Source organism: Anabrus simplex, chromosome 5 (assembly GCF_040414725.1).
Source record: "Anabrus simplex isolate iqAnaSimp1 chromosome 5, ASM4041472v1, whole genome shotgun sequence".
In the NCBI taxonomy this organism is placed as follows: Eukaryota; Metazoa; Arthropoda; class Insecta; order Orthoptera; family Tettigoniidae; genus Anabrus; species Anabrus simplex.
In genome coordinates, this window is record NC_090269.1 from 371339183 (window position 1) to 371483361 (window position 144179).

A 144179-nucleotide genomic window follows, 5' to 3' on the forward strand; every position below is an offset into this window, starting at 1 on the left:
AGTGGACCCCGATCCAGCCCTCATACCACTTTTTAAACGTCGTGGCAGAGCGGGGAATCGAACCCGGGCCTCCGGGGGTGGCAGCTAATCACACTAACCACTACACCACAGAGGCGGACAATTATTGTATTTCATTTGTTTAATTGTAATTTTATATTATAGTGTGTTTTTCTTTCATTATCCGGGTGAGTTGGCCTTACTTGCAACCGGGAGATAGTGTGTTCGAACCCCACTGTCAGCAGCGCTGAAGGTGGTTTGCCGTGGTTTCTGGTTTTCACACCAGGCTGTACCTTAATCAAGGCCATGGCTGCTTCCTTTCCACTCCTGCATCTTTCCTATCTCATCGTCGCCACGAGATCAATCTGTGTCGGTGCGACATTATCGTTCGTTGTTCGGCTCCACACAGTGTAGTTACTCTCAGCACCCTCCGGAACCGCCAGCCAGTTTGCCAACCTGCCAAGGCGTTGGTTCTCTTCCCAACGACTCAGCAACTTCACTCCATGGAATCGCGCATGCGTGCATATGCTCTCAGTCCACTGACCAAGGGTTTGTTTCAGTTTCCAACGTTTTGTGTTGATTTGTGTTTCCGAGATCCGCCCGAGTGTAGTATGCGTACGCAGTCAAGTCGGAGAAATAAATGTTTTAATACGGGTAGTGGGAACATAGTAAGACAATATTATTAAACACTAGTTTTCCATCACTTTCTTATAGTAAAAGGAAACAAGTGATTGACAATGGCCAGCCATTTTCCGAACTGTCGACTGTAGTTTGGTAATTTTCTGTACTTTAGTTTTGCAATATTATATTATTACAGTATACATATAAAATTTTGCAAAAAAAAAAAAAAAAAAAAAAATGGTCATGTAACTGAAATGGTCAAAGTATGTGTTTACCCTTTGAAAGAAAATCGTAATTCTCTGCAAGACTTTCTCTTTTCTCACCATGTCTTTGAAATACATTACCGTAATTCATTTCGTGTACTGAATAATCTGGTAAAAGAAATAGGGGGCGGTGAGGAGAAGTGAAATGTGCGGGCTTATGTTTAATCCATTAATTTCATGTATAACAACGCCTGAACTTGAAGCACAGGAAACGCCACTGATACTAAACTGTGTGCTAAAGTATAAATACTCATAACTGGAATGAAAAATGCATAGGCAATACATTCATAAGATAATTTTTGTTCATTCGTGTTTCAACAGTTGGCAGGACAGCATCCACCGCTGATAAATAAGACCATTGTTGTTTTTTATGCCATATGCAATCGCACGCTTTTACGTGATCATTGTTGTAGGGTGGCATTTCTGTGTATGGCAGGTATTTAGAGCTACTGTGATCTTTAAAATGTTTGAGTGTTCCAAGGGAATAGTTGAAATGGCAAAAGGAAATGTTAGCAGATATGGATAGGACCGCCGTGGTCCCGTCAAGAAAATGTACCGCTGAAACCACGGTCCCGCGTAGTTGTCGGGGCAATGTTCTTATTCCCAACCCAGAAGTACCATACATTCCGCAGGGACTACAGCGGTACGTAGCTTAAGCCATTTCTATTTAGTTCGAGGTTTGCTCACAGGTCGCTTCGGACTCCTGTGGACTGACGGGAAATTCGGTCGTAATCTATGAATTGTTATGGGTTTATTGCTTTTTTTGTGACAGAGGAATTCGCTTTGTGTGACTGATGATGTCATCTGTCATAACTGTGCCAGTTTTTTAAGATATCTTCGTTGAATTGGATAGCTGATGGATCAGATCGATATCATGCCCGGGATGAGCAAACAGCAAGCAATTCAGCATGCTCAGAAATAGAACCTCATGGAGGCAGATAGTCACCAGGATGCCACTAAACGCTTACGTAGGTCTGGTCAGAGAGAGAGAGAGACGATAGATTGCCGTACCAGTGCAAGACTATGATATCTGCAAGAATAATTTTATTGAGAAATAGAGGTTTGAATTTTTCTATATCATTGTATTAGCCCTTTGACGGTGTGAAATAATATAGAAAATTTTAAATTTTGGATATGGTTTGGCTGATTGCATAGCGTAAAATACCCTTTTATTTAACATTATATGTTTGCTAATAAAGGCTCACATAAAGGACTAAAACGCAGATATCATGGTCTTCCACCGGCTGGTCTGTGAAAATAGTTTAGAAAATTATTAAATTCCATTATTTCGGTTTCATTTTTTCTCATTTACTGTTGTCTTTGAATGCATTTATAATTTTACAAAATTAATAGTTTCAGAAAAAAAAGCAGACTGAGCCCAAAGATGGCATGAATGTTGGAAAATAGTTCACAAGATCTTCACGAGCACGTCATTTGCTCCAATAGTCACAACCTCATTCGTTTTCCACTTCCACAGCACACAGAGTAAAATGTCTTTCTGTACTATATTTAGCCTATGTTTTCTTATGTTTTTAGCCCATGGATGTTGTCGTCAAAGATGTTTCTTGGGGCGTCTGTGTTCCTCAGGTGATTTTGTTGTTGTTATTGAGTCTGATCCTTCACAGTTGCTCCCTGAATTGGCATTCCCCGAAGTAAAAGAAATGTCTGATGTTTCGTTTACGCAACTTTCATTCAAAATGAATGCTGAAATTTTAGAGTTTTTGGGTTCCATGTTAGATGAAGGTAGTTTTTCGTCTTCCATATTCCCCTTGACTGCTTTGTTATCACAATAATTATCTTCATCCTCTTCTTAACTACTCGTCTCAGTAATATAGTGTTTTTATGGTCATGTACAGTACTTCTGGTTCATCTTCCTTTTCTTCTCCTCCTTCTCAACTTCTTTCGCAAAGGTAGTCCATGTGATTTCGAGCATCATTAATGCCGTAACTTGAATTAAGTGAATAATCATTTGAATAGTCTTCCGGTTCCACAAAATTTATCCGATAAATGCAGGAACTATTTGTGAATTATTATGACCATGAATGTCACACATGGTCCTACAATGGTTTAATTTCTATTTTATAAAATATGGAAACCAATCCAATTAGTTGACCTACTCACGGTATCATTAAACCCATGCGTATCTTGTCTCTGCAAAATAACTTGAAGGCTTTGGTACATCAGAGTGGTGAGAATACGTTGCTTGTTAAATCGAATGTCCATGTCCAATTTATTCCATAACAGGAGAAAGTTCAACTATATTTGAGTCCGTATCATTTGGTGGAGAAGTTCTATCTCATTAAACCTTCTCATAATGGATGGTGATTTTTTTTTTTGAAAGTCTCTCCTAATGGAAACAAATACAGTGCCTCATTATGCTCAATTATCTTCTTTTATATTTAATAAAACACGACTTAGGCCAAATATAATCCTAGCACTAAACAACGAAAATAAAATAATCTTTGTAACCATTAGTAATGATATTTGCCTTTGCAAATAATAACTTGCTTTATCAGAAACTACCCTTTCTTGCCAAATCTAATAACATTTCACCACACAGTGATATACCTTCTTTATATTTATATAATCCAGTTTCAATCACATCACCATAATACCTCACTTCTTCTTTATCTGTTTACCCTCCAGGGTCGGTTTTTTCCTCGAACTCAGCGAGGGATCCCACCTCTACCGCCTCAAGGGCAGTGCCCTGGAGCTTCAGACTCTGTGTTGGGGGATACAACTGGGGAGGATAACCAGGACCTCGCCCAGGTAGTCTCACCTGCTATGCTGATCAAGGGCGTTGTGGGGGATGGGAAGACTGGAAAGGATAGACAAGGAAGAGAGAAGGAAGCGACCGTGGCCTTAAGTTAGGTACCACCCTGGCATTTGCCTGGAGAAGAAGTGAGAAACCACGGAAAGCCACTTCCAGGATGGCTGAATACAGTCACTACCACACTGCATAAGGCTTAGAACAACAGTGATGTGAATGAGTGGGAAGAAAGAAAATCTTTACTCCTGTCAATACAGATAACATAAGAATGTATGCCAGATTTTAAACAATACCCGCGCAAAATCGCAACAATTGCACTGCAGGTAAATGTTCGGCTGCATGGCTAAAAGGTTAGCGTGCTGGACTTTTTTCACAGGGGTCTTGGGTTCGATTCCCAACAGGGTCGGGAATTTTAACCATCATTTGGTTAATTTCCCTGGCACGGGGATTGGGTATATGTGTCGTCTTCATCACCATTTTATCCTCATCATGACGCGCAGATCGCCTGCGGGAGTCAAATCAAAAGACCTTCACCTCAGGATCTCAGGCACTCCCGGCACTAAAAGCCATACGCCATTTCATTTCATTTTACTCCTGTTAAATGAATTCTCCTTCCGTTTCCGGTGTAAAACCAATGCATCTGCATATGACGCTGATTTTCACTGACCATCTTTAAATTAAACTTACTTCATACTTTATCTTACTTCAAGGGTCCAAAATAAAATTTAGCATTTTTTGCACTTTTGAAGATCACTAAAATACAACAAAAACTGTTTGTCTGCTGGTAGATAAGGGGTTAATTCTCCAGGACAAGGAAATTAGACAGAAGCGGACGGATAATATTAAGGAAAAATTGAACAAATTGGACAGTAGCATGTTATGAAAAGAGAAAGGAAACGGGGGACATATAGGAATTCTATAGTAGGAAATGCAAGGAAGCCTTGGAACAATAATTCTGTACAAAGAACTGGAAAAGCGAACGTCATCATAGAATGATGAAATGAGGCCAGCATGCATAACGGAAAATTATAATTATCAAGAAAGACTCCAAACAAGAACTGATGTATGTAGGAAATTGGACGTAGATGAAAGAAACAGAATAAAGGGAAAAATCATAGAGTTCAGAGGAAATCGAAGGGAGATTATGGAGAAAAAACCTTGAAAGGCTAGGTCTGTTGAAAAGTATCCTAGAAAGGGAGGAAATTGAAAATTAACAACGCCGTAGGTAAATCGTCTAAACTTATTATAAAACCTAGGTAATTACGGGACATATTTTCGCGACGAAGAAAACCTTTGGTCACAGAGGTCCTGGGTTAGATTCCCGGCATGGTCGGTAGGGTGTCGCACCACCTCTGGCCCCAATGCATGCCCTTATGGCGTTAGGAATGGTAACAAACAGCCTTTGGATCCTCCCCTGAGGTTCTTCTACAGTTATTGCAGATGTCTCTCCAGATCGCGCAAGTTTGTCCTGGGACGGAGTTCACTTCCAATGTCTGAGGGCTGATTCGAGGTCCACTCAGCCTACGTGATTACAATTGAAGAGCTATCTATCGGTGAGATGGCGGACCTTGTACAGAAAGCCAACAGTAACGGCCGAGAGGATTAGTCGTGCTGACCACAGGATACCTCGTAATCTGCAGGTCTACGGGCTAAGGTGCAATCGCTTGGTTTGGCATGGTCCTTCAGGGTTTTTGTACCATGGGGCTTGGTTTGGGTATTTTCTCATACTGTATTACCTTATTCCCATTTCACAGTGCCCGTCTCATTGACGCAGTGGCGTTCGTTTCATGGGGCTCCGGGTTCAACTGTCGGCCGGGTGGGAGATTATAACCATGTCTGGTGTCCGGCTCCATGGGTAAACGGCTATAGTGCTGGCCTTTTCACAGAGGTCCCGGGTTCGTTTCCCTGCAGCGTCGGGAATTTTAACACTAATTATTTAATTCCACTGGCACGGGGGCTGGGTGTATGTGTGTTGTCTTCACCAACATTTCGATAGCCTAGATTGAATACCTCGTATCTCTCAAAGTTCTTCCTATCCATTATTTCCCTTAAGACTAGTTACGCCTCAGACCATCAGAACAATGTTCGTTGGGTTTATTTTCATACGCTTACGTGTAAAGGAAAAATGAACCGTATAAAAATATACTGTAGGAGTTAGTAAATACGTCACGCAGACATACTTTCCGTTACGGTAAGGTTCATTTTCCTTCACACATCAGCAGAGGAAATAAGAACACAACAAACATTGTTCTGATGGTCTGAGGCGTAAATAGTCTTAAGGGAAATAATGGACAGGAAGAACTTTGTGAGAAACGAGGTATTCAATCTAGGCTATCGATTTCTTCCTCATCGCGACGCGTGCGTCACCTTCGGGTGTCAAATCAAAAGACCTGCATCTAGCGAGCCGAACTTGTCCTCGGACTCTCCTGGCACTAAAAGCCATACATCATTTCATTTTTTACAACGTCCGGTTCAATTCTCTAACCCAGGGACCGTGTATTTGTGCTCGTATTAATACATATCTTCATTTACACAAATAAGACATCACGGAACCAACAACCAGAGTAACACTCAATTACGAGCACATCACTCCACATAGGTGGAGCATCTGACCGTAAAACTGCGCTTAATCCACGCAAAGTGCTGATCATAGGTAATTGTGATAAGGCCACGAAGAAGATGAATCATATTAGTTCACAATGTCGGTGATCATGAATCCTAGATTAATTACTCCTCAGGGTCGGAGATATTATTCCATTACTGGAACAGAGATAGAGTGTCGAAAGGCTCGGGAGAAAACCACACCAAGTACAGCAGCAGGAAGTCTTCTTAGATAAAGGTTCACATCACACCTCACTGGACCTTCGGCAACAAATAAATTAAATCTTGTTGGGCAAACATCCGACACTCTAGGATATTTGAGGCTAGTTATCAGTTACTAACAAGCCACACGACTGTCAGAAAACGTTAATATCAATTAGCTGGTTTGCGAGCATAGCTGGTTAGGTTGCAGTCTACGAACTATTAGTTTGTGGGATGAAAGATTGTACGGTTGTTTGGTATTAGGAGTTTTAAATGTGAAGGAACTGTTTCACTAGATTTACTGGCACGTTAATTGAACCGTCATATTGAAAATAATTCCGACTTAACCTTCATCCGCTCGCGCGGAGGGTAGCTTGGGCGCCCATTTTTTTTTTTTTGCTAGTTGTTTTACGTCGCACCGACACAGATAGGTCTTACGGCGACGATGGGACAGGAAAGGGCTAGGAGTGGGAAGGAAGCAGTCGTGGCCGTAATTAAGGTACAGCCCCAGCATTTGCCTGGTGTGAAAACGGGAAACCACGGAAAACCATTTTCAGGGCTGCCGACAGTGGGGTTCGAACCTACTCGAATACTGGATATTGGCCGCACTTAAGCGACTGCAGCTATCGAGCTCGGTGAGCGCCCATTATGTTTGATGATTTTCACTAAATTTTCTCCACTTCACCCTCACGGCTTCAAAATAATCAGGACTGGAATGCTGAAAAAATTTCATAAACATAGTTTCGACCAAAAATATTTATTAAATAATTCACAGAAATATTTATTACGTACACCACAGACATCTTCAAAATGAATTCACTTCTTCTTATCTTTATTTCCTTCTTAATCTGTTTACCCTCTAGGGTCGGCTCTTCCCTCGGACTCATCGAGGGATCCCACCTCTATCGCCTCAAGGACAGTGTACTAGAGCACGAGACACTGGGTCCGGGATAAAACTGGGGAGGAGGACCAGTGCCTCGCCCAGGTTGCCTCACCTGCAATGCTGAACAGGGGTCTTGAGGAGGGATGGGGAGATTCGAAGGGACAGGCATGGAAGAGGGAAGGAGGCGGCCGTGGCCTTAAGTTAGGTACCATCCCGGCATTTGCCTAGATGTGAAGTGGGAAACAACGGAAAATCACTTCGAGGATGGGTGGGATGGAAATCGAACCCACCTCTACTCAGTTGACCTCGCGAGGCTGAGTGGACCCCGTTCCAGCTTTCATACCACTTTTTCAAATTTAGGGGCATAGCCGGGAATCGAACCCGCGGCTTCTGGGGTGGCAGCTAATCACGCTAACCACTACACCTCTTCTTACCTTTTGGTTAGTAAAATGATAACACATTTTTCTGTCCTTTGTGTTTAGTTTTTCTCTTCTCACCCCAGAAATAACTACTCATAGAAAAACATATATAAAATTAAAAATAGGTTAAAGTCTATGTATTCTCGTATTTCACATTTTCCTTTAAGGAAAATTAGTAGTAATTGGTATGTTATACAATAAAAACACAAGTCGAAAACTGTTATTTCCTCTTCTTTCTTCCCCAGTTCCTCCATAACTCGAAGAATATCTTCAGAATCGCTGGATCGTTGAGCCCTAATCAAGCTGGATCGGTAACATTTAGTATATTTTTGGCAAGAATAAAGGTCATAATTCGGTGAAAAAATGAACACGAAAAAGTTTTATGCCACACCTAAAAAATGAATATAATTCCGAAATACTAGCAAAAATAAGTATTTACTTACATTTTCTATTCAGAAAAGGAAACATAATAGCCACTTCCGCTCGCAAGGCGGTAGCTTGACCTGTACTGAGAAGGTAGGGATGTGTGGATGGACTGAATCGCACTCCGGCTAGCAACGAGATGACTAAGGTATACCTCCTCCCCCCCTCCCACCCCACCCAACCCACCCAAGCTTTCCTCTACTCAGTGGCGAGGAATGTGCGATGTAATACCAAAAAATAATAGAAAAAACGGCCAATCTGCCGTCCGCGCGAGTGGATGAAGTTTAAGTCCGACAGCAGTCCACCAAATGTCAAGCACATGACGTTTTATTATTATTAAATTATTATTATTATTATTATTATTATTATTATTATTATTATTATTATTATTATTATTGTTGTACCGGTTGTTACACCTATACGCCGCACATTTGAATGTTCCACCTTAAAGTAGGTACTCCTCTACTGGAGAAACTCTGAACTTTAAAAACCGAATCAACTCAACTGTTTCTCAGAAGATGTCGCTGTGTGTATTTCGATTTGTTTTGTTTTTCATTGATCAAGAAGTCTGGACATTCTCTCACAGATGTCTCTACCACAAACTATGATCATGCACCCTGGTGCGAAGTGAAGGAACTTTTCTTGAAGATATTTTGTATTCATAAGTTTTGGTCTTTACTAAATTTTGTTCTTTCATCTATGGGTTGGCAATATTAATTTTTCTTTCCGCCAGTTTTGAATTTAGCCAATCCCGAATTTCTTTAATTAATTTTGGACCAATAGTGTCCTTCTTCTCCATTTTTAGTGTGTAAATTTTGGGCAACCAATAAACGCCTGTGGGTGCGTCTTAATTATTCATGAAAGGTCTCGAATCTTCCATGAGGATTTAAAAACTGCTGATTTTCATGGCTCGTCACCACTTCAACAACATCTAGCTTAGTGTATGGAAGTGTAGCAGGGGGCGGTTTGCGCCTCTTCCTTCGAGCAGCAGCTCTTCAGCAAAGGTAATGGCCTTTTAACATCTTTATTTCTTTCTTGCTCAGCAGTTTAACCCCCGGGGAAGGTTCTAAACCTTTTCAAAGTATCCAGCCTGTTTAAAAATGTAACTTAGTGCTGGCTTATGTAACATTTTCTTATGACTTTAACTGTAAATCGGGGATAGAGAGTGCTTTACCCTCTCGAGCTCCCCTTCAATTTGGATTTGAGGTGACTACGTTTTCATAACCGATTTTCTTATCTTCATTAATGAGTTAAATTATTTTTCTTATACGAGTCACCTCCCTAGTGTGAGAATAGCCCCTGTGTAATCGGCCTAGCGCCACTTATGTTTTAACAAGCTTTCATGTAGGAGTGCAAGTACTCGCCTCCATTCAGTTTTGTATTGTGGGCCAATAACTTAACCCTTTTTGTTTTCCTTCCTGCGAAGGCCCAGTAGATTGGGTACGAGGTACTCCTGTTCCATTATAAGTTGTGCCTTGATGGCAGTTAAGTGTAATAATCTGTTATTGCCTTTAATGGGCTTGGACGATTGAGAGCGGGTCAGCTCTTTCTGGTGTTTTGAAAGGTGCCTCTAGGAGGCTTGACATTACGAGGTGGGAGCAAGTGCTCCCTGTAATTAGGGGTTTTCTGCCCTTTGGTAATTTGTGGTTGTCAGCCGAGAGCTCAAGGATTGTTAAACTTTGGGGCTCATAGCCCAGAATTTGTAAAGAACCCTTACTTGTGCTTTCTTTGTAAAGTTACATTGTACCTGATTTTTCTTTGTTATTTCACCCAGTGAAAATTGTTAAACCTTTCTGTCTATTGAAAATATAACCTTTATTTAAATTTTAAATTCATCTTTCGGACTTGTAGTTAGACCCATTCCAGCCCGCACCTTCTTTCACCTCTGCTGATTCACAAAAACACGGTAACAATTATTATTATTATTATTATTATTATTATTATTATTATTATTATTATTATTATTGTTTCTTAATTGTAGGTATCCCACAAGAGCAAAGTATACTTTATTTTCCAATATACAACTTATCATCACTGCTCATGAGGTTATACACGTTATTATCTAATAAATCATATTGGTATTGAATATGGAAAAATATCTTTTATATAAAATATAAAAGGGAACTAAGAAGTAAGTTAACAAAAAGTACGCAACACACGATACTACTGACTGTATAAATGATTTCTCAAAATGAATTTCGAACCGCAGATGGCAGCTACCGCACCAGTGCTCTCCTTAGGACCTTCTTTTCTTCAATTTTGCTTCATGTCGCACCGACACAGATAGGTCTTATGGTGGCAATGGAATAGGAAAGGCCTAGGCGTGGGAAGGAAGCGGCCGTGGCCTTAATTAAGGTGCAGCCCCAGCATTTGTCTGGTGTGAAAATGGAAAAACACCAAAAACCATCTTCAGACTGCCGACAGAGGAGTTCAAACCTAGTATATCTCGGATGCAAGCTCACAGCTGCTCGTTCCTCAGCGCACGGTCAACTCGCCCGATCCTGTCGTTTTACAGACCGCCAGGGTTACATAACGTAGATATGTGCTAGTCATTTTGAGTTATTTGTGCTCCGAATTAAAACGTAAATACTGTAAAACTGTTTATTTAAATGATTAATCGTCATTATTGTCAGCATTATGGCGTCTGAATTAGCGTGGGATCACATGCGAGCATCGGATTCCACATGACGTCACAAACCGGGATGATACTCCACAGTAACCGAGTGGTAAGCACCGGTGTTAAATGGTTGTGAATGAGCTGTAGAAACTCTCTGCTTTTGGGTCCCTTGTTGTTTTCTCTACTCAAAATATGGCAGATGTTTATATTATGTTGTGGTCGAGCTTTCCAACGAGCGCAGAAGAGACCAGGGCATTTCTTTTTTGCTTTGCGTCGCACCGACACAGATAGGTCTTATGGTGACGAGGGGATAGGGAAGGCCTAGGAGTGGAAATCAAGCAGCCGTGGTCTAAATTAAGGTACAGCCCCAGTATTTGCCTAGTGTGAAAATGGGAAACAACGGAAAACCATCTTCAGGGCTGCCGACAGTGGGATTCGAACCCACTATGTCCCGGATGCAGGCATTTCTTCTTTCTTGCCGCGTACAACATATGATCTGGCAATTCGGCTGATAGTTGAAGGACTTATTTCAGTGTAATTATATTATCTGCATTGGATAGAAATCTTTAGACTGACAAAGCTTAAAATAACATTAACTAAAGATATGAAGTTATATTTTAAAGACACAAAAAGTAATACCGTAGATCATTTACAACTGAAAATAGCGAGCTTCGAGTATTAATCATTCAGTTTAATATTCATAATATTGACATGGTATTAAAACTAGAATACATTAATTTCACTTTTCAGTTTGTCTCAGATCGAACTGTTTTATAGGAATTGAAAACCCTAATGGGTAATTATTATTATTATTATTATTATTATTATTATTATTATTATTATTATTATTATTATTATTATTATTTATCCGCCACTACATCCTGTCACCATGCTGTCGACGGACAACTACCACGTGGCATATCCAAGCAACGCTGGTAGGACACGTTGAAGAGGACCTGAGAATCTGCGACATTTATACAGGTGATGCGCATGGAAAATCGGCGATCTAAAAGTGGACCATACTACTGAGAGACTACACACTGTTGATAATGATGACGACGACGATGATAATGATGATGACGATGATGATGATGAAAAATATAGAGTGCAAACTTGTTCAAGTAAGCATTTACTAGTCCATACAACGGTTCTGCAGTGATATTTATTTATATATATAAAAGTGAAACTATGTGGGGGTGTGTGATTGTTTGTCTCATATGAACTCCTAAACTACTGGACCGATTTTGTTGAAAATTTCACGTTTTATTCTTATTACTTTTGAGACGGTTTAGGGAGACGTTCGAACGAAATCCGATAGATAGTTTTTATGATGAGTAATATTATATAATGAATTTAACTCCAAAGCCACACCAAGATTGGATCGATTTGATGGACATGTCGCTAGGCGACAGCAACTTACGCTATATCATGATAGTCAAGCAAAAATAATGCTGTATATAGGAGGACAGGAACACGCCGTCACGATTTATGAAATACCTTTCTTGAAAGGGGGAAACTCACTGCCCTTTATTTGGAAATGCCAATCTAACATGCCGTAAACGAGATGTACTTTCATGTAACTAGGGAGCTCATTGCCTGTTATTGTAAATAACATTAAGAAATGTCTCTTGCTTAATAGGTTATGAGGTGCATGAAATTATAACCTTCCAATGACGGTGGATTAAAGTTAGGAGAACATTGGAAGCGTATGATAACGTAAAATTAATGAAATCATACGTCCAGTCGCCATACGTCCAAGTACGTCAGTAATAAGATAACTCGCTCAGATGGATAAATAGTAGATAACGAATTGAAGGTACCGGTGAATTCAAGCTCAGGACCCCCTGGTATTTTATTAGGTGACGGTCGGTAACAAAATATTATAGTAATATTGAATAATAATATTGTATTTTCTTCAGCGGAAGATAAACAGATTTCTATAGATAGCATGGAACCTTAATGACGAAAATGTGTAGCGGAGGCCATGGAATGTGTTGAATCAAACGGTCCAAGCTCAATTCATATACGGTGGTCATACATTGTCTATCTATTACGATATAATTCGAGAATCGAGACGCATATTGAGATAGTCGATTGGTACGTCGAGTTATGAAGGCGACGGATTGTAAAACATGTTCCTCTGCCATGACGAACGATTTCAAGAGCGTCATGTATCAAACAGATTATGTGGTAAATGTCAAAATCATCTGGAAGGGAGATTACAGACCACAGCATTCGGAAGATTTGTTAAATGTAAACCAAATTTTATTATTTTATCGTAGAATTGGATTTTGTTTTGAGAAAACAATAGGGACAAATAAATTATTCTAAAAGGTCATTAGAAGTATCGCACACGATGAGAAAGAAGCAAGATCAAAAGTCAATTACAATTGTAAAAATATTATATGAATAGCACGAATTGTTCATTGTAAAAGGGAAAAGATATATCTATTCTCTTAAAATAAGGCGAGTGTTAACTCAGTATATTGCAAATGCCATTTTTGCATATGGCATTGTACTAATCGTTCATTACAAGTTTCAGGTGTATTACGATGCCGTCATACATGAAGAAAATTTATCTCTTGACGTCAAGTTACCAAATAATGATGCACTAAAAAGTCCGTCCCAAAAGACGAGAAAATGTTGAGATGAGTGCCAAATGATAAAAACTAAGATCCGAGAAATGGGAAACGTTATCTTCCCGAAGCCATCAGTTCGATAAGTAACCAGAAATAAATGTCTTTCGTCTATTTTGCTATGTAGATGCTTAAAGTAGTGTAGAACTGATTTTGCAGTGTCAAAAATGTGACATGTACAGGTAAAACAACTTGAATGATACCGTATGATCGTCGATCATTATTACGAAACGAACGGGAAATGTTGTGTATTCATCATGAATAATCCAGAAAAGTTATAATCTTTCGTCTATTATATATTTGAGTTCAAGCGGTTAATAGTAAACATTACGCAGGAGATTTTTAGTCATGATTGCTGCATTTTACCAAGATAATGTCATCATAAGAGAACTTCGGTGTGTGATTTATTATATAGATATGTTTTATTTCAAGGTGGCCATAAGATAATTGGTATGTGCGTAAAATTAGAGTCATCCAGCATTAGATTTTCACGTCATATGCGGAACTTGCGCGAATAATATGACAGTATTATCACGTTGATATTGATTTTTGAATATGCATGGATAAGGTAATCTTCGAGAACAACGTGCTTGAGTATTTAGAAAGTGTATTGAGAATTTATTGAACATGATGCGCATATAAGTGAGAAGGGTTTTGAATAGGATCGACGAAATAAAATAAATAATTAATGTGTTGTTGATGGATAGTAGTTCATTGGGGTTGTGCATTAGATAATGTGATGCAATCTTCGAAAAGATCCCGGTGATATTTATTGATGTTAGAATTGATGTTCGTCATACGTATGAATTTAATGGTGATAGTGAATGATGTGTACTTAAGCATGAATGCGATTTTTCTGTGATAAGGTTTTCGAAGAATACTAGAGTTGCTTATATGATAGTCATCAAAGATGCAATAACCTAACAGTTGATGTGAATGAATTACGCACAGATGTGAAGGGATGAAATAGGACCTTCAGTAATAAATGACACAATGGTGGGGGAAAACCATGTCGCAGGTGAGATGTGTAGATATTGTTCTGAGCAATGCGTAGCTTGATTTCCTGCTAAATGGTATTCTTTTGGGATCACAGATTTGGTAGTGAGCATTGAATGCAGATTTTTCAGGATAGTTCGTGGAGAATACCAGAGGCTGCATTATTATTATTGATGTCCTTATTTTCAGAAATTTGTTGTTATCCAGATGCTGCTATTTCAGAATTTCGAAGGAAGCTGTATTTCGAACTTGTTGCATGACTTTAGTAATTAGGAGGGATCATAATGTAGTCCTAATTATTGATCATATATTGCTACAAGCGTAAACGTTGAGAACATATCATTGGAGCATCCAAGTTGTTTTTATTTAGATTTTCTGAATTAGGCGATGATCTTAGAGGAATACTGAAAGACACGCATTTTTGTGGTTAGTGAACGCGAGTGCTAATGAATAAAATTTCTTTAATTTCATATTAGTAACAAAAAAATAATTGTAATGAATTTATAATGTAATTAAGCTTTCAGCATCTCGAATGTTGGTTTCTTTTGTTTATTTATTGGAATTTTAAGATTGATAGCATGGCCAGCATGTTTCATTTATGTTGTGAACGGAATTTAATGTGGTGATATGTGATAACCAACAAAGGTTTAAGGACTTTGGACAGTATTTAATCATGATACTTAATTTCAAAATAGACGTCCATTTAAGATGCTTTTCGGTTAAGTTGTAACTATGTTTCCATGATATGATATTCATTAAACGGGATATCCTTCCAAGAAAAGAATTATTTTTCGATTCCTCATTTGTAGGTTTAGTTTAGTATCCTAGTATGATAGAGCTTTAAGTAATTATTGGATGTACATTCACATTCGTCAGTCGGATTTCGAAAATTTAAACGGTGAGATCCTGTGACAAGACTCTACGAACTTGCACGTCCCTTGAGTGGAGTTTATAAACGTATCCCCAATGTTTTATTTCTTTACGTCCAGCAGTATTGGCTCGGCGATGATGAATCAGTCAGTCAGGACATGTACTGTAATTTTGTATACCGGGTGGGTCACCAGCCCCTTACTTTGTTGGAGATAGGCAACCCAAATAACGCTTACAACCTAAATATCCTTAGGACTATAATTTGGTTTAATGAACGCCAAGTTTCTCCTTGTGGTCGATAAGGCTCTCCCCTACCTGTGTGTCATCACTGAAAATTCATCTATGGACCTAGCGAAGGAAATACTACTATGCACAATTCCGGGCCAAATACAAAGGACCATTCTACAAACATGTGATTTATTCCGCCTTGAAATAACACAGGTATCCGTAATTAATAGGTTATGCCACGTGCTCTGTAAGGTAGTTCAATGAACACTATAAACCTTCGATTCCAACCATATGCGTGTTTCTTTTCTTTTTCTCTTGACCGACAGATTGTGCCTCATTTTAACGGACACACAATGTTTCTACACACTTACCAGGTCAAATCATAGCACGTATTCATTCACTCATTGTGTATTCCAGTGACGAGTACGTTGATATGTTGCTCATTTATGAGAAAACGAGGTAGAAGGCAACATATCTATTTCGAACACTTTCCTGACGGAGTATTACCGTTTACCGATACGTTCCGAAAACTTCAACGAAGATTGCGGTCAACTCGTACTATTGTAAGTGTAACTTCCATTAGATATGCTCCGATAACGTCTGATCCAAATGAAGGGGCTGTTTTGGACGCTATCCATAATAACCCTAATAATAAGTCTAGTACTCGGATACTTGCACAACAGGCTAACATCAACCGGTCATCAGTCGTGCGTATGCCGCATAACAATAAATTTCACCCATACCATCTGCGGTTACACCATCAGCTCCATGAAAGTGATTTTGATGCTGGAGTAAGATTTTGTCAATGGGCATAACGCAGGGTGACCAATAATGCAGCCTTTTTGTCAAGAGTCCTGTTTTCAGATGGAACACGATTTTACAAATATGGCATCGTAAATCGGCACAATATGCATTATTGGAGGGCGGAGATCCCCATTGGGTAAGACAGGACCCATTACAAGTTCAGTGGGGAATAAATATATGGTGTGGGATCTTAAGTGACTGTCTCATCGGACCATAACGTATTTCTTTGATTGACATCTAACGTGAGCACGCTACATAAATTTTCTGAGAAATAAACTCCCACAGTTGCTGGAGAACGTGCCACTATGCAAGCGATTACAACTGTGGTTTCAACAGGACGAAGCTCCATCTCACGGATGTGTAGTGGTCCGGAACCATATTCAAGCCTTATATCCACATGAATGGATAGGAAAGGGGGGGGAGCCATTCACTAGTCCGCCAGATCACCCGATCTAACGCCACTGGACGTCTCCCTGCGAGGTCACTTACAGCAGGTAGTGTATGTACAAGAGCCTGAAGATAATGGTCACTTTCGGCAACTGATCACCGAGGCATGCCAAGCTGTTACATGTTACAACATGCAAGAGTGTCTTTAAAACGTTGTGCTGACATATGCATAAACCGAGGTGGTCAACATTTCGAACCCTTGTTACACTGAATATGCAGAGTACCATACTTCCTAGCTACAGACCATCATGTCGTAGTCCAACCTGGCTACGTAATATCGGATAAAAATGGTCCGTTTCAGGACCAAATAAAAATTCACTCTTTTGAACAGGATGGCATGTGGCCATATTATAGTCACTGTAAACGGCTTTAATCGAAAAAAATGTGTGCCGGCCTGTGAATAGAGCCTACTACCAGACAGCTGAGTTGATATAACAGAAGTGATTCGCGATGTAGCCACCTTAGCTACCGCGAGCCGTAGTGGATAGCTAGCACGTTGTAGTCCTCGTAGACACTTCTTGTCCAAACACAATAGAATGCTATTCGCAGCTGTAATCATTTCACAAATTCTTTATAGTTTAAATAATAGAAATAACAATGCCGTTAATGATGTTTACCATATTCGCGTGAATTATATAAACTGTGTAACTGTACTAAGGCCATAAAGGAGCAGGTACTAATGTTTTTCGAATGACTATGGTGTACGCGTTAGTTGGGTTACCTACCTCCAAAAAACATAAGGGGTTGGTGACCCACCCGGCATATAGACTATTCACAAAAATGTTTGTTGACATTATGTCTATCAAAAGACTGTACATGTCCGCCTCTGTGGTGTAGTGGTTAGCGTGATTAGCTGCCACCCCCGGAGGTCCGGGTTCGATTCCCGGCTCTGCCACGAAATTTGAAAAGTGGTACGAGGGCTGGAACGGGGTCCACTCAGCCTCGGGAGGTCAACTGAGTAGAGGTGGGTTCGATTCCCGCCTCAGCCATCCTGGAAGTGGTTTTCCGTGGTTTCCCACTTCTCCTCCAGGCAAATGCCGGGATGGTACCTCACTTAAGGCCACGGCCGCTTCCTTCCCTCTTCCTTGTCTATCCCTTCCAATCTTCCCATCCTTCCACAAGGCCCCTGTTCAGCATAGCAGGTGAGGCCGCCTGGGCGAGGTACTGGTCATTCTCCCCAGTTGTATCCCCGACCCAAAGTCTGAAACTCCAGGGCACTGCCCTTGAGGCGGTAGAGGTGTGATCCCTCGCCGAGTCCGAGGGAAAAGCCAACCCTGGAGGGTAAACAGATTAAGAAGAAGAAAAGACTGTACATAACAAAAGTTTAAGAATATGTTATTTGCGTTTCCTTTGTGTCATACACTTATCTATAGTACGACGGATAATAACGCATATGATTACGAAAAACTGGATGTTTAGTCCAAGTGCCGTTGGACAGGACATCCATGACACTTCAAGGTGGGTAATGGGAAAAACTAAAGAGCTACCTTACTTATTAAGGGAGGTATCATCAACGTCAGAGCACCACGCCAGTGGTCAGAGATACAATATGCATCCTGCACACCGTGGAGAATTTCGCACAACTTCGGACCAGGAACAGTATCGTGCAATAAATTCGGACATCGTCCTCATTCTCTTTCTCGACTTTGTGCAACTTCACCATATTTCGCGTCACTGCACCGCGCTTTCGTAGGAAAATATCATTTTAACATAACCAAGGTAGGAGAGATGCTAGTAGTACCATTCTTTATGCAGGCAGTACCTGTTATGAATGGTATGAAAATATCGGACATAGAGTTGGTTGGTTCATGCATTTCAATGGGCTTGGCAGACGTTTATGTAATACCAACTTCTGGCTCGTTGAGGAAAGCAACAAGAAACGAACTCACTTCTCATTTCCCTAGTATGCCTCTTCTTTGACGAGGATCAAGCCAGCCTTCGGGCTGAATACCCAACATATATACATATACATACATGTCTCATTCAACATGTGAATAAACGCATGTTACTTCTCATGAATTCCTGAACGAAACATGTAATCCACTGCAAATTCCCTTGCGAACAACGGCTACAAATGCTAGCTATAAATAAATGTAAATGCAAGGTAAACAACTGATAGGAAATCTGCCACCTTGGCGACCGCCATAAATGCAGATGATTGGTTGATTGATTGATTGATTGATTGATTGATTGATTGATTGATTGATTGATTGATTGATTGATTGATTGATTGATTGATTGATTGATTGATTGATTGATTGATTGATTGATTGATTGATTGATTGATTGATTGATTGATTGATTGATTGATTGATTAATTCGCCTCTGTGGTGTATTGGTTAGTGTGATTAGCTGCCACCCCGGGAGGCCCAGGTTCGATTCCCGGCTCTGCCACGAAATTTGAAAATTGGTACGAGGGCTAGAACGGGGTACACTCAGCCTAGGAAGGTCAACAGAGTAGAGGTGGGTTCGATTCCCAACTCATCCATCCTGGAAGTGGTTTTCCATGGTTTTCCGCTTTTCCTCCACGCAAATGCCGGGATGGTACCTAACTTAAGGCCACGGCCGCTTCCTTCGCTCTTCCTTGTCTATCCCTTCCAATCTTCCCTTCCCCCCGCAAGGCCCCTGTTCAGAATAGCAGGTGAGGCCTACCGGGCGAGTTACTGGTCATCCTCCTCAGTTGTATCCCCGACCCAGAGTCTGAAGCTCCAGGACACTCTCCTTGAGGCGATAGAGGTGGGATCCATCGCTGAGTCCGAGGGAAAAAGCCGACCCTGGAGGATGAACAGATAAAGTAGTAGAAGATTGATTGCGACGTAAAGCCCCTAGCAACAAAAAAAGAAATTGATTGATTGATTGATTGATTGATTGATTGATTGATTGATTGATTGATTGATTGATTGATTGATTGATTGATTGATTGATTGATTGATTGATTGATTGATTGATTGATTGATTGATTGATTGATTGATTGATTGATTGATTGATTGATTGATTGATTGATTGATTGATTGATTGATTGATTGATTGATTGATTGATTTTTTCGGCCAGGTTTATTTTGTCCACACGGAATTTCTAATTAAAATGATTGTACGCTTAATTAGTTTTGTTACTTTAGCCTATAATGTGTCGTAAGAAACAAACATGATTGTACGCTCAATTAGTCTTGTTACTTTAGCAAATGTGTCGTAAGATACAAACATTTCCCAGGGAAGTTACGATTTAATGTTAAATTACATATCTAATGTTCTAATAAACATTAAGCGAAGTTGATATGTGTCGTAAATTTAATAAAAGTAGAAACGTTTGGTAGAACTGCCGGCAGCCGAACAGAATATGACCTTGGCACGTGTATGTGTGGACAACGTGTCGGCTGCCGAAGTCTGTCGCACTCCCCTGGGGCAATGATTAATGACGAACAGATGGAATGAAATGATATTGTAGAGTGTTGCTGCAATGAACGATGACATGGAAAACCGGAGTAACCGGAGAAAAACCTGCCCTGCCTCCGCTTTGTCCAACACAAATCTCACTCGAAGTGACCGGAATTTGACCCACGGAATGCAGCGGTGAGAAGCCAGCGCGCTGCCGCCTGAGCCACGGAGGTTCTCTGCTCGATATGTAACTTACTACGAATATATTTAATGAACACATCCTAATACACTGAAAGTTAATTTCGAGTATGATGCAGTCGTGAAAATTTTTTGACTTCGCGCTCTCTACAGTTGTGCTGGCTGTACTGCCAAACCTGTGGCTTAGATCCTTTCCAACAGAACAAACATGAACTTGACTACCATAGCTCAATTAATAATAGCACTTGACGTGAAACCGGACGGATTTGCGGTCGGATCCTACTGCTGTCCAGTTGGCCATTCTTGTTCTTGATATCATGCGATGTTCTTGTTCTGTTCTTAACACGATCTAATAAATCTGAAGCTAAATTTCGAGTGCAATATGGTCGTTAAAATTAAGAATTCAAGCTTCGGCTACTTCTACAACCTTTTCTCCCATTTCTTGGTGGAGTCGTCGATGTGAATTGTGTAACACATGTTTATTTGGCCCTGTTTCACTATCAGATGCCCTTCTTGGTGTTTTAGTGAGGAACAAGGGGACAGATTTCACCAAGATATAAAGATGATGGAAGAACGATATCAAGGTAGATGGAGCGCGCATGTGATGGCTGACTAATGTTGGAGTCTTCAACGTGATTGCCCTGATGATCCACATGGAAGGAAATCAAATAGATAACGATTTCTTAAGTTTTAATTGGGATTATTTTTCATTGTACTGAGTTTACTGATATTTGGCATTTCATTTACGTACGGTAATCTAAAAAATTAATTTATTTTTAAAAGGATTTGTGAATAGCTTACACCTTAGGATATTTGGTTTTGCATTGTTCATGAATTTCTGTAACATACTGTATATCTCAAACACTAGAGCCAATCTGTTAAAACTGATGTCATATTCAGAATCAGGCAACAAATTGTTTTGCTAGTTGCTTTACGTCGCACCGACACAGATAGGTCTTATGGCGACGATGGGAGAGGAAAGGGCTAGGACTGGGAAGGGAGCGGCCGTGGCCTTAATTAAGGTACAGCCCCAGCATTTGCCTGGTGTGAAAATGGGAAATCACGGAAAACCATTTTCAGGGCTGCCGACAGTGGGGTTCGAACCTACTATCTCCCGAATACTGGATACTGGCCGCACTTAAGCGACTTCAGCTATCGAGCTCGGTAGGAAACAAATTAACGCTGAGATGACTTTCAGATGACTGCCAACAAAATGTATGTTGACCAGTGATATTACCGTATACTTGTGGTAGCCCTGCAGATGCAATTATTTTCCAACTGAGGCCTCTCATGGAGTTCCCCCCCCCCCCCATGCTTCCCCTCCTGTATAGACTCTTTAGAATCCGTAAAAGTCTAGTTTTCTATTAAAGTTAGGAATGTGGCCTATTAAAACCAAACCAACCCCATGGCACTGCAGCCCCTGAAGGGTCTTGGCCTACGAAGCGACCGCTGCTCAACGCGAAGGCCTGCAGATTATGAGGTGCCATGTGGTCAGCTCGATGAATCCTCTAGGCCGTCATTCTTGGCTTTCTAGACCTGGACCGCTATCTCACCGTCAGATAGCTCCTTAATTCTAATCACGTAGGCTGAGTGGACCTCGAACCAGCCCTCAGATCCAGATAAAATCCCTGACCTGGCCGGGAATCGAAACCGGCGCCTCCAGGTAAGAGGCAAGTACGCTACCCCTACACCGCGGAGCCGGCATTGTAGTCTATTAGAACACTAGAATGTATGCGACTCTCCTACACCACTGTAAACACCCGTATCAAGAAACGGGACAAAGGGGTATCCTTCAACCCGCATGACAGTTCTGCAACGAGACGTGCATAAGTTTAGGGCTACTGAGCATAACGTTTTCTGGTCTCGTATGCCTTTTGAGGGGTGCACACTGTCAATCAAACACATATACCACTTTTTTGTTTTTTGTTTGTTTGTTTTTGTTTGTTTGTTTGTTTGTTTGTTTGTTTGTTTGTTTGTTTATTTTTTCGTTTAAGTAAGATACAGCAAAACAGCCCTACATCCAAAGGTACTCCTTCAACCCCGTCAACATCCACGCGTACCAACCACCGTTTATATTGCGTGGGCCCTTCCCATCACATTACCACAGGCTTCAAAAGTACCTATGGTTCATCCTCAAGGCATTACCGACCTAAGGTCATACAAGTATACTTACGCCTTGCAATACATACCCATGGCCAATAGGCAGTAATGATCGGTCTCAAGAATTAAAATCTCTAGACTGGCCAGGAAGCGAACAGATAGCCTTCGGGTAGGAAGTAAGCACGTTACCCCTACACATTACCCGGTTGATTGCTACACGATATGGCATCACAATTCTAATCTGAACATCATGGAGTGGAAAGAGTACAGACGAGAAGGAAATATGTACATTTGGATGAAGAGAGTATAATAATGGAGTTCATAAGATATGAGAAAGCCGTGAGAAATAATTGGCAGCAACGACAAGGCGAAACATTTACGTTTAGAATGAAATGACGATTATTACCATGATCCATCAATGAATTAAATGGAAATTTGAAATGTATTTCAGTTACAAGTAGGATGGAAAGTTCCTTCCACAGACTTTGGTTATTTACAGTCAATAATAAAGTATAAAAACCTAAATAATAATAATAATAATAATAATAATAATAATAATAATAATAATAATAATAATAATAATAATAATAATAACGATCGTACGACCTTAGCTATTGTGTGCAGTCATTTTGATTCTATGCTATTTAACTTGCCTGAGCAGAGTTACAAATCTCTGTTCGATTATGTATGGTGGAATTTAAATTAATCTTCTTGTTGGGTGAACATCAAACGTGTCACTAGAGATCTTTTGTATGTCAATATCGGATATCGAGACGCCGAGGTGCCAGAATTTTGTCCCGTTATTTCACGTACCTGTAAGGCTGACGAATTTGAGCACTTTCACATACCACCAGACTCAGCCGAGATCGAGCCTGCCAACTTGAGCTGAGAGGGCAAGCGCTACTCAGACCGGCAGGTGAATTATGTTCTCCAATAACCAGGTTACATCGAGCCACTATTTTATTCGTTAATGTGAAGCAGAGAACATATTCACAGGTTTCTTTTTAATTACTTTACTTTATAATTGTAAGGCTCTTCGGTCTTTCGAAACTAATTTATGGATAAGTTAGAAACTACCTTAAAAAAAGAAAACATATAACAGAATATTATACCTGAAGAAGGACCAAATTAATTTAAAACAGAATGACATGCTTCGCTCTTGAAAGAACATCGTGAGATTCTATAAAATCACACTCGAAGGTATTTAGAAATGTATAAACATTTAATTTAAATTCTCTTTCGTTCCTGAAATACTTGAAATTTGGAAGTTATCTTAAAGCACTCCACCAACAGCGCTTCCTCATAACTGCATAACTGCTAAACTGGTACGGGGAGAGGAAGCACTGTTGTAAGATTTCACTAAGTAAAGTTTCAAATGTCAAGTATTTAGGGATTTAAACAGAATTTAAGCGCAAATATTTATACATTTCTCAATATTTTTGAGTGCTATCTGATAGAACCTGATGATGTTCTTTCAGGAACGAATCTTAGCATCCTATTTCTAATTAAGTTGTTTTTAGGAATAAAATACATATTTTTCTTTATTAGATAGTTTATAAATTTATGTATTCATAAATTAGCTTCGACAGCCTAATCAACCTAACAGTAATAAAATGACTGAGACGAAACTGGAAATAAATGGCTTCAAATACCACCAAAAAAAATTCACAGTTTGCACATGCCTGCATATTGCTGCTTAATGTCCCCATGGTTTACCCCATGTAATAAAATTATATTAATATATCTTAATGTTTTAATTTGTTATCAGTACTTGAAAAAGACCTCTCTCATTCTAACTCATCCACTCTGAGTTCGGCATGCTAAGTAGTGTAAGTCCTAGAGATAACCCCTAAGTGAACAATGGAATATCCGACGTCAAAGGAGGCGAGGAGGTTGAATTAGCTCTAGAGATAAGTTCAGTTAGTTCGAATGACGTAATCTTTGCGTCCAGAAAAGTATAAATAAGGGGCAACTCGGTTTCAGCTTTAAGAGAAGCTCCACTAGCAATATGAGAGGCATCACTCTAGTATGCTGCGTGCTGATGGCCGTCGCGGGCACTGTCCTCGCTGACGACGAGAAGTACCCACAAAAGTGGGACAACATTAACGTGGACGAGATCCTCACCAAGGACAGGCTCTTCAATACTTACAAGGAGTGTATTATGGACTCTGGCGACAAGAACTGCTCCGAGGATGGCAAGGCCATAAAGAGTAAGTACAGCACTAGCCTGCATCACTTTTTGCGTAATTCCCGTGAACCCGATTCTTAAGGTTAATAAATCAGCATACAAACTAATTTCAACGAGTAGCGAATTTTACTCAACCCGCCCGACGGTTCTTCAACGAGATTAGTGAAAGAATAGGGGATGCGGCCTGTTAGAACCCCGAAAATTTCTGCAACGCCGCATTTAATTACTGTAAAGTGAGCTAGATACTCTTGGAATAAGTTTGCATTCCAAGCAATAAGTGCTTAACAAGCCGGTAAATTTTATTGAGTGAATGTAACAATATTAACTTTTAATTAAGAATTAATTAATCTGTACTGTTGTACATGACTTCCTTTAAAACTCCTATTACGTCTACTATTGTATATATCAATTTCTTATGGGGCATACATCAGTGATGTTTCAGAATATGAAGTGAATTTGGAGCTATTCTCGCAACAGGACGCCAGATCTTACGAGTAGGTAATGCTCACTTTAGGAATTACGGTTCTTAATTTGAATGCTGCACTAACTCAGCTCAGAATGAAAAATGAATCCTCCTCGTACACGGATACTAAACATGGTGCACAGAACCAACTCTCACAACAAGACAACAGAATGAGGCTACGTGTGTGCGTGAAGCTAAACATTAGGTGCGGGGACGGAATTTGGCCCCTTACCTTATGAATTTAGTCCAGTTTTATAGCCAGATGCCATCTTGATGCCAGCGATATGTGGAGGGATATGTGTGTATTTTGTGGCGTTTCTAGTGTAGTGGGTTGCATATATATAAGAGTGTGTATTAAGACAAATATAAACTCGTAGTTTCCAAGCTGAAGGAATTAATTATACTCGTTAAAAATTCCCGACCCGACCGAGAGTTGAACCGGGGAAATTTGAATCGAAGGCCACTATGCTGACCACGTTTTTACAAGGCAGCGGATACTATATGGACATTTCAAGTACATGTAAATGGCCTTAGGTCTGCCAGTTGTCTGGTAACATAGCCAATTGATACTTAGACAAGATCACGATCATTCACAATCTGCTTTACGTTGCACCGACATAAGCAGGTCTTACGGTGACGATGGGACAGGCAAAGGCGAGGAGTGGGTAGGAAATGCCCGTGGCCTTAATTAACGTACAGCCCCATCATTTGCCTGGTGTGAAAATGGGAAATCACGGAAAACCATCTTCAGGGTGCCAACAGTGGGGGGTTCGAACACACACTCTCACTCGGTGATGCTGATCACTTTAACGATTCCATCAACTGACATGTAGCTCTAAATGTACAGGAGAGAAGCTCGTTTCCAGCCTGATATTCTTCTCCAAGAAAATGATTTCCTTACAAATTGGAGAGAACGCATAGTGGAAGCTTCTGCTTTGCTATGTTATCAAGTACTCGTTCCCATTTTTTTTTGCTATTTGCTTTACGTCGAGTACTCATTTTTACTGCAGACTGAGTGAACCAGAGGGCCGTGTGCCTCTCAATAAGAAGTATTCTGAACTTCTCAATTTCCTGATTCATATAGTAATATTGCGGGTTGAACACGCGTACACAGATTAACCAGTGAACAATGAGATTATCGTGGGAAGTTGTCGAACCCACCAAGCTTACTTCTGTACGGTTTGTACCGCTTCGCCATTCTGGTTCGTAATTTACCAAACACTATCGTTTAAAAGAAATGATGCACCGGCGAATGACAGAGATTCTGAATATAATTTCTATAGCTACCAGGGGAACAATATCTCATAACCATCCATAGCTGAGAGAGTTGTATTATTGGTTGTTAATAATAATAATAATAATAATAATAATAATAATAATAATAATAATAATAATAATAATAATAATAATAATAATAATCATAGACGCCTCTGTGGTGTAGTGGCTTGTGTGATTTGCTGCCACCCCTGGAGGCACGGCTTCGATTACCCGCTCTGCCATGAAATTTTGAAAAGTGGTACGTCGGCTGGAACGGGAGGTCAACTTAGTAGAAAGCGGTTCGATTCCCTCCTCAGCCATCTTCGAAGTGGTTTCCCACTTATCCTCCAGACAAATGCGGTGAAGGTACCTAACGTATGGCCACAAATGCTCCATTCCCTCTTCCTTGTCTCCTCCTTCCAATCTTCCCATTCCCCTATAAGGCCCCTGTTCAACATAGAAGCTGAGGCCGCCTGGGCCTCAATCCCAGTTGTATCCCCCGACCCAAAGTCTCACGCTCCAGGACACTCGCCCTTGAGGCGGTAGAGGTGGGATCCCTCGCTGTGTCCGAAGGAGAAAACCATCCTGGAGGGTAAACGGATTAAGAAAGAAAGAAAGAATGAACAAATAATAATAATAATAATAATAATAATAATAATAATAATAATAATAATAATAATAATAATAATAATAATAATAATAATAATAATAATCGTACAGCCTCAGCTACCCTGTGCAGGAATTTAATAATTTGATACAATCTGGCTGGCTTTTTGCCATTTTCGATGTTCTGTTTTGCCTACTAGATGGCAGAAACGGGCGTATATGGATGAATTTTAATGATTTTTGCATTATAAACACCAAATGTGTCACCAGAGATCTTTTACATGCGGACATCGTACGACATGGAGTGTAGAATTGACTTTTGTCCGCCCTTCAATAATTCGACTATCTATGTCGGGTTCGCACCTGCGATCTTGGGATTCAGAGGCCGACACTCGACCTCTGATCCACGGAGGGAAATTTGATTAATGTTTCCTTTTCTATTCTATTTCTACATTTCGTACACTGTTTCAACCATTCAAGACGTACCCTAGATCATTTAAGAAATCCAATGGAAATGTTTTTGTTGTGTACAGGATTTAGATGAAACAAACGTTTCCGCAGATATATGGAATTTGCGAAAAAGGACACAAAATCGTTAATATCACTGGTGTTATTATTATTGCCGGCCCCGTGGTGTAGGGGTAGCGTGCCTGCCTCTTACCCGGAGGCCCCGGGTTCGATTCCCGGCCAGGTCAGGGATTTTTACCTGTACCTGAGGGATGGTTCGAGGTCCATTCAGCCTACGTGGTTAGAATTGAGGAGCTATCTGACGGTAAGATAGCGGCCCCGGTCTAGAAAGCCAAGAATAACGGCCGAGAGGATTCGTTGTGCGGACCACACAACACCTCGTAATCTGCAGGCCTTCGGGCTGAGCAGCGGTCGCTTGGTAGGCCAAGGCCCTTCAAGGGCTGTAGTGCCAAGGGGTTTGGTTTGGTTTGGTTTGGTTTGGTTAATATTATTCGTAAGGTAAAATGCAGAATACGAGAAAAGTTCGGAAATTTCATTTTACACAAATATTATAAGGTATAGTTTCTGTCCGACTCGTTGGCTGAATGGTCAGCGTACTGGCCTTCGGTTCAGAGGGTCCCGGGTTCGATTCCCGGCCGGGTCGGGGATTTTAATCGCTTCTGATTCATTCTTCTGGCTCGGGGACTGGGTGTATATGTCCGTCCGAGCACTCTCCTCATCATATTCAGACAACACACTACACTACCAACCACCACAGAAACACGCAATAGTGCTTACACTACCTTCAATAAAGGGTTGGCGTCAGGAAGGGCATCCGGCCGTAAAACAGGGCCAAATCCACATGTGCGCCGCAGTTCGCACCCGCGACCCCACAGGTGTGGGGAAGGCGGCAGGAAAAGTATAGTTTCTAGGTACTATTAACATAATATTTTTCTTCCTTTCTTTGAGACTGTGAGACTTTTAGTCGGCGGATACAACTGGAAGGTGTACCAGTACCCCGCACAGACGGCCACATTTGCTATGCCGAACAGGGGTCTTGCGGGGGGATGGGAAGATTGGAAGGAATAGACAAGGAAGAGGGAAGGAAGCGGCCGTGGCCTTAAGTTAGGTACGATCCCGGCATTTGCCTGGAGGAGAAGTGGGAAACCACAGAAAACCACTTCCAGGGTGGCTGAGGAGGGTATCGAACCCACCTCTACTCAGTTGACCTCCCGAGGCTGGGTGGAACCCGTTCCAGCCCTCGTACCATTTTGAAATTTCGTGGCAGAGCCGGGAATCGAACCCGGGCCTCCGGACATAACGATTGCGTTTTCTGATTAGAACGGATGTGAAGTCAGATATCTAGTAGTTTAGAAAATTGGCGTGCTCTTTAAAAGTACACCTTCATGACTCAAGGCTCTTTAAATACTCATTGGTCATAATAATGAAGTTCTTCCGACGTATTTGTGTTCTCTACACTTTATATAACTAAACACTCCAAAAATCGTATTTATATTTTTTACCTATTTTAAGTTAAGAAAGGCGCTTTAATAATAATTCCGTGTGGCTATTTCTAGCCGAGTGCAGCCCTTGTTAGGCAGACCCTCCGATGAGTGTGTGCGGCATCTGCCATGCGTAGGTAACTGCGTGTTATTGTGGTGGAGGATAGTGTTATGTGTGGTGTGTAAGTTGCAGGGATGTTGGGGACAGTACAAACACCCAGTCCCTGGGCCACTGGAATTAACCAATGAAGGTTAAATTCCCCGACCCGGCCGGGAATGGAACCCGTGACCCTCTGAACCGAGGGTCAGTACGCTGACCATTCAGCCAATGAGTCTGACAGAAAGACGCTGAATAATAACAATCCGATGGGGCGCAGCGGCTGACAAGAAACTTGGATGTATTCACCACGTGGAGAAGCTTTGGCAACAGGCCCTCTGCAATGACCAGGGTCTACTGTTGCCCTGCACCCATGTTTTAGGTAACAGAGATATAGATTTTTTGAGTACATTTCTATGACCACTCAGCTTCATTTCATTTGTTCGAATGTCCATACCAATATGGATAGGCAATCCTTTCGACCGTTCAAAATGTAACTTGTGTCACATGTTAAAATTTTCAGAATTTTACGAGCGATTTTAATACTAGGATTGGAAGGATTTGTCCAGAATGAGTCTGTAAATATTTTCACGTATTCTAATAAATAATGATGTTATTGGCTCTACGTCACACTAACTACGTTTTCGGATTTTGGAGACGCCTAGGTGCCAGAATTTTGTCCCGCAGGAGTACTTTTACGTGCCAGTAAATCTACCGACATGAGACTGACGTATCTGAGAACCTTCAAATACCACCGGACAGAGCCAGGATCGAACCTGCCAAATTGGCGTCATAAGGCCAGCGCCCCAGTCGTCATATATTCTAAAATAGTTTCCACCATTTATTCATTTCCTTTTCCAGTTGTAAAGATGAAATGGCGTATGGCTTTTAGTGCCGAGAGTGTCCGAGGAAAAGTTCGGATCGCCAGGTGCATGTCTTTTGATATGACACCCGTAGGCAACCTGCGCATCGTGATGAGGATGAAATGATGATGAAGACGACACATACACCCAGCGCCGTGTCAGCGGAATTAACAAATTTTGGTTGAAATTCCCGGCTCTGCCGGGAATCGAACCCAGGACCCCTTTGACCAAAGTTCAGCACGCTAACCATTTAGCCATGGTACCGGACTTTCCAGTGGTTTAACTGTAGCACTACCACAAAGCAAAGCAAAGCCAAGTCACCTCCGTACAGGCCATGAAGGCCCTTGGAGGAGTGGAAGGTAAAGGTTTCCACCATTCTTAACGTCGGCACGTGATGGAGGTAGAGTGGTTAGCTCTACGCCCGGCCGCCTTTGCCCCCAGGAATTAACCTGGTACTCATTTTGGTGTAAGCTGAGAGAACCTCAGGGCCATATGCACCTCCGGAAGTGGAAATCTCTTTCCTTAAATTTTACGACTTCCTGACGGGGATTCGAACCCACGTCCTTCCGGGCGAACCGAGCACGCCTGTACCGCCTCGGTCAGGCAGTCCCCTATCGCACTAACACATCGAAGGTTTTCAACGACACAAGATTGGGAATGTAGTGGCTGTGGCCACATCCGCTTATTGAATTCCTTACCATTAATTTATTACCATATTATTATTGTTACGGGTACGCCGTGGTTTACAGAGGTGAAAGACGGTGCGGGCATGAATGGGTCGATATAGAAAGCCACAAGACTAAGTTAAAACTTCAAAATTTGAGCTATATTTCTTCCTTATATCTTTGTTTCTTTTCCAAATTCAAACTTTAGACTTTGCTAATCAAATAACAAATCAGGTACAAAATCTAGCTCATGAGTTTGGGTAACAATATTAGAAAAACTACAATAATCAACTAATAACCAGTTAACAACCTGAGCTTGAAGCTTCCTAGTTACAAATTTTACATGAGCGCTACTGCTCCTTTCAACCAACAGTCAAGGAGACGGATCTCGCAATTTTTACATCAGTGGAAGAGCATCTTTGCTCTACAAATTTACTCTTTAGGAGGCTATTCTCGAAAATTCTCACTTTCCAGGCCTATCAAAGGCACAACCTACATTTAACAAAACAAAAGGATACAGTTACTGGTCGAACACCAAAATCTTAGGAGGCGAACATTGGCACTCCTTGAAATTCCCATGAAAGTACTTAAAACCCTATGTGGACCCATGGCCCGACGTTACACTGGCTAAGCATATACTACGGAGCTGAAGAGATGGAGAAAAATATTTAAGTTACAGAAATTACTACATAGATTTTAAAGCTTACAAAATCGTAGTCACCTCGACACCAATTTGAAGGGGAATATTCCTTGCTACGAATTATTTCTTTAGACTTGAGTGAGAATTTACATTAAGAAATAAAAGAGACATTGCGAAAGAAATTTGAAAACTTCTTCTCGACCTACCTTTCAAAGACTGTTACGTTATTAAGCAGAATCTGGCATTACCTTGAGCTGGTGAACCTCCCTAAGATGGACGAGGGAGCACTTTCCCCCTGCTTCCGTTACGAACACACACTAGACTGGAGCAATCACAAAGACAGCATGGCCTGAAATGTCCCATCCCTTGTAGCGGATAGGAAGGTTCCAGATTTCTCTGGGTCGAAACCATGACACACCCACAATTTTTATTGGACAGTCAAATAAATCTCAAAAACCGTGATTGGATACTTAAATAAATGTAAACATTTTCTCATTGGTAGAAATGTTAAGTTGGCGGGAAGAGTTAGAATTGTAGATAAATTTTCAACACCAAAAGACGTCTATAAACAATTCAGTTTAGGAAACCTTGACATACAAAAACACTTTGAAAATTAATAGTTCATATTCACCCCAGAGGGCGCAACATAAGTCGATAGTAGCGACATCTGTCGAGAAATGTCAAAACTTTTTGTACCAAACAGTTAGACGACCACGTTCTAGTTGGCCTAATCAGAGGCACTTAATTTAAATGCACAGGGCAGGTGTACCTCCGGCACAATTATTATTATTATTATTATTATTATTATTATTATTATTATTATTATTATTATTATTATTATTGTTGTTGTTAACGTGTTTTAGCGGTAGGTAGAGGTGAAAGAAGGTGCGGGTGTGAATGGATCTCAAGCTACGAAATTATAGTGCCTGTAAAGTAAATTTAAAATTTAATACGGTTATATTTTCTTTTCAAAATAAATAAGTAACAAGCATGGCAGGTACAGAATAGCAAGTCAAAATAAGGTAGTTACAATATTTACAGAATTTGGGCTTCGCGCCCCGAGTTCACAATGCTTGGGCAATCAGCTCAGTTTTACCCCAAACACAAGTTTTAACAGAGGGGCAGAAAACCCCATTCATACCTAGGAGCCCTTGCTCCAAATTACACTGAAAAGCCTCCTCGAGGCATACAACATACAATTTTCAAAAGAGCCACTCGCTCTCAAATTTAAGCCTCTCCCAGGCCACACCAAACTCCACCTTCAAGCTGTCCTCAACGGACATAAACACAGGGGTAAAATACCCAATCTACTGAGGTCTATTAAACGAAAAGAATGTTAATTAAATGACCTCTAAAATAACAATTTGAGAGGAGGCGAACTTGCACTCCTAATACACTAGATTAAGACCTACTTGGCGCTAGGCCGTTAATACAAGGGCTAATCCCATACTAAAGAGGTGACTTAAGAAGAGAACAATTTGTTTTACATTAACGAAGAATAGGTTGAGAAAAATAAGTTCACCTCAAAACAATATGAGTGGGAGCTCGAGAGGGTTAGCACTCTCTATCCCAGAATGTAGCTTTCCAAGAGAATAGATGAAAAGAGTAGTTACATTTACATTTTAGGAAAAGGTTACATGGTGGAACGCTTCGCACCCGCCCCGAGAGTTAAACTGCTGAGCTAGCAAAGAAAGAATATATTAATCGGCCATTACCTTATAGTTGACCGCTGCCGGAGAAAGAGGCGCTTCCCGCCTCCTGCTATGTACTTAATACACTGAAAGATGGAACAGAAGTGGCCCGGAGACCCAAAAATCAGCAGTTTATATCCTCTCGCGGAAGGTTCTAGGTGTTAGGGGAAAGAAAACACCCTCCCACAAACTTTTTATTGGCTAGGGTATAGAAACATATTCAAGTTGGGGGAAGATACCAATGATTGGTCAGAAATTAATAACAGAAATTCGGGATTGGTCAAATGCAAAACAAGGGGAAAGAGAGGGGTATACAGCCAACTTAAACAATAACAGAAAGAAATTTAACAAAGAACAAACTTTTGAAATAAAATTTTCTCCAAAGAACAGTTATTTTTCTTCCCACTAGGGTGCACTATTGTAGTTTTTCAGTGGTGTCCTCTAGAAGAGAAAGTTCACACTTCTTACTTCAAGCAAAACAAAAGTACGTCGAAAATGACACAGTTCACAAACTCAAAAATTTCCAGGTGGTGACATCTTCTGAGAAACTAGAAAATTAATAGGGTAAATAAAGTTCAGAGTTCCTCCAGCAGAGGAGTTTCCACAGGCGCACATTTTAAATTAGCGAAGTGGAGGTGTACCGCCCGGTACAGACCTCCCCCCCCAAAAGTTCCTCGAGGGATGACACATGAAGTCAGTTTGGAACAAGTTCCAAGTTATGATGTGAATATGAAGATAGATTGCAGAAGCATTTATGAGATTTTCTTAATTTGGTTTGTTTCAGTTTCAAAATTTTGTTGTTGCAAGTGAAGTAAAGTCTTTCTGTTTGTAGTAGTTGAATTCTGAGGATAAACTTTTAATACTTAAAAGTGAAGAAAAATTTTGCAATGTCCACCAAATATTGCTGTTGAATTCCCATGAAACGGTATTAAGGTTGAACAGGAATGTCTATGTAGTTGATGTAGGCTAAGTTGGATGGCCAGACCGGCCGTTACAGCTTGCGTCCAAAGGAAGCCGCTCGGACCCCTCAAGTACCCTGAGATACCGCTCGCCCGCACTATGAGGGGAGCAGAGGTGTTGAAGCACGCCGCACCCGCGGTGAACATATACAGGCTGCGGGCAAGTAGCAGGTCGTGCGCCGCACATCAGCCTTGGCCGGGAGGAGAGCTCCGGCTCGCCGTGCACATGTCGTCCTCGCTGGGGCCGAGGGGGCCCGACCTCGAACCCAGCCGCGGCACAGCGCCGCGCGGCTGCGGGGGCACTGAAACATTAAAGCTAGGCGGCAGAATTGTGTTGGACCATCATTTTTCTTTTGAGGGCACAGGCATGTAGAGAGATTGAGGGGCCAGCGGCGTGCAGATATCCATGGCATTTCATCTAAGCCAGCCACTGTGTGTAGTGGGGCAGGAGACGGGAGCGTGGTAATGGCCGTGACAAGGACAGGATGGCAGTTTAACAATCGGGGGAGGTTTACAAGAAATGCTTACATATAAAATAAAATAGAAGGAGCAGAATGCCTTAAGAGTGGAACTCAAAAAAAAAAATATAACCATCATATTCCTATCAAATTATATGAAGCAAGTTGAAACAAATTTACACCGGTTTCACCTGGGACAGGTGAACCCTAGATATCCTCTCGGTGGCTGGATTGCTTACTAACAATGTAACCGGAGTAAGAAAATCGAGAATGATGCATGGCCCATGAAATCTGGGGGCAAGCTTGCCCGCGGGAACAAAATTATTGACCATAACCTGGTCATCTACCTTCAAAGGGGTGGGTCTCCGTCCACGATCATACCTTTCCCTAACCTTTTCATGAGACACTTTAAGATTGGCTTTAGCCTTCTTCCAAAGATCTTTAATGTTGTCCGGATCTATTGTCTCGGGTAGAATGTCACTCAGAGACCAGAGGTTAGAGAGCGGCGTGTTGGGAACAAACTTGAACATCAAAGAAGCTGGAGTAAACTTGTGAGATTCATGAACCGCCGAATTCAAAGCAAAAGCTATCCAATGCAGGGACGTGTCCCACCTGGAAGGATCTTCATGATGATAGGCAATAAGTGCGGACCTGAGATTACGGTTAACCCGTTCAGCCAGAGATGGTTGAGGGTAATAAGCCGAAGTAGTTACATGAGAGATGGACAAGTCAAAACAGAATTTACGAAATAAATTAGATGTAAAAGCCTTAGCATTATCAGATACCATATATTGGCATGGACCAAAAGAAGCAAAAATAGAATTTAAGCTAGTAATGGTGGACTGAGCGGTAGCCAGCTTAGTCGGAAATAACCAAGAAAATCTAGTAAAACCATCTACACACACAAAGATGAACTTGTTGGCATTACCCTTTGACTGGGGGAAGGGTCCTACATAATCAATATACAGGCGTTCCATGGGGCGCGACGCTTTCTGAGAAGACAAGAGGCCTACCTTGGTGGACATGGTCGGTTTACTAAGCAAACAGGATTTACAAGCCTTTACTAGTTCACGGATTTCACCGTCCATACCTTTCCAGACGAACATATCACGAATTTTTTCACGAGTTTTAAAGATACCAAGATGCCCTCCTAATGGGGTCTCATGATAATACTTGAAGATCATAGGTACAAGAACAGCTGGAACAACAACTTTCATCATCTTATCATGCCTCGAAGGGCAACATAGAACCCCATTCCTCAGAACATAAGGGACAACATGTTCCCCAGAAGAAAGGGTTTCCATTATCGGAGCCAGCGTCGGATCTTCACGTTGGTATTTCTCGATATCCCTAAAAAGCATGGGAGCATCTGTTAGGATGGCATTAACCTCAGATAGTATGGACTCGGAAGGTGATGAACTGTCGACCGGTTCGTGGGTCTCGACGTCGTTAGAAAACATACGGCTGAGTCCATCAGCAACAACATTTTCGATACCTCTGATATGTCTAACATCAAATTGGAAGGCAGAAATACGGATGGCCCAACGGGCTATACGACCAGTACGACGCGGTCTACCTAAGACCCAGCTTAAGGCTTGATTATCTGTCTCCAGGTCGAATTTGACGTGTTCCAGATAGAGACGGAACTTTTCTAAGGCGAATAAGACTGCCAAACCTTCAAGCTCATATATGGAGTACTTTGCTTCTTGAGCCGAGAGAGTCCTAGATGCATAGGCGATGGGGCGCCTCCCTAGTTCAGTCTCTTGGAGAAGGACTGCAGCTACCGCCGACGACGATGCGTCGGTTTGGACAATGAATTTCTTCGAGAAATCAGGCATAGCAAGTACAGGGGCATTACAAAGTGCTAATTTAAGGTCTTCAAAAGCGGTTTGTTGAGAAGGTCCCCACTCGAATTTGATGCCTTTCCTACGAAGAAGGTTTAAGGGCGCCGCTCTATTAGCGAAGTCAGGAATAAACTTCCTGAAGAAATTCACCATACCAATGAACCTGGCGATACCTTTAATGTCCTTGGGAGGTTTAAAATCACGGATGGCCTGTGGAATGATCGACTGCTACACCATCGGGTGACACAATATGCCCTAGGAATGACATAGAGGGCTTAGCAAAGGCAACCTTGGACAACTTAACAGTTAACCCAGCCTTACGAAGGCGATCGAGAACTTCTCGCAGATGATCTAGATGTTCTTCAAAAGTCTCTAAAAATACGACGACATCATCTAAGTAGTGATATAAGTACTCGAATTTGATGTCGGAGAAGACCCTATCTAGTAGCCTAGTGAGCACAGCTGCCCCCGTGGGGAGCCCGAAAGGTACGCGGTTGTATTCATATAAATTCCAGTCCGTGGCAAACGCTGTCAGGTGTTTAGACTCTTCGGCAAGGGGAATTTGATTATAGGCCTGATTCAAGTCCAAGATGGTGAAGTACTTGGCCTTACGAAACCATGAAAAACAAGAATGTAGGTCAGGAAGGGGCACAGATTGCAACACCACCTTCCGATTGAGAGCCCTGTAATCAATGACAGGCCTGAAGCCTCCTTGGGGTTTCGGGACTAGAAAAATAGGCGATGAATACGCCGACTTAGAGGGCCTAATAATACCATCCTTCAACATCTGATCGATAATTTCTTTCAGAGCCTTCATTTTAGGTGGAGATAGCCTACAAGGTGGAAAACGGACAGGAATCGAATCCGTGACCTCAATTTTGTATTCAATAAGGTCAGTAACACCAAGAGTATCAGAGAACACCTCGGGAAACGACAGACACAGTTTGCGAATACTATCAGCCTGCTCCTCAGGTAGATGTCTAAGGTCTAACAACATCTCATCCTGGGTAGGCGAAATAGAAGAACATGACACAGAATTACACTTTAATAGTGGGATTTTACAATTAGAAGCAAATTTGAATGTGCACGACCTAGACTGGAGATCGAGCACAAGACCAGTGTGAGAAATAAAGTCAGCTCCCAATATAATGGGGCAAGACAATTGCTTGGCCACAAACAATTTAACTTTCCATGTAAACTTAAAAATACGAATTTTGACCAGTAAGGAACCTAGAATTTCTAATGGAGATGAATTAGCCGATACGTATTGAACAGGAGAAGAGACATAGTCAGGAAGTTTACAAACCGTTTTCAATTTAGAATACCATTCAGCCGAAATAATCGAACAAACACTGCCTGAATCTAAGAGAGCTGTTATAGGCTCGTTATTTAACTCAATCTTAAGAAAAGGAACAGGTGCGGGGGTATCCGCCGCAATCCTAAGACATTCTTTAGGGCATTCAAAAGATGAATTTGAAGGCTGATCGTTCTCTGCATTTACAACCTCTTTACTAGGGGCTGAGTCTCGGGAAGATGGATTAGTCGACTCAGCCGAAGCCACTAGTCACTTTTTAGTATTGGCATAGGTGGAATTTGCACCAGAAGTTGAGCAGGAGGGGGTGCTATTTGAGTTTGGGCAATTCTTGGCGATATGTGAGAAGGCCCCACACTTAAAACAGCCTTGTGATGACCCGGCTCCATTCCTTGTCCCACTTGACTTGATCAGTGGACACTTGTTGCGCAGATGGTCAGGCGACCCGCAAGCATAACATTTACGGGGATTGACTGGTCGGCGAGGTGGAGGCCGAGTATTACTAAAGGAAGGCGGGGGTTCTTTCGCGACACGCAAAGAATCGAAGTATCTAACTCCTTCCGCTGAGACGGCCAACGCTTCAAGTTCAGAGAAAGTTTGCGGGCACGCCGCGAAACACAAATATGACCTGTAGGGTGGTGAAATCCCTTCCACAATAGCTTGTACAATCTGATCCTCAGGGAAATGAAGAGCAAACACCCTAGTATAAAACTTAATGTCCTGTATGAAATCAGCCAAGTTTTCATCCAAGCGTTGTACACGGTAATAGTACTTCTGAATAAGGGAGGACCTGGCCCTAGCCGGGATGAAGTTAGCTAGCAAATGGGCATGGAAATCCTCAATAGATGATTGCTCGGCAATGGCTCTTACGATTTTATCTGAGAGAATACCAATAGTATACGGATAGATAATTTGCAAAATTTGACATGGAGAAAGAGAAAACACAAGGGCATGATCCTGAAATTCAACTAGAAATCTTAAAAAAGAAATTACATCACTGGTGGTATTAACGGAAAACTTAGAGATACCTCTGAGCAACATTGCCAATGGATGAGGCAAGCTGCTAAACCCGGGTGACATAGTAGGTAAAGGTTTCAATGGCAAGGAAGTTAATTCAGAACGGATGTTACTCAAAGATGCACGACGTTCAGATTCGTTGTCCAATGGGGCAGGGATAGTTTGAGCAGCAACGGTTATCCTATTAACTTCTCCCTTGGGAGGCGCTTCCTCACTACCTGCATTCACTATGGTGGGTTGATCAGATTTGGGAGGAACTTCCCCAGTTAACAATTGAGTGACCTTACTAGATAATTCGGAAATATTTTCCAGGAGCGTACTAGCTTCCTTCCTCTGAACGTCATTCAGTTTTAGAGACAACAGATCGTTAACCCTATTCGAAAAATGATATAGCCTGCCTTGCACACGCTTACTTTGATTAGGAGAAGGATCATTTTCATCAAAAAAACTAACTACAGAAGCTAGCCCAGTAATATTCTCGACGATCGTGGAAAGAGAGTCATCAATTTCTTTCTCTCCCAAATTGGGGATGGAAATGGGCAAATCAAGGGACTCTCTAAGCTTGTTAGTGTCTACTGCAACCGTGCCTCCAGATTGCACATTTCTGATAGTTAATTCATAGATCAACTCCTCCTTGCGCAAATAGTTAAGATGGAGAACATCACGAGGGCCGGGCATGGTGACAGAACAATTTTGAAAAACTCAAAAAATTCCAGCAACTGGGAAAATAGTTAGAGTTCGGAACAAACAATGTTTAGCCGTCAAAAGGGGTAAATTGAGATCCATTCAACCACGCTCTGCTACCACCTGTTACCGTGTTTTAGCGGTAGGTAGAGGTGAAAGAAGGTGCGGGTGTGAATGGATCTCAAGCTACGAAATTATAGTGCCTGTAAAGTAAATTTAAAATTTAATACGGTTATATTTTCTTTTCAAAATAAATAAGTAACAAGCATGGCAGGTACAGAATAGCAAGTCAAAATAAGGTAGTTACAATATTTACAGAATTTGGGCTTCGCGCCCCGAGTTCACAATGCTTGGCCAATCAGCTCAGTTTTACCCCAAACACAAGTTTTAACAGAGGGGCAGAAAACCCTATTCATACCTAGGAGCCCTTGCTCCAAATTACACTGAAAAGCCTCCTCGAGGCATACAACATACAATTTTCAAAAGAGCCACTCGCTCTCAAATTTAAGCCTCTCCCAGGCCACACCAAACTCCACCTTCAAGCTGTCCTCAACGGACATAAACACAGGGGTAAAATACCCAATCTACTGAGGTCTATTAAACGAAAAGAATGTTAATTAAATGACCTCTAAAATAACAATTTGAGAGGAGGCGAACTTGCACTCCTAATACACTAGATTAAGACCTACTTGGCGCTAGGCCGTTAATACAAGGGCTAATCCCATACTAAAGAGGTGACTTAAGAAGAGAACAATTTGTTTTACATTAACGAAGAATAGGTTGAGAAAAATAAGTTCACCTCAAAACAATATGAGTGGGAGCTCGAGAGGGTTAGCACTCTCTATCCCAGAATGTAGCTTTCCAAGAGAATAGATGAAAAGAGTAGTTACATTTACATTTTAGGAAAAGGTTACATGGTGGAACGCTTCGCACCCGCCCCGAGAGTTAAACTGCTGAGCTAGCAAAGAAAGAATATATTAATCGGCCATTACCTTATAGTTGACCGCTGCCGGAGAAAGAGGCGCTTCCCGCCTCCTGCTATGTACTTAATACACTGAAAGATGGAACAGAAGTGGCCCGGAGACCCAAAAATCAGCAGTTTATATCCTCTCGCGGAAGGTTCTAGGTGTTAGGGGAAAGAAAACACCCTCCCACAAACTTTTTATTGGCTAGGGTATAGAAACATATTCAAGTTGGGGGAAGATACCAATGATTGGTCAGAAATTAATAACAGAAATTCGGGATTGGTCAAATGCAAAACAAGGGGAAAGAGAGGGGTATACAGCCAACTTAAACAATAACAGAAAGAAATTTAACAAAGAACAAACTTTTGAAATAAAATTTTCTCCAAAGAACAGTTATTTTTCTTCCCACTAGGGTGCACTATTGTAGTTTTTCAGTGGTGTCCTCTAGAAGAGAAAGTTCACACTTCTTACTTCAAGCAAAACAAAAGTACGTCGAAAATGACACAGTTCACAAACTCAAAAATTTCCAGGTGGTGACATCTTCTGAGAAACTAGAAAATTAATAGGGTAAATAAAGTTCAGAGTTCCTCCAGCAGAGGAGTTTCCACAGGCGCACATTTTAAATTAGCGGAGTGGAGGTGTACCGCCCGGTACAATTATTATTATTATTATTATTATACATACATACATACATACATTATCATTATAGACTGTTATGCCTTTCAGCGTTCAGTCTGCAAGCCTCTGAGAATTTACTAAACGTCACCACAATCCTCGATTTGCAACTAGTGTTGTGGCCTCATTTAGTTCTATACCTCTTATCTTTAAATCGTTAGAAACCGAGTCTAACCATCGTCCTCTTGGTCTCCCTCTACTTCTCTTATCCTCCATAACAGAGTCCATTATTCTCCTAGGTAACCTATCCTCCTCCATTCGCCTCACATGACCCCAACACCGAAGCCGGTTTATGCCTACAGCTTCATCCATCGAGTTCATTCCTAAATTAGCCTTTATCTCCTCATTCCGAGTACCCTTCTGCCATTGTTCCCACCTGTTTGTACCAACAATCATTCTTGCTACTTTCATGTCTGTTACTTCTAACTTATGAATAAGATATCCTGAGTCCACCCAGCTTTCGCTCCCGTAAAGCAAAGTTGGTCTGAAAACAGACCGATGTAAAGATAGTTTCGTCTGGGAGCTGACTTCCTTCTTACAGAATACTGCTGATCGCAACTGAGAACTCACTGCATTAGCTTTACTACACCTTCATTCAATCTCACTTACTATATTACCATCCTGGGAGAACACACAACCTAAATACTTGAACTTATCGACCTGTTCTAGCTTTGTATCACCAATCTGACATTCAATTCTGTTGAATTTCTTACCTACTGACATCAATTTAGTCTTCGAGAGGCTAATTTTCATACCATACTCATTACACCTATTTTCAAGTTCCAAGATATTAGACTGCAGGCTTTCGGCACAGTCTGCCATTAAGACCAATTCTTCAGCATAGGCCAAACTGCTTACTACATTTCCACCTAACTGAATCCCTCCCTGCCATTTTATACCTTTCAGCAGATGATCCATGTAAACTACGAACAGCAAAGGTGAAAGATTACAGCCTTGTCTAACCCCTGTAAGTACCCTGAACCAAGAACTCATTCTACCATCAATTCTCACTGAAGCCCAATTGTCAACATAAATGCTTTTGATTGATTTTAATAATCTACCTTCAATTCCATAGTCCCCCAGTATGGCGAACATCTTTTCCCTTGGTACCCTGTCATATGCTTTCTCTAGATCTACGAAACATAAACACAACTGCCTATTCCTCTCGTAGCATTTTTCAATTACCTGGCGCATACTGAAAATCTGATCCTGACAGCCTCTCTGTGGTCTGAAACCACACTGGTTTTCATCCAACTTCCTCTCAACGACTGATCGCACCCTCCCTTCCAAGATGCCAGTGAATACTTTGCCTGGTATACTAATCAATGAGATACCTCGATAGTTGTTGCAATCCTTCCTGTTCCCTTGCTTATAGATAGGTGCAATTACTGCTTTTGTCCAATCTGAAGGTACCTTACCAACACTCCACGCTAATTTTACTACTCTATGAAGCCATTTCACCCCTGCCTTCCCACTATACTTCACCATTTCAGGTCTAATTTCATCTATTCCTGCTGCCTTATGACAATGGAGTTTATTTACTATCCTTTCCACTTCCTCAAGCATAAATTCACCAACATCATTTTCCTCCTCCCCATGAGCTTGGCTGTTTGCAACATCACCATTATGATTTCCTTTTACATTGAGAAGATGTTCAAAATATTCTCTCCACCTCTCCAGTGATTCCCTGGGATCTATTATGAGTTGACCTGAATTCCTCAAAACACTGTTCATTTCCTTTTTCCCTCCCTTCCTAAGATTCTTATTACTGTCCAGAAAGGTTTCCCTGCTGCTTGACCTAGGCTTTCCAGGTTATTACCAAAATCTTCCCATGATTTCTTTTTTGGATTCAACAACTATTTGTTTCGCTCTGTTTCTTTCATCTACGTACAAATCCCTGTCTGCCTCGGCCCTTGTTTGGAACCATTTCTGATAAGCCTTCTTTTTACGTTTACAAGCTGCTCTCACTTCATCATTCCACCAAGATGTTCGACTTTTCGCATCTTTACACACAGTTGTTCCTAGGCATTCCCTTGCTGTTTCTATTACAGCATCCCTGTATGCCACCCATTCACTTTATATATCCTGAACTTGCTTACTGTCTACTGTTCGAAACTTCTCACTAATCATATCCATGTACTTCTGTCTAATTTCCTCGTCCTGGAGATTTTCTACCCTCATTCGTTTGCAGACAGATTTCACTTTCTCTACCCTAGGCCTAGAGATACTTAGTTCACTACAGATCAGATAGTGGTCTGTATCATCGAAAAATCCCCGAAAAAATCGTACATTCCAACTGATTTCCTGAATTCAAAATCGGTTAAGATATAGTTTATTATGGATCTGGTACCCCTAGCCTCCCATGTATAGCAGTGAATAGCCTTATGCTTGAAGAATGTATTCGTAACAGCTAAACCCATACTAGCACAGAAGTCCAGCAAACGCTTCCCATTCCCATTAGCTTCCATATCTTCCCCACATTTACCAGTCACCCTTTCGTATCCTTCAGTTCTATTCCCAACTCTCGCATTGAAATCGCCCATTAGCACTATTCTATCCTTGCTGTTCACCCTGACCACGATGTCACTCAATGCTTCATAAAACTTGTCAACTTCATCCTCATCTGCACCCTCACATGGTGAATACACGGACACAATTCTTGTCCTAATTATTCCCACTGACAAATCTACCCACATCATTCGCTCATTTACGTGCCTAACAGAAACAATGTTGCGTGCAATGGTATTCCTGATAAAGAGCCCTACCCCAGACTCTGCCCTTCCCTTTCTAACACCCGTCAAGTACACTTTATAATCTCCTATCTCTTCCTCATTATCTCCCCTTACCCGAATATCACTTACTCCTAGCACATCCAGGTGCATCCTCTTTGCTGACTCAGCCAGTTCTACCTTCTTTCTTCCATAAGCCCCATTAATATTGATAGCTCCCCATCGAATTTCATTTCGTTCGCCAAGTTGTTTCCAAGGAGTCCCTCGCCTGTCAAATGGGAGTGGGACTCCATTACTCCCATAGGTCCGAGGCTTGCTTAAAGTGTTCTGAGCTCGGTAAATTCATGAAGCAGGATGCTGCCCTACTTGCACATAGTCCAAGTGAGGATCTCTCCTCTAACGGGTTATGGACCACCGGTGAATTGTATAGTCCTAGCCGCCTGAGCACATGGAGGGCCACGACTCAGAATATGTCCGAGATGCCCACTCCCATTCCAGAGCAACTGGTATCCCGACTCTCAGGACCACTTACTAGGCCACTCAGCCGTTGCCCATGGTTCACGAACTAGGACGTGACTACAGTAACCCACAAACATGAACCATTATTATTATTATTATTATTATTATTATTATTATTATTATTATTATTATTATTATTATTATTATTATTATTATTATTATTATTTTTATTTATCTGCCCAGATTTGATTTCTGCCACAAACTGAATGAGGGACTCCACTTGTACCACCTCAAGGGCAGTGTCCTGAAACTTGAGACATTTGGTCGGGGATACAACTGGGGAGGCGGACAGCACTTCTCGAAAGTGACCTCATCTGCTATCCTGAACAGCGGCGTTATAGCGGATGGAAAAATTAGAAGGGATAGGCAAGGACGACGGAAGGAAGCGGCAGTGATCTTAAGTTAGGAACCGCCCCGGCATTTGCCAAGAGAAGTGACAAAACACGGAAAACCACTTCAAGGTGGAAATCGAACTCCCTTCTGCTCGTTTGACCTCCCAAGGCTGAGTGGACTCCGTTCCAGTCCTCGTACCACTTTTCAAATTTCGTGTTAGAGCCGAGAATCGAACCCGAATCTTCAGAGATTGACAGGTAGCACACTAACGACCACACCACAGAGGGGGACCATTAATTTATTACCGTATTATTATTATTATTATTATTATTATTATTATTATTATTATTATTATTATTATTATTATTATTATTATTATTATTATTATTATTATTATTATTATTATTATTATTATTGTACCGGGCGGTACACCTCCACACCGTTTATTTAAAAGTTGCGCCAGTTGAAACTCCTCTTCTGGAGGAAGTCTGAACTTTATCTACGGTCTTAATTTCCAAATTTCTCAGAAGATGTCACTACCTGGAAATTTTTGAGTTTGTGAACTGTGTCATTTTCGACGTACTGTTGTCTTGCTTGTATTAAGAAGTGTGAACTTTCTCTTCTAGAGGACACTACTGAAGATCAACAATAGTGCACCCTAGTGCGGAGTCAAAGAACTATTTTGTTGGAGAAAATTTAATTTCAGGAGTTTGTTCTTTGTTAAATTTCTTTCTGTCATTGTTTAAGTTGGCAATATTTACCCCTTTCTTCCCCTTGTTTTGAATGTATCCAATCACGAATTTTTTCAATTAATTTCTGACCAATCTGGTGTATCTTTCCCCAACTTGAATCTGTTGCGGGGTCCTACCCAATAAAATCTTTGTGGGAGGGTGTTTTCTTTCCCCTAACGCCTAGAACTTTCTGCGAGAGTATTTAAACTGCTGATTTTAGGGTCTCCGGCCACTTCTGTTCCATCTTTCAGTGTATTAAGTACATAGCAGGAGGCGGGAAGCGCCTCTTTCCTCGGCAGCGGTCAACAATAAGGTAATGGCCGATTAATAAATTTTTTCTTTGCCAGCTCAGCAGTTTAACTTTCGGGGCAGGTTCTAAGCGTTCCCCTATGTAACCTTTTCCTAAAATGTAACTTCTCTTTTCTTCTATTCTCTTGTAAAGCGACATACTGGGATAGAGAGTGTTAACCCTCTCGAGCTCCCACTCACATTGTTTGAGGTGAACTTATTTTTCGCAACCTATTCGTCAGTAATGTAAGTTAGTAGTTTCTTAAGTCACCTCTGTAGTATGGGATTAGCCCTTGCATCAGTGGCCTTAGAGCCAAAATAGGTCTTAAAGACAAAGTGTATTAGGAGTGCAAGTTCGCCTCCTCTCAAATTGTGATTTTAGAGGTCATGTATTAACTTTCTTGTCATTTAACAGACCTCAGTAGATTGGGTATTTTGCCCCTGTGTATATGTCCTTTGAGGACGGCTTAAAGGTGGAGTTCGGAGTGGCCTATGATAGGCTTGTATTTTAAGGGGAAGTTGCCCTTTTTGAAAATTGTGTTTCTGCCTCAAGGAGGCTTTTGGATGTAATTGGAAGCCGGTGTTTCTGGCATGTTTGGGGGTTTTCGGCCCCTTTGTTGTATGGTGTTCATTGTAAGGTTGGGCTCATGGCTCAAGAATTATGTTTCTGACTTTTTGAAGCCCCAAATGGGGTACCTATGTAAATGTATTTGTCAATCGTGTTTCGGCTACTAAGTACCTGTTCTCTTTGTTGTTACCTAATTTTGAAAAGGAAATATAACCTTGTTAAATTTTAAAATTAATTTCACTTTAGTAGCTTGAGACCCCTTCACCACCCAGCACCTTCTTTCATGCATAACTACCACCAAAACACGGTAACAATTATTATTTGCGAATGAGCCCATTAGGACTACGCAAAGTACTTAGAGACAGGCATTTGCCTTTCTTTGTGCCCACACTTCCTTCATTCGTTTGCTGTGTGCTTCTTTTCTCTCTTGAGACCATGTTATTCCGGTCTTCTTCCTCGGTTCCTCCACTTGGTCAGCTTGCCACTTATGAACTTTCGCTCTGAAGATAACCCGGCTTTGGATGTCTTCAGGTGTAATTCCTGCCAGTTTGAGATCTGTTTTAATTTCACCAGTCCATTTTATTGTGTCCGTTTTGGCTTTACTTCGGTTTTCATAAAATTCAACTATTTGCTTGGTAAGTCTATCTGGGTTCATCCTTTTTATATGTCCAAAGAATCTTAATCTGCGTTTTCTGATGTCGCTGTGAATGTTAGAAAATTGTTTGATTTCCTGTTTCCCTCTAAGGCGGTACTGTTCATCTACGAGTTTTGGGCCTAAAATTTTTCTAATGATCTTGCGTTCCTTTTTCTGAATATTTTCTAGATCAGTTTTCCTGTTCAAAATTAGTGTCTCTGATCCATAGAGTCATTCTTGTTTTATTACTGTATTATAGTGTCTTAGTTTTGCATGCTTGGAGAGACACTTTTTGTTATAGATGTTTTGGGTGAGTCTATATGCAGTTTCCATTTTTTGGCATCTAACTTCGTTGGCTTTTGTTTCTATTCCATTCTCCTCAATTATTTCACCGAGGTATTTTAATTGCTGGACCCGATTTATTTTGCCATATTTTGTCTCCATGAATTTAGGGGCTTCTTTGCTGCAGGTCATGTATTCAGTTTTTTCAAACGATATTTGGAGGCCGACATTTCTCCTGTTTCTTTCAGGAGTTCGATCTGGTTTATGGCTGTTGAAACGTCACGAGTTAAGATTGCCAGATCGTCCGCAAATGCCAGGCAGTCTACTGCTAATTATTATTATTATTATTATTATTATTATTATTATTATTATTATTATTATTATTATTATTGTTACCGTGTTTTGGTGGTAGTTATGCGTGAAAGAAGGTGCTGGGTGGTGAAGGGGTCTCAAGCTACTAAAGTGAAATTAATATTAAAATTTAACAAGGTTATATTTTCTTTTCAAAATTAGGTAACAACAAAAGAACAGGTACTTAGTAGCCGAAACACGATTGACAAATACATTTACATAGGTACCCCATTTGGGGCTTCAAAAGTCAGAAACATAATTCTTGAGCAATGAGCCCAACCTTACAATGAACACCATACAACAAAGGGGCCGAAAACCCCCAAACATGCCAGAAACACCGGCTTCCAATTACATCCAAAAGCCTCCTTGAGGCCGAAACACAATTTTCAAAAAGGGCAACTTCCCCTTAAAATACAAGCCTATCATAGGCCACTCCGAACTCCACCTTTAAGCCGTCCTCAAAGGACATATACACAGGGGCAAAATACCCAATCTACTGAGGTCTGTTAAATGACAAGAAAGTTAATACATGACCTCTAAAATCACAATTTGAGAGGAGGCGAACTTGCACTCCTAATACACTTTGTCTTTAAGACCTATTTTGGCTCTAAGGCCACTGATGCAAGGGCTAATCCCATACTACAGAGGTGACTTAAGAAACTACTAACTTACATTACTGAAGAATAGGTTGCGAAAAATAAGTTCACCTCAAACAATGTGAGTGGGAGCTCGAGAGGGTTAACACTCTCTATCCCAGTATGTCGCTTTACAAGAGAATAGAAGAAAAGAGAAGTTACATTTTAGGAAAAGGTTACATAGGGGAACGCTTAGAACCTGCCCCGAAAGTTAAACTGCTGAGCTGGCAAAGAAAAAATTTATTAATCGGCCATTACCTTATTGTTGACCGCTGCCGAGGAAAGAGGCGCTTCCCGCCTCCTGCTATGTACTTAATACACTGAAAGATGGAACAGAAGTGGCCGGAGACCCTAAAATCAGCAGTTTAAATACTCTCGCAGAAAGTTCTAGGCGTTAGGGGAAAGAAAACACCCTCCCACAAAGATTTTATTGGGTAGGACCCCGCAACAGATTCAAGTTGGGGAAAGATACACCAGATTGGTCAGAAATTAATTGAAAAAATTCGTGATTGGATACATTCAAAACAAGGGGAAGAAAGGGGTAAATATTGCCAACTTAAACAATGACAGAAAGAAATTTAACAAAGAACAAACTCCTGAAATTAAATTTTCTCCAACAAAATAGTTCTTTGACTCCGCACTAGGTTGCACTATTGTAGATCTTCAGTAGTGTCCTCTAGAAGAGAAAGTTCACACTTCTTACTTCAAGCGAAACAAAAACACATCAAAAGTGACACAGTTCTAAAACTCCAAAATTTACAGGTAGTGACATCTTCTGAGAAGGTAGAAAATTAATAACGTCAATAAAATTCAGACTTCCTCCAGCAGAGGAGTTTTAACTGGCGCGCATTTAAATTAGCGGCGTGGAGGTGTACCACCCGGTACAGACCTCCCCCCCCAAAAGTTCCTCCACGGGGTAACACAGAAGAACATAAACTTTTATTTGAAAATAAGTTCCAAGTTTTGATGTTGATATTAAGATAACTTGCAGAAGTATTTGAGAAATTTCTTAATTCGGTTCCAAAATTTTGTTGTTGGAGGTGAAGTGAAGTCTTTAGGTTTATAGAAGTTGAATTTCTGAAGATAAGCTTTTACTACTTAAAAGTGAAGGAAAAATTTGCAATGTCCATCAGATATTGCTGTTGAATTCCCAAATGTAGTTATCACTTATAGTAACTGTCCATGTAGTTGATGTTGATGAAGTTGGATGGCCGGACCGGCCGTTGCAGCTTGCGTCCAAAAGGAGGCCGCTCGGACCCCTTAAGTACCCTGAGATACCGCTCGCCCGCACTATGAGGGGAGCAGAGTGTTGAAACACGCCGCGCCCGCGGTGAACATATACAGGCTGCGGGCCAGTAGCAGGTCGTGCGCCGCACATCAGCCTTGGCCGGGAGGAGAGTTCCGGCTCGCCGTGCACATGTCGTCCTCGCTGGAGAGGAGGGGGCCCATCCCCCTCCCCAGTTGCTGCACGGCGCTGCGCGGCTGCGGGGGCACTGAAACATTAAAGCTAGGCGGCAGAATTGTGTTGGACCATCGTCTTTTTGAAGGCACAGGCATTATGGAGAGGTTGAGGGGCCAGCGGCGTGTAGATATCCATTGCATTTAATCTTATGAAGCCACTGTGTAAGGTGGAGCAGGAGACGGGAGCGTGGTAATGGCCGTGGCAAGAACAGGATGGCAGTTTAACGGATCGGGGCGGGTTTTACAAAAGGCTTACATCTAAAACCAAAATATTATAGAAGGGGCAGAATGCCATAAAAGTGAAACTCAAAAAAAAAAATATAACCTTCATATCCTTTCAAAATAATATGAAGCAAGTTAACACAAAATTACACCGGTTTCACCTGGGACAGGTGAACCCTAAATATCCTCTCGGTGGCTGGATTACTTAACAATAAGGTAACCGGCATAAGAAAATCGAGAATGATACAAGGCCCATGAAATCTGGGGGCAAGCTTGCCCGCGGGAACAAAATTTTTGACCATAACCTGGTCACCTACCTTCAAAGGGGTTGGTCTCCGTCCACGATCATACCTTTCCCTAACCTTTTCATGAGACACTTTAAGATTGGCTTTAGCCTTCTTCCAAAGATCTTTAATGTTGTCCGGATCTATTATCTCGGGTAGAATGTCATTCAGAGACCAGAGGTTAGAGAGCGGCGAGTTGGGAACAAACTTGAACATTAAAGAAGCTGGAGTGAACTTGTGAGATTCATGAACCGCTGAATTCAAAGCAAAAGCTATCCAATGCAGGGACGTGTCCCACCTGGAAGGATCTTCATGATGATAGGCAATGAGTGCTGACCTGAGATTACGGTTAACCCGTTCAGCCAGAGATGGTTGAGGGTAATAAGCAGAAGTAGTTACATGAGAGATGGATAAGTCAAAACAGAATTTACGAAATAAATTAGATGTAAAAGCCTTAGCATTATCGGAAACTATGTATTGACAAGGACCAAAAGAAGCAAAGATAGTATTAAGACAAGAAATGGTGGACTGAGCGGTAGCCAGCTTAGTCGGAAATAACCAGGAAAATCTAGTAAAACCATCTACACATACAAAGATGAACTTGTTGGCATTCCCCTTTGACTGGGGGAAGGGTCCCACATAATCAATATACAGGCGCTCCATGGGGCGCGACGCTTGATGAGAAGACAAAAGACCTACCTTAGTGGACATGGTCGGTTTACTAAGCAAACAGGATTTACATGCCTTTACTAATTCACGGATTTCACCGTCCATACCTTTCCAGATGAACATGTCACGAATCTTTTCACGAGTTTTAAAGATACCCAGATGCCCTCCTAATGGGGTCTCATGATAATACTTGAAGATCATAGGTACAAGAACCGCTGGAACAACAACTTTCGCCATCTTATCATGCCTCGAAGGGCAACATAGAACTCCATTCCTCAGAACATAAGGGACAACATGTTCCCCAGAAGAAAGGGTTTCCATTATCGGAGCCAGCGTCGGATCTTCACGTTGGTATTTCTCGATATCCCTAAACAGCATGGGAACATCTGTTAGGATGGCATTAACCTCAGATAGCATGGACTCGGGAGGTGATGGACTGTCGACCTGTTCATGGTTCTCAACGTCGTCTGAAAACATACGGCTGAGTCCATCAGCGACAACATTTTCGGTACCTCGGATATGCCTGACATTGAATTGGAAGGCAGAAATACGGATGGCCCAACGGGCTATACGACCAGTACGACGCGGTCTACCTAAGACCCAGCTTAATGCTTGATTATCTGTCTCCAGGTCGAATTTGACGTGTTCCAGATAGAGACGGAACTTTTCTAAGGCGAATAAGACTGCCAACCCTTCGAGCTCATAGATGGAATACTTGGCTTCTTGAGCCGATAGAGTCCTAGATGCATAGGCGATGGGTCGCCTCCCTAGTTCAGTCTCTTGAAGAAGGACTGCCGCTACCGCCGACGACGACGCGTCCGTTTGGACGATGAATTTCTTTGAGAAATCAGGCATAGCAAGGACAGGGGCATTACAGAGAGCTAATTTCAGATCTTCAAAAGCGGCTTGTTGAGAAGGTCCCCACTCGAATTTGATGCCTTTCCTACGAAGAAGGTTCAATGGCGCCGCTCTATTAGCAAATTTAGGAATGAACTTTCTGAAGAAATTCACCATACCAATGAACCTGGCGATACCTTTAATGTCCTTGGGAGGTTTAAAATCACGGATGGCCTGTGTTCTAGAATGATCGACTGCTACACCATCAGGTGACACAATATGCCCTAGGAATGACATAGAGGGCTTAGCAAAAGCGACCTTGGACAACTTGACAGTTAACCCAGCCTTACGAAGGCGATTCAGAACTTCTCGCAGATGATCTAGATGTTCTTCAAAAGTCTCTGAAAATACGACGACATCATCTAAGTAGTGATATAAGTACTCGAATTTGATGTCGGAGAAGACCCTATCTAGTAGCCTAGTGAGCACAGCTGCCCCCGTGGGGAGCCCGAAAGGTACGCGGTTGTATTCATATAAATTCCAGTCCGTGGCAAACGCTGTAAGGTGTTTAGACTCTTCAGCAAGGGGAATTTGATTATAGGCCTGATTCAAGTCCAAGATAGTAAAGAACTTGGCCTTACGAAACCATGAAAAGCAAGAATGAAGGTCGGGAAGGGGCACAGATTGTAACACCACCTTCCGATTGAGAGCCCTGTAATCAATTACAGGCCTGAAGCCCCCTTGGGGTTTCGGGACTAGAAAAATAGGCGAAGAATACGCTGACTTAGAGGGCCTAATAATACCATCCTTCAACATCTGATCGATGATTTCTTTCAGAGCCTTCATTTTAGGTGGAGATAGCCTATACGGTGGAAAACGGACAGGAATCGAATCCGTGACCTCAATTTTGTATTCGATCAGGTCAGTAACGCCAAGAGTATCAGAGAATACCTCGGGAAACGACTGACACAGTTTGCGAATACTATCAGCCTGCTCCTCAGGTAGATGTCTAAGGTCTAACAACATCTCATCCTGGGTAGGCGAAATAGAAGAACATGACACAGAATTACACTTTAATAGTGGAATTTTACAACTAGAAGCAAATTTGAATGTGCACGACCTAGACTGGAGATCGAGCACAAGACCAGTGTGAGAAATAAAGTCAGCTCCCAATATAATGGGGCAAGACAATTGCTTGGCCACAAACAATTTAATTTTCCATGTAAATTTAAAAATACGAATTTTGACCAGTAAGGAACCTAGAATTTCTAATGGAAATGTATTAGCAGAAACACATTTCACAGGAGAAGAGTCATAGACAGGTAGGTTACAAACAGACTTCAATTTCGAGTACCATTCAGCCGAAATAATGGAACAAACACTGCCTGAATCTAATAGAGCTGTTATAGGTTCGTTATTTACCTCAATCTTAAGGAAAGCAACAGGTGCGGGGGTATCCGCCGCAATCTTAAGACACTCTTTGGGGCATTCAAAGGACAGATTAGCAGATTGAACGTTCCCAGAATTTTCGATCTGCTTACCAGGGGCTGAGCCTCGGGAAGATGAATTAGTTGACTCAGCCGAAGCCACTAGTCACTTTTGATTGTTGTTAGAAGTTACCCCAGAAGTTGAGCAGGAGGGGGTGCTATTCGAATTGGGGCAATTCTTGGCGATATGTGAGAAAGCCCCACATTTAAAACAGCCTTGTGATGAACCAGCTCCATTATTTGCCCTACTAGACTTGATCAGAGGACACTTATTGCGCAGATGGTCAGGCGCCCCGCAAGCATAACATTTACGGGGATTGACTGGTCGGCGAGGTGGAGGCCGAGTGTTACCAAAGGAAGGCGGGGGTTCTTTCGCGACACGCAAAGAATCGGCGTATCTAACTCCTTCCGCCGAGACGGCCAATGCTTCAAGTTCCGAGAAGGTTTGCGGGCACGCCGCGAAACACAAATATGACCTATAGGGAGGTGAAATTCCCTCTACAATAGCCTGCACAATCTGATCTTCAGGAAAATGAAGGGCAAACACCCTAGTATAAAACTTAATGTCCTGTATGAAATCAGCCAAGTTTTCATCCAAGCGCTGTACCCTATAATAGTATTTCTGAATCAGAGATGACCTCGCGCGGGCAGGAATGAAATTTGCAAGCAAGTGTGCTTGAAAATCTTCAATAGATGACTGTTCAGCAATAGCTCTTACTATTTTATCTGAGAGAACACCAATAGCATAAGGATAGATTATTTGTAAAATTTGACAAGGGGAAAGAGAAAACACAAGGGCGTGATCCTGAAATTCAACTAAAAATCTTAAAAATGAAATAACTTCACTGGTGGTGTTGACAGAAAACTTAGAGATACCTCTTAGCAACATTGCCAATGGATGAGGCAAGCTGCTAAACCCGGGTGACATAGTAGGTAGAGGTTTCAGGGGCAAAGAAGTTAATTCAGAACGGATGTTACTCAACGATGCACGGCGTTCAGACTCGTTGTCCAATGGGGCAGAGATAGTTTGAGCAGTGGGGGTTTTCCTATTTACTTCTCCCTTAGGAGACTCTTCCTCGCTACCTACATTCACTATGGTGGGTTGATCAGATTTGGGAGGAATTTCCCCAGTTAACAATTGAGTGACTTTACTAGACAATTCAGAAATAGTTTCAAGGAGCGTATTAGCTTCCTTCCTCTGAACGTCATTCACCTTTAGAGACAACAGATCATTAACTCTATTTGAAAAATGATATAGCCTGCCTTGCACACGCTTAATTTGATTAGGAGACGGATCATTTTCATCAAAAAAACTAACGACCGATGCTAGCCCAGTAATGTTCTCGACGATCGTGGAAAGAGAGTCATCAATTTCTTTCTCTCCCAAATTGGGGATGGAAATGGGCAAATCAAGGGAGTCTCTAAGCTTGTTAGTGTCGATAGCAACCGTGCCTCCAGATTGCACGTTTCTAATAGTTAATTCGTAGATCAACTCCTCTTTGCGCAAGTAGTTAAGGAGGAGAACATCGCGAGGGCCGGGCATGATAACAGAAAAATTTTGAAAAACCTCAATAAAAAATTTCCAGCAACTGAGAAAATGGTTAGAGTTCGGATCAAAACAGAGTTTAGCCGTCAAAAGGGGCTAAATTGAGACCCATTCAACCACGCTCTGCTACCACTTGTTACCGTGTTTTGGTGGTAGTTATGCGTGAAAGAAGGTGCTGGGTGGTGAAGGGGTCTCAAGCTACTAAAGTGAAATTAATATTAAAATTTAACAAGGTTATATTTTCTTTTCAAAATTAGGTAACAACAAAAGAACAGGTACTTAGTAGCCGAAACACGATTGACAAATACATTTACATAGGTACACTCATTTGGGGCTTCAAAAGTCAGAAACATAATTCTTGAGCAATGAGCCCAACCTTACAATGAACACCATACAACAAAGGGGCCGAAAACCCCCAAACATGCCAGAAACACCGGCTTCCAATTACATCCAAAAGCCTCCTTGAGGCCGAAACACAATTTTCAAAAAGGGCAACTTCCCCTTAAAATACAAGCCTATCATAGGCCACTCCGAACTCCACCTTTAAGCCGTCCTCAAAGGACATATACACAGGGGCAAAATACCCAATCTACTGAGGTCTGTTAAATGACAAGAAAGTTAATACATGACCTCTAAAATCACAATTTGAGAGGAGGCGAACTTGCACTCCTAATACACTTTGTCTTTAAGACCTATTTTGGCTCTAAGGCCACTGATGCAAGGGCTAATCCCATACTACAGAGGTGACTTAAGAAACTACTAACTTACATTACTGAAGAATAGGTTGCGAAAAATAAGTTCACCTCAAACAATGTGAGTGGGAGCTCGAGAGGGTTAACACTCTCTATCCCAGTATGTCGCTTTACAAGAGAATAGAAGAAAAGAGAAGTTACATTTTAGGAAAAGGTTACATAGGGGAACGCTTAGAACCTGCCCCGAAAGTTAAACTGCTGAGCTGGCAAAGAAAAAATTTATTAATCGGCCATTACCTTATTGTTGACCGCTGCCGAGGAAAGAGGCGCTTCCCGCCTCCTGCTATGTACTTAATACACTGAAAGATGGAACAGAAGTGGCCGGAGACCCTAAAATCAGCAGTTTAAATACTCTCGCAGAAAGTTCTAGGCGTTAGGGGAAAGAAAACACCCTCCCACAAAGATTTTATTGGGTAGGACCCCGCAACAGATTCAAGTTGGGGAAAGATACACCAGATTGGTCAGAAATTAATTGAAAAAATTCGTGATTGGATACATTCAAAACAAGGGGAAGAAAGGGGTAAATATTGCCAACTTAAACAATGACAGAAAGAAATTTAACAAAGAACAAACTCCTGAAATTAAATTTTCTCCAACAAAATAGTTCTTTGACTCCGCACTAGGTTGCACTATTGTAGATCTTCAGTAGTGTCCTCTAGAAGAGAAAGTTCACACTTCTTACTTCAAGCGAAACAAAAACACATCAAAAGTGACACAGTTCTAAAACTCCAAAATTTACAGGTAGTGACATCTTCTGAGAAGGTAGAAAATTAATAACGTCAATAAAATTCAGACTTCCTCCAGCAGAGGAGTTTTAACTGGCGCGCATTTAAATTAGCGGCGTGGAGGTGTACCACCCGGTACAATTATTATTATTATTATTATTATTATTATTATTATTATTATTATTATTATTATTATTTCCGGCTCCATGGCGAACTGGTCAGCGTGATGGTCTTTGGTCCCAGGGGCCCCACGTTCTATTCTTGGCAGGGTCGAGAAATTTGACCATCATTGGTTAATTCCGTTGGCATGGGGGCTGGGTGTGTATGTAGTGAAACCGTTCAATACCACGTTAATACACATGCCATGAAGCCTAGTAAGACATATGTGCCGTTTTGCACATCATTTAATGAAGTATTTGGTGGCAACAGCAGTTTACGCTCTGTCCGGGATACGAACGACGCTGCGCGAGCTTGGAGGCAAGAGCCCTATTTGAGTGAGCGCGACCTTAGTGTTGCCATCTTTAACGTGCAAGGCATTCAGAGAGATTACGCTACTCTCAGAAGGCTGCTTGTATTATAAGGCGTGGTTAACTTACAGTGTTTCAACTCAAGAACTGGATATTACCACCAGTCCCCTACCTTTTTCGTAGATACCAACCCACAAATTTCGCGGGCTAAATAATAATAATAAGGAAAATTTGTTACAGGCCCAGAAGAAGTACATCAATAAACACCGCATAATTTACGGTATTTCATAATATGGAAATATCAGTTACTTCTCGTACGCATTCTTAATGACGCACTTAAGATTGCGCCCCAGTGATGGATGCCAGATGTTTATGGTAGTGTTCGTAACACAGAGCGGAGAGTCCCCACTACCTCCACTATCACGTCAAAGAACTCTTTAGCAATTACTATTAAACCCGGGATGTGATTTGAATGAAAATAGTTCAGTAGATAGAGGGTGTAAAGATCTACAAATTGAATATCCATTCGACTCTGGAAGTTGATTACTAGTGGAGCGATTGTGTCAAAGTGGGAGGAGCATTCCCTTTCCAGGGCGAATTGCATTGGTCTGCTATAAAAGGAGCTTCCCCCGGCCTGCCAATATTCACTCTACTCAGTCTGTTCAGTATACGCTGTCTATTCAGTTTATTAATTTTACTCAGTCCTTTTCAGTCAGTTTATTCTGTGTCAGCCTGTGTCAGCCTAAGTGTTTCCTGTGTGAAGCTGCAGTTATTTTGTGATGAATATGTGTGATACCGACATTAGTACTCAGTGAGGGAGTTAATACAAGTGATATGATCTGCAGGCTCAAGAAATGTGTTCGTGTAAAGACCGGGTTACGATATTTGCAATCGTCAGTGCGGAGTGAGGTATTAAGCATAGAGAAACAATGATCATTGTGCAATAATTAGCTCATGTGCAGTAATTATAGGCAATAAGTGTAATAAAATAAATGTCAGGTCAGCCAGGAATGTGTACCACATGTGGAGAATGACGCTCAGTTGGGAATAAACAAATTAGCGGATAGGCCTATCTCTATCTGTCACGAACGATCGGGGCGCGAGTGGCGATCTTCAGAGACATTAATCGCTACTTGTGGTAGTTCATCTCGAGCTTATGAGTGGTTACTACCACTGTCGAATTATCGTGAAGTCAGATAAACATTGCTTTAATTGACCCAACTTCTATATATTTTCGCATGTATGTGCGTGCTCTTTGAAACCAGGATCTACAGCTTCGAGAGCGTGCCTTTGTGCCAGAGATATTTCTGAGTGGAGAGACAGCGTGGGACTTTCGACGACTTGGAGGTAGCAGTTTCCAGGCTATCGTGGAGTCAACGCCGAGCCACATGAACCCAGGACCTTCTACTAGCAAAATGGCTGTCATGGATAAGTAAATCCATGTGGGTACCACCAGATGACAGCAGGTTACCCACCAAAATTAAAAGTAAATTCCAATGATCTCTTAGCATAAAAATCCGTAAATGTTGTAGGAATATGTTAATTTAGCTTTGCAGAAAAAGTCAGTAGTATGCATTTTGATTTCCTATATGATGTGTGGATAGCGAAATATACGAGTTTCAAAGGGGTACAGTTTCTTTTACTAAATTTCTTGTCTTCAGTGTGATTATGGGATAATCAAAACATTCATCTCCGGGAATCTGCATGAACTAGTGTATAACGCCTATGGGTTGTATGTTTATTTAGTGAGGCACTCGTAGATGGGGTGGCCTTAAATAATTCGGCTAATTTCCAAAATATTTCCAATTAAATGCAGATGGTATGATCTTCCTAATTTACAAACATTAATTTGTTCAGGTGCTTCACAATTTAAATTTTGCATGACTGTAGACATCCTCCTTTAGTTTAAGGATGCTGTTAAATGAAGAAGATACGATTGCTCGAGGTGCGAACAAATGACTTAGGTAGATACGCGAGTGTGTGTAATGTTATAAATCAATCCCACATGGTTAAGGGTCATCTAAATATTTTAGAAGATATTTGAATAGTGTGAATATTAAGTACATGTGTTTTAAATTGGGGACGTTAGAAATAATATGTGAAAATGTGCAGAACGGGAGGAAATGTTAATAATAATAATAATGGTGAGGCTAGCAATACATTTTGTTGAGGAAGTGGATAAAATGAATGATATGTGAATAATGCCCACGGAGGTAATATGCATGGAAAATATGCGAGAGATGAAATGAATTAATCGTTTATTCCGGATGGAGTTGTGTGTATCCACTCAGCTGTTGTAGCTAGAGCATGTCTTCGAGGCGAGTGATTTATGGCCTTGTAGTGGAGGGTGAGAGAAAGTGAAATTCGTGACCCTCAGTTGTTCTGTTCCATTAAGGCTATGTCTGCCGCCCGTGCGCCTGTAAAAAGCAGAGATAATATCGCTCATTTCAAACACCGTATTTAAAATATTCAAGTGCTTAGTAATTTGTTTTCGCAAGGCTGTGTGTTCATTCAGCCGGAGCTGAAGTATTCCTTCCAATTAGCGTACTTAAACAAAGTCGTAGTAGGGAATTTAAGATAGCACCTCGAAGCTAAGATGGCGAGGTTTGACACCCGACTGGTTTCGAAGTCCTTGTATCGTCACAGATTCCGGAGAGCATTAATGTGTAATTATTATTTGTTTACAGGGATAATGCTTCACCATATTATATGGGATTGTTTGTGCTGTATGTAATTGTACGTTGATTCATTTGTAGAGTTACAGGATAAACAACGTTGAGCGTCCGCATTGTAAATATTGGTATTAAACTTATCACCCCGGAGATACCGGTATATTCAGTAGGGTGGTAATATTGAATGTGATTTTGTAAGAATTATAGTGATAGGCGATGGCGTGATATTCATGATTGGGTAATTAGTTGGAGTAGATGGGATGTACTTGTCCGATGCTAATTCCAGGATCTCGACTCTGTAAAAATGATTCACAAGAGGTGCCACTGTCTTCATGTAATGTATGTACTTATGTCACAATATAGTGGTTATCCAAATGATATCAGTATTAAGGTGAAATAGACAGGTCCCTATTAATTTGTTGTAAAGTGTAATACATGCAGCGTTGGTGATTTTGGATTGGGAATGCAAGAATGAAATTCAGGAGTGAATAACGGACTGACAAAGACATTAAATGGCATTACCCATGCATTAAGATTAAGCGTATTATATGTTAAAAATTGCCACTCAGGCAATTATGAGACATATCTCGTGTGTATAAAGTTTTAACCAATTATTTATCTTAGTGATTAGAATTATGTTGTGAATTCGGTAAAAATCCATTATTATTATTATTATTGTTGGGAGATCAGAAGAATGCACGTGCTCGGTGAGGAACGGGGCGAAGGGGTTTTCACCAGCAGAGCCAGTGACGCAATGGTTACCATAGCAACTCCGCTACTACCCAGACGACTTTATATTGTCTTCTACTGGCAGCTCTTCGCTCTTGTCGTTGTAATCCAGCAAACTGCGAAGTGTGAGTCAATGTTTTTGTGTAGCAGATAAGAGCAGATAAGAGCCGATCTGTCCGGGCAGAACAGGAAGTTCGTGCTTGCAGGCCACATTCCTCACTCTTGCATTCTTCTCATCTCTACACAGTATTATTATTATTATTATTATTATTATTATTATTATTATTATTATTATTATTATTATTTAGTAGATTGTGTATTCCTCTTACTACAGTGCCTTACTATCAAAATATTTACTTCACATACCTACTTTATTCATCGAAATTAACCATGACCCGTATACTCTCGAGCGTAGCCGTTGTGCTGAATGAAAGAAGGGAGGATGCGACATCGATGCCCTGCTTTGATTTCATCCATGAGATTTCCATCCGTGACATATTTATGAAGCAGGATTTTATACTTAGTACTCTGTCGAGACCCGGGGCAGGTACAGTGGGGCCTACCGTCTTCATCATCACTTCATACTCATCATGACGCGCAGTCATCTACGGACGTCAAATCAAAAGACCTGCACCTGGCGAGCCGAACATGTCCTCGGACACTCCCAGCAATAAAGCCATACACTATTTCATTATTATTATTATTATTATTATTATTATTATTATTATTATTATTATTATTATTATTAAACATGCACTTTAATAAGGAATTTAAGTTCAGATTATACATCATTTTTCTTTTACAGCTGTCCTAGTAGATGCCTTGAGCAACAGTTGTGCTAAATGTACGGAAGTGCAAAAGAATGGAGCTAGAAAGGCTATCAAACACCTGTACCTCAACAAACTTGAGTTGTGGAAGGAGCTCGCCAGCAAATATGACCCCAAGGGCGAGTACATCAGTAAGCATCCAGAAATGACCAAGTCTTGATCATCATAAATAAATTATAAAATACCAGTTAATACCCAACTTGTGCTGCTACGCCTCAATAAATAAAAGGGTTTTTAATTTATTCTACTTTTGCAACATTTTACTAACATTTCTCTTCATTATTTTTGGTTGTTTTGTTATTTATATTTTTCTTATTACATTTACTTGTAATTAACTTACTAAACAAGGAAATAATTACTGTAAACATGTTCTAGTACGTAGATTGATATGTCTGTTAATTTGATCAAACTATTTCTATTTGCTTACATAAATGGCGATTTATTTCCAAAATGCATGCATGAAGTTCATTGCAACACGAGTGGATACATGACATTCTTCGTTTTTCCATCCGGTGCGAAAATGAACGGATTCCTCGGCAATGAGTTGCTTAGTAACATGAAAGTACATTTCGAACACGGCATGTTGGAATGCCATTTTCAAATAACAGGTAATGCGTTGCCTATAGTTGGGCCCACGAGAGTTGAAGTCTGACATTTGAGCGCGAAAGCAGTACGCTGCGTTGCCATAGTTACCTCATCTGCGGCATCTCATCCCTTCATATAGGCTGAATATTTCATCAAATATGTTGGCCTAATGCAATTCAATAAACTTTGACCTGTTCCTAAGTTCGTGCTAATAATTCCGGAGTTTAAGACAGAACACGTCATTGACGATAAATATGAGATTTCACATTCACTAAATCGACAATAACCTCAACAAATGCACATGTTAAACAGAGAATAGAACTGTACAACTAGCCACTGATTAACTTACAAAAAATGAACTAACAACGAAAATAATATTCAGGAAACAAGCATTTAAATTATTTCATAAACCGGCAACAACAAACTGAGCTAACACAGTACTACTCCGAATAATATCACAAAAGCGACCGAGAGCAAGCTAACCCACGTGGCGATAGCTTCCTTAATGTGGCACCTCTGTTATCGTTGCCATAGCAACAGATCATTTTCGAGCAGCGTTATTCAACATGTTCTCCCCGCCGGTGGCGCTAAACGTCAGACTTCAACTTTTGTGGGTCCAACTATAGTTACATGAAACTCCAAGCAAGAAAGGTACTTCATAAAACATGGAGCCGTGTTCCCATCCTCCTATATACAGCATTCCTTACCGGACTATCATGGTACAGACTAAGTTGCTGTCGCCTAACGACAGTCTGTCCATCAAGGTCGATCCAAATCTTGGTGCGGCTTTGTAATTAAATTAATTACATAAAATATTTCCGTTGACTTTTCAAGAAATGCAAGATTTTTCCTGTACTACTAAGACGATTTGGAATATTTTGGTACAAACCGCAACTTTTAACTCCCTCTGGTTTAAGAGCTTGAATTGTGTGAAATATACGCGTTAGGGTTTTATATATATCGATTATTGCATCAATATTTTCCGTTCATTTACAATAAATATTAAAGAATTCAAGTTTAACCTAGTCGTGATTTCTTATTAGACTCCTCCGTGAAACGTCCTTTTCCAACAAACAAGAAATGATAAATTTACAATAGCCAAAATAATGCATCATAGTTGAATTACAAGGATATCATTCAATATTATTTCATAGGAGTCTAGGCCCCCGCGTTGAATCCCGATCGTGTCCTGGGTTTCTAGCTTCCAACAGTTAATTACCTTCGCTTAAGGACTGGGTGTTTGGGCTGTCTACAATATTTCCTTCACTCATACACTATCCTCACCACAACCATACACATTTCCGCATAAACGAGAGACGCCACCCACACTCTTCTGAGGACCTGCCTCACAAGGGCTGCGTCAGGCTAGCAATAGGAGCCATGAACTTATTACTATTATTTTTATCATTATTATTATTTATTGGTCAGTTAACCGTCCAGGGTTGGATTTTCCCTCGAACACAACGCGGAATCCGACCTCTACCGCCTCAAGGGCAGTGTCCTATAGCGTGAGTCGTTTGGGTAGGAGGGATACAACTGGGGAGGATGACCTTTACTTCGCCCAGGCGGCTTCACCTTCTATGCTGAACAGGATCTTTGTGGGAGGAGGGGAAGATAGGGACAGGCAAGGAAGAGGGCAGGAGGGAAGGAAGTGGCCGTGGCCGTAAGTTAGATACCATCCGGAGAAGAAGGGGAAAATCACGGAAAACTACTTCCAAGATGGCTGAGGTGAGAATCGAACCGCCTCTACTCAGGTGAACTTCCGAGGCAGAGTTGACCCCGAGTGGACCCAGTTCCAGTCCTTGTACCACTTTGCAAATTTCGTGGCAGAATCGACCCCGGGCCTCCGGAAGTGCCAGCTAATCACGCTAACCACTACACCACAGATTACATATAATTTACAAAGTTTATTCCATCTACTCAATACTGTACAATAATTGCAGTTCCTTGCATGTACTGAGTGGGTGGAATAAACTTTGTAAATTATGTAATCTTAATTCAATACGGAACCAATAATGAAATTTATAACCTTGAACTACACCACAGAGGCTGACATAATAATAATAATAATAATAATAATAATTATTATTATTATTATTATTATTATTATTATTATTATTATTATTATTATTATTATTATTATTATTATTACGGAAATATAGCAGAACTGAGAGGTGTAAGAAGGTGCCGGGGTGAATGGGTCGACAAGGAAATGACCAGGGCTTAAGTTAAAGCACTAAATTTTTAAATGTTGTTTCTTTCCTTCTTTTCTTTTGATTTTAAAATGTGATTGCTAGCAGTTTTGGAACAAATAACAGTTAAATAGAATAAAAAATTAGCTCGTCAGCTCTGATAACAACAGTAGACTATAAGTCCAAAAATCAGGTACAAATACTAGAGAGAATTATCAACAGGATAAAATATAAGGGATGAGCAATATAGCTCTAAACAGGTACGCTATTGCAAGAGCATGTTTTCTCCACTCATTTACATTCTAGGAGACTGAGCTTCAAACGTTACTACAGTCTAGTCTCTCAGAGACACAAGCTTCTTACAAAAAATATGCCTGATATACTTCATATACTGCGTTCACGGTCACTTCTGCTCAACAGTATTTTACACATTCGTCTATCAGTAATTACAATTTAAACTAGGGCAATGAGTGCCCATACTAAACGGCCTTAATGTAAAAATAAAAAGTTTAACCCAATCGACCATGAACAAAAGCTGGAAGGCGAAACACTGCACTCCCTTTAGAAAACTCTTAAAACCCTACATAGGCTTACATCCTGAAGTTTCACAGGCTAAGAATATACTACAGAGGGGTGACTAAACGAGAAAAATTAAATGCGGCAGGAGTGTCAAGAATTTAGAGGTTTATAAAATCTATGTCACCCCATACCAAGTAGAATGGGAAAAAACAGAGATTTAACACCACGGGGGTGAAGGTGAATAGGACAAAACTATAACAGGCTATACTTCAAGGCCATGCCACTTGGAAGCGCTGCAATGGGAAGAGTAGCGTCGTGATTGGCTGGCTTGGCCTCGTGGCCTATGCTCGTAATCAGAGTCATAAATTGGAAAATGTCCAATGAGTTCGATAAAGCTTATACATGACGAATATAAGACCAAGTGCGAGGACTCGGCCATTATAGCGTGGTAGTTTGTGGTCCCGCCACTGCAAGCACTGCAAGCGATTATATCCAACACGTGCTCCAGTAGTTCCGGCAAGCCGGGTATAGAAAAGTACGGGAGACGTTAATGTGCGAGTTATTTCAGTGAATACATTGAATTTTATTTGCTTTCAGTTCCTAAACTCAGTTTATTGTGTGCTAAATACTTCAAGCATTTATCGTATGTGGCATGATTAATTTAATAATTCAGCATGCCGTACAGTTTTGTGCCTGGCTATCAGTCAGGCTATAGTAGAGTAGTTGATGATATGCGGATTTTTCACCACCGAAGGATAGAAACCCATTTGAAAAATGGGCCAGAGCTATTACACGGAAGGATACAGAGTTGACGCGTAATAGCAGAATTTGTCAAATTCATTTCTCTGATGATTTGATGGCATAATTCAGGTAATTTTTACACTGGATGGTGAAAAAGTGGATATCTGTCGTGTGAGATATAAATTACTTGAAGAAGTCCGGCTCCATGGCTAAATGGTTAGCGTGTTGGCCATTGGTCGCAGGGGTCCCGGGTTCTATTCCCGGCAGGGTCGGGAATTTCAACCATCACTGGTTTATTTCGCTGGCACAGAGGCTGGGTGTATGTGTCATCTTCATCATCATTTCATCCTCATCACGTCGCGCAGGTCACCTACGGATGTCAAATCAAAAGACCTGCACCTGGCGAACCGAACATGTCCTCGGACACTCCCGGCACTAAAAGCCTAACGCCATTTCATTTCATTACGTCAGGAACTCTGCCTCACATTTTCCCTAAATTTCCGAAATACCTTTCAAGTGATCTTAACTCCTGTGAATCTCCCAACAGGAAAATGAACCTAGACACCATCAGGAAAAGAAGAAAGAACATTGAAGACGAGAATGCAACAGCGAACGGAGAACTAAAAGGTCAGTCTAATGTTGATCAAAATGCAGGTCATTCTAGTGTACTATCTGATCGCTCGAAAGGCGCCTAAAAATGCTAAACGGTAATTAATTGGAGCTAAATCCAGGCTCAACTCAGCAAAATTCAGAATTAATTTGCTTGAAAAGCAGGTTAGAAAGTCCCGTAGTCGGCAAATTGACTTGGTAAGTAGAGTATTACCTTTAAATAGTTCAAGGGTGTTTGTTTCATTGTGCTGGGAATTATGTGCTATTTATCTGTATATGTACACTTCAGTAACCTGTGCTTTCCGCAACACGTGATGAAAGCCGTAGCTCTTATTTGCATGCATGATTTTTTTCCATTGTATCGTGCAGTTGTATTTTAATTGTAATCTCTCATTGTTTTTCAAAAGACTGTGTATATACTTCTCAGTTAAGGGGCAGTTAAGGGGTAATACTTTTCCTAAGACCAGCTGATCGGGGGAGCTTGCCCACTCTACCGCTGTTTGGCGGGGCGCGCTTGAACTCCAGGAGTCCTCACACTTGTTCTTATATTCGTCATGCTATATAGTTTTGAGAGGAAGTTGCGACGAAGGAGGAGTCTGTTAAATTTTTCGGATACGCTTAATGTCCAAGTTTTGCTGTAGGTTTGAGTTCTGCAGTTTTGCAATTTCATTGTAAGCTACATGTAGTCAGAACATAAAGGCTGTGAGATGTTATTTTCTGTCGAAAGATGCTAAGCACAGCGAAGGTAAGTTATGGAAATGTACTTGTAGATGGTATTAAATTATACTTATTCATTCCTTCCATTCCTTTGTTTTCGGTTTTGAAACTATGTTTTTGAATGTCATGTTCTTTATTTCAGAGAAGTAACATCTTGAGGTTAAAGTACTCCTGCAAGTTTCCAGCATGTACAAGTGGCTATTATGTCGAAGTGACTGGCAATCTCAATATCAAGAATAAGCATTTTTATAAATTTCGTAAGGAACAAACAAGGATGCTCTGAAGCTGTGGAAGCACGTGTGTCGTGTAAATGATGGTGTAAATTGTTCTAGTTTTTTTATGTTTGTGAAGATCATTTTCTTGAGAAGGACTTCATTAACTACCGGTACACTAGGCACCGATTAAATAATGATGTTGTTCAATCAATCAATCAATCAATCAATCAATCAATCAATCAATCAATCAATAAATAAATAAATAAATAAATAAATAAATAAATAAATAAATAAATCAATGATCTGCGTTTAGGGCGGTTGGGCAGGTGGGCAGGTGGCAGATTACCTATATTGTTTACCTTCTATTTACGTCTGGCCCTGCGGTGTCACCCGCCGGCCCCGGGTTCGATTCCCGGCCGGGTCAGAGGATTTTAAATGTAATGATTAATATCCCTGGTCTGGGGACTGGGTGTTTGTGAAGTCCTTAATCTACCTTTCCTCACACACAACATTCCACATACCGCTGTTCCAGTTACACGCAGGTTTATAGGGCTACAACATCCACATGGGTCGACGCTGCGAACAAGTAGCATTTAAAAAACCTCATATTTACAATTATTTCTAATTGTTTACCTCGCTCAACGAACATGGAAATTTATCGAAAATTTCCCTTGATAATTTAATTCAATCCCTTACTCCTCGTCGTATAAATTAATATTTTCCCCCAATCTGTCCTCTTTATTTCCAACTTTATCTGCATATCAAACATTTGGAAATTATCCCCTATAATCCCTATAATTAAGAGATGCCTGTGTCAAGTAATAGCATTTCAGAAAATAGAAATGTAGGCCTAAATGAAATGTCAGTAATTTCACAAACAGGATTTGTAATTTGTAATATAGATCTTTGTCTTTGCTGGTAAGATGTAGTGTTTACAATGCACTATGTCTTCTGGTATGGGCAAGAATAAATTTGTTACTTTGATTGACCTGTCTCAGTCTTGTCCTTGTCTTAGACAATATGAAAGTGGCTGAGGTATGAGCGATGCTAGTAATGCCATTCCTTATGCAGCCAGTCCCTGCTATGAATGGTGTGAAAATGTCGCTCATAGGGTCAGTTGGTGCACGCATTTCAGTGGGCTTGGCAGACTGATATGCAATGGCAACTTCTGGCTCAGTGAGAAAGCAACGGGAAACTACTTCACTCCTCATTTCCCTAGTACGCCTCTTCAGTGACACCTAGGCCATCTATGACAGCTAATGGTGGACTTGTTGAGGATCCAACCAGCCTTCGGGCTGAATACCCAACAAATATACTATATAGATCTTTCAGTATTAAGTAAGTCGCCTAGTTGCAAAAACCAGCTAAATGCACTTCTTTAAAATGTTGTGAAAATAGCAAAAACCGTTTTAAAGCTATTTAAAAGGGCTACGAATAAGATTTTTTTAAACAGAGAAAAAGTAGTTGTTTATAAATACCTTAGAGTGAGCAATCGTGCATTTGTACTTTAGCTGTAATTTGTACTTAAAGTTTGCAGTTAGCTGGTTTTGCAACCGAACGTCACATTTAGCAGGTTTTGCAAACTTTTGAAAGATCCAAGCTAGGAATCCGAACAACCTAAAATTGGAGTTGAGAGACGTGAAATAGGTGCAAAACTAACATTAATTATTAATAATAACTGCGATAATAGTCGAGGTCATATTTTTTCAAAAGTAGAATTGGTAAATAAATTCACTTTGTCAATATCATCAAAATCAAAACATTGTTAAGCTTCTGTTTAATACATAGAGTACATCACTACCACAATCACATTGTTACATACTCTTAGTTATAAACGACACTCTCTCCGTCAGCGTCGTCGAAATCTTCGTCTGTTTGATCAGCTGGGCTCTGCAGTGAAGCTTTCCTGTTGAGTGAACATGACCTTAAAGAAACTTTAGGTTTCATCTTGGTCCCACTGATCTCCATAGTGAAGAGCCAGAAGTCTCTTCACGTCATCGAGTTTAGCTTTTTTCACCTTTGGGATGACGTCAGGGAGATAGTTCATAAACGTTTTGCCTTTACTAGTAAGACTTCGGCTGGCAAGCTTCAAAATTATAAAAAGGCTCTCCTTGTACAAAGCGCACATTTTAGTCAGGCTCTTCGTAAAAATAAGCTTCTTGGCCTTCTAGAACTGCAAGTGCCATGTTCCTGGGGTTTTCTGGATGCTCTGGGCGCAACTCTTCCAATCATGTACTGTGCAATCATCTCCCAAACGAACCAGAGTGAAAAATTTCTTGATGATTTCGACGAATTTAGTAGGGTTCTCAATAACAGAAAGCTTCCGAAGTTGTCGTTCTATGTTGCCAGAAACTCCGTCTGGTGGAGTAAACGAATGTCCGACGATAGGAAATCATAAAATGATTCTCTCCAATGTATTCGGAACTTCATGCAGAAACCACCGGATAATCATGCCCATCATAGTGGTATTTTTATTTTGGCCGCCGCAGCCGTCGCAGAAAATTCGCAATGTGATTCGGTTGGTCACATCTAGGTTGAGAAGTTTGTGATGCACCGCGGAGGCAATCTGGTTTGAACCTTTCGGAAATTCGCTTTCAAGCCACACTTAGGCAGTAATGTTGTCTGAGATTCTACTTCTGCGACGCTATCGATATTCTATAAAATAATAATCGAGAAACGGTACAATAAGGAACACAGCAACAGTTGGCAGGTTTTGCATCCGTAATCGACATACTCAACTTAGCTGGTTTTTGCAACCGTTCGCCACTTGGCTGGTTCTGCATCCGAACAAGCGTGACACTTAGCTGGTTTTTCAACCGAACGCTTCTTTCTAAACTCATTTTGAGAACGTTGTAGCTGGTTCTGCAGCCTGAGTCTTTCACTAATCGCTACAGGACGCGAAAACCTATCCAATGGCGCTAAAAGCTCATTTTTCACATTTTTGTCAGTTAGCTGGTTTTGCAACTAGGCGATTCAAGTGATGTTGAAGAGGATGAGATTGGATGAAACACACAAACTGGTATGGATGAAGGTGAGTATCATTTTTTCAGTAAATCATTTTATCAGTGCTCAGTTACAGAATGAATGGGGCTGGATAAAGCCCCTTTTGCAGGCTACTCATAGGATTCGATACCGAATCTTTTTTTTTTTCGTTTTTGGAATTTTCAAAGTTTTTCAGCTTTCCACTCATGATATCTGGTTCCCCAGAAATCCTTGCACCGGGATACCTGCGCAATGAGGAATTAATCTATAAACTCTTAATTAGGAAGGTCCAGTCGGGTGACACTCTTGCGGCAGGTATTGCCAAACTTAAAGAATCTTTAGAATTTCCCATTTGTATCCCGGTATTTGGGGAGAAAGATATTGATGAGGCTCTGTCCTCCATCAATGATAATAACATCTGGCATAGCGAACCCAATCAACCAATGAAAAAAATATCTTGGTGCCAACAAAAATGACAAGCAATCATACAGCCTATACAACTGCAAAAGTTTTAAAATTACCTAGGACTGCATACAGCTAACTTGATAATAAATTCTAGCAAAAAAACCATGGTTTACAAACACAATTTATTGTTACTGGTATTTGATTTTCGTTTTTCACCTTTCTGTCATGTCCAGCTGAATACTTTCTCTTGACCAAATATACACAATTGGTCATGAATATTGTGCCGTTCCTCCGTCCAGGGCGGGTCACGAAGAAATCCAGACTGGCTCGTTTTCGATTAAATTCTAATTTCCATTTCGTCCTAAGGTCGTGGATTCGCAGAGATCATTAGATAGCTGTATTTTGCCGGACAAATATGGTCATACAGAAGCATTAGAATATAGCGTTAAAGGCATTTTCCAACCAGCCTAATCCTTTTGTAGGAAACATTGTCTTGAAAATGTAATTTTCAGGCAGCTATGGACGTCTCCATCACGGCGATCAATCATTTTTACATAACATAATTCGTAATTCTTAATCTAAAGTTGACTACTACTACCTGCTTATCTTAGTATAACATATAAATGCCATTAACTTTTGATTATTCTCATTTATTCTAATAGAAACATTTAGAAAAGGAAAGAAAAATAAACCTTCTTTGGGAAGAAATATCTATCTTCATGGTTAAGTGTTGAATTGATTCGTCAAATATCTTCGATTAAAGTATAATATTTACAATTATGTATATTGAAAAGTAGTATGAAATGATTTAATGAATTATGTACCAATAAATAAAAATCAAATCTCTGATTCATTTCTTTTTGTGACTGAATAAGATTACTATCCCTGAATTATTTCTTAATGCAAAATTAACAGATATATCTGGAAAAATTTATTGAGCATCAATCCGTTGCCTTGAATTAAATATCCTAAATATTCATGTCTTCACATTTTCAGAATATCATTAATATCAATAATATCGATAACATCGAGATATCAGTCACATCAGTTTTTATGTATGGGTACGTCAGGAAAAAGATAAGCGATGCCATTTACTACATGTGCACTCTTCAAAATTACCGTTTATCATTGTTACAAATAACTCATGTAGATATCATCCCTCTCATAAATTCTATTAGGTCAACTGTATAAATGCGTCACGTGAAACATGCCAACAGGTCATTGATCAATTACAACACCTCACTCCTCGCTATTTATGAAGATAGGTATTGTATATCATTTAAGAAGACTCTAACATCCATTATCTTTAGCAATTATGTGTGAGCAACCTTTCCAATAGAATAAATGTGATAAAATAAGTACGATGTACTCTATCAAGCAAACATGACTCTGGTTGACATCTGGGTTAATATTGGTTAATATTCTACTTAACTTTCCTTATATGGATTTATCTTGACGATTTATACATCCTACCTTCTATATGTGAGCTATACAACTCATATTCAATGTTTGATATGGAATATCTAAGAATTATCACTTTTCATGGAATTAAGTATGTATTATTAACCTTAAATTGCGTCAATATTTTACTATAACCACTGCCATAAATCATCATCATTCTTCTTTTTCTTATTTATTCTACACATATATGTTCTCCCCATATCTCATAATCATATTTCTTCTTTTATATCAACTACCTTCAAGTACACGTTGATTTGACGCATATAATTCCATCATCATCTATTTGCTTCAATATTCCATTTCTTCTTAATTCACTTCGTGTTATTCATATATCTTCTCATAATCCAACTATTATCTTTATATGGCAATGAATTATTTCCATTCTATAAAATACTAACCCTAACTTATTCATCACATTAACCATTACGTCGACATAACTCTTATAATTCACACATGATAACCCCTTCCCTATGTTAGGAAACATTATAAACCCATTTACAGGTTATATATATCACATTCACATCCTAGCCAAACATTTGTTATTTCGTTTAGATGACTACCTATCATCCCTTTACATTGTCACGCGTATATGTTATCTCACAAAAATTCGCTATTTATGAGCTAATTCGGAGATCTCACCGACCCACTATCTCTTTATCACATAAGAAATTCACTTTTCATTCAAAATAATCTTACTTTACTTACTGCATTGACGTTTATGGCTAATCTTTTTCCCTCTGCTCCAATGACGTTGATATATTGATACTAATTGCCGTGACTTAAATATTTCTTTCTGGTCAGCTATGAATGCTATCTGCTGCTGTTCGGGATTCGTGACGGAATCCTTCTTCTTCTCAATATGCCACTTTGATTTATTGGCGTTTATTTGCGCGTTTCAGCGTAGCACTCGATATTTCTGATCTTCTTCTCCCAAATGTTATAATAATTCTCTTCAAATCTTGGTCAGCTGCTCGTATTATATGCTTATTTTTCTACGACCGGTACCTTGCTTCTTCTAATTTTCAGTATTTTACGAGAAGTAGTATTAATAATGATATAACAATCTTAGGCTTTAATTTATTTTTTCACCGCCGCCTTGATATTTCTTGCTTCGGTTACGCTATATATAATACTTTCTTCATATCGATAATATGTGCTGTATCTATTCGTCTCGTGGCAACTGCGTCCAGTTTAGTTCCAACGTGTCAATTTATGACAGTGAATTGGCACAATATGAAGCAGAAAACCTTTCAGTTGTTCACTAGCATACTGCAAGGTAAATGATGCACTGTTTTCTTTGAAAGATGTAAATAAATGGCTTTCAGTCAAGTTAGGTGAATATAGATTTCACTTACACACATCACATTCATTATTTATACCTAACTTTTAAAATATATCCAGCTACATATGTCACAGCCTGATTGGACATTATTCAGAATGGGATTCACTGGTCTGACTTAGAGAGTAATTTATGCCTTCAGGATCAACAGAGCCAGTGCCAATTAAGTACTCCTGGATTGTCATCATCAGCACTTTTCAAAATCTGACATAAAAAAATTACCACTCCTAGGGCTTAGGGAAAATAATAAATTGATGAACTGAGTGATACAGCCCCCCGGCATTTGCTTGGCATTTTATGACAGTGGGTTCGAACCTACTATGTCCTTTTATCTGTGACATACATTCTGAGAGTTTTTTCATCAACGAAACTTGAAGATGATAACCACAGCGAAAGACCATACAGACTTAGCGCCGTACGATTATGGTTACTATGCAGACAGAGGTAGACGGGTTAATAAAAAAACTTAAGGTCCATAAAGTACAAAGACGTTCATAGAACACATCATATCTCCTCGCCACTAGATGGGGGCTTCATATATTCCATCCCTGACACAGTCGAATAACTGGAAACCAGGCTGTGGATTTTTCATAATAATAATAATAATAATAATAATAATAATAATAATAATAATAATAATAATAATAATAATAATAATAATAATATAATAATAATAATAATAATAATAATATTAATAATAATATTTTATTATATAATATATATATTCGATTATATAATATTATATAATATATTCTAATTATTATTATTATTATTATTATTATTACTATCGTCATCTCTTTAGATATAACATCGCCGTGAATAAATCACAGTTAGAACTTTTGTACAGCCCACATCCGGTAGCATGTGAAATTGCAAACGAATGCATTCTACTATAAGTCACGTACGATTGTGTGCTTGTCCTACCAACACACTATACAAGTGTATGAATAAATCTAACATTTTTTTTTTCTTGCTAGTTGCTTTACGTCGCACCGACTCGATAGGTCTTATGGCGACGGTAGGACAGGGAAGGGCTAGGAGTGGGAAGGAAGCGGCCGTGACCTTAATTAAGGTACAGCCCCAGCATTTGCCTAGTGTGAAAATGGGAAACCACGGAAAACCATTTTCAGGGCTGCCGACAGTGGGGTTCGAACCTACTATCTCCCGAATACTGGATACTGGCCGCACTTAAGCGACTGCAGCTATCGAGCTCGGTAACTAACAAATTAATATTCCTCAGCTGAATGGTCAGCGATGAAGCTACAGAGGATTCAGGAGTTCGGTTCACCTACCGAGTAGGGGGGATTTGAATTACTCTGTGTCACTGGCTTTTTTGTTACACAATCTACATTTGACGGTTTTTCAGAGAAGGCGAGGTGACGAAATTCATCCAGGACGGAGCTCGTCATGTAAAATGCTGGGAGCGCTGTAACACACTGCCCGACTGTTATTATTATTATTATTATTATTATTATTATTATTATTATTATTATTATTATTATTATTATTATTATTATTATTATTATTGTACCGGGCGGTACACCTCCACGTCGCTAATTTAAAATTTGCGCCAGTTGAAACTCCTCTGCTGGAGGAAGTCTGAACTTTATATACGCTATTAATTCGCTACCTTCTCAGAAGATGTCACCACGTGGAAAATTTTGAGTTTTTGAACTGTGTCATTTTTGATGTGTTTTTGTTTTGCTTGAAGTAAGAAGTGTGAACTTTCTCTTCTAGAGGACACTACTGAAGATCAACAATAGTGCACCCTAGTGCGGAGTCAAAGAACTATTTTGTTGGAGAAATTTTTATTTCAAATGTTTGTTCCTTGCTAATTTTTTTTCAGTCATTGGTTAAGTTGGCTGTATACCCCTCTCTTTCCCCTTGTTTTGCATTTAACCAATCCCGAATTTCTGTTATTAATTTCTGACCAATCGTAGTTATCTTCCCCCAACTTGAATATGTTGCTGTATCCTACCCAATAAAAAGTTTGTGGGAGGGTGTTTTCATTCCCCTAACCCCTAGAACCTTCCGCGAGAGGATATAAACTGCTGATTTTAGGGTCTCCGGGCCACTTCTGTTCCATCTTTCAGTGTATTAAGTACATAGCAGGAGGCGGGAAGCGCCTCTTTCCTCGGCAGCGGTCAACAACAAGGTAATGGCCGATTAATAACTTCTTTCTTTGCTTGCTCAGCAGTTTAACTCTCGGGGCGGGTTCGAAGCGTTCCACCATGTAACCTTTTCCTAAATGTAACTACTCTTTTCATATATTCTCTTTTAAAGCTACATACTGGGATAGAGAGTGCTAACCCTCTCGAGCTCCCACTCATATTGTTTTGAGGTGAACTTATTTTTCTCAACCTATTCTTCGTTAACGTAAAACAAATTGTTCTCTTCTTAAGTCACCTCTTTAGTATGGGATTAGCCCTTGTATTAACGGCCTAGTGCCAAGTAGGTCTTAATCAAAGTGTATTAGGAGTGCAAGTTCGCCTCCTCTCAAATTGTTATTTTAGAGGTCATTTAATTAACCTCCTTTGCATTTAATAGACCTCAGTAGATTGGGTATTTTACCCCTGTGTTTATGTCCGTTGAGGACAGCTTGAAGGTGGAGTTTGGTGTGGCATGGGAGAGGCTTAAATTTGAGAGCGAGTGGCTCTTTTGAAAATTGAGTGTTGTATGCCTCGTGGAGGCTTTTCAGTGTAATTTGGAGCTAGGGCTTCTAGGCATGAATGGGGTTTTCTGCCCCTCTGTTTACCTCTGGAGGTAAAACTGCGCTGATTGCCCAAGCATTGTGTTTTCAGGGCTCGAAGCCCAAATCCTGTAAATATTGTAACTACCCTTTGACTTGCTACTTTGTACCTGCCATGCTTGTTATTTCTTTGTTTTTGAAAAGAAAATATCACCTGGTTAAATTTTAATTAATTTTACTTTAGTAGCTTGAGACCCGTTCACCACCCCGCACCTTCTTTCACGCATAACTACCACAAAAACACGGTAACAAGTGGTAGCAGAGCGTGGTTGAATGGGTCTCAATTTAGCCCCTTTTGACGGCTAAACATTGTTTTGTTCCGAACTCTAACTATTTTCCCAGTTGCTGGAATCTTTTGAGTTTTTCAAAATTGTTCTGTCACCATGCCCGGCCCTCGCGATGTTCTCCATCTTAACTATTTGCGCAAGGAGGAGTTGATCTATGAATTGACTATTAGAAATGTACAATCTGGAGGCACGGTTGCAGTAGACACAAACAAGCTTAGAGAGTCCCTAGATTTGCCCATTTCCATCCCCAATTTGGGAGAGAAAGAAATTGACGACTCTCTTTCCACGATCACGGAGAATATTACTGGGCTAGCTTCTGTAGTTTGTTTTTTTGATGAAAATGATCCTTCTCCTAATCAAATTAAGCGTGTGCAAGTTAGGCTGTTTCATTTTTCCAATAGAGTTAACGATCTGTTGTCTCTAAAGTTGAATGACGTTCAGAAGAAGGAAGCTAGTACGCTGCTTGAAAATATGTCTGAATTATCTAGCAAGGTCACTCAATTGTTAACTGGGGAAGTTCCTCCCAAATCTGATCAACCCACCACAGTGAATGTAGGTAGCGAGGAAGAGCCTCATAAGGGAGAAGTTAATAGGATAACCGTTGCTGCTCAAACTATCTCTGCCCATTGGACAACGAATCTGAACGCCGTGCATCGTTGAGTAATATCCGTTCGGAATTAACTTCCTTGCCATTGAAACCTTTACCTACTATGTCACCCGGGTTTAGCAGCTTGCCTCACCCATTGGCAATGTTGCTCAGAGGTATCTCTAAGTTTTCGGTTAATACCACCAGTGAAGTAATTTCATTTTTAAGATTTCTGGTTGAATTTCAGGATCATGCCCTTGTATTTTCTCTTTCTCCATGTCAAATTTTGCAAATCATCTATCCTTATGCAATTGGTATTCTTTCTGACAAAATAGTAAGAGCCATAGCCGAACAGTCATCTATTGAAGATTTTCATGCACACTTGCTTGCAAATTTTATTCCCGCCCGCGCGAGGTCATCTCTGATTCAGAAGTACTATTATCGTGTACAGCGCTTGGATGAGAACTTGGCTGATTTCATACAAGACATTAAGTTTTATACTAGGGTGTTTGCCCTTCATTTTCCTGAAGATCAGATTGTACAGGCTATTGTAGAAGGCATTTCACCATCTTATAGGTCATATTTGTGTTTCGCGGCGTGCCCGCAAACTTTCTCTGAACTTGAAGCGTTGGCCGTCTCAGCGGAAGGAGTGAGGTACGCTGACTCTTTGCGTGTGGCAAAAGAACCCCCTCCTTCGTTTAGTAATACTCGGCCTCCACCTCGCCGACCAGTCACACCCCGTAAATGTTATGCTTGCGGGTCGCCTGACCATCTTCGCAATAAATGTCCATTGGTCAAAACTAGTAGGGCAAATAATGGAGCTGGTTCAGCACAAGGCTGTTTTAAATGTGGGGCTTTCTCACATATCGCCAAGAATTGCCCAAACTCGAATAGCACCCCCTCCTCCTCAACTTCTGGTGCAAATTCTACCTATGCCAATAATAAAAAGTGACTAGTGGCTTCGGCTGAGTCGACTAATCCATCTTCCCGAGACTCAGCCCCTGGTAAACAGGTTGTAAATTCAGGGAACGAGCAATTTTCAAATTTATCTTTTGAAGGTCCCACAGAGTGTCTTAGGATTGCGGCGGATTCCCCCGCACCTGTTCCTTTTCTTAAGATTGAGTTAAATAACGAGCCTATAACAGCTCTCTTAGATTCAGGCAGTGTTTGTTCGATTATTTCGGCTGAATGGTATTCTAAATTGAAATCTGTTTGTAAACTACCTGACTATGTCTTATCTCCTGTTCAATATGTTTCGGCTAATTCATCCCCATTAGAAATTCTAGGTTCCTTATTGGTCAAAATTCGTATTTTTAAATTCACTTTGAAAGTTAAATTGTTTGTGGCCAAGCTCTTGTCTTGCCCCATTATATTGGGAGCGGACTTTATTTTTCACACTGGTCTTGTGCTCGATCTTCAGAGTAGGTCTTGCACTTTCAAATTTGCCTCTAATTGTAGCATCCCTTTATTAAAGTGTAATTCTGCATCATGTTCTTCTATTTCGCCTACCCAGGATGAGATGTTGTTAGATCTTAGACATCTACCTGAGGAGCAGGCTGATAATATTCGTAAGCTGTGTCAGTCGTTTCCAGAGGTGTTTTCTGATACTCTTGGTGGTACTGACCTGATCGAATACAAAATTGAGGTCACGGATTCGATTCCTGTCCGTTTTCCACCGTATAGGCTATCTCCACCTAAAATGAAGGCTCTGAAAGAAATTATCGATCAGATGTTGAAGGACGGTATTATTAGGCCCTCTAAGTCAGCGTATTCTTCGCCTATTTTTTTAGTCCCGAAACCCCAAGGAGGCTTCAGGCCTGTAATTGATTATAGGGCTCTCAATCGGAAGGTGGTGTTGCAATCTGTGCCCCTTCCTGACCTTCATTCTTGTTTTTCATGGTTTCGTAAGGCCAAGTTCTTTACTATCTTGGACTTGAATCAGGCCTATAATCAAATTCCCCTTGCCGAAGAGTCTAAACACCTTACAGCGTTTGCCACGGACTGGAATTTATATGAATACAACCGCGTGCCTTTCGGGCTCCCCACGGGAGCAGCTGTACTCACTAGGCTGCTAGATAGGGTCTTCTCCGACATCAAATTTGAGTACTTATATCACTACTTGGATGATGTCGTCGTATTTTCAGAGACTTTTGAAGAGCATCTAGATCATCTGCGAGAAGTTCTCGATCGCCTTCGTAAGGCTGGGTTAACTGTTAAGTTGTCCAAGGTCGCCTTTGCTAAGCCCTCTATGTCTTTCCTAGGGCATATTGTGTCATCTGATGGTGTAGCCGTCGATCATTCTAGAACACAGGCCATCCGTGATTTTAAACCTCCCAAGGACATTAAAGGTATCGCCAGGTTCATTGGTATGGTGAATTTCTTCAGGAAGTTTATTCCTAACTTCGCTAATAGAGCGGCGCCCTTAAACCTTCTTCGTAGGAAAGGCATCAAATTCGAGTGGGGACCTTCTCAACAAGCCGCTTTTGAAGACCTTAAATTAGCTCTTTGTAATGCCCCTGTACTTGCTATGCCTGATTTCTCGAAGAAATTCATCGTCCAAACCGACGCGTCGTCGTCAGCAGTAGCGGCAGTCCTTCTTCAAGAGACTGAACTAGGGAGGCGACCCATCGCCTATGCATCTAGGACTTTGTCGGCTCAAGAAGCCAAGTATTCCATCTATGAGCTCGAAGGTTTGGCAGTCTTATTCGTCTTAGAGAAGTTCCGTCTCTATCTGGAACATGTTAAATTCGACCTGGAGACAGACAATCAAGCCTTAAGCTGGGTCTTAGGTAGGCCGCGTCGTACTGGTCGTATAGCCCGTTGGGCCATTCGTATTTCTGCCTTCCAATTTGATGTTAGACATATCAGAGGTACCGAAAATATTGTCGCTGATGGACTCAGCCGTATGTTTTCAAACGACGTTGAGAACCATGAACCGGTCGACAGTTCATCACCTCCCGAGTCCACACCATCTGATGTTAATGCCATCCTAACAGATGCTCCCATGCTCTTTAGGGATATCGAGAAATACCAACGTGAAGATCCGACGCTGGCTCCGATAATGGAAACCCTTTCTTCTGGGGAACATGTTGTCCCTTATGTTCTGAGGAATGGTGTTCTATGTTGCCCTTCGAGGCATGATAAGATGATGAAGGTTGTCGTTCCAGCTGTCCTTGTGCCTATGATCTTCAAGTATTATCATGAGACCCCATTAGGAGGGCATCTGGGTATCTTTAAAACTCGTGAAAAGATTCGTGAAATGTTCATCTGGAAAGGTATGGACGGTGAAATCCGTGAATTAGTAAAGGCTTGTAAATCCTGTTTGCTTAGTAAACCGACCATGTCCACCAAGGTAGGCCTCTTGTCCTCTCAGCAAGCGTCGCGCCCCATGGAACGCCTGTATATTGATTATGTAGGACCCTTCCCCCAGTCAAAGGGTAATGCCAACAAGTTCATCCTTGTGTGTGTAGATGGTTTTACCAGATTTTCTTGGTTATTTCCGACTAAGCTGGCTACCGCTCAGTCCACCATTACTTGCCTAAATTCTATTTTTGCTTCTTTTGGTCCGTGCCAATATATTGTATCTGATAATGCTAAGGCTTTTACATCTAATTTATTTCGTAAATTCTGTCTTGACTTATCCATCTCTCATGTAACTACTTCTGCTTATTACCCTCAACCATCTCTGGCTGAACGGGTTAATCGTAATCTCAGGTCCGCACTTATTGCCTATCATCATGAAGATCATTCCAGGTGGGACACGTCCCTGCATTGGTTAGCTTTTGCTTTGAATTCGGCGGTTCATGAATCACATAAATTTACTCCAGCTTCTTTGATGTTCAAGTTTGTTCCCAACTCGCCGCTCTCTAACCTCTGGTCTCTGAGTGACATTCTACCCGAGACAATAGATCCGGATAATATTAAAGATCTTTGGAAGAAGGCTAAAGCCAATCTTAAGGTATCTCATGAAAAGGTTAGGGAAAGGTATGATCGTGGACGGAGACCCACCACTTTGAATGTAGGTGACCAGGTGATGGTCAAGAACTTTGTTCCCGCGGGCAAGCTTGCCCCCAGATTTCATGGGCCTTGTATCATTCTCGATTTTCTTACGCCAGTTACGTTGTTAGTAAGCAATCCAGCCACCGAGAGGATATTTAGGGTTCACCTGTCACAGGTGAAACCGGTGTAATTTCCGTGTTAACTTGCTTCATATTATTGTGAAAGGGGATATGAAGGTTATATTTTTTTTGAGTTTTCAATTTCTAGGCATTCTGCCCCTTCTATAATATTTTGTTTTATATGTAAGCATTTGTGTGAAACCTCCCCCGATTTGTTAAACTGCCATCCTGTCCTTGCCTCGGCCATTACCACGCTCCCGTCTCCTGCTCCAATACACACTGTGGCTGGATTATATTAAATGCCATGGACATCTGCACGCCGCTGACCCCTCAACCTCTTCACCAAGGCTGTGCCCTCAAAAAGATGATGGTCCAACACAATTCTGCCGCCTAGCTTTAATGTTTCAGTGCCCCCGCAGCTGCGCGGCGCCGTGCAGCAACTGGGGCAGAGGACGGGCCCCCTCTTCTCCAGCGAGTACGTCAGGTGCACGGCGAGCCGGAGCTCTCCTCCCGGCCGAGGCTGATGCGCGGCGCACGACCTGCTACTTGCCCGCAGCCTGTATATGTTCACCGCGGGCGCGGCGTGTTTCAACACCTCTGCTCCCCTCATAGTGCGGGCGAGCGGTATCTCAGGGTACTTGAGGGGTCCGAGCGGCCTCCCTTTGGACGCAAGATGCAACGGCCGGTCTGGCCATTCAACTTAATCAACATCAACTACATGGACAGTTACGATAAGCAATGACTACACTTGGGAATTCAACAGCAATATTTGGTGGCAATTGCAAAATTTTCTTCACCTCTAAGTATTAAAAGTTTATCTTCAGAAATTCAACTTCTACAAATATAAAGACTTTACTTCACCTGCAACAACAAAATTTTGAAACTGAATCAAACCAAATTAAGAAATCTTATAAATGCTTCTGCAATCAATCTTCATATCCACAGCATAACTTGGACCTTGTTTCAAACAGATTTCATGTGTCACCCCTGGAGGTACTTTTGGGGGGGGAGGTCTGTACCGGGCGGTACACCTCCACGCCGCTAATTTAAAATTTGCGCCAGTTGAAACTCCTCTGCTGGAGGAAGTCTGAACTTTATATACGCTATTAATTCGCTACCTTCTCAGAAGATGTCACCACGTGGAAAATTTTGAGTTTTTGAACTGTGTCATTTTTGATGTGTTTTTGTTTTGCTTGAAGTAAGAAGTGTGAACTTTCTCTTCTAGAGGACACTACTGAAGATCAACAATAGTGCACCCTAGTGCGGAGTCAAAGAACTATTTTGTTGGAGAAATTTTTATTTCAAATGTTTGTTCCTTGCTAATTTTTTTTCAGTCATTGGTTAAGTTGGCTGTATACCCCTCTCTTTCCCCTTGTTTTGCATTTAACCAATCCCGAATTTCTGTTATTAATTTCTGACCAATCGTAGTTATCTTCCCCCAACTTGAATATGTTGCTGTATCCTACCCAATAAAAAGTTTGTGGGAGGGTGTTTTCATTCCCCTAACCCCTAGAACCTTCCGCGAGAGGATATAAACTGCTGATTTTAGGGTCTCCGGGCCACTTCTGTTCCATCTTTCAGTGTATTAAGTACATAGCAGGAGGCGGGAAGCGCCTCTTTCCTCGGCAGCGGTCAACAACAAGGTAATGGCCGATTAATAACTTCTTTCTTTGCTTGCTCAGCAGTTTAACTCTCGGGGCGGGTTCGAAGCGTTCCACCATGTAACCTTTTCCTAAATGTAACTACTCTTTTCATATATTCTCTTTTAAAGCTACATACTGGGATAGAGAGTGCTAACCCTCTCGAGCTCCCACTCATATTGTTTTGAGGTGAACTTATTTTTCTCAACCTATTCTTCGTTAACGTAAAACAAATTGTTCTCTTCTTAAGTCACCTCTTTAGTATGGGATTAGCCCTTGTATTAACGGCCTAGTGCCAAGTAGGTCTTAATCAAAGTGTATTAGGAGTGCAAGTTCGCCTCCTCTCAAATTGTTATTTTAGAGGTCATTTAATTAACCTCCTTTGCATTTAATAGACCTCAGTAGATTGGGTATTTTACCCCTGTGTTTATGTCCGTTGAGGACAACTTGAAGGTGGAGTTTGGTGTGGCCTGGGAGAGGCTTAAATTTGAGAGCGAGTGGCTCTTTTAAAAATTGAGTGTTGTATGCCTCGTGGAGGCTTTTCAGTGTAATTTGGAGCTAGGGCTCCTAGGCATGAATGGGGTTTTCTGCCCCTCTGTTGAAACTTGTGTTTGGAGGTAAAACTGCGCTGATTGCCCAAGCATTGTGTTTTCAGGGCTCGAAGCCCAAATCCTGTAAATATTGTAACTACCCTTTGACTTGCTACTTTGTACCTGCCATGCTTGTTATTTCTTTGCTTTTGAAAAGAAAATATAACCTGGTTAAATTTTAATTAATTTTACTTTAGTAGCTTGAGACCCGTTCACCACCCCGCACCTTCTTTCACGCATAACTACCACAAAATCACGGTAACAGTTATTATTATTATTATTATTATTATTATTATTATTATTATTATTATTATTATTATTATTATTATTATTATTATTATTATTATATTCCTCCGTTGAAATGGTCAGCGTTGTAGCTTTACAGCTGTCCGCATAGTAGTTTTTCCTCTAGGCAAATGTCGGGATGGTACCTAACTTAAGGCCACGGCATGCTACCTCTAGAGGACCGGGTTCGATTAGCGGACACACACATTCGCTGCATGTTGAAATAGAATTATCTTAGTAGGCACGTGCTCAGTCCCGTCCGAGACAGTCAGTCGGATGGAGACGTAAAGCCTTGAGCATTGTAAAACTGGGCCAGACCCCACCAAAACTGTGTCTGTGAGGATAGGCCCATTCAAAATACCGCCTTTGTGGTTAGTCTTGCTCTCGTACGCAAGGATATGACTGTGACGTAACGTTATTTGTTCGTCGGATGGAGACGTAAGGCCTTGTGCCGACCTCTTTCAAAATCACAGACAGTGACTGTGTAGTTAGACCCCTCCAAAATGGCAACGGGAGAGACATTGTTCGTTAAACTGGGTCCAAGATAGCAACTGTCTAGTTAGGCCCCTCCAAAATGGCGGCAGGAGGGATATCTGACCGTAAAACTTGGCTCAAGGTGGCGACGGTGTAGTTAGGCCCCACCAAAATGTCGTCTATGAAGAGAAAAGGCACCAGGCCATTAAACTTGGCCCAAGATGGCAAGTGTTCAGTTAGCCCCCTCAAAAATGACGTCTGTGAGGAGAGAAGGCACCTGTCCGTAAAACTGAGTCCAAGATGGTGACTGTGTAGATAGACCCTCCAAAATGGTGACGAGAAGGGTATCTGTCAGTAAAACAGAGCCCAAGATGGCGACTATGTAGTTAGGCCCCTCCAAAATGGAGACGGGAAAGGCAACGGACCGTAAACCTGGGCCAAGATTGCGACGTTGTTAGACTCCTCTAAGATGGCGTCGGGAAGGGCATATGATCATAAAACTAGTTTAGACCATATGTGCCCCTCTGGTGGGAGGATCAAATTGGCGACAAGAAGGGCATCTGACCGTAAAACTAGGGCTAAGAGTAGTTAGGCCCATCCAACATGGTGTCCAGAAGGGCATCGTACCGTAAAACTGGGCCCTGTGTAGTTAAGTCCCTAAAAGATTGCGTCGGGAAGGGCGTCTGCTCATAAAACTAGGTTAGACCATATGTGCCCCCTCTGATGGGAGCATCGAAATGGCGGCGAGAATGGCATCTGACCGTAAAACTGGGGCCCTGTGAAGTAGGTTCCTCCAAAATGGTGACGGGAAGGGGAATCTGACCGTAAAAATAGTCCCTGTGTAGTTAAGAGCCCCTCCATGTTGTTAGGCGTCCTCTCTTATGCGAATCCCCATTGCCCTACCACTCAAGATGGCGTCGGGAAAGGCATCTGACCGTAAAAGTGAGGCCCTCCAAGGTGGCGTCAGGAAGGGCATCTGGCAATATGGCGTCGGGAAGTGCATCTGGCCGTAAAACTTGGCCCTGTGAGGTTAGGCCCCTCCAAGATGGCGTTGGGAAGCCCATCTAGCCGTAAAAGTGAGGTTAGTTCCCTCCAAGAGGGCGACTGTGAGGTAAGGCTTGCTCTCTTACGTGGATCACCATTGCACTACTACTATACAACGTGTCAATGACCTCGGGTCAGAACCCGCATAGATACACTGCTAGAGGTCAATGACCTCGTACGCGGACTCAGCACAAAAAACTGACGCCAGTGATCTAGAACATGCATTGCCCTACTATAATGCATTGCCCTACTATAATGCATTGCCCTACTATTTTCATAGAAGAATTTCAGCACAATACGAGGACAATGTTTTACCACAGCGAAGTGTTTACTAGTGGACTGAACGGTGCAAAAGGGGTCGCACGAGCGTGAAGGATGAGGAATGATGCGGGCGTCCACCTGTAGCCAATATTGAACAAGTGAGTGATATGAACCTGTATAACATACGAGTGACTGTTCTATGAATTGTTATTCTATACAATTGACCACGATGTTTTGACAACGAACCTCCAACTGAGTGCGAAAGTCAACACAGCGCCATCTTATAACAGAGTATGCGTGTGACGTCGTGTATTTAGCACAAATTTTGTCTTCCACTGAAGCGCTATTTCATGAAAGCTACGCTTCAGATTTTGATTTTTTCTTTTTTACATTTCCATTTTTTTATCTGTCAACTAGCAATTACCCGCGGCTTCACTCGCGTGGATTTTGTAATTTGTTAAAAGTAATCGTTCCTCGGTACTGTACAAAGATAATCTGAAAATCCCTAAAGTGTAAAAACTCACCGAAAAATTGTTTTTCATTTACCCCAGAAACTCTTTGTAAAGCACGTTGGTGGTATTGCATTTTGCAGCTAAGATGACCATGCTACATAGAACTGTATATCGCAAGTCGAAAAAAAATTTTCACTTTTAAACGAGATTTCAAATACCAATTTCCACGTCTGGAACATATTCAGTTTCTCAGATGTAAGTATCCCCGTAAAAGAATTCAACCCCTTTATCAGTCCTTCCTCCCCCACCCACCTAAGTAGATTTTCCGAAAACAGAAAAGTACATGTCATTTTATTTTTAAAGGAGATTCCAAACATCAATTTTCAATTCTGTAACATCTTCAGTTTTTGAGATATAAGTATCCCCATTTTAAGAAATCACCTCTTTTTTCACAAAAAAATGCATGTTCCTGAATTTTTAAAGGACTTTCCAAATTACTAAGTTTCACGTCTGTAACATGTTAATTTTTTGACATAAACTGAAGATATACTCATTTTAAAATTTCACATATTTTTTCAATTCTGTTCACCCCCTTAAGTAGATTTTCTGAAAACAAAAGAATACGTCTTTCTTTAGTTTGAGAGAAGAATCCAAATACAAATTTCTATGTCTGTAACATTTCAGTTTTAGAAGATAAGTATCCTCATAAAAAAGAATTCAACAACTTTTTCAGCCAAACCCCCCGTTCAGACGATTACCACCCCCTCCTCCAAATGCATGTTTATTCACTTTAAAGTAGATTCCAAATACCAATTTTCATGTCTGTAACCTTCAGTTTTTCAGATATAAGTATCCCCATAAAATTAATAACTTTTTTCATTTTCTCTCACCCTACTACTTAAGTGAATTTTCCAAAAACCAAAAGTATATGTTTCTTTATTTATAATGCAGCTTCCAAATACCAATTAACACGATTGTAAGATCTTCAGTTTTGAGATATGTGTGTCCTCATAAAAAGAATTCAACTCCTTTTTCACACCCCTAACTTTATTTTCTCCCCAAAATGCGCGTTTATTTCTAAAGGAGATTCCAAATACCGATTTTCGCGTCTGCAACATCTTTAGTTTTTTTAGATATAAGTATGCTCATACAAATAATTCAACTAAATTTTCCATTCCTTCACCCCCACCCCAAGTGGATTTTCCAAAAACAAAATACCTGTTTCTTTATTTTTAAAGGAGATACCAAATACCAATTTTCACGACTGCAACATCTTTAGATTTTGAGACATAAGCATCCCCATACAATGAATTCAGCTATAATTCCAATTATCTCACAACCACCTTAATTGGATTTTCCGAAGACAACGAAATGCGTATTTCCTTATTTTTAAAGGAGACTCCAAATACCAATTTTCACGTCTGTAACATTTTCAGTTTGGGTCACCTTCCTAATAAAAAGAATTCAATCCCCTTTTCTGTCCTTTTTACCCCTACCCGTGTTTTTTCCAAAAACGAGAAAAATACATGTTTATTTATTTTCAAAAGAAATTAAAGATACCAATTTTCACAAATGTAACATGTTCAGTTTTTGAGATGTTCTGTAGATATGCTCATTTAAAAAAATCACCCGTTCTTTTGGTTCCCCTTAAGTGGATTTTATGAAAACAAATTTTCTATGTTTATTTTTACAGGAGATTCCAAATACCAATGTTCACGCCTATAACATGTTACGTTTCTGAGATATACTGTAGATATGGGTTTTTTAAATTCACCCCATTTGTAACTCCTGTTCACCTCACACTAATTGGATTTTCCGCAAACAAAAAAGTATGTTTTTCTTTATTTTTAAAGAAGATTCCAAATACGGATTTTAATATCTGTAACGTCTTCAGTTTCTAAGTTATGAATATCCTCATAAGAGGTTTTCACCCCCGGTTTCACATTTTTTCATCCCCTTAATGGAATTTTCCGAAAAAATACATCTTTCTTTATTTTTAAAGGAGATTCCAAATACAAATTTTTACGTCTGTAAACTTTCAAGTTTTTGAAATATAGATATACCCATCTAAATCATTCACCCCCTTTACACCCCTTCAGCAACGGAATATGCAAAAATCCTCCCTTAGTGAGTACCGACACTCTAATATAAACGTATCCCGAAAATTCCATTTCTTTATGTCCAGTAGTTTTGGCTCGGCGATGATGAATCAGTCAGTCAGTCAGTCAGTCAGTCAGTCAGTCAGTCAGTCAGTCAGTCAGTCAGTCAGTCAGTCAGTCAGTCAGTCAGGACATGTTATTTTATATATATAGACTGAGACATTCAACATATTCGTAAATACTCTTGGTGATATATGCCTTCTACCCAAACATTAACAGCGTCTTAACATTTTTATTTCCATGCACTCGTTGTCGAGGAACGTAAGTCTACGCCAAAACGTTCAGCAAGTATCAGGATAAAAACATTTATTATTATTATTATTATTATTATTATTATTATTATTATTATTATTCCGGTCTAGAAAGCCAAGAATAACGGCCGAGAGGATTCGTCGTGCTGACCACACGACACCTCGTAATCTGCAGGCCTTCGGGCTGAGCAGCGGTCGCTTGGGAGGCCGAGGCCCTTCAAGGGCTGTAGTGCCATGGGTTTTTATTATTATTATTATTATTATTATTATTATTATTATTATTATTATTATTATTATTATTATTAGTATTATTATTATTACTATTATTTCTATTATTATTATTATTATTATTATTATTATTATTATTATTATTATTATTATTATTATTATTATTATTATTATTATTATTATTATTTAATCGGTTTACCATCCAAGGTTGATTTTTCCCTCGGACTGAGCGAGGGATCCCATGTCTAACACCTCAAGGTCAGTGTTCTGGTGCGTGAGCCATTGGGTCGGTGGGGGATACGATTGCGAAGGAGAACCAGTACCCTGCCCAGGTGGCCTCACTTGCTATGCTGAACAGGGACCTCTTGAGGGATGGGATAATTGGAAGGGATAGGCAAGGACCTGGAAAGGAAACGACCGTGATTTTACGTTATATACCAACCCATCATTTGCCTGGAGAAAAAGTGGAAAACAATCTCAAGGATGGCTGAGGTGGGAATCGAACCCCCTCAACTGAGCTATCCTCCTGAAACTGAGCGTACCCCTTTCTAGTCCTGGTACCACTTTTAAAATTTACAGTATTGGTAGCACGCTGTCCACTACACAAGCGAGGCGGACAAAACATTTTTAAATTTAAAAATGTTACGGTTGTGAACACCACTCCAACTAACACTCGTAATCGTTTTAAACACCGGCTTTGCTCGAAAGCTGAGAGTAGGATAAGGTGGTATCAAATACTAAAAAGTAAGTGGTAGAACAAGAGTTTACATAATGATAAGCTGGACAAATGACGCCAAACGAACGAGCATTTTAAACCTGTTTGTTATGTAAAAACCAATCCATATTAAAAAGGTCAATGTTAAATGTTATTTTACTCTTATCAAGCACGTTGATCACCCACAGTTCTATTTGCTTTTATTTTTCTACTTGTTTTGTTCGTAGCAATTGCTTACTTTAAAAAAAATAAGATCCTTGATTCTTATCGATCTTTCCTTTCCCATGTATGGCGAGAAAACTAGTGACATGAGTCCAACAACCGTCCTGTACCTGTTTCATTTAACTCTGCAAAAGGGAGGAAGCGTAACAGCATACTCGTCTTTAGAAAAAATCATAGCAAGCAACCTTGTAATATTTACTTACTAACATAATCCGTTTACCCTCCAGGGTTGGTTTGTCAAGGACAGAGTCCTGGACCGTGAGACTTTTGGGTCAGAGGGACACAACTTCGGAGGAGGACCAGTACCTCGCTCAGATGGCCTCACATACTATGCAACAGGGGCCTTTTGGGGGTTGCGAAGATGGGAACGGATGGACAAGGAAGAGAGAAGACAGCAGCCTTGGCCTTTAAGCTAGGTACCATCGAGGCATTTGCCTGGAGGAGAAGTGGGATACCACAGGATAGGTGAGGAGGGAAATGAACCTCCCCTCTACTCAATTGACCTCCCGAGGCTAAGTGGGCCCCATTTCAGCTCTTCAAATTTCGTGGCACAGCCGGGAATGGAACCCGGGCCTGCGCGGGTGGCAGCTAATCATTTTTAACCACTACACTACAGAGGCGGACTTTGTGCATTAGAATTATTAAATATTTAATTACGTATTTCACTGGCATTTACTACACGTTTATGCACATATTTCCCACTTGGATATTACATACAACTGCGGGCCCTAGTTTTAACGCATCTACTGTCCACAAACCGTCCATACTGTTTCCGATTTACGCCACATTTTGCAGCAGCGCTCCAACGGCAAACTCGCCCAGGCTGCGTGTCAGTGACCTTCAGTGGCTTGGTGAGAGTGTGTCGCACTTGGTGTCATGCGTTATTTGCCGGTTAGACACAAAGGAGAACGGTGTTTTCTTCTTTCCCCTACACTCCTCAAGCATGTCTTGGCGAAGTATCCTCCCACGGTTGTGAATGAGCCTTTTAATCAGTTCCTTAGGATCATGAACATTTAGTAGTGGTGGTGGCGGCGGCGGCGGTGGCGTGGTGATTATTGTTTTAAGAGTAAGTACGCCGAGGCAAACATCCTGTGTATAACACTAATTAGAGAGACAAATGGAAGGGATCCGACACTTCGAAAAATGAAGGTATCGGCCAAAGAAGGACAAGGGCCGCGAAGGGCGGGAAAATGAAAGACTCCCTAGTCCTCCATATAGGTAATACCGTCAGGGTCGGAAAAGAACAAGAGTTGACCAATGGAGGTCAGATAAGATCCATGAAGTGAGGAGCCTGCCACAACTAAGTGGAAGCAATGCCAGGACTCAGCTAAGGGACCCGTGGTCGTTAATGCACGCTCCCCAACGTAAGAGCCCCTTGGGTCCCTCTTAGTCGCCCCATACGACAGGCAGAGTTTGAAGTGGGGCGTTATTCTGCCGCCCCCACCCACAGGGGACGCACATTTAGTGAGAAAATTAATATTTCGAAAGGAAGACAAACTCTTGAACTTTGTAGACTACATCACATGGAGACTTCGAAAGACATTAATGAATCCTGGTATATAGAATCTCCGTTGAAGTGCCTATATTTTGGTCACATCTTCCTAAATGAATAATACGCACATTTATTATTACTATTGTTTTAAATATATGCTGGCCTCGCGGTGTAGGGGTAGTGTGCCTGCCTCTTACTCGGAGACCCCTGATTCGATTCCCGGCCAGGTCAGGAATTTTTACCTGGATCTGAGGGCTGATTCGAGGTCCACTCAACCAACGTGATTACAATTGAGGTCCTACCTGACGGCGAGATAGCAGCCCCAGTCTAGAAAGCCAAGAATAACGGCCGAGAGAATTCGTCGTGCTGACACTTTGGAAATTGCTGGCCTTCGGGCTGAGCAGCGGTCGGGTGGTAGGCAATGGCCCTTCGGGGCTGTTGCACCATGGGGTTATGGGGTTATTCTTCGTATACAGTAATATTGATGTTTTCTTTGTTCCTTTTGCTACTCGTTCAGCGTTGCACTGACACATCGAAAGTATTCGGCGACGCAGGAATGGAAAAGAGCTAGGATAGGGAAGGTAGCGTGAAGTTATTAATAGGCTTATCAATAATTGTTTTTCCAATTATGAGTTGGGAGAAGATCAATTTGGCTTTAGAAGAAATGTAGGAACACGTGAAGCAATCCTCACTTGACGTCTGATCTTAGAGGATCGAATCAAGAAGGACGAGCCCACGTACATGGCATTCGTTGATCCAGAAAAAGCATTCGATAATGTTGATTGGACCAAGCTAGTTAAGATTCTGAAGATGATTGGGATCAGATACCGAGAACGAAGAATTATCTACAATCTGTATAAAAATCAGTCTGCAGTGATAAGAATCGAGGACTTGAAAAAGAAGCAGCAATTCAGAAAGGAGTGAGGCAAAGCTGCAGTTTGTCCCCTATCCTTTTCAATGTTTATATAGAACAGGCAGTAAAGGAAATCAAAGAGGAATTTTGAAAGGGAATCACAATCCAACGAGAGGAAATCAAAACCTTTAGATTTGCCGATGATATAGTTATTTTATCTGAGACTGCACAAGATCTTGAGAAGCTGCTGAATGGTATGGACGAAGTCTTGAGTAAGGAGTACAAGATGAAAATAAATAAGTCCATAACAAAGGTAATGGAGTGCAGTCGAAGGAAGGCAAGTGATGTAGGAAATATTAGATTAGTAAATGAAGTCTTAAAGGAAGTAGATGAATATTGTTACTTGGGTAGTAAAATAACTGACGATGGCAGAAGTAAGGAGGACATAAAATGCAGACTAGCACAAGCAAGGAAGAGCTTTCTTAAGAAAAGAAATTTGCTCATTTCAAACATTGATATAGGAATTCGAAAGATGTTTCTGAAGACTTTCGTGTGGAAGTGAAACATGGACGATAACTAGCACAGAAAGAAAGAGAATGGAAGCTTTTGAAATGTGGTGTTACAGAAGAATGTTGAAGGTGAGATGGATAGATCGAATCACGAATGAAGAGATATCGAATCGAATTGATGAGAGGATATCTATTTGGCTAAATTTGACGAGAAGAAGAGATAGAATGATAGGCACATCCTAAGACACCCAGGACTTGTTCAGTTGGTTTTTGAAGTAAGTGTAGGTGGTAAGAACGGTAGGGGTAGACCAAGGTATGAATATGACAAGCAGATTAGAGCAGATGTAGGATGCAATAATTACGTAGAAATGAAAAGGTTAGCACAGCGTAGAGTGGCATGGAGAGCTGCATCAAACCAGTCTATGGACTGATGACTCAAACAAAAACAACAACAATAATTGTACGGCTCGATATTTTTAAAACTATATTTGAACAGATTCTTATTTAATTTTGTTGGTATATATTTCTGTGCTGTAAGCGAATAAATTGTTATGATAACTGAGTCGGACTTCAACGCTAAATGGTAAGCGTGCTAACCTTTGGTCACAGTGACCTCAGGTTCGATTCTATGCGGGGTCGGGAATTTTAACCATCATTGGTTAATTCCGCTGGCACGAGGACTGGGTGTATGTGTCGTCTTCATCATCATTTCATCCTCGTCACGACGTGCAGGTCATCAACGAGAGTCAAATCCAAAGACCTGCACGTGGCGAGCCGAACATATCCCCGGATACTCCCGGCACTGAAAGCTACACGCCTTTTCATTCTAACCGAGACTTCGGCATAGGTTACAGAGTATAGTTCTGTAGCTACTGAAAAAAGAACGAACATCTAAGTGGTGCATGGTTTTCAGTTGAGCAGCTTAGCCGTTAAAACACAGAGACATTCAAATAAAAGCTATTAAACATTATTTACTGTAATAATAATCTTAAAATAACGAATAATCCCTCTGTTTATATAACTTGGCAATATATTGCATTATTTCCATCTGCTGTTATTAAATTTATATATTCAGTTATTCATAGGTTTTACGTTTTATTTCAGGGGGCCCGAATTTTTATTTTGGCCGGCGGGCCCGTACCACATTCGCAACGCCCCTGAATATTGGTGAAGGTCCCATACACTTGAACCATACTCTAGTAGGGGTCTTACCAGAGACGTATTTGCCCTCTCCTTTTTATCCTTACTACAACCCCTAAATGCCCTTATAACCATGTGCAGACTACTACACCCTTTATTTGCAGTCCCGACTAGGTGATTACCCAAATGAATATCTTTCCTTATATTAACACCTACGTACTTACAGTGGTCCCCATAACGAACTTTCACCCCATCAACACAATAATTAATTCCTATTAATGAAACTCAAAACCTGACGTTTAATCATACCATTGCCTGCTGTCCATCTCACATCATTGTCGAATTATTTTTGCAGTTACTCACAATCTTCTTCTTCTACCGCTTTTCCCACACCTGTGGGGTCGCATATGTGGATTTGGCCCTGTTATATTGCCGGATGTCCTTCCTGACGTCAACCCTATATGGAGGGATGTAATCACTATTGCGTGTTTCTGTTGAGATTTGTGAATATGAAGAGCGGAGTGTTGGGACGGACACAAACACCCAGTCCCCGACACAGAATTAATCAGAAGCGATTAAAATCCACGAGCTAGCCGGGAATCGAACCCTGGACCCTCTGAACTGAAGGTCAGTACGCTGACAATTCAGCCAACGAGTCGGACTTTTTCAGTTACTCACAATCTCGTAAATTATTTATTATCCTACACAATATAATATCGTCTGCAAAAAGCCGTACTCTGATTCCACTTCTTTGCTCGTGTTAGCAAAACGTCACTGAATCTGGTTAACTTCTTCTTCTTCTTCTTCTTCTTCTTCTTCTTCCACCACTTTTCCCGCATACCTGATTATTTTATCAAATAATTCTGAATCAGCATTAGCGCTACACTTTCCCGGTCTGTACACTCCAAAGACATCAATGAGCCTTACAGCTAGGATTTCATGTTTATTATCTTTAACTTTCTCGTAGCTTACAAATTCTTCTTTCACGAGAATGAATACTGCCCCTCCCACCATTCCTATCATATCTCTACGATACACACTCCACGTCCGTGATAAAATTTCTGCATCCATTATATCAATCAATCAATCAATCAATCAATCAATCAATCAATACTGATTTGCATTTAGGGCAGTCACCCTGGTGGCAGATTTCCTATCTGTTGTTTTCCTAGCCTTTTCTTAAATGATTTCGAGGAATTGGAAATTTATTGAATATCTCCCTCGGTAAGTTATTCCAATCCCTAACACCCCTTCCTATAAATGAATATTTCCCCCCGGTTTGTCCTCTTGAATTCCAGCTTTATCTTCATATTGTGATCTTTTCTACTTTTAAAGACGCCACTCAAACTTATTGGTCTACTAATGTCATTCCATGCCATCTCTCCGCTGACAGCTCGGAGCATACCACTTAGTCGAGCAGCTCGTCATCTTTTTCCCAATTCTTCTCAGCCCAAACTTTGCAACATTTTTGTAACGCTACGGTACTTTTTTGTAGTAAATCACTCAGAACAAATCGAGCTGCTTTTCTTTGTTTGTTTACAGTTCTTGAATCAGGAAATCCTGGCGAGGGTCCCATAGACTTTAACCATACTTTAGTTGGGGTCCTACCAGAGATTTATAGGCCCTATCCTTTACATCCTTACTACAACCCCTAAACACCCTCAAAACCCTTTATTTACAATCCCATTTATGTGATTACCCCTTAAAGATCTTTCCTTATATTAACACCTAGATACTTACAATGATCCCCAAAAGGAACTTTCACCCCATCAACGCTGCAATTAAAACTGAGAGGACTTTTCCTATTTGTGAAGCTCACAATCTGACTTTTAACCCCATTTATCAACATACCATTGCCTGCCTTCCGTCTCACAACATTATCGAGGTCACGTTGCAGTTGCTCACAATCTGGTAACTTATTTATTAATCTACACTGAATAACATCATCCGCAAAAAGCCTTACCTCTGGTTCCATTCTCTGGTGCACTTCTCAGCCATGATTTAACTATTACAATATCTGGTAAGTACTTAATTCTATTCCTTTCTTTACAATATTTCTACAGTTCAACAGTAACATTTTTATGTCATCCGTACTTGATTTCCAGATATCTGTAACCTTATCACCGCTCCCTAGACCATCCAGTTTCCCTGAACGTACCTCCCTATTACCCTTCCAAACAAATTTCCTAACTTAAACGTACCACTGCGGTTTAAGTAAAGGCCATCTGAGCGCATAACCCTATCTCCTATACAACCATTATGATCTAGAAATCTCACTCCCAGTTCCCCATATATCCGTTCCCTAGCCTCATTTAAATCCCCCATCACCCTCCAGTCAGTATCCCTCCTACACAGTATTCCACTGATAACAATCTCCGCTTCCTTAAACTTCACCTGTGCTGCATTTACCAGATCCCACACATCAGTAAATTTGTTGGTACTTTATCAGCTTGCCTTGCGTTGTTGGTACCAACGTGAAACACTACCACCTTCTCCTTCCCCTCCTCCCTCACTTCTACTTTCCTTAACATCTACCTCAACCTAATTCCTGAATAACACTCTACCTTGTCAAAAAATGCTTTCACAGCCGCAGATGTTAAAATCACAGCAATAGAACCAGCTTTTGGGTGGTTAGGCCGTGTGCATTATGCAGAGTTTCGTCCAGACGTGCCATTTGGACTCATCAGCTGGAATGGCACGCCCCTCCAGGACTCTGCTTAGCAGGCAGACCAAACTGTGTGGCCCCGCCGAGTTAGCAAATCAAGTTTGCTAACCTGCTAAAGGAGAAATCATTTCTCCGTTCAAAAAATGCTCCCCCATTGGAGATACAATGTCAAAAAATGCTTTCACAGCCGCAGATGTTAAAATCACAGCAATAGAACCAGCTTTTGGGTGGTTAGGCCGTGTGCATTATGCAGAGTTTCGTCCAGACGTGCCATTTGGACTCATCAGCTGGAATGGCACGCCCCTCCAGGACTCTGCTTAGCAGGCAGACCAAACTGTGTGGCCCCGCCGAGTTAGCAAATCAAGTTTGCTAACCTGCTAAAGGAGAAATCATTTCTCCGTTCAAAAAATGCTCCCCCATTGGAGATACAATGTCAAAAAATGCTTTCACAGCCGCAGATGTTAAAATCACAGCAATAGAACCAGCTTTTGGGTGGTTAGGCCGTGTGCATTATGCAGAGTTTCGTCCAGACGTGCCATTTGGACTCATCAGCTGGAATGGCACGCCCCTCCAGGACTCTGCTTAGCAGGCAGACCAAACTGTGTGGCCCCGCCGAGTTAGCAAATCAAGTTTGCTAACCTGCTAAAGGAGAAATCATTTCTCCGTTCAAAAAATGCTCCCCCATTGGAGATACAATGTCAAAAAATGCTTTCACAGCCGCAGATGTTAAAATCACAGCAATAGAACCAGGTTTTGGGTGGTTAGGCCGTGTGCATTATGCAGAGTTTCGTCCAGACGTGCCATTTGGACTCATCAGCTGGAATGGCACGCCCCTCCAGGACTCTGCTTAGCAGGCAGACCAAACTGTGTGGCCCCGCCGAGTTAGCAAATCAAGTTTGCTAACCTGCTAAAGGAGAAATCATTTCTCCGTTCAAAAAATGCTCCCCCATTGGAGATACAATGTCAAAAAATGCTTTCACAGCCGCAGATGTTAAAATCACAGCAATAGAACCAGCTTTTGGGTGGTTAGGCCGTGTGCATTATGCAGAGTTTCGTCCAGACGTGCCATTTGGACTCATCAGCTGGAATGGCACGCCCCTCCAGGACTCTGCTTAGCAGGCAGACCAAACTGTCGTCGGTCCGTCCATGAGGTCATTTCATTCCTCCCGAAGGGGAGGCGGGCCATCAGCTGAACAAAGCAGCTCTTCGGCCATGAGAAAGAAGAAAATGTAACTATAAGACATAATAAGAGAGTATGTATCGTACATACGTAAAGGACCGGGTTATAGCTGTGGCGCAGGGGGGCCGCGAACCGCAAAGGGGCCCACAGGGCAGACCCACACCACACACACCGGGGCGGACCCCAACTGGGTACGTATTTATTGAGGGAGGAGGTGGTATATCTCGGGCGCGCAATAGCAGAACATGAAAGTGTTACAGAAAAGAGACAAATGTTCACAAGTATTGTGGAGGAAGAGAGAGGGGGTTCGAAAAGGAGGCATAAGGAGAAGGACAGGGGTAGTATTGAAGAAGGAGGTAGTACAGATTAGTCGTGAGATTCGTAACGGAAGTGGCCAGGAGACGAAGAAGTTCTAAGATGGAGAGTGGCGGAAGGCGGAATGGAGACTGGGGAATTGGGGGAGGGATGGGTGTTGGCGGGGGGATGGGTGGCGGCGGGGGGACGGTTGGAGAGGGAGAAGGAGGAGACGTGGAACGAGTAAATCCAGCAAGCCGCGGGGGGGAGCGAGAACGCTCCACCCGATGGAGACGTCCCCGAAAACGGACGCCGGTGGTGAGAAGGCGGTCGACATCAGCAGGGGAGGCGAGGCGAAGGCGTACCATAAACGTCGGGCCATCGGTGTTGAGGATGCGAAATACCCGGCGGACAGGGAGTCCCTCCTGTTGCAGTTCTTGAAGAATATCCTGGTCCAAAACGTCAGGTGCAATCCCACGGACGACACAGCTCGGTGGGACAGATGGCGGAGAAGTCGATGTAGAATGGGCGGCAGGGCCTTGAGAGACAGACGAAGCTGCGAGAGTATCATCCAGGTGAGTTGCAGGTGACGAGTGAAATGTAGGAATGGACGGAGTGCAGGAGGTCGGGGCGGTGGACATGATAGGGGAGGAGTGACTGTATGTGACGGTAGAGGGAGAAGTAGACGGAACACAAGAAGGGACAAAAGAAGGGGAAGACGAAACGGAAGTGATGGTGGTAGTGACGACAGTAGTGACGGGAGGAGTGGTGGACACGGGAGAACAAACGGTGGTGGTGGGAGGCTGCGCTAGGGAGGGAAACTTAGTTAGGAAATCAGGATCGGAGGCGAGTTGCTCAAGAATATGGGCCGGAGTAGGAAGAACGGGATGATCAGAATAGAGGAGGTATAAATAGCCGGAGCGGAGAGCGCTATGCGCACAGATAGATGAACTGAAGAACACCACGATGTCCGGTGAAGGTTGTCCCGAAGAGGCATCTTGAAGGCGCAAGACCACAGATGTGGGAGTATTGTTATCACACAGCCATTGGCGAAGTTGAGCCGGAGTATAATGAGTGTCCACATTTTTAACTAGACAGGAGTTAGACAGCATGGTGAGGGAAGGCGACAGCCAACGAGGCGTCTGCCCATGTGATTATTCTTGGGCCGACTGAGCCGCAGCAAGAAAGAGCGCCACCCAGCCGAAAAAATATGTGGACATGCGTAGTGCTGGAGTATGACCAAACTGTGTGGCCCCGCCGAGTTAGCAAATCAAGTTTGCTAACCTGCTAAAGGAGAAATCATTTCTCCGTTCAAAAAATGCTCCCCCATTGGAGATACAATGTCAAAAAATGCTTTCACAGCCGCAGATGTTAAAATCACAGCAATAGAACCAGCTTTTGGGTGGTTAGGCCGTGTGCATTATGCAGAGTTTCGTCCAGACGTGCCATTTGGACTCATCAGCTGGAATGGCACGCCCCTCCAGGACTCTGCTTAGCAGGCAGACCAAACTGTGTGGCCCCGCCGAGTTAGCAAATCAAGTTTGCTAACCTGCTAAAGGAGAAATCATTTCTCCGTTCAAAAAATGCTCCCCCATTGGAGATACAATGTCAAAAAATGCTTTCACAGCCGCAGATGTTAAAATCACAGCAATAGAACCAGCTTTTGGGTGGTTAGGCCGTGTGCATTATGCAGAGTTTCGTCCAGACGTGCCATTTGGACTCATCAGCTGGAATGGCACGCCCCTCCAGGACTCTGCTTAGCAGGCAGACCAAACTGTGTGGCCCCGCCGAGTTAGCAAATCAAGTTTGCTAACCTGCTAAAGGAGAAATCATTTCTCCGTTCAAAAAATGCTCCCCCATTGGAGATACAATGTCAAAAAATGCTTTCACAGCCGCAGATGTTAAAATCACAGCAATAGAACCAGCTTTTGGGTGGTTAGGCCGTGTGCATTATGCAGAGTTTCGTCCAGACGTGCCATTTGGACTCATCAGCTGGAATGGCACGCCCCTCCAGGACTCTGCTTAGCAGGCAGACCAAACTGTGTGGCCCCGCCGAGTTAGCAAATCAAGTTTGCTAACCTGCTAAAGGAGAAATCATTTCTCCGTTCAAAAAATGCTCCCCCATTGGAGATACAATGTCAAAAAATGCTTTCACAGCCGCAGATGTTAAAATCACAGCAATAGAACCAGCTTTTGGGTGGTTAGGCCGTGTGCATTATGCAGAGTTTCGTCCAGACGTGCCATTTGGACTCATCAGCTGGAATGGCACGCCCCTCCAGGACTCTGCTTAGCAGGCAGACCAAACTGTGTGGCCCCACACAGTTTGGTCTGCCTGCTAAGCAGAGTCCTGGAGGGGCGTGCCATTCCAGCTGATGAGTCCAAATGGCACGTCTGGACGAAACTCTGCATAATGCACACGGCCTAACCACCCAAAAGCTGGTTCTATTGCTGTGATTTTAACATCTGCGGCTGTGAAAGCATTTTTTGACATTGTATCTCCAATGGGGGAGCATTTTTTGAACGGAGAAATGATTTCTCCTTTAGCAGGTTAGCAAACTTGATTTGCTAACTCGGCGGGGCCACACAGTTTGGTCTGCCTGCTAAGCAGAGTCCTGGAGGGGCGTGCCATTCCAGCTGATGAGTCCAAATGGCACGTCTGGACGAAACTCTGCATAATGCACACGGCCTAACCACCCAAAAGCTGGTTCTATTGCTGTGATTTTAACATCTGCGGCTGTGAAAGCATTTTTTGACATTGTATCTCCAATGGGGGAGCATTTTTTGAACGGAGAAATGATTTCTCCTTTAGCAGGTTAGCAAACTTGATTTGCTAACTCGGCGGGGCCACACAGTTTGGTCTGCCTGCTAAGCAGAGTCCTGGAGGGGCGTGCCATTCCAGCTGATGAGTCCAAATGGCACGTCTGGACGAAACTCTGCATAATGCACACGGCCTAACCACCCAAAAGCTGGTTCTATTGCTGTGATTTTAACATCTGCGGCTGTGAAAGCATTTTTTGACATTGTATCTCCAATGGGGGAGCATTTTTTGAACGGAGAAATGATTTCTCCTTTAGCAGGTTAGCAAACTTGATTTGCTAACTCGGCGGGGCCACACAGTTTGGTCATACTCCTGTCCACATATTTTTTCGGTTGGGTGGCGCTCTTCTCATCGCCTTTTCTGCTGTCTCAACCGCCCTAAACAACAAGAATTGGGCAGACGCCTCGTTGGCTGTCGCCTCTCCACCATGGCTCCCTCTTGTCTTGTGAAGAATGTGGACACTGCCTTTTCCCCTGCCGCAATTCGCAAGTGGCTTTGTGACGTCGGGACTGACGTTCGATTGGTCCTCCGTCTTCAGGATGCCTTCTCTGGACAGCCGTCTCCTGACATCGTGGTCTTCTTCAGTGATCACAACATGGAAGCTTTGGCCCTTCTCCGTGGTGAAATGGTGATTTTTAATGTCGCGCATGCCGTTCTTCCTACCCCTGCCCATATTTTACAGCACCTGGCCTCTAATCCTGCCTTCCCTCTCTCTGTATCGTCTCCCCTCCCTACTTCTACAGCTGATTCCCCCACTCTTACTATCACTACCACTACCGTCACCACTTCCGTTCATCTTTCTCCATCTTCTTCCACTCTCACTCTTACGTCTAGTCACTCCTCTCCGTTGCCATCTCCCACTGTATCCTCCGTCTCCACGGCTACTCTGAGTCCCCAGCGGCCCCCTGCCGTTTCTGTTGCTCCTGCCAGCGCCACTCCGCCAGCCTCTGTCCGCGAGTCTGGCGCTACTACGACGCATCCTCCGTCTTCATTCAGCTGTGTTCTCCGTGGCGTTGACCCAGCTATTACTGACCACGACCTCCTGCTCGACCTCCATCAGGCAGGCGTCCCGGCGCGGCGAGTTTTCCGCATTTTCAACATCCATGGGCCGACGTACATGGTTCGCCTTCAGCTTCCTACCGCTGACGACGTCCAACGCTTGATCACCGGCGGCGTCCATCTTCATCGGCGGACCTATCGTGTGGAACCTTCTCGTTCCCCACCCCGTGCCTCGAGCTCCCCTCCCCCTTCCCCCTCCGCCCGTTCACGATCGCCACCGTCACCCGACCCCCCGTTGCCCGCTTTTTACTCTCCTGTTCCGCATCCACTTTTCAGCCCGCCGCCTCTTTCCTTTTTCGAACTTCTCCGCTTACTTGCCACCTCCATCACCAATATCACTACTACACTCTATTATCTTCTCCTCCAATCTTACCCCTCTTGTTCTCCTTTCACTACTGTTCCATCGTACCCTCCCCCTGCCCCACCTCATTCTCTGTAATACTTTTTTGTGGCTCTCTGTACTTTTGTCTAACTCACTGTAACACTTTCACTTTTCTGTAATGCGCGCCTGAGTTTTTCTCTGTCAATAAATTTCTCACCCCTCTTCCCTCTGGTGTTCGCGGGGGTTCGCTCGATCGGGTGCTTTGCGGCTCCTCCCTGGGTCCCGACTTGTTGTCACGGTCTCCCTGCGCCACTTCACTTACATTCATCCCTTTTCGGTGTGTACGGTACATGCCTTCTACATGTCATTTTTACTATTTATTGCTTTACCCTCTGGCCGAAGAGCTGCTTTGTTCAGCTGATGGCCCGCCTCCCCTTTGGGAGGAATGAAATGACATCATGGACGACGACGGACGACAGTTTGGTCTGCCTGCTAAGCAGAGTCCTGGAGGGGCGTGCCATTCCAGCTGATGAGTCCAAATGGCACGTCTGGACGAAACTCTGCATAATGCACACGGCCTAACCACCCAAAAGCTGGTTCTATTGCTGTGATTTTAACATCTGCGGCTGTGAAAGCATTTTTTGACATTGTATCTCCAATGGGGGAGCATTTTTTGAACGGAGAAATGATTTCTCCTTTAGCAGGTTAGCAAACTTGATTTGCTAACTCGGCGGGGCCACACAGTTTGGTCTGCCTGCTAAGCAGAGTCCTGGAGGGGCGTGCCATTCCAGCTGATGAGTCCAAATGGCACGTCTGGACGAAACTCTGCATAATGCACACGGCCTAACCACCCAAAAGCTGGTTCTATTGCTGTGATTTTAACATCTGCGGCTGTGAAAGCATTTTTTGACATTGTATCTCCAATGGGGGAGCATTTTTTGAACGGAGAAATGATTTCTCCTTTAGCAGGTTAGCAAACTTGATTTGCTAACTCGGCGGGGCCACACAGTTTGGTCTGCCTGCTAAGCAGAGTCCTGGAGGGGCGTGCCATTCCAGCTGATGAGTCCAAATGGCACGTCTGGACGAAACTCTGCATAATGCACACGGCCTAACCACCCAAAAGCTGGTTCTATTGCTGTGATTTTAACATCTGCGGCTGTGAAAGCATTTTTTGACATTGTATCTCCAATGGGGGAGCATTTTTTGAACGGAGAAATGATTTCTCCTTTAGCAGGTTAGCAAACTTGATTTGCTAACTCGGCGGGGCCACACAGTTTGGTCTGCCTGCTAAGCAGAGTCCTGGAGGGGCGTGCCATTCCAGCTGATGAGTCCAAATGGCACGTCTGGACGAAACTCTGCATAATGCACACGGCCTAACCACCCAAAAGCTGGTTCTATTGCTGTGATTTTAACATCTGCGGCTGTGAAAGCATTTTTTGACATTGTATCTCCAATGGGGGAGCATTTTTTGAACGGAGAAATGATTTCTCCTTTAGCAGGTTAGCAAACTTGATTTGCTAACTCGGCGGGGCCACACAGTTTGGTCTGCCTGCTAAGCAGAGTCCTGGAGGGGCGTGCCATTCCAGCTGATGAGTCCAAATGGCACGTCTGGACGAAACTCTGCATAATGCACACGGCCTAACCACCCAAAAGCTGGTTCTATTGCTGTGATTTTAACACTCTACCTTGTTTGCCTTTCCTACACGCGCTTTCCCAACATATCTAACAATGGAATCCCCCATGAGCACAGTCTCAAACCTACCCACCTCATTTGATCACTTCCCCTCCTGGTCAGCCCTACCTTTCCTGACAGCTGCAGAAGCTTCTTTCTCCTCCCTTTTCTCCCTCCCATGACCCTCTTCCACCTCTCTTTTCCTATCCTCTATTCTACTTTTCCCATTCCTACATTTTCTCTTCCTCCTACTTCCACACATCTGAGCAAAATCTCCTTCACCTTAGAACATTAGACCATCTGTCTTCTACAATTCCTCCTTTCCTTCGCATCCCTCTTTTATACTTACTGTATCCTGCACATTGTTTGAGGGAGGCCTGCCTTCCTTCCTGTCTTCTGAGAGAATCCTAATTATCTTTCTCAAACTCTCCAACTCCTCCCTTATACTCTTCATTGCCTCCCCACACCCACAGTTCCTACACTTGCACTCCTTAGCCATTCTTTACTGAAAAAATGAAAAGAAAAGGAAAAATAAAATAACTTATTTTCCAAAAATAAATGGCAAGAATTATAGTCTAGGATAGTACACAAAGATCACACGACAATAAGACAATAATTAATATAATACTACCCTACAATAATACTTCGGCATACACTATTTTTATCCTACAACACCACAGAAAAGGATAAAAACTTCCGTTAATTACTGAATACCGAAAGGAATACACAATAATTACACATTTATAAAGTGCATTTAAGCCTATCGTAATTACAACTACAGAATTCTAGTAAGAGAATTTCTACGGATACCACTACTATACTTCACAAATATTTTACAATAATCGAATAAGCATGCTAATTTCTAATAAGATATTACTCATACACTACTGTACAGTACACTACAACAATTTTAAACTACGTTCAGACGTATCCTAATTACAATAACGTACGTTACTACTAGGCGCAAAACGAAATGAAAATTGCAAGTTTGAAATTTGCAAGAAGTACGCAAAGATTACCAACAAAGCTAAATGCTTAGACAGATTATTATTAGGACTGTGCTCAAATAGATACACACGAAAGATACACAGACAAAGTCACACACAAATCTATCTAAATATACCGCATATACACTACAATTCTCAACTGAAGTGTGGTTATATGATCTTTCCTACTGGTGGATTATTATTATTTTCCCTACTACGCACGACGGATAATAAGAGTGTCCTCAAAAATACTGAAAAATAAGACGTTGTCTACAATAATTTCTGTCAAAACTACGCCGGGGCTTGAACTGCAATATTATTGGGATATAGGAATTTGATTATTAACTTTTACTCGATGAATAAACGAAGGTGCAAAGTATAAAGTATGCCGGGAACGTAGACTACAAATATTATCGGAATAAAGTAATTAGCTGAATTTTGTATTTGTTTACACAACTAGTATGTGCATGTACTATTCGATCTCGCCAGAATGCATCAACAATCGTCAATAATCCAAGGACTTGAGTACCGGAATTATCCAGTGAAAGCCGTCTGTTCTCTTTAACTTCTTATTAAATCGAAGTTTACAGGCGTACAGTGTTATTTAATCTTATAAATTATTATCTTTGTGCTAATTTGAACGGATATCTATACGATACCGGAAGAGTGGCGGAAGTTACAGTTCCTTATAATAATCTGCCTTTGTAAGTATTGTACCAACGAACTTGCAGATATTTAAAAAATATTTAAAATTTAATATTATTACCTAAAGTATTTCCTAAACATAAATTCAAAACAATGTACACCTAGCTAGCCTACTTAACCTAGAAATCGTAATCTACTGAACATCAAGTGAATTACTTCTCATAAAATTCAAATTAATATCACTATTCCCAATTTCTACCAACAAGCACTAAACAACAATGTATAAATAGCACTAAAAGGGTCACACACGCAAAAAATTAAACAATTTCAATAGGTTTTAACTACTTTATCACTACAATAATGTAAGAGGACTCTCAACAGCCGACCATTCACAAGTGCATCCAACAATAGAATCCAATAGACCAGCCTCGCAGAGGCAACAATTTCTTATGGCGCACTGAAGTTCCACCTGACAAGCTATAGGCTGTCCTTCATTAAAGTATTTACACAAAGTTGCCCCGATGTGAGCTTATCTATTGCTCAACAGTTACAGGGTTCGCTGTTCCCGAAGGCAACTAACGCTAGAAAAACTTTGCATACAGAAAAAATGTCATCATCATCATCATCATCATCATCATCATCATCATCATCTGTTTACCCTCCAGGTTCGGTTTTTCCCTCGGACTTAGCGAAGGATCCAACCTCTACCGCCTCAAGGGCAGTGTCCTGGAGCTGTAGACTCTTGGTCGGGGGATACAACTGGGGAGTATGACCAGTACCTCGCCCAGGCAGCCTCACCTGCTATGCTGAACAGGGGCCTTGTGGAGGGATGGGAAGATTGGAAGGGACAGGCATGGAAGAGGGAAGGAAGCGGCCGTGGCCTTAAGTTAGGTACTATCCTGGCATTCGCCTGGAGGAGAAGTGGGAAACCACGGAAAATCACTTCCAGGATGGCTGAGGTGGGAATCGAACCCACCTCTACTCAGTTGACCTCCCGAGGCTGAGTGGACCCCGTTCCAGCCCTCGTATCACTTTTCAAATTTCGTGACAGAGCCGGGAATCGAACCCGGGCCTTCGGGGGGTGGCAGCTAATCACGCTAACCACTACACCACAGAGGAGGACCAGAAAAAAAATGTACAGGGACAAAATGATCCATACTAATTGGCATTTGTATATAAAGGAAAGGCTACACATGATCGACCATAAACAAAAGGCTTGGGGGCGAAACACTTGCCCTTCTTATAGAAATAGATAAAACCGTAAGTAGTCTTATGGCCCAAAGATTCTGAGGCTAATCCTATACTACACCGGGGTGAATAAATGAGAAATATTAATGCCAAATAAGTTTTAATTAATTAGGCGGTTTGAAAACTTTAGTCATCCCATGCCAAGTTGAATGGGAACAGATAGAGTGTAATCACGTTTTGTTCCCTTACATTACTTATTTTCCAGTAGGGAATAGAACAGAGTTATCAGACTTGACGAATATTCTGTATTTAAACCACCAGATTTAGAAATGTGCATTAAAGAGGTTGAAGCCTTCTCCTTACACTATTCGCAGGAGCAATCACATATCTATGAAAATTCTGCCATTACCTTGAGTCGCTTGTCCTTCCTCACGTAGGCCGCACCGCACTCGAATCACTGGAGCAATAAAGACAATAACGGTTAGTGTTATTAGCTGCCGTCCTCGGGGGCCCGGGTTCGATTCCCGGTACTGCCAGAAATTTAAGAATGGCAGGAGGACTGGTATGTGGTTGAAATGGTACATGCAACTCACCTCCTATGGGGGTGTGCCTGAAAAGAGCTGCACCACCTCGGTATGAGGACATGAGTTTACTCTTACTTTAGCACCCTGCTTTTATAGTACTTTTAGGGGAACCTTCCAAAACTCTTTACTGTTAGACTGGTTTTAATTGGCTAAAGAAAATATATCCAAAACTCGGATAGGTTGATTACAATCAAGGAGGAACCAGCTGACGTGTTGACAACTTCGATACATTAAAAACTCCTAAGAACCAGGTAAACAAACATCTTAAATACAAATTTCTTTATTAAGTAATTAGAGTTTATCCCGTTAGAGGGAGCTATTAATCCTATGGTAGAGACATCTAACAGTTGAAGAACAAAGTATCTTGAGACTGAGATGGTACATTTTGGACAAGCAGTCAGCTTCAACTCTTACTATAAATAGAAATACAGAGGAGAATATCAATTTAAAATGTCTGATAAAACCAATGCAAGGGAAAGCTATCTCAAATGCTGTGTCACAAGGCAAGACTGGAACTCCCAGCGTGACGTCATCAGTATGAGAGCGAGGAGGTGATACCTGCGCGTCGCCTCACCATTCTACTTACACCATGACCCAGTCCAGTGGTTCGTACAGTGTGCAACAACCGGGCCATCCTGGTACAGTACGAAAGTTTCACTTATCTTTCAGTTCTGAAAGCAGTATAATAGGGAGCGGCATCTAGCAGACCAGCAGCTCAACTAGGATCTGACTGTTTAAGCTTCTATTAGATGGCGATCTGCAAAATCTATCAGCCTTTCTGGATTCTTCTCGAAGCTTACCTACAGTTTAAGCTAGTTTAATTTTTCTTTTTTTTTCTTGCTAGGGGCTTTACGTCGCACCGACACAGATAGGTCTTATGGCGACGATGGAATAGGAAAGGTCTAGGAGTTGGAAGGAAGCGGCCGTGGCCTTAATTCAGGTACAACCCCAGCATTTGCCTGGTGTGAAAATGGGAAACTACGGAAAAGCATTTTCAGGGTTGCCGATAGTGGGATTCGAACCTACTATCTCCCGGATGCAAGCTCACAGCCGCGCGCCTCTACGCGCACGGCCAACTCGCCCGGTTTAATTTTTCTTAGGCACAGAGTTATGAGCTACACCTCGTAACCTTCTTGTCTTGTTTTCATATTTTTCAGATACCGCATTTTAAGCGATGTCTTATGTCAGTCTGTCGTGGCTGCTTGGCATCATGTATGCCGTGCCCGATATGTAATTTATCCCTGTTTAGACAGATGGCAGCTCATGCCATGAGGATCGCCAAAGTATGTCTTTCTATCTTATCTCCACGTTGTGCGATCTTTGAGTATCGGGCGGCGAGAAAGTAAAATTAGATGGAGGCGGCGTTTCGTGATGTGGCTTTCGTCTCTTACAGAAGGTATTATAAACGTTTTAAAATTTGATCCTGTACAACTCTCAGAGTTTGGAGTCGGAACTATGACTACTTTTCGAGGTAATGTTTGTTCCTATAATTCTCTGTTTGCCATAGTTATATAAGCCTGATTATAAGGTCTCTCATTTTGTGTGTTATTTCTTTTATATCTTGTTCCAGACTTACTTTCCGTTACCCCCCTTTCTTTATCTGTCTGCTTAAGTATGCTCATTTCAGCTAAGAGCGAAAGGTGGCATCGGCCCAATTGTTTATGTGCGTTGTGGGTTTTGCTTGCTATGTTTGTTTGGAGACCTTTAATTCTTCTTTATCTTCGATGTCTTGGCTCGAGTTCCGTCTTTCTGCACGATATCAATACGTGTTATGAGGCGAGTAAGTTGTTTACGTTGTGTGTTTGGACTGGGTGTGCAATACCAATTTTTTTGCAATCCAGTTTTCTGATCTGTGCATTCTGATCGAACTCATGAGCCGTTGATCGAAGCATGTTATGTTGCACTATTCTTGTCGTTGTGTATCGTGCAATTGTACTGTAGTACTTTGCATTTCGTATGCTGGCCTCTGAGTGTGTGCGTGAGTGTAATATGATTACCGGGTCTAAGCTACTTTTCGGTATCTAATTATTATTTATTATTATCATTGTTCCCATTTTGTCTTACATTCATTTCTGGCCTTCCTAGCCAACTGTGACGTATTGTGCAACATACTTAAACCACCAAAACGAGGTCTGTGCATAGGCAACACTGCAGCGAGGAGTTGATCACATAAAACAAGAAAACAGCAGAGTGAGCGGAAGCAGTACTGGGGGAGGGATAGTAGGAGAGGTTTACCGTGGATGGTACCAAAAAAGAAAATCAAAAAAGAACACCACGTTGCTAAAAAAATTTTTAGATGACCAAGTGTATTGGAAACAGCAGCTTTAACGAGAATACAGTACACATTAACAAAACAGATCCTCAAATATACTCTGGATATTGTAGGAAATTATCAAAGGGATAATTAAGCTAAAACCTACAGAATAAAATTGACCTATATATATATATAATATGCACCTTGTTAAACAAGAAAAATATAGTCCGAGAAAAATATCCCAGGCATTGGTTACAAAGACAAAACAGCTCGGGTCCCCGTTTAGAAAGGGGACTAACCCTCAGATAAGTTAGGACAAAAAATTTTAAAAAAATCGTTACAATAGAATCACTGTGTCAGCGTGAATTTCGACCAAAACCAGTTTCACAAATATTACTATTTATATTTTGATTAGAGAGGTGTCACACACACAATCACCTCAGAAGATATTTCTAAATATTATTATCTGACCAAAATTCGAGGCAACAAGTACAGTGTTTACCATGAAGATCAAGAAAATATTTGGCCAAAAAAAACAACCCAAATACGCCTCCAGGGCGCCCTAATATAAAAAGCATACACACCTAATAAAAGAAAAAAGGGTAGGGTAAAAGGGAGGATCAGTGCAATAAGGACAAGTGAGGATGAGAAGAAAGGAAACTCCGACTGCGTAATGCTGGAGAATGTCTGATCTGCCAATAGATTTTTTTAGAATCGTCTAAAGTTGTGAAAATTTTCTGTTTGACGATGTTTAGGCTCAGTCCACATCACCAAGTATTCAGCACTAAGAATCATTTGAACTTAATCAGTTTTGAAGGTGGCAATAAATTAAATTCAAAACCAAGGCCTTGAAAGTTTTCATAGCATGCCATCACTCAACATGCCGAAACAGGCCGAGTATTAAAGTTTCCAAAAACAAGTTTAGCAAATGATATGTTTAGCTCACCAAAGTCCTTTCAGAATAATTCCATCAGCTCGTAGGGAAGAAAATGGCGCAGCACACGGCAAGCCGTGCGAGGTCCGTAGTCCCTCCACACACACACACTATTTACAAAGGATGATGCCAGTCTGCCGAAGACGGGCCAAGCAGTCCAATATATACACGCCCGGAAGCGAAGACTAGTTCATTCGAGAAAGATCAAGTGACGTAGCAGATGACGTAGTAGGTGCGAGGCAGACAGAAAGACAGCGGTCAGTGTGTCGAGAAAAGTCGGAGGGTAACGACAGGTGAGCAAAGTAAGGTAATTCTGATGATAGGAAGAAGTATTGATAAGCAGAGCAGACAATAATAATAGCATTATAGTCTTGTAGAAACATAAACTTGTAGAGTATGTGGAGATGTACATGCGACGAAGTTTGCAGAAACTCGTAGAACGTCGATGGAGAGGTTATGGCAGTAGCACGTTACATATTCCTGCCACCGGGCGGAATCCGAAGGATGGGCGAAAGCAAGTAGGCGTAGCAGCAGCAGCAGCAGCAGGGAAGTCCAAGAGCAGCTTCTCCACCGGAATCGATGATCGGCGACCAGAAGAAACGCAGTATCGGAAAAAAGAAAAAGGAACAACAGAAGTATGGAAAACAAGGAGCAAGCAAAACAAGGAAAACAGAGAAAAAGAAGGGAAAGGGAAAAAGGAAAGAAGAAGGAAGTAGGAACAATGAAAAACGGTCCGGACCAATACATAGTAGACTAAGTGGCCAAATATAAAAATGACAGGAAGTTTCCCATGAAAATAAAATACAAGAAAGGGGCATGGGAGAGTCTGACATCAAAAGTGTGTGTGGGTGGAGGGAAAAGAAAAAAAAAGGGACTGGGTGAGCCAATAAATTTCCAAAGATGTGGACCAGAACAAACAAAGCAAACAGAAAATAAATCCAAATACCAAATAATAAACAAAAAGGGACTCTCCCTCAGTACGCAAGAAGGTTCAGGAGGAAAACTTCTTAAGTTCGGAAAAATGGGCCTGCCGAATATCCTGAGGGTTGGAGAGAGACTGCAATTGAGCAGTAACCAAAGAAGGGAAAGAAAGAATTCGGTATGGGCCAATCCATAAAAGGGAAAGCTTAGCCGAAATATGATGTTGGGTAGAACTAATAGGATGGTTTGTTAACAAAACCTGATCAAAAAGCTTGAACTTAGGCGGACGAAGACGGGAATTACATGTTTTACGGTAAAGGTCCCTGGCATGATTTAAATTACCAAGAGCTTCCCGAAGTTGAGAGTCAGTGAGTAAATGAGGAGGGGTAAGCAATAAAGAGGGTAGGTTCCAGTTTAAAGATAGAGGAGTATGAAGATCTCTTCCCAAGAAGAGTTTAGCGGGAGAAAAGGAGGTAGAATCATTAACAGTAGCATTTAAAGCTAGACAAAAGTGAGGGAGTTCAGTATCCCATGACTTTTGATCTTGGGAATGAAAAATGGAAAGAAAAGATTTAAGATTCCGGTGGTAACGTTCAACAACATTTGCCTGAGGGTGATAGGGTGAGGTACAGACCTTTTTGATACCATAAGAAAAACAGAAATTATAAAAAACTTTTGAAGTAAAAATTGACGCGTTATCAGAGACCAGAATTTTAGGAATACCTATAAGAGGAAAAACGTGATTAGTTAGTAAATTAATGATAATCTGGGAAGAAATGTTACGTAATGGGCGTACAACAAGAAATTTGGAAAAACCATCCAATAAAGTAAAGATGTAGGAGTTTGATTTGGAAGATTTGACCAAAGGACCGACAATGTCGATATAGAATTTCTCGGCCGGGTAAGTAGAGGGAGAGGCTGCATATGTCCCAAAAGGTTGATGATTTTGGGGCTTATGCTTTTGGCACAGGTCGCAAGATCGGACCCAAGAGAAAACATCCTTTCGCATTTGGGGCCAATAAAACTGAGAGGCAATGCGAGAATAAGATTTCGCCATTCCAAAATGTCCACCAGTAGGGGATCCATGAAAATATTGAAATATCATGGGGCGTAATGCGGAGGGGAGAACCAGACGAGGAGTAGCCCGAGGAGTAGGTTTAAAGACAAGAAGTTGATTTACAATGCGAAAAGGCCCAGAATAATCATTAGAAGAAATATCGGTTTTCAATTGTTGGCAGTATGGATCGAGATTTTGATGGTCTTGGCAGGACTGAAAGGACAAAGGAAAATCAGTAAGAGAAGAAATAGAATTTACCATAGCAACCGGAAGGTGGTGTATTTCGGAATCAGCAAGATGATGATCGTCAAATAGGCGAGACAACGCATCAGCGACCGAATTTTGAAAACCAGAAATAAATTTCAAAGAAAATTTGAAACGTGACAAACGAAGCAACCAGCGACCAGTACGTCCGATTTTCGGAGCATTATTAAGTAACCAAGAAAGTGCTTGGTTGTCAGTGCTGACGATAAACTCGCGATGATCGAGATAGTCGGAAAAATGTTCAATTGAAAGAATTAAAGCAAGTGCTTCCCGTTCATAAACGGAATATTTACGTTCCACAGGTGATAGTAAACGACTATAATAGGCAATAGGGCGGGTTTCGCCCTGTATAGTTTGTTGCAAGACAGCGCCAATGGCGACATCGGAAGCATCAGTAGAAAGCTCAAATGTAATGTTAAAATCAGGAATTTGTAAGAGAGGAGCTTGAGATAGTTTGGTTTTTAAACAGGAAAAGGCATTTTGCTGTAAGTCACCCCAGTGAAACTTTACGCCTTTGCGTTTCAATAAGTTAAGAGGTTCGGAAATATGGGAAAAATTAGGTATATATTTTCCATAAAATCCAACCATACCAAGAAAGGAACGTAACTGCTTTAAGTTCTGTGGGGGTGGGACTTTATGGATGGCAGAAACCCTATCCGGATCGACAGCAACACCGTTAGAACTGAGAATATGACCTAAAAACTTAATCGAAGTTTGAGCAATTAAGACTTTAGAAGGATTAACCGTTAAACCCACGGAACGAAGACGCGTTAATACTTCACGAACATGCTGTAGGTGAGTGGAAAGATCAGGGGAATAGATCAAAATATCATCAATAAATGGGAACAAATATTGATATTTTATGTCAGAGAAAAGTGAATCAACAAAGCGTTGCATAATTTGAGAGCCTAAATTAAGTCCGAAAGGAACTTTCTTAAACTGAAAAAGACCATTAGGAGTAATAAAGGCAGTGTAACGGGAGCTAATGTCATCTAGGGGAATTTGATTGTATGCAGAATTAAGATCGAAAATGGAGTAATATTTGGCGTTAGAAAAATGTTGAAAAGCGGACTGCAATTTGGGCATAGGATAGGAATCGTAGAGTATACGCCCATTTAATTTACGATAATCCACGATAAATCTCGAAGATCCATCGGGTTTATCGACAATAAAGGCAGGGGAAGCATAATTAGACGAAGAAGGAATTATGGTTTTGTCCTGAAGCATTTTATCAATTGATTGATTTAAAATTTTCATGCGAGGAGGGCTGAGAAAATAGGGGGATGAACGAACAGGAGTAGAATCAATTAAGTCAATATGAGCCTTGAAATTTTTGACCGTACCAAGAACAGGAGTAATGACATCAGAAAATTCAGTTAACAAGGAATCAATTTGATCAGAATGAATAGAATTGATACTGTGAGACATGGATGAAGTTGAAGAAGGATAATCAGCAATATTAATTAATGGAATAACCGTTGAAGAAAAATGAAAGGAAATCGTAGAGTTCATAGAATCAAAAATAAGACCAGTGTGGGAAAAAAATCATAGCCTAAAATAAGAGGACAAGATAATTCCGAAACAACAAGAAAGGTAAACGGCCAAGAAAAATGTTGAATTTTAACAGTGAGAGAAATATGACCAAGAACATCAATAGGGTAATTAGAAGCCGAAACACAACGGACAGTGGAAGGAAGAAAATGAAGGTGAGAAAATACCTTTTTCAGAGATTCAAAGAAAGATAAACTGATTAAAGAAACAGCAGCCCCTGAATCAAGAAGAGCGACGGAAGGGACATTATTAATAGTCAAGACAATATGAGAAGTAGGAGGTAAAAATGACGAACTTTCCGTCAAAATAAGTTGAGAAGAAAATTCAGACGGCAAAGATCGAACATTTGAAACAAGAGTAGAGGGGGACTGAAGAACAGAAGACAGATTTTGCCCATTGTTACGCCTACTGTCTAATGACGCGGGTAAGCTACGTTTCCCGAATAGGGAGTAGCACAATTCCGAGATATATGACCCTTTCCTTTACAACGGAAGCAAATAATGGGAGAAGGAGTATTAGCAGAAGAAACGGATGTAGAAGGTAAAGGACGAGAATGGAGAGGAGGGGGGATAGATGAGTAATAAGAAAGATCTCCAAGAGAATGAATGGCGTGAGATTGAGCTAAATTAAAAAGCTGAAACATGGACGTAGGAGGATTTAAGGCATCGAAAAGCTGCCGAAAGGAAGGAGTAGCGTAGAATTGAACGATAGAAATTAAATCATTGACCGAGTGAGCAATGTTTAAAATATCACTATAGGTCGTAATCGAATCAAGATAGTCATGAGCAGGTTCAGTGGGAAGTTGATGACGACGAATAAATTCAAGGCTCAGCTTGCAACGTATTTCGTAAGGTAAGAAATAGTTGTGTATGGCATTCCGAAGTTGATACCAATTGGAAAAACTTGACATATTATCAACCCAAAATTTAGTAAAAAAACCGGTTGTTTTAGGGGACAGTAATCCCATTAACTGAGGAAAAGAAGCTAAACCAATATTTAGAAATTTTCGTGCAGAAAAGAGCCACAAGGTCAAACTCCGAGGATCAGTAGATTGTAATTTAGGGACTTGATCAAGAGATTGTTTTATGATCTGTACATTGAGAGAGGCATCAACAGGCGTGTATTGAGGTAGTGAAGGGGGAGGGGGGTAGAAATGTGGATCGGGAGGCATAGAATGAAGTTGAGGTAATGAGGAGGGCTTGCCCTCTGAATCACTGAGCAAAGCGGAAGAATTAACACGGGAAGATAATGTTGGGGTATCAGAGAAGGAGATTAAGTTACTAGTCGAAACCTCAGGTAAAGACCGAGTATGATATAGTGGGGGTGGAGATGAAACGCTATCGGCGCCCAATCGAAAATTATCCGAAAAGCAAGCCATAGTGTTACTAGAGCAACCAATACAAAATGCGAAAAGATCTAAGGAGAAACCAAAAAAGTGTATCAATTTAAACAAAAGAATATGATGAAAATGGGGAAGAAAAAAATGTCTGCTACCATATGTGACGTATTGTGCAACATACTTAAACCACCAAAACGAGGTCTGTGCATAGGCAACACTGCAGCGAGGAGTTGATCACATAAAACAAGAAAACAGCAGAGTGAGCGGAAGCAGTACTGGGGGAGGGATAGTAGGAGAGGTTTACCGTGGATGGTACCAAAAAAGAAAATCAAAAAAGAACACCACGTTGCTAAAAAAATTTTAGATGACCAAGTGTATTGGAAACAGCAGCTTTAACGAGAATACAGTACACATTAACAAAACAGATCCTCAAATATACTCTGGATATTGTAGGAAATTATCAAAGGGATAATTAAGCTAAAACCTACAGAATAAAATTGACCAATATATATATATATAATATGCACCTTGTTAAACAAGAAAAATATAGTCCGAGAAAAATATCCCAGGCATTGGTTACAAAGACAAAACAGCTCGGGTCCCCGTTTAGAAAGGGGACTAACCCTCAGATAAGTTAGGACAAAAATTTTTTTAAAAAAATCGTTACAATAGAATCACTGTGTCAGCGTGAATTTCGACCAAAACCAGTTTCACAAATATTACTATTTATATTTTGATTAGAGAGGTGTCACACACACAATCACCTCAGAAGATATTTCTAAATATTATTATCTGACCAAAATTCGAGGCAACAAGTACAGTTTTTACCATGAAGATCAAGAAAATATTTGGCCAAAAAAAAACCCAAATACGCCTCCAGGGCGCCCTAATATAAAAAGCATACACACCTAATAAAAGAAAAAAGGGTAGGGTAAAAAGGAGGATCAGTGCAATAAGGACAAGTGAGGATGAGAAGAAAGGAAACTCCGACTGCGTAATGCTGGAGAATGTCTGATCTGCCAATAGATTTTTTAGAATCGTCTAAAGTTGTGAAAATTTTCTGTTTGACGATGTTTAGGCTCAGTCCACATCACCAAGTATTCAGCACTAAGAATCATTTGAACTTAATCAGTTTTGAAGGTGGCAATAAATTAAATTCAAAACCAAGGCCTTGAAAGTTTTCATAGCATGCCATCACTCAACATGCCGAAACAGGCCGAGTATTAAAGTTTCCAAAAACAAGTTTAGCAAATGATATGTTTAGCTCACCAAAGTCCTTTCAGAATAATTCCATCAGCTCGTAGGGAAGAAAATGGCGCAGCACACGGCAAGCCGTGCGAGGTCCGTAGTCCCTCCACACACACACACTATTTACAAAGGATGATGCCAGTCTGCCGAAGACGGGCCAAGCAGTCCAATATATACACGCCCGGAAGCGAAGACTAGTTCATTCGAGAAAGATCAAGTGACGTAGCAGATGACGTAGTAGGTGCGAGGCAGACAGAAAGACAGCGGTCAGTGTGTCGAGAAAAGTCGGAGGGTAACGACAGGTGAGCAAAGTAAGGTAATTCTGATGATAGGAAGAAGTATTGATAAGCAGAGCAGACAATAATAATAGCATTATAGTCTTGTAGAAACATAAACTTGTAGAGTATGTGGAGATGTACATGCGACGAAGTTTGCAGAAACTCGTAGAACGTCGATGGAGAGGTTATGGCAGTAGCACGTTACACAACTTATCTGCTTGTTTTGGATTTTAACCCCTTTTTTACACCTTCCTGCTGCGTGTTTATTTATTTCTTATTACTATGGCAACACTTTTCTTTACTCTTTCATGTTCCATGATTGTTCTTTTCAGCCGGTCTTGATTTCGATGGCATCTTTGATTTTATTGGGGATTTAATCTCCGTGGTTATTGTCAAAGGAAAGAAGGGAGAGTAGAGATTTTCATGATGTAAAAAGATTGTTACCTAATACTTCGGGATTATTATTTTTACTACTTCGAGAAAGAAATACTTCGGTATCTAATCTTAAGCACTGTGCTCACTGTGTGGTGAGAGAAATATTATATCACGATACAGATTCCTCTACCGTGCTTTCTAGAGGTATACAAAGGAATTATGAGATTGAGTAACACTCCCTTTGGATGGACCGTTGTTGAACGTCATGTATGTGAGTATCTGACTTTCCATATCCCTATGTATTTGTTCTTTTATGCCAGTCTTGGACTAATTTCTTCCCAATTTGTGTTAAAAAATGTGTTCCAATTAATTAACCCCAGATCTGCGTAATTTTGTTAATATTTTTGGGACGTGCCCCTTTCACTCAGTTTATAATTCTAAGAAGCCCGTATTCATCTCCTGGCGATTTTATTAGCCAGTCTCGACAGATCCAGTGAAAATAGGTAGTAGTAAGTAAGTTTGTTGAGTTAAGAACATTAGGAAACTTATCTCTTATTATTTCCTAGTATACTGTACTTATGAATACACAAATGTATCAGAACTAATCCTTCATTCTTCCTTTCTTAATCCGTTCACCGTCCAGGGTTGGCCTCTGCCACTTCAAGGGCAATGTCCTGGAGTGTAAGACTCTGGGTCAGTGTTACAACCGAAGAGGACCAGTATCTCGTCCATGCGGCCTCACTTGCTATGCTGAACAGGGGCCTTGTGGGGGATGGGAAGATTGGAAGGTATACACCAGGAAGAGGGAAGGAAGCGGCCATGGCCTTAAGTTAGGTGCTATCAAGGAACATGCCTGGAAGAGTAGTGAGAAGCCACGGAAAACCTATTCGACGATGGTAGAGGTGGGAATCGAGCCCCCTGTACTCAGTTGACTAACCGAGGCTGAGTCAAGGCCAACTAGATAGACAGGCCATAAGGCTCCCCCTCCACTTCGGACGCAACGTCACACAAGTCGCCAGCCGCTTCACTTCTCGCCAGTGACTTGTAGGCTGATCTGAACCTCGCAGCACTGAGGCTATCGATGGTGTTGAATGATTTAAACGTGTGTGAACATTGTGAATTATGGCCACGTCGTGTTGTATACCTGGTTGTAGAATCAACTACAGTTCTAAACAGCCTAATATTTCAGTGTTTAAATTTCCTACTGACTTGTTTCGGAAAACAAAAGTGGATCATAGCCATCCTTCGAACCGAATTCGTCCCTTCAGCAAGCTCAGTTGTGTGCGTAAAACACTTCGATGAAGTTTCGTAATTAGGTACGATTCTGTTAAAAGGCCTGATGAGTCTATTTTAACTGTAAAACCTAACCATTTAAAACTCTCAAACGACGCTATTCCTAATTTTGAAAATGTGCCTGCCTGTCTGTCTAAAAATTTTCCAACACCGAGCAAAAATCCTATTCAAAGACAAGAAGAAATTGAAAAACTGGAAGAGGAAGGAAAGAAAGAAAGAAAGAAAGCTGAGGAAGAATATGACAGGATCAAGGACTTCGATGACGTTCAGGGAAATTTCAGTATTAAACGCAAATTAGATTTGGACAAAGTTTTCGTCAATTTTAACAGCCAAAGTCTCTGTATTTTCAAAATGTATATGACTGGGGAAAATATGCCGAAAATTGGTACTTCCTTAACATTAAACGAGGCTCTTGATTTTAAAGCCATTAAACATAATATTTTCATGAGTGATAACCCTGATATACGTGCATTAGGTGATGGAGGCAAGATATTAAAATGGCCAAATTAGAAAAGTATTTGTAACTTCCTGTTTAGACCTGCTTGTAACGCAAAAGTGACTGTCCACGACAAAATAGAATCTATGCACGAATTAAATCGATGAAATTGAAAGTGAAGTTGATGAGTGTATCATTACTGATAAATTATAATTTTGTAAGGAACAGTTAAATATAGCCTTTGTCTGTATACTGATAACATGGTTCACTTCAATATTTGTCGCATTTCCTGGGGGTAAAAGAAGATAAGACAGTCAACGTCTTACAATGCCTCACCCGGTTATTCACAGTCTTTTACTGCAAAACTAGGCACGGGAAATTCAGGTATTGATGATTCACATTGGAATTACTTGGAAAAGGAACTAAAATTGTTAAAGGAGCATGAAAGATTTTGTACCTTGTTGGATGGAGTCTACGTAAAACGTGAGCTGAACTATAAAGGAGGAAAGGTTTTATTTTTTATTTTTGCTAGTGGCTTTACGTCGCACCGACACAGATAGGTCTTATGGCGACGATGGGATAGGAAAGGCCTAACAGCTGGAAGGAAGCGGCCGTGGCCTTAATTAAGATACAGCCCCAGCATTTGCCTGGTATGGAAATGGGAAACTACGGGAAACCATCTTCAGGGCTGCCGACAGTGGGATTTGAACCCACTATCTCCCGATACAAGTTCACAGCCGCATGCCCCTAACCGCACGGCCAAACCGCCCGGTAGGAGGAAAGGTAGAGGGAGTTGCTTTTAGTAGTAAAAGCGGAGAAAATAACACTACATTAGCAACAACTGCACAAACTTTTATGTTGTCATCCAGTCTTTAAAAAATTAAGACGTTGATTTGTTTCCATGTAAGAACCTAACGTGACATTTCTCAGAAGAACTAACTTTTCAAGTCTTTAAAGTATTAACAGATAGGCCTATAGCTTATAAGGTAGCATGCACGCAAGTTGCTTTACGTCGCACCGACACAGGTAGGTTTTATGGCGACGATAGGACAGGAAAGGGCTAGGAGTGGTAAGGAAGCGTCCGTGGCCTTAATTAAGATACAGCCCCAGCATTTTCCTTGTGTGAAAATGGGAAACCAAGGAAAACCATCTTCAGGGCTGCCGACATTGGGGTTCGAACCCACTATCTCCCGAATACTGGGCATAATTTCTAATAATAACAGTGTTAGTAAGAAAATGTTTGAAAAGCTGTGCAAGAGCAATTTACAAACCATTTTTCAAAACCTATTTGACGAAACACAAAAAGTAAATAATTGTTTGATACTGGTCATTTATTTAAAATCTTAATAAATAACTGGTCCGCCTCTGTGGTGTAGTGGTTAGCGTGATTAGCTGCCACCCCCCGGAGGCCCGGGTTCGATTCCCGGCTCTGCCACGAAATTTGAAAAGTGGTACGAGGGCTGGAACGGGGTCCACTCAGCCTCGGGAGGTCAACTGAGTAGAGGTGGGTTCGATTCCCACCTCAGCCATCCTGGAAGTGGTTTTCCGTGGTTTCCCACTTCTCCTCCAGGCGAATGCCGGGATGGTACCTAACTTAAGGCCACGGCCGCTTCCTTCCCTCTTCCTTGCGTATCCCTTCCAATCTTCCCATCCTTCCACAAGGCCCCTGTTCAGCATAGCAGGTGAGGCCGCCTGGGCGAGGTACTGGTCATACTCCCCAGTTGTATCCCCCGACCAAGAGTCTGAAGCTCCAGGACACTGCCCTTGAGGCGGTAGAGGTGGGATCCCTCGCTCAGTCCGAGGGAAAAACCGAACCTGGAGGGTAAACAGATGATGATGATGATGAATAAATAACTGGCTTAATCAAGCTGACAACTTATCCTGACTTTGACAACCCTGAGTCAGACAAAAAAATGTCTATCTGAGTCTATCTAGTGCGGCCTTGGCTGAGTGCACCCAGTTTCAACCCTCGCACCACTTTTCAAGTGCCGTGGCAGAGCCGGGAATCAAACTCGGGTCTCTGGCGGTGGCAGCTAATCACACTACACCACAGAGGCGGACGTGTATGAGAACTATTCCGAAAAGAAGTTAAGGAAGCTCTTCATGATATGTTAAGAACAATGATGCAATTGCATTGGCAGAGAAAATTTTCGTTTTCCAGAAAATGAGGTTACTTAGTTACTTCTGGACCACAAAAGGTCTGTCGTCGCATCATTCATTAACCACTATTGTGTCTCCGTAAGGGTGTTGTATACTTGACTGTGACCGTTTGGTTACCGCAGAGGCCTGGTGCAAGTCTCTCGAGTTGACTCCCATGGTGACCTGCGCGTCTGCGGAGAAGGGGGTTCTACCTGGAATGTAATCTGATGTTCAAGACGACACACACAAAAAAACTGTCTCCGACTGGTGATGGTGATGAATACTGTTTTAAGAGAAAGTACAACTAAATGTAATACACACACCAATTTCAAATGTAAATTAAAACACTATAAGCATACCTGTATTATATACAGGTATGACATGTTTCGTTCTACAAGAACATCTTCAGATTCTATCAGATCATTTAAATTATGTGCATATATGTACGTATAGCATCTGAGAACTGGTTCGAGGTCCACTCAGCCTACGTGATTACAATTGAGGCGATACCTGATGATGAGACAGCGTCCCCGGTCTAAAATGCCAAGAATAACGGCCGAGAGAATCCGTCGTGCTAATCACACGACACCTCGTAATCTGAAGACCTCCGGGCTGAGCAGCGGTCGCTTGGAAGGCCATGGCCCTTCGGGGCTGTTGCGCCAAGGGGTTTGGTTTGTTTCGTACTAATAATAATTTTAACATCCTAAAAAGGATATTCATTTAGTTGAACTCATTCATTAGATAACAATGAAAGGGGCGCGATCAGCACAGTGGCTTAGTTGCTGCCTTCCCACCCGTAGGGCTGAGGTTCGAATCCCGGTCGATTCTGGGTTAAGATTTTCATCTCAAAAGCCACGTTGCGTTAGGAAGGGGATCAGGTCTTAAACCCCTGGCCAAAACCAAAATGAGCCTTGGTGGCTTCGGTGACCCCAGAAAGTATCTGGGATAAGCTAAAGAACGTTTTGTCGTACTCATTGGCTGAATGGTCAACGTTGAGGCCTTCGGTTCAGAGGGTCTGACGTTCGATTCGCAAACGGATCGGGGATTTTAATCACGTCTGAGTAATTCCTCTGGCTCGGGGACTGGCTGTTCGTGTTTTTTCCAACACTTTCCTTTTCATATTGTAACCGTTTATACTCACTATCACAACAACGGGATTCGAGGAACTATTTTGTATATGCCCTGGCATTACTCAACGGAGATACAATGAGAATGAACTTGTAAAGGTTATGTTAGGCACCGGTTACAGTCCATAATAATCTACACCATGCTGACATTATCATTATGGAATCTTGTGGCTTATAACTAGAGCCCGGATTTCCATGCACTATCAAAATTCACAATAAACCGAAAAATATGCACTATCAAAATTCAGTTTCTTTTGAAACATTGCACAACGACGGTAATTTCTCCAAATCGTCTTAATTTAAGCTCATCCTTCTATCTGTCAGCATATTCTTAAACACAGAAAATTATCTTTCTACGTCACAAGAAATGACAGGTGCACACTTAAATGAAGACATTGGGACAAATTGAGGTCAAATTGTGCGTCTTTTGAATTTTTACCACAATGCGTATTATATAAGCTTGACGAATTCCAAGTGTGACGAGATAGGTCAATGTGGGGTACCAATAAATATTTTATTCATACCAGTGGCAAAAGGAACGGAAACCTTAGCATAGAAAATGAGATGGTCGACCCACAACAACAAAGATCGTCAAAAGATAATCTTTGGGACACCACAACGCTCAAGGTATACAAAGTTATTTCACTGGTGGTGACTTGTCGGACCACGGAAAGACTTGCGGTCAATGCCTCGTTGGGTGAAACCTAGTATATCAGATTTTATCATTCACCAATCAGCAGAGCCAGTGGACGCCACGGCGGGCTACCCGAGAGGGGTGTCCGTGGTAAGTACAATTTTTTTTTTTTTGATTTAAAAAGAAGAAAGGAAAAGGGAAAGGTAAAGAATGAGAGAGAACGCACAACTGAACAAATGTAAGAAGAGGAGAATGGTTTTAAAACAAGTTGTATTTTAAACTTCAAATAACTAGAATAAGCAGGGTACAACAAGCAAAGAGGGGGGAATTACAAACTTTAGATAAGGGCTCAGCCCGTTTGACAACCAAGACACAATCAAGAGTAATAATTATTAAGATTTCTTGGGATCTGTTATTATAACTTTCAAGAAAAGCCCAAGAGCAAGGTTTGACAGGGAAAACTATAATCAACACCTATATAAGTACACAAATACTTTAATTAAGAAGCAAAGCCACTAAATCTTTATATAAACAATGATTTAAGGCCACCCTTACAATCTCGATTTTGCACCCAAAGGAGGGCAGGAAGGTTATAGCGCATCGGATGACAAGAATTTTTAGTACTCAATATCCGAAAGGAAGAAAAGGAAAGAAAAGGAAAGCGAAGTAAGGAGGGAAGAAGAAAAAAAAAAGGGATGAAGAGGGGGGGGGATCCTTCCAGGCTGCTTAGACGCTATCACGTTGGCAATGTAAACGATCACTCGGATCAGTGAAAAGTTCAAGGTGTGGCAACACTACTCTCACTTGTCCAAACACAGTTGATTCTGGCGTACGAGGTTGATAAAAGGTTCCAGTCTGAAGGACTTAGTTAGAATTGAAACCACGAAACCCCATATAATTTAACATTCAAAGTTCAAATCTTGATATTGAAAGATATAAAAGGTTGTAACTTTTGCTCACCCAGTCTGTTGATAAATCAATGCAGCAATTCACAAATAAAAGTAGGTAAAACGTCCCAACGGACCAGCCGTTGGAGAACAGTTCCGCTCTCTCCACTCGAGTTGTTTTCCAACTGAATGTCTGACCGCCGAGAGTAAGGAATAGCTTGCTTATATAGGTGGTGAACATATTCGAGAAGTTACTCGATGAAAAATACGTAGGTGTGACGTCACAACGAGGAAGCAGCAGTGTGAGATAGCAGGCCAGTTAGTGAACAGCTGGGCGAGCAAGCAGAAGAATGCGGCAGAAGGTAAGACGTAATAGCGCGGTCGTAACATATTCCCACCACTCGGCGAATCCGAAGGATGGGGGAGATGACGATGATGATCCAGAGGTGGAGAAGAAATTCCCATGATGACCACGGAGGATACCATCGCCGGAACTCGTAGAACGATGAAGCAGAAACGGAAAGCAAAAACCAAACAGGCATAAGCAGCGAAAAATAAAAGGAAAAGGGAAGAAAGGGAAAAAGGGATGGAAGGAAAGAGAGAGAGAAGAAGGGAAAACAAAGATGGTAGAAAGTAGAAAGGAAGAGAAAGGTGATATGGAGGGAAATAGAGAGTTACAAAAAATAGACATATATACATTAATAAAAAAAGGAGTGGCCTTAATATATATATGGAGAGAGAGATACAATAAAAATAAGTATTTTTGAACAATATACTGTACCCGCTCAAAGCCTGAGTCCCAACCAGCATTTATCTCAGGGAGTGTTACGGTCCGAATCCATCGCAACTACTACTCAATAAAAATATAATGTTTTGAGATATAAGATCTCAGACTAAATGTAAGGGCGCCATCCAATCAGTACTACAGGGTTGAACGGGACACTCTAATCTTTATCTTTAAGGCTCATCATAAAACACACAAATTATATATATATTCAGATCAAAGGGAAATTTTGAAGGCTCCGTCCTAGGAATGGGGACGGATATTTAAACGGTCACCAAGGGTTTACTATTCTACAAGAACAAGAACCTGGAACTGTTTCCTTGCAAATGCTAAAGGAGCATTTATTTAAGTAAACAAATGAAATTTTACACACAATCAAAATCTGTTGACCCTTGATTTGCCGGTAATTTGGCAAATTATTCCTGAAAAATGATTACATAATATTTGTCACTTTTGACCACCCTTCCATTTTGGTGGTAGAACCGTTGATATCTGAAGGTATCAGATTTACCTTCGTTAACACCATGACCATATTTGATCATGGACCAAGAACCTGTTGGCTAAGTAGGCGCGATCACATGGACCATGTTATCGCCTCTACTTTAATTGAGATGAGACCAACCCGGGAAACTACAAACTCTCCCCGGGTTCCTAACCAAGATATGCTAATCGTTAGTTGAAGGAATGCGACAAAGGGACTCTAACCTAATGGTCCAGATGTAGGGATTTGCCTTCATTTACACATATTAACTTAACTTATTATTTACAATCAATTGACATTATTCCGTTGATTCGCCAGCTGACTTCCCTAGTATCATCCATCATCATCGTCCGAAATAATAAAAAATTAAATAAAATAAAAAAATATTTTATTAAATATTATTATTATTATTATTATTATTATTATTATTATTATTATTATTATTATTATTATTATTATTATTATTATTATCTGTGGAGATCATGATTATCGTAACCCGTAATCATCCTCGGACTAATATTTCAACTTTTTGCGATTTTATTTATTTTCATCTGAAATAAATAAAAGTACCTTCGTCGATTATTCTTCTTCTCCTTCTTCAAATATTCTCCTTATTATTATTATTAGTTAAAAATCTCAAATTTTTCATTTCAACTCCCAACATCATAATTATGTCCAAATTTAAAAAAAGTAAATTCTTCCAAAAATAAAAAGTACCTATTTTTATTTTTTATTATTATTATTATTAAAAAAATATAATTTCGCCTGTTACACGGTAGTCCACTCTTAATATGTTTAACGCATAACCCCTTTTACAATTCCTATTTATTTTGGCACTAATCAATCCAGATATGATTTACTTGGAATATTATTATTATTATTACTTCTTTCGAGAATCTTTATTTTTATTCCCCATCTTTATAATTTGGTCACATACGTTCTCTCCCAAACAGAAATCACCAAGATCCGAATTCACATCGGTCAGGACATAATAGTGTTCGAATCCGCCACCTTATTTTCGTACTGCCGTTAATTCATGGAGGCCATATGCTCCTAAGACAATTCTCAAATCCCATAACATCTCGCAGTTGGGCAAATACCTCCAATCTCTGCAAGTGTTAAATTATTCCTTCCTTTTTCCATTTTGAAGTCCATTTATCCATTGGAACTCTTCAAAACATTTTCACAAATTAACCCTCGGTGTGTGGACTCTATTCTTCCACTCAATACACCGGTATATAAATACAACCTCTATGTGGGCCTTAAGATCCATCTATTTCTTCATCAACACCAGTACAATTCACTTTCATTTCGGGGCCGGATTTCTGTCCCACAAAACTCCAAATCTCAACCTTTGGCTCAAATCCCTCTGGATCTTAAACATAGCGTGACCATATTATAACAGTGCCTATCTCGTTTCTACCAAGATTATTTATGGTTATTATGGAGTCCAAAAAAACGTTAAATCAAACATTTAGTGTTAAAACCGGATTCACTGCACAAATTATAATTATTCACGGCACAGGTGATCTCCACATTTAAATTACTTTAATTTGCAATCATACTATCCAACTAGGCCCGTGCCTTTATTCTCAAAGATTATTATTAAACACGCCTTTACACATTACCAAATTCTAATGTCCTAATTCGACACTTGTACAGACTATTATTATTTTGTCCACTGGCGAACTTCGCGATATTTACACACATATCAATGGACTTCATTCCGTCCCACAACAATTTAAATCACTTGGCAATCCTACCTCTGGATTATCTTAACAACATGCCTTAATATCTATAAAAGTTCCGATAACGGAACCCCACTTTGGAAACACTTCTAAATGAATATTTACATTATCTTTATGTGAAACGTGCTCCATAATCATAGCAAACAACTCAAGCACTTGACTGAACAACTCAACCCTACTATACTCTATTTAATAATCAAAATTATGATGAGTGCTTGATCTAATCTACATATTAATTTGTCCCTTTGTCTATCTATCTTTGAATTTATACGAGCCGTAACGGCTCGTTTCACAATCAAGTTACCATGATAAAATATGATTTCCTCCCCCTAACGATAGCTATCTATTAATACATTAAAAGGTACTCAACTCTGCCATTGTAGTCTGCTAAAACCGGACGAGAAGCCATAGCCCCTCCGGTTTTTAGCAATGCATCTCGCTGGTATTCATGCCAGCTTGAAGAATTAATCCTTGACCCTTTCCAACTTTACACATTCTGAATAAAAACAAATAAATTAACTGTTGCACTTTGGAATAATTTCCACCCTAAATTCTATTCACAAATTTTACACTCTCGGCCTTGTATCTAGCCCACTTAATGTAAATTTACATTCTTCATTCCTTTCCCGGACACTAGGAACGTGGGATACCTCGGGATCCCCTTTACAACGGCCCGTGCGCGCACTTGAATTTCCCGTCTCACGTTCGTGTAGCTGACCAGGTATCAGTTTAGAATCGACTGTTTACTAGGCGACATAAACACTCGTGACCGTTCTCATGTAACGCACTTCCTAATCTGTTGGTAGAATCTCACACTCCGTAAGTTATGCTTTACTGAGTCCTGTCTATTTGAAACACTTCATACTAGTATACTGCTCCATACTGTACTATGAGCTACATCAAGTCATGAATCACTGTACTATGTAACAATATAATACTTCGAACTCTACTCCATGAGTAAGTACACACTCGCACCCCTGGCGTAGTCACGGCTCGAACGCTTTGTCAAAAGTAGTCACGTACCACGGGCGTGGTATCCGCCCGAACACTTTGTCAGAAGTACTCCCGTCCTAGTGTACGACCTCATATTTATACTTGTATCCCCTCTCTTCCGAGTTCAACGGAGGTCATCTTGGAACGCACAGTCCCGATATCTTCATACGACAGTTTGCGGTTTGGCCGGCGGCTTAAATATATGATCCAATGATGTAATTATGTTCTCAAATGCTCTATACCAATTCTCAACTATTATCGTTCGCTGGTAATGGATGTATTCGCGAATTTAGCTGCCGTAACCCGGCTCGGGGTTTCGCGCTCTATTGTGGCGTCCTTTGCCTTCAGCCAATCAACGAATAGCGTCCATGAATTCTCAGAATTACACCATGCAATTTCCCGCAATTATTAACTTTATATCAGTTTTATGGTATAGTAAGGTTCCTAAATTCCACTTTATTGTGAATCGATACTTGACTTTTTTCTATAAGTTTAATCCACGGAGTTAGCCTCGCTAGTGCTTCTTACAATACGAAGTTGTCACCTTGCTTTGGTCAAGTGAATTTTTCCATTGGTCCACCTTACCCACGTGACCGGGAAGGCTCATATTTTTTTCTTCTAGTGCCAACCCCGTGTCCCACTCCGGCTAGTTACATGGAGATACCTCGCCATCATTTCTCAGAATTTTGCACACGGCTCCCTGCGCTGTTGCTACTACCAAGACTGCCCCGGGCTAGGAAAACTTTGGCAACAAGCTAGCCTCTCTCTTTCCTTGTTGTTACAAATTCTGAGAAACCTAATTCTGTCCCCCCATTGTGTTTGTTAATCTCACTGGAGACAAGAGTCTGTGGTATGGTGAAACCTGCCATCTCGGCCTGGCCTGTTCTTACTGTACGTACAGTAAGATACTATTTATTCTGAAAATGAAAGATATATTCCTCATTAATTCCTCATAGTTTCAATTGCATGACGCTTATCATACCCCCACCAGGGTGCAATACGTAATTTAAAGTAAAGTTTGCCATACGAGAAATCAAAAAAGGGAATGTAAAACCCCTAGAATTTATATATGGGAGAGTCAGACATAGGGGGAGGGTGAGTGGAGAGAGCAGAATTGAGTGAGCAAAAGGAAAGAAAAAAAGAAAATACAAGTATAGAAAACCCAAAATGGACAAATGAGAGAAGATAAAAAACCTAACCAAAAGGAACAACAAAGGCAGCCTGGAAGAAGTCTCTATCCCTAACCCTCAGGAGAGGAAGGAGGGAAAAATTTCTTCATCTGAGAAAAATGAGCTTTTTTAACTTCAGTAGGAGTGTCAAGGGATTGGAGGAGGGCAGTGGTCGGAGAGGGAAAAGAGAGGATACGGAAAGGACCAATCCAGCGAGGGGAAAGCTTTGCAGATAAATTTTGAGAAGTAGAACTAATGGGATGATTCTTTAAGAGTACAAAATCAGAAACTTGAAAAGATGGGGAACGGACTCGGGAATTACAAGCCTTACGATGAAGATCTCTGGCGTGAAGAAGTTGTTGAAGGGCTTGATTCAGTTGAGTATCAGTGAGAAGATGAGAGGGGGTATCCAATAATGAGGATAAATTCCAAGATAAAGAAAGGGGTGTGTGTAACTCTCTGCCAAGAAACAACTTGGCAGGAGTAAAGGATGTAGATGAATTAATAGTAGTATTTAATGCCAAAACAAAATGGGGGAGTTCGGAATCCCAAGACTTATTGTCAGTAGAATGAAAAATAGAAAGAAAAGTTTTGAGATTTCGATGGTAACGTTCTACAATGTTACCCTGAGGATGATAGGGGGAAGTAAAAACTTTCTTGATACCGTAAGAGAAACAAAAATTATAAAAGGCCTTAGAAGTAAAAATAGAAGCATTGTCGGAAATTAATACTTTAGGAAGACCAATGATGGGAAAAATCTGAGTGGATAATAAATTAATAATTATTTGGGAAGAAATATTTCGTAACGGACGAACAATAAGAAACTTGGAGAAACCGTCGAGCAAAGTGAATATATAAGCATTAGCTTTTGAGGATTTTACTAACGGGCCAACAATATCAATATAGAATTTTTCAGCGGAATAAGTGGCAGGAGAAGCGGCATAGGTCCCATAGGGTTGGTGGTTGAGTGGCTTATGTTTTTGACAAGAATCACATAAACGAACCCAAGAATATATGTCTTTTCTCATCTGTGGCCAAAAAAATAAAGAGGCAAGACGAGCATAAGTTTTGGCCATTCCAAAGTGGCCCCCAACAGGGGAACCATGGAAATACTGAAAAATCATAGGACGTAAATTTGAAGGAAGAACGAGGCGAGAAATAGCACGTGGAGTAGGTTTAAAAATTAGCAGACGATTCTGCAAACGAAAAGGACCAGAATAATTTGGGAGAGAAAGGTCTTGAATGAGCTGTTGACAATACGGATCTTGTTTCTGATGGTCCAGACAGGACTGAAAGGAAAGGGGAAAATTAGTAAGGGAGGAAATAGAGGTAATAGCATTAACAGGCAAAGAATCAATTTCAGAGTCATGGGATTGAGTATCTTCAAAAAGGCGGGATAAAGCATCAGCAACTGAATTATGAAAACCAGATACAAACTTAAGCGAAAATTTAAAACGAGATAACCGAAGGAGCCAACGACCAGTACGACCTATTTTAGGAGCATTATGAAGCAACCAGGATAATGCTTGATTATCGGTCTGTACTACAAATTCGCGATGGTCCAAGTATTCGGCAAAATGTTCAATAGCCAAAAGAAGCCCCAGAGCTTCTCTTTCGTAGACAGAATATTTTCGTTCTGCAGGAGATAAAAGACGACTAAAATAGGCAATGGGTAAGGTTTGGCCATTACAAGTTTGTTGTAAAACAGCGCCAAGAGCGACGTCAGAGGCATCAGTTGAAAGTTCAAAGGGAAGGGAAAAATCGGGGATTTGCAAGAGGGGGGCATGAGAAAGTTTGGATTTTAAGGTATCAAAAGCAACTTGTTGAGAATTAGTCCAATGAAATTTAACGCCTTTTCTTTTAAGGAGATTTAATGGTTCCGAAATTTGAGAAAAATTAGGAATGTATTTGGCATAAAAGCCCACCATGCCTAAAAAGGAGCACAATTGTTTCAAATTCTGAGGAGGGGGAATTTTATGAATGGCGGAAACACGGTCAGGATCAACAGCGACACCCTGTGAGCTGAGGATATGACCAAGAAATTTGATAGATGTTTGAGCGACAAGAACCTTGGAAGGGTTAACAGTCAAGCCAACGGAACGAAGACGTGTAAGAACTTCACGGACATGCAGTAAGTGAGATTCGAAATCAGGAGAATAAACAAGGATATCGTCAATAAAAGAAAACAAATATTTGTACTTAAGATCGGAAAATAAAGAATCAACAAAACGCTGCATGATTTGAGATCCAAGATTTAACCCAAATGGAACTTTTTTGAACTGATATAAACCAGTAGGCGTAATAAACGCAGTGTAGCGAGAGCTAACATCATCAAGGGGAATCTGATTGTAAGCGGAGTTGAAGTCAAAAATAGTAAAATAATGAGAATTAGAAAAATGTTGGAAAGCGGATTGTAATTTAGGCATCGGATAGGCATCATACAGTATACGGGCGTTTAATTTTCTATAATCGACTATAAATCGAAAGGAGCCATCAGGTTTATTAACAATGAAGGCAGGAGAGGCATAATTGGAGGATGAAGGAATGATAGTGCCATCACGAAGCATCTTATCAATTAATTCATTAAGAATCTTCATCCTAGGAGGGCTAAGAAAATACGGAGAGGAGCGAACCGGAGTAGTGTCAGTCAAATCGATATGGGCTGTGAAGTTCTTAACAGTCCCTAAATTAGGGGTAATCACATCAGAAAATTCCTGGAGGAGAGACTGTACCTGATCAGAATGAATAGAATTAATTGCGAGGGAGGAAGACTGATGGGAAAAGGGATAATCAAAAGGGTTTATCAACGGAACAGATTTGGATAAAAAATGAAAAGAAACCTGGGAATGAACGGAATCAAGAATGAGACCAGTGTGAGAAAAAAATCAAACCCTAAGATGAGAGGAGACGATAAATGCTCAACCACAAGAAAAGTAAAGGGCCAGGAAAAACATTGCATTTTAATGTTTAGAGATATAGTGCCAAGGACATGAAGAGGTTGGTTTGATGCGGAAATACATTGCCGAGAAGATGGAGTATATTGCAAATGAGGAAAATTGGCTTTTAAGGATTCAAAAAATGACAAACTAATAAGGGATACGGCAGCACCTGAATCTAAGAGAGCAACTGATGGCAAATTATTCACAGTTATCAACACATGAGAAGTACAAGGAAGAAAAGAAGCACTAGAAGAAAACGGAGGAACATTTTCAGGAGGAGAAAAAGTAAGTGAAGGCAGGTTTTCCCCAATAATACGACGACTGCCTAACGACGTGGGTGGAAGGCGTTTCCCGAAAGTGAGGCAGTACAATGCTTAGAAATATGTCCCTGACCTTTGCAACGAAAGCATGTTATAGTTGAACGATTTGTTGATGAAGAAGGAGAGACAGAAGGCGAAGGTAACGAAATAGGTAAGGGAGGGGGTACGATACCAGGTGGGGGAATAGATGAATAATATGAAAGATCCCCTAAGGAATTAATGACATGAGACTGAGCCAAATTGTATAACTGAAGCATGGTAGTGGGGGGGTTAAGTGCATCGAGGAGCTGACGAAAGGAAGGAGCAGCATAAAAACGGACAATTGAAATTAATTCAGAAGTATTACAAGCAATGTTCAATACATCACTATAGGTAGTAATAGAATCAAGATAGTCATGTGTAGATTCAGTAGGTAGTTGGTGGCGACGGACAAAGTCAGTGCTTAATTTGTAACGAATCTCATAGGGCAAAAAATAATTATGTATGATAGTCCGTAAGTGAAACCATGAAGAAAAATTAGACATATTATCAAGCCAAAATTTTGAAAAGAAACCAGTAGTTTTAGCTGACAAAAGACCAATTAATTGAGGAAAGGAAGCAAGTGTAATATTTAAAAATTTTCTCACAGAGAAAAGCCAAATGGTCAAGCTGCGAGGATCAGTAGCTTGTAGCTGAGGTACAAGAAGCAATGATTGCTTAACTATCTGAATATTAAGTGCACTGTCAACAGAAGTAAGATGGGGGGAGGAAGAAAAATGGGTTGGTGATGGAAACATTGCATGTTGTTCGACGACTGGAGGAGATTTTATGTCATCAGAAGAATGCATTAGTGAATCCGAAGAAGGAGAGAAAGAAATCAAGTCCCCGATAAGAGGGATCGGTAAGGACAGATTATGATACGAGGGAAGTGGTGAAGAATTAGAACTGTCACCCAGAGGAAAGTTATCCGAAAAACATGCCATAACGATAGGGAAAAGAAAAACAGAGCGTATAATTAATGGAAAAGATTGTCTGCTACCATTTGTGACGAGATAGGTCAATGTGGGGTACCAATAAATATTTTATTCATACCAGTGGCAAAAGGAACGGAAACCTTAGCATAGAAAATGAGATGGTCGACCCACAACAACAAAGATCGTCAAAAGATAATCTTTGGGACACCACAACGCTCAAGGTATACCAAAGTTATTTCACTGGTGGTGACTTGTCGGACCACGGAAAGACTTGCGGTCAATGCCTCGTTGGGTGAAACCTAGTATATCAGATTTTATCATTCACCAATCAGCAGAGCCAGTGGACGCCACGGCGGGCTACCCGAGAGGGGTGTCCGTAGTAAGTACAATTTTTTTTGATTTAAAAAGAAGAAAGGAAAAGGGAAAGGTAAAGAATGAGAGAGAACGCACAACTGAACAAATGTAAGAAGAGGAGAATGGTTTTAAAACAAGTTGTATTTTAAACTTCAAATAACTAGAATAAGCAGGGTACAACAAGCAAAGAGGGGGGAATTACAAACTTTAGATAAGGGCTCAGCCCGTTTGACAACCAAGACACAATCAAGAGTAATAATTATTAAGATTTCTTGGGATCTGTTATTATAACTTTCAAGAAAAGCCCAAGAGCAAGGTTCGACAGAGAAAACTATAATCAACACCTATATAAGTACACAAATACTTTAATTAAGAAGCAAAGCCACTAAATCTTTATATAAACAATGATTTAAGGCCACCCTTACAATCTCGATTTTGCACCCAAAGGAGGGCAGGAAGGTTATAGCGCATCGGATGACAAGAATTTTTAGTACTCAATATCCGAAAGGAAGAAAAGGAAAGAAAAGGAAAGCGAAGTAAGGAGGGAAGAAGAAAAAAAAAAAGGGATGAAGAGGGGGGGGGATCCTTCCAGGCTGCTTAGACGCTATCACGTTGGCAATGTAAACGATCACTCGGATCAGTGAAAAGTTCAAGGTTTGGCAACACTACTCTCACTTGTCCAAACACAGTTGATTCTGGCGTACGAGGTTGATAAAAGGTTCCAGTCTGAAGGACTTAGTTAGAATTGAAACCACGAAACCCCATATAATTTAACATTCAAAGTTCAAATCTTGATATTGAAAGATATAAAAGGTTGTAACTTTTGCTCACCCAGTCTGTTGATAAATCAATGCAGCAATTCACAAATAAAAGTAGGTAAAACGTCCCAACGGACCAGCCGTTGGAGAACAGTTCCGCTCTCTCCACTCGAGTTGTTTTCCAACTGAATGTCTGACCGCCGAGAGTAAGGAATAGCTTGCTTATATAGGTGGTGAACATATTCGAGAAGTTACTCGATGAAAAATACGTAGGTGTGACGTCACAACGAGGAAGCAGCAGTGTGAGATAGCAGGCCAGTTAGTGAACAGCTGGGCGAGCAAGCAGAAGAATGCGGCAGAAGGTAAGACGTAATAGCGCGGTCGTAACACAAGTCAGGATTTGAACGGATCAGTTTGTTCGACCTGCAGTACCTCTAATGCCGTAGCTACTTCTCCGTGCGATGATTGCAGACACTTTTGAATGTCCTCAATAACTGGTCACGATTGTCTGCTGCGATAACAAAGACGTGTGACGAGTGAGAATTCCAGGTAGGAAATTCCAGGATAACAATGGAAGAGGGTTCAGTAACTCAGTAAATGAAATGGCGTATGGTTTTTAGTACCGGGAGTGTCCAAGGACATGTTGGCCTTGCATGGAAATCCGGGCTCTACTTCATACTTCATAAAAAATATCACTTAGGATATGTTTCAATTGGAAGGATGTTCTAGTTTAATGATACCAAGTCATCATAAGAAATAAATAAAAAAGATCACAACACGGGTGAACAATTAGCAAATGGTGAATACGACAATTGGCATACTTTTTACATTTAAATTGATTCGGTTCCCTTGGGCGACCTGCGCGTCGTGACGAGGATGAAATGATGATGAAGACGACACATACACTTAGCCCCGTACCAGCGAAATTAACCAATGATGGTTAAAATTTTTGACCCTGCCGGGAATCGAAACCGGGATCCCCTGGCCAGCACGCTGACCATTTAGCCTTGGAGCCGGATTTCTATCTCAGTAACGCGGCGTCACAGAAGTGTGATACAAGAGATAAAACAAATGAACCGCCAATGAGTAATGCACAATTTAAGGTTCAATTTATAGCAATGTATAACTGGGACACCTTATTCCTAAGCCCCAGGGGCTCTGAACTTTGGAACGTGGGTTGGCGACCACGGGCCCTCAGCTGAGTCCTGGCATTGCTTCCACTTACTTGTGCCGGGCTCCTCACTTTCATCAGTCCTATCCGACCTCTCTTGGTCAACTCTTGTTCTTTTCCGACCCCGACGCTATTAGGTTTGCGAGGGCTAGGGAGTCTTTCATTTTCACGCCCTTCGTGGCCCTTGTCTTCCTTTGGCCGATATCTTCATTTTTCGAAGTGTCGGTTCCCTTCCATTTTTCTCTCTCTGATTAGTGTTATATAGAGGATGGTTGCCTAGTTGTACTTCCTCTTAAAACAAAAATCACCACCACCACCACCTTATTCCTAAGAATTACAGAGATCGACGTGGTGACTTCCAGCTTACTCATGCAACATGTAAGAAATTGCTTGGTTAGTTAGATTATAGGACCTCTGTCGTATGTACTAACTTTGTCACATAGGATGCCAGGAATACATTCTCTCCGTCTCTCAGTAATAGGTATACTGTATAACGTGAAAAAATAGCCCCAAATTCTGCACACCAACTTTCTTAAAAGGCACTATCATGCAAGTTAACATTATGTATGCTCCAAAGTCAGAAGAAAGTTCATGTCATGCAATATAAACGTCCAAATATTCGCTATTTAATCCAAAATCTTCAAAATATGCATTATGCATGAATTTTTTGCTAGAAAGGCCGTAACATGCAAACATGAACGGAAAATGAACTGTTATTTGGAATTATTAAGCCATAAAACGAATATCTGCAAAGTTTGAGAAGTGTGACCAGCTTATGTAAAAACATGCATTTGCATAGAAATCCGGGCTCCACTTATAACTATATGAGGCTAACGAAAATTATACTTCATAAATAATAACACTTAGGATCTGTTTCAATTGGAAGGATGTTCCAGTTTAATGATACCAAGTCATCATAAAAAATAATTAACAATAAAAAAATTATCACAACATGGGTGGACAATTAGCAAATGCTGAATACGAAAATGGCATAGTTTTTACATTTAAATTCTCTTCTTGATTATTGTTTTTCCCCACTCATGTGGCGCTACAATATGATCCTTCCGTTAACAAAATGGCTGGCTGATCTACTATCAAAATATAAACACATGCAAGTCCAGCAATATTTGAATGAAGGTAGGTCAATGAATTACAATTAGTAACATAAACGTTGCTGAAGGCTTAAATATGAAGTAAACGGTGGAATTATATTTGTTCATTTATTTTATCCGCTGCAATATAAAGAGTCCGGTTCACGTCTATTCTGGGCAAAACCTTGTCCGTTGGTATTCCACCAAAATAACGTTTACAATAGTCGCATAAAACACATGGCTTCTAATTAACAACTTGAGCGGTCACTAAATAAAAATGCACGCAATGCCGTGGAGACTGAAACGAAACAAGGATCACAACACACGTAATAATAGATTCTGCAGCTTACCGCGGATCATAAATCGAATGAAATTTTTAAGCAGACGAATAAAATAATGATGGTATCCTCCGGCTGCTGCATCCTAGAAGAAACTGGATATTCAAAACTACACAATGTCATAATGAACAATCATGAATTGAAATCGTGAAGTTTCCATAAAATCTAAATTCTTCCACGGTCTCTCCTCTGGGTTTCTGAAATTTCCTGCCAAAATCTAAGAAATCCATGCACAAATACTACGGCTATTCTAAGGAAAACAAATAGATTGTACGTTGGGTAACATTTCCCTAACCTTACCCTTATTCGTAGTGCAACTTAAATATCTTATTTGAATAGCGTTATGTTCGAAGAACTCCGCAATGTTTATGTATGTTATCATTCATAGACGACCTGTCCCATTCTCACGTGTCACATATATTTCAAGAATAATTATTCACCTGTTCATTTCAAAGATATTATTCTCTGATCAGTACCCTCATGGTACAATTGTAAGACCATATTTGCCTGTCTATTTCGCAATATCACGCTTGGGATTCCACCTTATTGAAATATCAACATTTTTGGATTTATCGAAGATCATATTACATTATACGTAATACATATTCCCCAAGAAATAACCTAACACTACAGTCGTACACGACACCATCATAAATCATATCGACGATCCTAACATTCAACAAACTCTATATAATCGCATATGCGTATCATACAGATATAAACTTTTCACTTAAATATCTTCGCTGCCGGTACAAAACCTCCTATGTGAAATATTTTAGCTTAGAACTTTGGAGGGTAAGGTTCTGTCATCTAAGGTGCAATATTGTGTGAATGCTGTCAAGGCGTACTCGCTCTTCATAATGTATGTGTTGCGGGTCAGTATATCTCCAAAAATATTATCACTTAGGAGGTTTTGTCCCGGCAACGAAGATATACAGGCTCATAATTTCCGAAACAAATTCTCTCATTTATAAACACACGTCAACTCTATTACCCGAATCCATACTATAGTGAAATATTTCTCTAATGAAGAATCGGCCAGGCCATAGGAGATATCTGGCTTATAAAGGAAATCTTCCTAGCCTCCATAATACAATAAATGTCTTCCGAACTATTACCAATAAGATTTGATTCGTGAAGAAATCGGCTAGTTAAATTCACCGGGAAAACCGTATCACCGAGGCGACAGGCTAGATTGCAATGAAATTCCGATAGATTACAACCTATAATACGTGCATTTGAAATTTAGATGCGACAGGCACAACGTTCATTTAAATCCCAATCATACTATCATTCAAAAGATAAAGTGCGCCTGAGAACATTATAAAATATATACAGATGACACTGCGGAGTCGCTCAAGTTGCATCTGTGTATAAAATATTATATAATCATAACTGTAAAGAGTGAAAATCTAGCTACACAATGTACAATGGATTAGAATAGATCAGGGCCTCTCAAGGTGCATGCGCGTGGTGTATGCACTGTGCACGGTGCAAAAGACGACTTGGCTTGGTTGACCAGAGTGCAGACCCCCCACTCCTCGATTTGAAGCAATAGCGCTAACTCTCTCTTTCCTCACGCCTCTCTCGCTCGCTCCGCCTGTCTCTCTCTCCCCCACTTGCGCCGTAGCGCTCCAAATCCGGGCTGAGTTGAGCCGAGTATAGCCGAGTAGAGCCGAGCATAGCCGAGTAGCCCAGAGACGAAGCGTTGATCCGAGCCATACCGAGCGGCGCCGAGCGGCACCGATGCACAGTGCACGGAGCTCTTGCGCCTCGCTCTGCACGCGTGAGATTTTGGGCGTTTCAGAGGCCCTGGAATAGATAAAGGACAAAGTTTTGTATTCATCTTGGCTGGTGAGTTCCTGAAGATGTGACCTGTGCACACTGGTCCTCGGGACATTATTATATTCCCTCATCCAGGTGTTACTTGGTTGTTACCGTATTTTCCAGGCTCGGCGGGACTCCATCCCGGCTTAGGCCTGCATACTGATATTGGTTAGCACTTCAATACGACGATCCTTCCTCCGTTCCTTCATGGATTAACCTGCAACTTGCACAGTCAAATTAATACAATGTTATATACCTAAATAAGTGTAACAATATTCTGTTTTTTTTTTTTTTTTCAATCAATACTGATCTGCATATAGGGCAGTCGCCCAGGTGCCAGATTCCCTATCTGTTGCTCCAATCCCTAACTCCCCTTCCTATAAATGAATATTTGCCCCAGTTTGTCCTCTTGAATTCCAACTTTATCGTCGCCATAAGACCTATCTGTGTCGGTGCGACGTAAAGCCCCTAGCAAAAAAAAAAAGAATTCCAACTTTATCTTCATATTTTGATCTTTCCTACTTTTATAGACGCCATTCAAACCTATTCGTCTACTAATGTCATTCCACGCCATCTCTCCGCTGACAGCTCGGAAGATACCACTTAGTCGAGCAGCTCTTCTTCTTTCTCTCAATTCTTCCCAACCCAAACATTGCAACATTTTTGTAACGCTACTCTTTTGTCGGAAATCACCCAGAACAAATCGAGCTGCTTTACCACACTCGCCTTGTTTTGTTTTTTTTTTTCTTTAGAGAACTAAAATTTCACACGTAATGTTTTCCTCGCTTGTTGGGATGCAGTCAAATCACAGATTCAGCCAGCACGGCAACTATATATTTTCTTTCTTGAAAGCGATGGACGGTGGGCAATGGTATGATGATAAACGGGGTTAAAAGTCAGGTTGTGAGTTTAACAAATAGGAAAAGTCCTCTCACTTTCAATTACTGCGTTCATGGTGTGAAAGTTCCTTTTGGGGATCATTGTAAGTACGGTACCCAGGTGTTAATATAAGGAAAGATTGGGGTAATCACATAAATATGATTGTAAATAAAGGGTACAGATCTCTGCACATGGTTATGAGGGTATTTAGTGGTTGTAGTAAGGATGTAAAGGAGATGGCATACAAGTCTCTGGTAAGACCCCAACTAGAGTATGGTTCCAGTGTATGGGACCCTCACCAGGATTACTTGATTCAGGAACTGGAAAAATCCAAAGAAAAGCAGCTCGATTTGTTCTGGGTGATTTCCAACAAAAGAGTAGCGTTAGGAGAATGTTGCAAAGTTTGGGCTGGGATGACTTGGGACAAAGGAGACGAACTGATCGACTAAGTTGTATGATCCGAGCTGTCAGCGGGAAGATGGCGTGGAATGACATCAGTAGACGAATATGTTTGAGTAGTGTCTTTAAAAGTAGGAAAGATCACAAGATGATGATAAAGTTGGAATTCACAATATGATGATAAAGTTGGAATTCAATAGGACAAATTGGTACAAATATTCGTTTATAGGAAGGGGAGTTAGGGATTGGAATAACTTAGCAAGGGGGATGTTTAATAATTTTCCAATTTCTTTGCGATCATTTAAGAAAAGGCTAGGAAAACAATAGATAGGAAATCTGCCACCTGGGCGACTGCCCTAAATGCAGATCAGTATTGATTGACTGATTGCGATGTTCATTCCTTTTTCTTTTTTTTTTTTTTTTAGCCTATCCCATTTCATTGGTAACAATGGTGTGGATGTGGGCGTTTCTGATTTAGAGTAATTTCTCGCAACTGAACCTATTTTTATGGCACATCAGAGAGTCGAGTAACATTCTCTTTGAAATAAGACGATCTCACGAGCGGGAATGCTCGATTTACAATGGAATGCACCCAATGATTCATATCCCGTTGTCTTTTCATTTCTGTTTTAATCGGTTTTCCCCTGAAAGAGCTCTCAATCATTTGTAGCTGTGAGCACATAATATATAAATAATCCAAGTGAACAGTAATCCTGACAACCCAGTCCATACACTGCGTTATAGAAACGGTCATTGAGAAGAAACATTACGCAACAGTACTCAATTCACTCTCTTGTCAAAAATGGTCATCTTCATTCAACAGTAGTTGACGTCACTTCAAAGTATTGAAATTCAGGACACGAATTTATAGGGTACCATGGGGTTCTGAGGTTGTAAATGTTCACATATCAAACATCAAATGAACACTCAACTGAGCGAGTAGCTCCGAATTATCGAAATATCTAAAACATAAATTGACTGGATATATGTCTTTTTTATGATTTCAACTGACTTTTATGTTATCATGAACCTCAATAATTCCCTCATGTTTGGCTCAGAATCAGTTGAAAGGTTATAATAATCAGACAACACACCACACTAACAACCACCACAGAAACACGCAATAGGGATTGCATCCCTCCAAGTTTGGCGTCAAGAAGGGCATCCAGGGCCAGATCCACATGTGCAGCACAGTTCACACCCGCGACCTCACAGATGTGGAAAAAGCGGTAAAAGCAGAAGAGGGAGAAGAAGAATATTGGATAACAACGAAAATCCTGTAAAAACGCTACTTGTCAATATTTTATAACTGTTATTATTGGTCACATTTAATATTTTCTGAAGGTTCTGGTCAAAATCGCGATTGACTTCATTTTCTAAAACTACCTTTATTAACTTTCTTAACACTATTTGAAGTATATGACACAGCCATGTACGTACTCACTTTATGTAACAATTGTAATAATCATCTGAACATTCCGCTAAGTCCGTAAAACATTATTCATGTTCCCAGTGATCCTGAAGATCATGTCATATCCACACGTTTATGGCGTTTTCCATCTCTAACAAGCAGTGACAATGAGAGGATTTAGATACGCTGAGAGTACCTTTCCAATCCACCTAGTTTAAAATTATGAAAATTATTTTCTAAAGAGTATATAGGAAAAATGGGCCTTATTTCTCATTCCTTCGAACTTACGCTAGCTGTATTCAAGTATTTCTCGACCGAGTTCTCCAATACGTCCTTGGTACTCGCTAAGTCCTGTTGTTACTTTCAAGATTTCTCTTATCTTCTCGTTGGGCCTCAAGTTTTCTTCAGGAGGCCCAGGACGGGTGCTTAGCGTATCCACGCGTATCTCCATAGTAGAAGAGTCCCTATAGCTAGCTCTATAAGTGGTCAAAGGAACCTTCCAGTCATCAGGAAGAACCACTTTCAGAGGTACAGCTCTTAGGTCATCAAGAGAACAATAGTCCATCTGATACATACTGTACCGTCTAAATTCATACTCGTCAGCCACAGCTTGTTGATCTACTGGCGTGGGAAAACAATTTTTCTTCAAATTCGGCTTCTTATGCAATAAACGATCTTCAAATTCCACTGGATGTTCCAATCCTTTTGACTCATCATATAGTGGCAGTGGTACTAAGGCATCTCTACACGGAGCAGTGATCGGGTTCCACCCACTTTCGGGACCTGTTAAACGTTTAGGTGTCTTCCAACCTTTCTTGAAGTGGTTCTTGTAGTCTTTCATCGTTACCGACAAATACGGTTGAAACATGTTGATATAATGTATGAGACTAAAACTGCTACTAGAAGATCAATTCACAACTGTTTTATAAACTAAACCTAACAGTGGCTTTGGCTATTTCAGAAATTGAACAGGTTTTAATTTTGTTTATCTATATTTCCATGGAAATGAATTGAAGAAGATTGTTGATTCGATTGTAAATTTGGAGCGTTGTGCTCAGCTTGATGCAAGTGTGATAAACTGATATAACGTGGAAACAATATTATTTAACCCGTGGGTAAATAATGCCAATATTGAGCTCGAATTATTATTATTGTTTTTAATATTATGATTATTATGACTTGTGAGGTATGGCTATGAAGTGTTTACATCTACTTATTATTATTATTATTATTATTATTATTATTATTATTATTATTATTATTATTATTATTATTATTATTATTAAGTCCAAAATAAAAGTAATGGAGTGCAGTCGAATGAAGGCAGGTGATGCAGGAAATATTAGATTAGGAAATGAAGTCTTAAAGGAAGTAGATGAATATTGTTCCTTGGGTAGTAAAATAACTAACGATGGCAGAAGTAAGGAGAACATAAAATGCAGACTAGCACAAGCAAAGAAGAGCTTTCTTAAGAAAAGAAATTTGCTCACTTCAAACATTGATATCGGAATTAGAAAGATGTTTTTGAAGACGTTCGTGTGGAGCGTGGCATTGTATGGAAGTGAAACATGGACGATAACTAGCTCAGAAAGAAAGAGAATAGAAGCTTTTGAAATGTGGTGTTACAGAAGAATGCTGAAGGTGAGATGGATAGATCGAATCACGAATGAAGAAATACTGCATCGAATTGGTGAGAGGAGATCGATTTGGCTAAATTTGACGAGAAGAAGAGATAGAATGATAGGACATATCTTAAGACACCCAGGACTTGTTCAGTTGGTTTTTGAAGGAAGTGTAGGTGGTAAGAACGGTAGTGGTAGACCACGGTATGAATATAACAAGCAGATTAGAGCAGATGTAGGATGCAATAGTTACGTAGAAATGAAAAGGTTAGCACATGATAGGGTGGCATGGAGGGCTGCATCAAACCAGTCTATGGACTGATGACTCAAATAACAACACATTATTATTATTATTATTATTATTATTATTATTATTATTATTATTATTATTATTATTATTATTATTATTATTATTATTATTATTTACGTAGCTACGAAATATGTACGACGACAAAATCGTATTATTTGTGAGGTTATGTCCTGAAACATATTCTGTGTACATATATTTATATGAGTTTAGTTAATGTAAGAACCTGTAATTAATAGTATATAATTTATTATTACCTGTATATGTGATGTGTAATCCACTACAATATTATGCAACACATGGTAATAATCCAGAATATCACTGGGTAAGACGAGAACTATGTAGATATTCTTTACATTATCTCTAGGCTTTAGGCACTGTAGAAATTACTGGAAGGTATGTTATGGCATATCATTCTAGAAGCGTGGCCAGGCAAGCTATACATATAGACGGTCTCGATGGCGGAGTGGAGTAATTATTTTTTAACAGGAGTTGTGTTGTGATTAGGCCGAAATTCTAATGTAGCAGTCAGCAGTCAACTGTTTCAAGGTTGCAGTCTCCATGTACTTAGTGATAGGCAGTTGTTAAAAAGGGTGGTTTGTTGATGTTTCTGTAGTAATGTTTCGTTTGTGACGATAGTTGAGCAGGTTATGTGCGTCTTCAATGTGTAATGTGCAAATAATTAGTTCTAAATAAATAAGTGTACAAACTGACAGCATTTAGTGTGCGACTTTCTGGATACATCAAGCTAACCCTACTAATAATTGTTTATTTCATATTAAAAGGAATCCTTGTTCATATTCTCCATTGTTTTGGGGAGATGCAAAAATCGTTTATAGGGTGTATTTCTCAACGTGACTGGATTGCGTAAACAGCAGTGGCGTCGCGTGGGTGTGCACAGAGAGCGGGCAGTAGATAAAAGAAATTACAAGATAGGCTGTAGGCTGTCACTATTGTAACGTTCGCAGAGTTTTGAGGGTTTCGTAGACTCACTTATTAGAAATAAAATACAAATATTATGTGGATAATACATTTTATTGAGTAGAATGAGGCAATAACTCAGTGTAGTATGGATCTGCGATATGTGAATTAAGAGACATGATTTAAGAGTTGGAGAGTAATATTATGAGTAAATTTTTCTTGTATTCTAACAAAGTGGTACTTGGCGTAGATTAACCCTCATTTACTTCAAAGTACACAAGAACCTCGTTTATCTGGATTAAGTGGGACCACAACTGATCCGGATTATTGAAAATCCAGATAATCCGGAAAGAACTAAAATGCAAATACAGTACATGTTATATTATATATAAAGATAAGTTGTACAGCAATACCTTTTTTTCAATTGAACAAAAATGTAAGAACACTTTTCTACATTTACGACTCCGTTTTATGCACTGAAACAATGTGTAAGTTTTTCTGTTTTAAATTTGTATAGTGTTTACGCAGAGCACCATCATGAACACATTTTACTAACAACTGTTCTGCCGGTGGGTTTCAGTCTAGGATTCTAAATGGGCCATCAGTTTGTCCAGCTGAATTGATGCCTCTCCATGAGTCATTGTTTCTTCTGATCGAGCGCCGATTTCATTTTAGAATTCACCATCAGTGATTTAGTAGTGCGCTGCATTCAGAAGAGCACGGGTTCGAATCACACATCGGCCGTCCTGGGAATGGTTTTCCACGGTTTCCCATTCTCAATTCCAGGTGAATTCTGGGACGGTACCTTTGATAGATCGTGGCCGAATTACTTCCAATTCATGTCCTTAACTATCCTTCGCGGAAAAGACATTCATGAACAGTCGACCCTGTAAGAGTAAAAATTATTTTTTATTATTTTCGATCCGGATAAACCGAAGATCCGGATTAATGAGGGCCGGATAAACGAGATTCTTGTGTAGTTACTTACTGTAAATTGCTTTCGCTGTTTTAATTTCTCATAGTAACGTCTACTACGCTCTGTTCGTTTCGTTTATTTTTCTCGTTTCAACTCTTCCTTTTGCTCGTTTTTGCCGAATCCTGATCAAATTGCGTCCTGGGAATGGTTTTCCACGGTTTCCTATTCTCAATTCCAGGCGAATGCCGGGACGGTTACTGTATACAACTGAACAATAAGACTTGGAAGATGTAACGG

General features: G+C 41.0%; 1 protein-coding gene across 1 annotated transcript; it reads left to right on the forward strand.

The window, feature by feature from the left end:
* The first annotated feature begins 24458 nt into the window (after positions 1-24458).
* LOC136874548 (allergen Tha p 1-like) lies at positions 24459-60691 on the forward strand. The gene is made up of 2 exons (XM_067148184.2): positions 24459-24660; positions 60510-60691. Exons 1-2 carry the CDS (start codon positions 24459-24461, stop codon positions 60689-60691), a joined length of 384 nt encoding a protein of 127 aa, XP_067004285.2.
* The last annotated feature ends 83488 nt before the right edge of the window (positions 60692-144179 follow it).

Bases quoted from the DNA above. Each gene is read 5' to 3' on its own strand.
- LOC136874548 (XM_067148184.2), top strand. From the start codon at position 24,459: ATGAGAGGCATCACTCTAGTATGCTGCGTGCTGATGGCCGTCGCGGGC. The intron at 24,661-60,509 runs GTAAGTACAGCA...TTTCTTTTACAG, and splicing joins GGATGGCAAGGCCATAAAGA to CTGTCCTAGTAGATGCCTTG.